We start from the raw sequence: 144,179 nt of genomic DNA, 5'->3' as shown, positions 1-144,179 counted from the left end.
AAAGACTAAGAAAAACAGAAAGAGAAGTGGTGTTGGTGGGTGTTGGCCATTCCTTGACACATTGTACCTTCTTTGAGTCAACCTTTATACCCTCTTCACTCACAATATGGCCCAAATAATCCAATTCTATTTGCATGAATGCACACTTGTTTTCCTTCTCAAACAATTTGTGCTTCCTCAATATATCAAACACCCTTCTAATGTATGATAAATGCTCATTCAATGAGTTGTTGTAAATGAGAATGTCATCAAGAATGCAAGCACAAACTTAAAGAGAAAAGGATATAAGATCTTAGTAGGTGAAAGAATGGTAAGGTGGTACCAAAACAGGTTGTCTTAGACAAGCAATGCTAGCTTCTTACTAGCTTGTTATTTAATGTCTATAGCATAACATACCCTATCATGATATATATCATTGGAAAGGCCTTGATGAGAAGAATCTAAAAAGCTATCCTCCAAAATATTTAGATAGTTTTTACAAAAAATTTACTGAATACCCAAATTTTAAACTGACCTAATTAAATAGCTTAGTAAGTGGTCCATCTTAGAATGCTCTTACCTTGTTCATTAAGCTTTGAAAGGTGGCTAGGACATGTGTTAACCCAAATGGCATGAAAAGAAAATGATAGAGGCCGTGATCAACTCTAAATACCATCTTCACTTCAACCTGTCTCACCCCAATTTAATGGTAGCTCGATCTCTAATTATATCTTCGTGAAGTATTTTTTCCTCTTTACCTCATCCAAAAAATCATCTAGACTTAGAATAGGATATCTATTTTTTATTATGATATTTCTTAGAATAGGATGGGATATCTATTTTTTATTATGATCTAGACTTAGAATAGGATATCTATTTTTTAATATGATATTATGAGGTCATAGTAAATCAATGTACATCCTAAAGGAGTCATCTTTCTTCTTAGCCAACAACATCAGAGAGGTGTATGGTAAAGAAATAGGCTTATTGAATCCCATATCCAGGATATCCTTCATTTTCTTAGCTACCTCTTCCCTTCACATTTCGAGACCCTATAGAATGGTTTATTAACAAGTTTTGAGTTGGGCTCCAAGTCTATGGGATTCTCCACTACTCTCTTAGGTGAGAAGGTTGTAGGCACTTGAAACAAATCTTTATACTCCTCCAATAGAGCTTTAAGTGCCAACTTCTTTGCTAAATTTGTAGACTAATATGTACTCTCTTTCTTGAGGTGTAAAACAAAAATTTGTGACCACTTTTTGAACTCCTTTTTGAGTTGCTTTACTATAATAAACTAAAAATCTACTTTGTTACAAACTCCCTCAATATAAATGAACATTCCTTCACTCATAAACTCCATATATAGCTGAAAGAAGTCCAGGGCAATCTTTCCTAACTGCCTTATTTAATCACAAATCAAAACAACATCAATGAGACCCATTTCCAAGCTATTAAGTCCATTAGCACAACATATTTTTCAATCAAGACTAGAGAGACCTTTGAGCACATTTGGGTGAGAATCTCCTCATCTCCATTAGCCACTTGTACCTTGAGATATTACTGAATGGTTTGAGCTTCCTTGAACTGGAAGCACAGAGCGGAAGCAAGAGCTATGGTGGAAGGGAGAGAGAGAGAGAGAGAGAGAGAGAGAGAGAGAGAGAGAGAGAGAGAGAGAGAGAGAGAGAGAGAGAGAGAGAGAGAGAGAGAGAATGTGGAAACTCCAACAGTCACAATGTGTGACTAACCTTCCTTTTATTGAAATGTCATTGAAAGAATAAAGAATGAAGTGATAGTCATGGGTGCCCATTACCTACAGTGTCAGGTGTGCAGGTATGTGGGTACTTCCAATGTAACTAATACATGGGTGGCTAGGCACATGTGCCTTTACCCCAACAACCTCCCACTTAAAGGTGAATAAGCCCCTAGCTAGGAGAGAACAAGAAAAAAGTGACAAAGTACAAATGTACATAGGTACAATAGGATAAGCAAAGACGTTATCTCATTCAACACCCATCAACTTCCTAACTAAGGCAAAGCACTCTGTTGAGAGACTTTTAGTGAGCAGATATGCAAGATTTTGGTCAGTTGAGATCTTGACAAGGTCAATGTACTTTTCCTCAATGACCTCTTGAATAAAGTGGTAATGCACCTCGATGTGCTTCATCTTCACATGGTAGATCAGATTCTTGGCCAATTGAATAACACTCAAAGAATTTGAATGCAATGTAGGGACCACATCAATAATGCCAAGATCTGCCATGAGATGGCCTAACTAGGGAGCCTTCTTGCAAGCCTCAGTGGCTGCAACATACTCTACCTCTGTATAGTAGATAGGGCCATGCATTTCTGCACCCTGGACATCCAAGAAATAACACCTTTAGCAAAAGTTAAAACATAGAGATGGACTTCCTACAGTTTGCATATCCTACATAATTGGAGTTTGTATACCCCACGACTCCTGTATCTTGGCCACCATAACATATGTACATAGATTATGTGCCCTTTAGGTACCTCATGCTACCCTTGACGGCATCACAATGCTATCTACTAGGTGTAGCCATATAGCATTCCACAACTCCCACTACAAATGCTATGTTAGGATGAGTGGCATAATCATGGCATATATTAAACTGCCCACTACTATGCATCAGGGAACTTGGCTACCTCATCCTTCTACTCATCAAGTTGAGGATAATTGAACTGACTAACCTGCATGTGATAAGATAAATGACAACCAATAAGCTTAACATCTTGTAGATGAAATTGCTCAAGGACATTCTAGATGTACTCCTTCTATGACAAGTAGAGGAACCCCTTAGAGCAATCGTGCATAATGTGCATCCCAAGAATATGTAAGGCATGTCCCACATCCTTCATCTCAAAGCTCTTCTTGAGTTGATCTTTCAAGGTATCCTACTCATCATGAGCACTCCCAACAAATCACTATATCATCCACATAGATGATCAAAATCATAAGGTTGCCATCACGAGCCTTCTTTATGTATAAGCATGGATCCATATCACTGTAAGAATATCCCTGTGAATACATAAAGGCATCAAACTTGTGATACCATTCCCTAGGTGCTTGCTTAAGGCCATAAAAACTCTTTCACAATCTACACACTAGGTGTTCCCTGCTAGGGTCTTGAAAGCCCTAAGGTTATTCCATGTAAATCTCATCATGAAAGTCCCCATGAAGAAAATTCGTCTTGACATTGAAAGGTAAGAAGGATCAAAGGTTGTACGGGAGAGCTATGGCGTGAGAGAGAGAGAGAGAGAGAGAGAGAGAGAGAGAGAGAGAGAGAGAGAGTCACAATCTGGGAACTCCAACAGTCACAATGTGTGACTGGCCTTCCCTTTATTCATCTGTCACTAAAAGAATAAACAATAAAGTGAGATGACGAGTGCTCGCCACCTACAGTGTGCAAGCGCGGATATTGTTAGTGTAGTAATACACGGGCGGCTAGGTGGAGGCACCTTTACCCCCAACAACCTCCCATTTAATGGAAATTTTACCCCTGTGAGGAGTGAAAAAGAAAAAAAAAGATAGTACAATGTGTACACATGTACAACAGGATGAGGAAAGATGTCCTCTCATCCCATACCCATCAATCTCCTAAGGAAGGTAAAACGCTCCGTAGAGAGGCTTTCGGTGAGCAGATTTGCAGGATTCTGGTGAGTCGAGATCTTGACAAAGTCAATAGACCCCATGTATAAAGTGATACCTCACCTCAATGTGTTTCTTCTTTGCATATGGAAGACCGGGATTCTTGGCTAACTGAATAGCACTCATAGAATCCAAATGCAGTGTAGGGATAACATCAATACCAAGGTCATGAACCAAACGGCCTAACCATATGGCCTCCTTGCAAGCCTCAGTGGCTACAACATACTCGGCTTTATTGGTGGAAAGAGCCATACACTTTTTTACCCTAGACATCCAAGAGACAGCACCTGCAGCATAGGTGAACACATAGCCAGAAGTGGACTTCCTACTATCTGCATGTCTTGCATAATCAAAGTCAATGTACGCCATGACTCTTGTATCTTGGCTGCCATAGCATATACACATATCTGCAATGCCCTTTAGGTACCTCATGATACCCTTCACAGCATCCCAATGCTTCTTGCCAAGTGTGGCCATATAGCATGCCACAACACTGATTGCAAAGGCAATATCTAGACGAGTGGCTATCATGGCATACATAAGACTACCCATTGCGGATGCATAGGGAATCTTGGCTATCTCAGCCCTCCACTCATTTGTCTGTGGACAATCAGCCTATGATACCTTCACATAAGAAGGAAATGGATAGCCAATAGGCTTCACGTCCTGCATGCGAAAGCACTCAAGGACTTTATGAATGTACTCCCTCTATGACAAGTAGAGAAGTCCTTGATGCCTATCGTGTCTAATGTACATACCAAGTATGTGAGAGGCTTGTCCTCGATCCTTCATCTCAAAGCTCTTCTTGAGCTGAGCCTTAAGAGCATCTAGCTCATCATGAGCTTTCCCTACTAATAGCATGTCATCCACATAGAGTACCGAAATAAGCAAAGATCCATCACCCATCACGGGCTTTCTTCTGTACAAGCACGGATCAATAGCACTACGACAATAGCATTGTGACTGCATAAAGGCATCAAACTTATGATACCATTCCGTAGGTGTCTGCTTCAAGTCATAAATACTGTTCTTCAACTTGCACACTAGGTGCTTCCTACCAGGCTCTACAAAGCCCTTAGGCTACTCCATGTAAATCTCATCATGCAAGTCCCCATGTAAGAAAGCCGTCTTGACATCCATCTAGTTCAAGTCCAAGTCAAGTTGTGCAACCAAAGCCAAGACTAAGTGCAGGGTGGTTATCTTAACCATAGGAGAGAAGACCTTATCAAAGTCAACACCGTGCTCTTGCTTAAAACCCTTTACTACCAATCTAGCCTTGTATGCCGACTTAGGTTGTCTAGGGGTACTTTTTAGCTTGTACACCCACTTGCATGGCAGAGCCTTCTGGCCAATAGGTAAGGAAACCAAATCCCAAGTCACATTCATATGCAAGGAGTTTATCTTACACTACATAGCCCTCTCATAGGAGCGACTATCACCCTTGTGCATAGCCTCATCATAGGTGAGAGGCTCTCCTACATTTGTACCCAAGACATAGTGCATGGAGGGCTCAAATCTGTCAAGTTGGCATCTATCTCTCTAGTAGAACGCCGCATTACAGGCTCTACTACCTACCCAACATTTTGTCCAACACCCTGGCCATGAGCATCTACTATTGTTGCAGGCTATCCAGCTAGCTATACGGGAGCATATGGCTCCTCCTGAAATATAGCCTTGTGTATCTCCATGACTCTCTCAGGCTTCCTATGCATCTTGTCTTTATGGGAAGACTACATCATGGCTGCGGATGACTTTTCACACTAGCAGATCCCATAGATGGTAACCCATCTCTCCTGCATCTCCATAACCAAGGAATATGCATTTAACACTCTTACAATCCAGCTTGTTATGCTTGTCCTTGGGCACATGGCAGAATGCCTCACATCCAAAGACACGTAAATGTGCATAAGAGGGAGGCTTTCATGTCCATACCTCCTCTACAATGCATGACATCATGATTGCAAATATCCATTGTGCAATGGTCTTGTCCTTATAGGCTCTCTTAGACCAAAAGCATAGTGTGACTAGCCCCACTTTCCGACTTTGTAACTTGCTGCTACAACTCTTTCTACCCTCCATACCAAAACATTTTCTCACACAATTAGGTGGCATCCTTCGTAAATCCCACTCCTCATGTGCCACTTCTACCTCTTCTACATAAGTTGATGTTCCTGCATTTGGCACATTTACTCCACTTTCCACCGACTTGATTGGTATCTCTTCATTCTCCTTAGCATCTTGAATATATATCTCTTCCAACTCACCATCATCAAACTATATACTTCGTGATTTGCCCCTATTTTTACATTGCCTTGACTCAATCACGTATCTCGGCTTATGGGAACTTGTAGCTGCTCCAGTTCCCTTCTTTTTTCTATGCATAGTCTCCCTATCACCTTGCATTGTGGGCTCCTCATACAAAGGATTGCCAACTACAACACCTTGCAATGCATGCGCAATAGAGGTAGGATTTGGGGATTTCCTTCTGCTAGCATGAGCCATCAAAGAGTCCATTGAAGGCCCAAATCCAATATACCTACCCGTGATATAGGCCAACCTCTTTGCACATTGGATATATTCATTCAAAACATCAGTAACACATGCATCATAGAGTGATATCTTTCATTTTCCACCTTCACCTGCTAACCAACTAGCATGGATGCTTTCCGACAAGTTTATGCTTGGAATCTGAGCACATTCCCATGGACTTTTGTTATCCTATAGAGTCAAATCCAAGAACAAAGTTAGTAGCTCTCTCCATTAATACATTGTGTAGCAATTATTTTAATGAGCTAAGAAAAATAGCAAACCTACATGAGATTCAATTCCTCCCCAATGGGAAATTCTTTGTTGCCACCATTTTAACCACCTATCCAAAGCCTTAATGTTATCCTTGTTTACATTTTGTGCTCACCAATCTCAGATAAAAAATGTGTGAAACGATGCATGTTGACTTGTCATTGCTAGCCTCCATGCTTCACACATTTCAATGTGATGCATTTGTTTATCTATAGTGACTAATTTCTTGGTATGCCTTTGTAAACTTTGCTCCCAATGAAAAAGACAAGAGCACTCTCTCCCTTCCATTATGTTATGTGATCCTCAATTGTATACAACCCTTACTGCCAACCAATTTGCACTTGCCTCATCGGACATGAATCCAGCAAAGTCCGGAGAATCATGACCACATCAAACCATGATGAAATTCAGATTTTCTGAAAACAAGACTTAAGACTCTTCATCCTCCTCTTCAAATTCACATATTGCAACCACGTGTAATGCTCTCATGCTAGTTGATGATTGATACATTAGCATAGTATTTGCTGGCAACAATTCAATTTTAATGTAAGCTATAATAATGTTATCACATACCCAAGATCATAAACAGAGCAAGACATTATTGCCCATCCATCAACCCTATGGGTGTGATCGAAGTGCACCCATGCACTTCGTAGATCTCCGGTTCCTGTTCGCCTTATACGATTCACTAAGTCCACCCTTGATGATGGTCCCTTAGTAGACATTTTAAACAAGAAGCACTTCTCCTTCGCATGACCTTGCCCACGAAATCTACTTCCATGGAAAATTGGAAAGACAATGTCTTTGCAAAAAAAGTATGTTTTCATACCCATCACCAATGACCTGAATGTGATTAGCTCTCTCTTGTGAAACAATACCTTTGAACCTGTGTGTTTGCTAGATGGTTATTTCAAATGCAAGGCATACAACATTAGTACAAAGTAATGATACACAAGCTTACCCTTTATTCTGCACCAGTGGCATCTTTTCATATAAAAAATGATTAAGATCCACCTCAATCGCCTCTGATTCATCTTCTTTTGTCAAAGATTCAAACAACATCTGTCGAGCAACTAGCATCTGTATTTTTTGTGGGCCTCCCTTTTCGATCTTTAGGACTATGCTAACAAGGCTTCGTACCTTTTCAATGGTCGCCCTCTTTGTGCCATGTTGAACATCGTGAGCATGCTCCCCAACATGGATCACCAATTGTGTCATTGTAGGGTCTAATGGCAACACATAATAGATTGAGCATCTACAAACGGCTATACAACTAACAACCTTTTGACAATAGTGACATGTTATCTTGGAGTTTCCCTCACTTGTAAGATAGCCCATGCCCACGTGTCTATCTAAATGACCATGGAAAAAAACATCATTATATCTTCTCTCAATTATACAGTAAGGACAAGTTACCCTGGGACATTGAAAACTTCTAAGACAATAGCTCAAATGCACTATGCACTCCATTGCCATATTTGTTTGTGAGGGCCACGAACAAAGGTGACCATTATATTTTTGTTCCATACCCATCATTTGTTTCTTACTTTGTGTAGCTGTAAGCTCAAAAGCAATCATACTATTACACTCGCTTGGGAGCTCATCCACCTTTTGCGGAGATCCACAAAGTGCTGGTAAATTTTTCAATCTACTTGGCCTAGCTTTCTCCTCAATGAAGGCCACAATGGACTTATCATAGGAAGACACATCCTTGCTTTTTCTACCCACATGCAACTTCTCGTCAATATTTGTGTTATGCATCCCTATGTGCACACCTCTGTCATTGTATTTAGCTTTTGACATTATCACTTGGTCAACATCCTTGCTATCATCTGAGGGTATATCAAGATACACTGGAGTTGACTTGCTACCAATACCACCTTTATTGACTCAATACTATCAGATACATACACACAATCATTTGAGTGCATGATGAAGTAGGTGGTTGATAGTGTGCTACTAATCATGTAGTGCACATGCCCTTCATGATCCCATCTTGGAGATACATTGACCTTGTTTGCTCCACCTTCATGCTCTACGATGGCTTGCAACCCTTGAAATTTTTGTGTTGGAGGCAATAGATTCTACAGGTAGTTCTCACTTGGAACAAGCTCTCCATTTCTTAATGAAACCCTGTGCTCTATGTAATCACCAGCTATTCTCCATGGACAAAATGGCAAAACTTTACATGTTGTTCTCTCTGTTGGATTGGAAATTGATGAAAAATAAGACAACTCTATATTGATCTTACAATGTGGATTTTTTAAAGAGAAGGCAACAACTCTCGAATTAAGGAAAGTGCAAAGGAAAAAGGGCATCATAGAGGAAGTCTCGAGAGGGTTTGAATAACGTAAAAGTTGTTGTGGGTGGCCATCATTGTAACTTGAGAAGACTAATTAATGATACAATAGAATCATCAAAATTTAATAGCCACAGAAGGACTATCCATTTATGACACATCATAGAGAACGTTTAGTAGTGGCGGCTCAATAACTCTAAAACATCATTAGAGTGAGTGAGAGACTTGCATGAGAGATGTAATAAAAATGACACAGAAGGACATTTGGGCTGTTTGCTAGGACATTTTATACACACATTAGTACGAACCTCCAGGCATAGTAATATAATCTCCAGAGTCACTGCCAGCTACCTTGGTAGCAAGAGCCAGAAAGTACAAAGTCTGTAGAGGCTTTAGTGAGAGCAACACCTACAAAGTGTGGGCACACCATAAACATGGAAAAACACCAGAGGTTGTCACAAAAAAGGCTAAGTGTGGACACCACAAACATGTTGGACATCCAGAGGCTATAACAGGGGCCTCACAAAGTGTGTAGAGGCTGTAGTACAAGGCTACATGAGGAGTTTACAAGCTTATGACAAGAGCATTTTGGGCTAGGCAATACAAGGCTAAAAAAATCCGATTAAAATTAGGCCAAGGACTTTGAGGTCCTTGTGGTTTTCAGCATTTACATAGATCTTCAATTCATTGCAGGTCTTCTTGTCAGTGTAGTCCATCTTGCTCTTTTTGATCTTATACTTGTTCTTTACTTTGCTTGTAGCTTCAATGTCTTCACGGTTAATCTTCCTCTTCTTCTTCTTTTTCTTCTTCTTCTTCTTCTTCTTCTTCTTCTTCTTCTTCTCCACCACTTTGCTTGCATTGTTCTTTTGGTCCTTTTCTTCATTGACTTTGCTTGCATTAGTTGCATTATTCTTCATGTCCATGTCCCCCTCAAGCAAAGGTATCATCTTTAAGGTTTACATGATGACCAAGGTAGCTACAATGTCTTCAAAATCTTTAGATGGAATCATTGATTGCACTTGAGTGTGTGATCAGCTCCATTTCCTCCTATAGATAGAGTAAAAACATCTTCTATGTAATTGAAATGAGCAACAAGAGTATTGTTACTCTTCATTGGAAGTAGCCATATAAAAGTCTTCTTATTTGACATTCCCATAATATGGTATCATGTCCAAATGGCTAGCAAGGAGTTGATCTTGAATGGCTTCAAAAATTCTTCAACTGACTGAAGATGACCAACAATCAAGTTGACTTGCACTATGTTTAAAAAACACAAGCAATGATAGCATAAATCTCACAATTCTTGATGCTTGTCCTTCAGATGTGCTTCAAATCTTCAAGGTCTTCCAAATCTTCCTGATTAAATGCTCAAATCTTTGTTGGCACTAAGTAGGACTCAGATCAAAGTGGTAGGCATATGATTTAAGTGCCAAGAGAGAGAAACTGAAGAATTTCAAGAGCTTGACGTTCAAGATGGCTATGGAGTTAGGGTTTCAGGAACATGCCAACTAGTTTTTCAGTTGTAGTAGTGCGCAAAGTACATCATTTGGCAAGATATTTCATGAGAAGGGAGCTTGGATATGGATCTTAAAAATCTCTATCATTGCAGGACAAATGGCGGCCTCTACCCGCAACACGAATTGTACGGCCAGTTAGACTCACAATACAACACGATGAATTTAAACAATGCTAAAGCCAGGCAATAGCAATGTTACTGATTGAAGTGCCAGAGAGGAGTGCAAGAATTCCAGGAAGATATGCCTAGAAGGAGCCTTGTGGAGATATGGCTTGTAGAGGGAGATCTGAGAGGTCTAATGGAGGTAGGTACAATCTACTGGCTATGGCTACCACAAGGTGACTGTGAGATTCAAGTGAGGAACGGGGGGCATACACTCAAACTAAGCTAGACTGAGATGAAGAGGAGCTGAGAGAAGTGAAAGGAGAGTTGGGCCATGCTCATCTGAGCTCTAATACAATGTGAAAAGATGGGATCTAGAGCATGGCTATGGCAGATGGAACACAAAGAGAATGTTCATGATGACATAGACTGAAGACCAACTGTTACTCAAGTGAATTAGGTTCCAAGATGAAATCTTGGACTCATATATGCAATCTTGGACTCATATACACAATCTTGAGTTTAGATTGACAATGAGCAAGATGCTACTAAGATGGAAAAGCATCATGATATTGTATTCATCATATATATGAAAAAGTGGTAGTCAGGTACAATGCTTTATAGTTGCTAGACGGGTGGTAGTTTTCCCTCTCTATGCATATGGGATTTCTACAGCCTGCATGTCTTCAACCCAAACTACCTCATACAAAGAGGCCACAGTGGGTATGATTGCAAATATCTCAACATCTCCCCCCCTCTCTCTCTCTCAAACCTTGATTGATTCAAGACAACACACACACACACTCTCTCTCTCTCTCTCTCTCTCTCTCTCTCTCTCTCTCTCTCTCTCTCTCTCTCTCTCTCTCTCTCTCTCTCTCTCTCTCTCTCTCTCTCTCTCTCTCTCTCTCTCTCTCTCTCTCTCTCTCTCTCTCTCTCTCTCTCTCTCTCTCTCTCTCTCTCTCTCTCTCTCTCTCATCCTTTGTGTATGTATTTCTCTCTCACTCAAGATCGTGAAGCATTGGGTCATTGAGCCGCAAGTCATCATCCTCAATATTGCAAAGCAGTCAGATCGACCACGCACACACAGATCACAAGGGAGGTGTACAGGTGAACTCACTAAGGATCTTGTCCTTTGAATATGCTTCATACCATCATTTGCATGCATGTAATGGATGGGGAGGCTGCCAACCTACCTTTTTTTGCACATTATGATCATATAACCATTTTAGGTGAGACATGCACATAGGCCAGGATACAAGAGAGAGTGTGTGTGTGTGTGCACGTGTAAGTAGACATATTTTGCTGCGGAGGATAGACTCCATTGTAAAGCAACAAGGATAGACTGTTGTTTCAAGGTAGCATTAGCTTTCTATTAAAAATAATTGTTGAAGGTAGTTATCAGTTTTATCTTTCTATTAAAAATGGTTATATGAAGGTTTAGATTATAATATCTTTTGTTTTGGAAGTCCTTTCATTTTGTTTCTATGCACAAAATTGAGCAGTCTCGGATAAATGTGTATTTCCTAATCCTTCGGTCCCTACTTGGTCATTTAATGGTTAAGGGTAAGAAAAACAAGAAAACAAGATAATAGTGAATAATATCCAATGTCAAGATTCAAAGCTCCAATCTCATCTCAAAAGCAATCTGGGAGCATAACCAAGCACGTAACATGAACCATAACCATTGGTACATCACCTTGAATAGTCACTAAAGCACCCAAGAGCAATAGGCATATGCTTTCACTAATAAAATAACATTCAGCTAGCTTATTATAACTATAAAAAACCTTTGTAAAACTAAGAAAAAGAGTGCTCAAATTAGTCCAATGGCATCTCACATTAATGCCATATCATCCCCCAAGTATCTAGCATCAATACATAAGCATATAGGCATCCAAAGAAGCATATGCAAGCTCCAATGGCTGAGAAAACTCTATTCAGACCTGTATAACAGCACATGTGCTATATATGAAAACAAGGAAGGGAGGTTGGAAGCTCCAAAGCTCAAGTGGCCAATGCATGGGAAGTGTCGAGGAGGATGATTTCCCAAGTACCCAATGACCGCACGAGAGCTAAAGGAGTGACCAAGTTGAACAGGGATTCAGGATAGCAAACTGGCACAAATAATGTTGATTTTATGCTAGTCCTACTAGTGCTCATGATTGCTACTGAGTACTTGTTGAAGCTTGGACAAGGGTTTCCAAGCTCTGGAACAAACCTCAAGTGTGGAGGGAGCAACCAGGGAAGAAGCAAGAGCAAGATTCATACCCCAAGAAAAAGAGGGTTGAACTATCATGGAACCTTCAAGCTAAATCTTTTCTTGGGCTGAAGTAAACTAAAGGGGAACAGCTCCACAATGCCAGTGCAATGGTTCTAATACCAGTTGAATGATTTGAGCCTTGAAGTGGAAGCATGGAGCAGAAGCAAGAGCTATAGTGGAAAGGGTCAGAGCAAGAGAGAGAGACACACACACACAATGTGGAAACTCCAATAGTCGCAATGTGTGACCGGCCTTCCCTTTATTCAAATGACATTGAAAGAATAAATAATGAAGTGATAGTGATGGGCGCCTGCCACTTGCAATGTATAGATGTGTGGTTATGTAGGTACTATCAGTGTAACTAATAGACAGATAGCTAGGCACATGTGCCTTTACCCCCAACAATTACTATAAAGTAGTGAAAAAATATCTCATACTATCCATTATTTGTTTGTTGATGAAGCTATGCATGCTACCATTGTCCATCAAAATATAAACAATCTTACCATGGATGCTCCCTTGAATCCTAAGCATCCTCAATCTTCCTAAACTTGTCCACGCATCCACCAATATTAAATAAGCTAAAGTGGTAACCTTCAATAACTTGTTATGATTGTCTCCATCTATATCAAAGGGTATTTGACCACCCAAGTCAAAAGGAGATCCTTTCAAAGGATCATAAAGCTCATCTTGGCAATTATAATCTACAAAGTATTCATTTTCAACATGATCCAATATGATTAGGGCTTCATTCTCATCTTTTGATCCCTCAATGACAAGCATACTACTAGCTTTTATATTCTTTTACACACATTTTGTTGCATGATCTGCCATATATTTCTCTCCACATTTAAAATTTAAACCCTTTTCCTTTTGCTCCTTGAAGAGATCTATCAACATGTCAAGCTTTTGGGGACTTTGAGATGAAGGATTTCTTGATTTATTTTTAGCTTCTTCCATTGTCGATAGATTTCCTATCCTTATCATATATAAGTTCTCTGATTTCTACTTTCATTATTTCAATGTATTGATGTTTACGTGGTTATGTTTTATTCCTCTACTTCAATTTTTCGCTTTGGCACTTATATCATGGTTAGATGTATGTTCATAAGAGGGTTATCCATGATGCATGCATTATTATTACCAGTTGTGCAAAAAGTTCTAAGTTGTTGCATGCATGCTTTAGATACTTGAACTATGAGTCCTTATTGTGAATTGCTAGCAAATATGTATGTATTGATAATTATTGGTCAAATGAAGTGCATTGTGTTAGCTCAATTGGGGCAACTCAAAAAGTGCAAATTGTACATAATGATGCACGTGGTCATATGAGGACACTTTCCATTAGTAGTAGATATTTGTACTTTTCACATTTATACCACGTTATAAAAATCTATCTAAGTTTACCCTTTGAATATGAAGTAGAAATTATTTGTCTACTTTAAGTAGTTTTTTTCTCTTGATGAGAATGAGATTAGTTGAACTCTTAGTGTATTAAAAACTAGCTATATATGGGTATAATTTTCTATAAAGTTTCATGCCTTTAAGGGTAGCAAAATCAATACACAATGCTTTACACTCTACAACAAAATGAAGTGCTTGAGAGAGAAAATAGGGCTATTATAAAGATGGCACAACAATGTCAAGATTGTGGGAGAGAAGGAAGGAGTCTCACTTGTAGCTTTCTTGCTTGCACAATGGGGGAATACACACAAAGGTGGAGGCTGAAAACAGTTTTCCTCTTCTTAGTTGTGTAAGCCAAAAAGAACTCTCTTACAAAGAAATAGAAAAACCCTATATATGGGTCTCAAACCAAACTCAACTAACTAAGGTGGCATACTAACTGAGCCACGAATTAGAGTAGATAAGGATAGCTATCATGTAGCTATTATTCATGGGCGGTGTACCAACCGCATCTACAACGGACAAGTCGGTGACATAAATGCACAACGGTCACCCTGGCATATCACGAGTGGAGCTCGATATCTCAACACTCCCCCTCGAGCTCAATCCCAATTCCTGCACACCAAGCAGGTCTCTGAACTTGTGCAGCTTCTCTGCGCCCAATGCTTTCGTAAATATGTCAGCTACCTGATCCTCTGTGCTGACATAAACTAGATCAATAAGACCTAGTAAAACCCTCTCCCGCACATAGCGATAATGCACCTCAATGTGCTTTGTTCTAGCATGATAGACTGGGTTATTTGCCAAGTGTATACTACTCATGTTGTCACAATAAATGACAACTGGCCCATCTGTAAATTGATGCATATCATAAAGTAGCTTATGCAACCAAGCTACCTCACATGCAGCCATTGCTGCATCCCTGTACTCAGCCTCTGTGCTCGAGAAGGCAACTGTAGGCTGTTTCTTGCTGCTCCAAGTGACTGCAGCACTCCCAAAAGAGAACACATATCCACTAGTAGATCGTCTATCAGAAATACTACCAGCCCAATCAGCATCAGTGATTCCATGCAACTGTATCTAAACCCCAGTCTCATAAAATAGTCCATACTGCAATGTGGACTTCGCATACCTGAGTATGCGTCTAGCCGCATCCAAATGTGGTTTCCTTGGAGCCTGCATAAACTGACTTACCAATCCAATAGCATAGCTCAAATCTGGCCTGGTAATAGTCATATAAATCAAACTTCCTACTATGCGTCTGTACATAGTAGGGTCTTCCAGAAGCTCACCTGCATCTGTGCTCAGCTTCACATTCTGCTCCAAAGGAACTAAAATAGGCTTACAGCCTGTCATCCCATATTTGGACAGCATGTCCAATCCATACTGCCTCTGCAAGAGCTGTATCCCACTTGGTGATCTAATCACCTCAATGCCCAAGAAATAACGTAGCTCTCCTAAATCCTTCATCTCAAACTTCTGCTTCAATAGCATTTTCACATGAAGGATGTCTTCATCACTGTCACCTATCATAATCAAGTCATCAACATAAATGACAAGTAGCATAATACCTTTCTCTGTTTTTCTCACATAAAGTGAGAAATCTGCCTTGGAAATCTGAAAGCCAATAGTGACAAGATATTGTCCTATCTTGTCAGACCATGCTCTAGGTGCTTGCTTCAAGCCATACAAGGCTTTCTTCAACCTGCAAACAAACTCAGGATGAACAACATGCACATAACTTGGTGGCTGCTCCATATAGACCTCTTCTTGCAAATCACCATGCAAGAAGTCATTCTTTACGTCCATCTGATGTAAAGACCATCCCTTTGATGCAGCCATAGCAATGATTGCTCTTACGGTTGCCATCCTTGCAACCGGACTGAATGTTTCTTCATAGTCAATGCCATATGTTTGTGCATACCCCTTGACTACTAATCTTCCCTTGTATCTGTTCACAGAACCATCTGCATTGTGCTTCACCTTATAAACCCACTTAAAGCCAATTGCAGTCTTACCTTTAGGCAAAGGTACTAACTCCCATGTAGCATTTGCTTCCAAGGCATCCATTTCTTCATCCATGGCTTTCTCCCATTTTTCTTTTCCCATGGCTTGCTCAAAAGAAGTGGGTTCTGGTTCATGTATCACTTTGACCATATATGCATAGTGAATGGCTGTAAATCCATCATATTTCAGCCTATCCACAAGATACCTAGCTCTGGTAGACCTGCGCAAAGTAGGTTCACTCCCAGGTACTCTCAAAACATCCCTGGTCTTCCTTACTCCACGTGTAACAATAGAAGGAATACCCAACTCATCATCAATGCTCTGTTCTGAGCCACTGGATTCACCATCCACATAAGAGTGACCTGCATTCACATCAAACATGGGCTGATCAACCTTCTCTTTTCCTTTTTGTGATACCTGCATACCACTATCTGCATTACTTTGAGAAGATTCTCCTGATCTCAATCTGCTTGTCCATGGCAAAGAATGTGAACCACTGCTAGATGACGCTTCAGGTCCACTAATATTTTGTGACTACTGCTGTGAATTCTGTGCAGCATTACCATTTTGTGCATCTACATCATCAATCACATTTACTGGTTTATACCAGCTACTCATCTCATCAAAAACAACATCTCTGCTCACTGTAAACTTACCAGTAGAAGGGTTATAGCATCTATACCCTTTTTGCTGCAAAGAGTAACCAATAAAGATGCACTTCTCAGCTTTTGGATCCAACTTGGATCTCAACTCATCTGGCACATGTACATAGGCAATGCAACCAAAAATTTTCAAATGAGAAATATCTGGTTTCCTACCAGTATACCTCTCCTCTGGAGTCATTCCATGTATTGCTGCAGTGGGAGTCATGTTCATTATGTAGACTGCTGTAGCAACTGCTTCAGCCCAATAAAAATATGGCAAGTCTTTTTCATTGAGCATGGCACGAGATACCTCTCCAATATGCCTGTTTTTCCTTTATGCAATTCCATTTTGTTGTGGGGTATGACTGCATGAATATTGCTGCTTTATGCCATGCTCCTGCAGGAACCTTGCAAACTCATTTGAGAGGTACTCTCCCCCTCTATCTGACCTTAGGCATTTTATCTGCATGCCTGTTTCTTTTTCAACCCATAGCTTTAAGAGTTTTGAAGTGCCCAAAAACTTCACTTTTTTTTTTCATAAAATATACCCAAACTTTTCTGCTATAGTCATCAATAAAAGTGACAAAATAATGATAGCCTCCAAGAGATGCAGCTTTAGTAGTCCACACATCAGAGTCAATTAATTCCAATGGCTTCTCACTCTCTTGAACATGTCTAGGAAATGGTTTCCTTGCCTGTTTTCCAAACTGACAGGCTTCACATACCTTATGCATTTCTGCAACCTTGAATTTGGGAAATCCTTCAACAATATTTTGGGCCTACATTGATTTAAGTCGTTGTACATTAATATGACCAATGCGTTTATGCCAGATATCAATATCTGCAACTACACTGGTCCCATGTGCAAACATTGCTGCACTCAATTCAGGCATGTCTGCATCCAACGTAAACATTCTGCCCTTCTTCTTTCCTTTTGCTATCAAGCGACCTTTATTTTTCATATCCTCAACAAAGCATCCATGAGGATTAAATCTGACCTGCAAGCCCTGCTCAACCATTTGACCAACAGAAACCAGATTCTTGGTGATATTCGGGACATGAAATACATCAGACAGGTATTTCTTTTTCCCATCTTGCATAGACAAAGGAATTTTTCCAATCTGCACAATAGGATGTGCAGTATCATCACCAGTCTCTACAAATCTTGGTTTTTCCATTTTCCTTGCATCCTCCATCCATTCTGCATGACCTGTCATGTGGTTTGATGCACCTGAGTCAACATACCATACATCATTGCTTTCTTCTGCACTTGTCACAGAATTGTTCATGTGCTGCACTATAAACAAGTGTTCATTTCTGTCATCACCCTATCTACTAGAAGATGCATAATTCCCTTGTTGCAATTTCCCATTCATGATGTCATTCTACTTTTTATAGCAGTCTTTAGCCATATGACCCATTTTACCACAGTAGTAGCATTCAACATTGCTGTTTGCATTTTAGCCTCTTTGTCATCCACCACGACCTCTTTGGCTCCCCCTGCCTCTAGAGTTACCACGTCCTCCTCCATAGGACTGGTTTTCTTGAGTTTGCTGCATATTTTGATTTCTACCACGGCCTCCAAATCGGCCTCCTCTACCTCTGCCTCTACCTCTTCCAGCATTTGAGTAGAAGACAGCTTCTTTTGAAGTTCCTCCTGAAGAAGATGCACCGCCATTTCTTTGCTCCTCAGAAATTAGAAGAGCAATCAGCTCCTCAAAATCAGGAAATCTTTCACGAACTGAAATGGATGTTCGAAACTGTGCATAATCCTTTCCTAGACCATTCAAGGTCATAGAAACTAAATCATCATCTTCCACTGGCGACCCAATGGAAGCAAGTGCATCTGCAATCTTCTTCACCTTCATGTGGTAGTCATTGATGCTCATATTTTCTCTTTGCACATTATGCAACTCTTGCTTGAGCTGCATTTTCCTGGCTTGCGTATTTGTGCTATACATTTTTGACAAAGTATCCCATGCCTCCTTTGGCATACTTGCATCCTGAATATGCACAATCATAGAGTCTGAAATGCTGATAGACAGCCAATACATAACTTTCCTCGCTCTCTCATGCCATGCTTTAAATGCCTGCATTTGTTGTCGATTGGGAACATCAGGAAGAACTGGTTCTTCTTCATTTCCTGCACATAAGGAAATTCGTCATCCTAAATTTCCATGCTTGGAAGTTGTTCTTGTCAAGCTTTTCAGTGACAATCTGTGAAAGAGAATCAGACGCCATTACAGAACACTGCAAAAAATTCTGTCACTGCAAAAAACTCAGCTTCACCCTCACAAGGGCAAATCTGTAAAACTGGTGAAAGTGGTATTTGACCACACAGTCACTTCCTAGTGACGATTTTGCATAAACAGGAACCAAGGATGATTCTGTAACTCCCAATGTCTCTGCACATAAGCATACGATGCAATTTCTGTGGTAACTTTTCACCGACCTGTAGAACAGTGGTCGCACAGCATAAAACTGGGCCTTTTCCTGAGTGCGTGCAGAAAACTTTCGCCTCCAAAATAGGCCCCGAAATGGCCTCAAATCAAAAAAACAGGGTTGCAAAAGGCTAAAGCCCTTTCCCGCAGCATATACTGCCCTCTTGCTTCACCGCGAAGGGTGTCTCAACTTGAGACAATGCACTCCTGCAATTTTTGGCTGTGCTACCTGCAGAGATCTACTCCCAAAACAGAAAATGAAAGCAACACTGCTTCTCTTACCAGAACACTGCGAGCTTGGCTTGCTTTCTTGAGCTCCTTACCACGAACAAGGCTCTAAAACCATGTCAAGATTGTGGGAGAGAAGGAAGGAGTCTCACTTGTAGCTTTCTTGCTTGCACAATGGGGGAATACACACAAAGGTGGAGGCTGAAAACAGTTTTCCTCTTCTTAGTTGTGTAAGCCAAAAAGAACTCTCTTACAAAGAAATAGAAGAACCCTATATATGGGTCTCAAACCAAACTCAACTAACTAAGGTGGCATACTAACTGAGCCACAAACTAGAGTAGATAAGGATAGCTATCATGTAGCTATTATTCATGGGCGGTGTACCAACCGCATCTACAACGGACAAGTCGGTGACATAAATGCACAACGGTCACCCTGGCATATCACGAGTGGAGCTCGATATCTCAACAAACAAAAGGGGAAAGCATTGACTTTGCCTCATTGTTTTTGGCATAGCTATTGGACATGATATTTGCTCCTTGAAGAGTATCTATGTAAGCTTTTGCAAACAATAACACCTTTGTAGCATATACAATGGTGTGATGTGTGGACACACTTAGGACCACTTATGTAACTATCTTTTGTATCTTCCTCTTTTTAGTTGTCTTAAAAACATAGTGTTGTGAGCTTCCTCTTGCATTCATTTCTCCTCCATTACAACGTTCATTCTTGTTTGTCATCTTTCCAGTATTTTCAACAATTGGTATGATATCCTCCATTCCACCCCCTTTGTAAGCCTCTCCTACATGGGTGCAAATGTCATCAAATCATTGCATCATTCAAGATGGATTTATGTTCTATTATGTTATGCATTATACTCCATAGACTAAATTTTTGTAGCCTATTTCAAAAAAAAGGGGTGTTTTTGGTGTACTCTATAAGTAGTTGGGCATCTTTTTCGACTCTAGCAATGACTAATATTTTTTTTCTACATCATCTTGCTACATCATGATGGAAAATCCTTGGACAATGTTTCACCTACAAATTCTAGCTTCAATAATCTTCTCTTATTGCTCTCAATATGATCTTTCCTTTACTCTACATCAACTTTTTCCATTTCCAACACATATCCTATATGATGCGGCATCCTTTGCTTTCCGAAGGGTTTTAGAATGTTTGCAAGTATGGATAAATGGATTAAGTCTCTCTACCTCTCATGTAGTAGCTACTTATTCTAAAGGCATAGTGAAAAATGGGATAGGTCCTACTATTGATGTGTTAGATGTACCATCTATCGTGAGAAAAAACATAGATGAGATCTAGAGGATATACAAGCTCATGCATTAGTAGCTCTATTTATGAAACAACAATCATGCCTAAAATTTTCTCACAAAAAATGATTAAATAGGCTTGCAATGCACTTGTCATGCTCTATTAGGTTCATAACGAGGTATGTATAGTCTACCTACATAAGCACTCGGGTAAGTTACTCATGAATATATGTGTGCATCACGTGCGTTCAAAATAAGGTATTTTTAAAATACCATTTTTATACATTTTTTACATAGAGAAGGGTGTAATATAAAGGGTTTACTTATAGATTGAATAGAACATGGTTATGTTTTATTCAAGAAAAATTCAAAGATAAGGATATTTATAAATAGGCCTTGAATGCACGTGATGTAGAGGATATACATATAGTAACTTCCCCGAGCATAAGCATTTGGATTCTGAGCATATGAATGAGGATGACTCCACGATACATTTCTCATAAAGTCAAGTGTCTCAAGCAACATCTTGCTTTAGTTGATGGAATAGCGCTAGATGGTATCTTAGTTACCAATGTTCTGCATGCCTTACTAGATCATTGTCAAGCTTTTGTATCTACACTTTGGCTCATGATGATTAAGGTCAACCCCAATGCCAAGTAGGGTTTTTATTGTGATTGTTGGTTCTAATCAGGAGGATGCTACACATTATCTTCATGACAATTATGCATTTGTCACACATTGTATTTATGATCCTTCTGTGCATGATAGAATTATGGAAATTTTGATTTTGATATTCGGTATCTTAGCAATGATATGAGCAAGCATATGTGCTTTTAGAGGATGACGCAAGTCCTAGTACTAATGTGCCAAATGTATCACCTAGTGAAAAAAAAAATATTTTGTAAAGGATACACAAGCTCATGCATTACAGTTACATACCCGATATTCAGTCATGTAAAATTTCCAATAGGCTTGGGGTATACTTGCCAAGCTCTATTAGGTGCATAATGAGTTGCATGTTGCTTAGCTACATAAGGATATATATTATGAGCATATGAATGAGGCTGACTCCATCAGTGCATTTCTCATGGAAGTTAAATATATTAAGAAGGATCTTGCTACAACTAATGAAATTGTGGGAAATGTCACCTCACTTAACAACAATTTCAATGCCTTACTAGACTCTTGTAAAGCTTTTGCATCTCTACTTTAGCTAATGATGAAGGGAAATCCCAATGCCTTCTTGTTTGACAAGTTGACTTCAATCCCTCTTCATTTGTAGTGTAGGAAGAACAAAACACACATGTAGAATTATTCTATGATACAAATAATGTAGCATTATTTGGCTCAAGTAGTGATTTGTATATGGATAATATGCCATTAATTCAAGGTTTTAATGAATAATGTTGTGTATTTGAATAAAAGGCATTTCGATTAAAAAGATTTGACCCAAAGATTTTCGATCAAATACATGCACGCACACACACACACACATACATGCACACACATATGCACATACACACACACACTCACGCACATGCATGCGTCCGTGCGTGCGCGCGCGCACACACACACACACCCCAAAACTATTTTGACCATTCTAAAGACTTTGACCATTTCTATCTAAAGACTCTCAATCTAATATATATTTATTTAACTAATTTTTTTAGTTTTTATTTTAATTAATTTGAATATCTAACTAATTTAATTATAGTAATTTAACTATTGTTTAAAATAATTTACTTATTTTAACTAATTCAAGTTATTTTATTATTTTAACTAATTTAACTATTTATTTTTTTTCTAAAGATTAAATCATCTCAAACACAAAAAACCTAGATATTTATTTTGAATCTTTCAATTTCAATAAACCTTGCAAGTTTCATGCTAGTTCAAGCTAGGTACTCGAATACAAGTGCTTTTTATTGAAAAGTTTTTGTTAAAAAATCTTCTGATCAAGTTCAATCGAAAACTATTTGCAACAAAATGTAAATTCACCCATTTGCTCAAATGTTGATGTATCACCAAATAATATGTTTAAATTTTTTGGGCTAACTTGAAATTTGCCATTATTTATGTAAAAATGTTTTTCAAATAATGTAAAATGCAACTAATAGCAACACGAGGGGAGTTTTGAGGTCTCGAAAATGCCTTGTAATCAATCCTAAAGAGAGAAAGTATTTTTAGAAATACAAATATTTTTTAAATTTTTAAAAGTTTTTATATTTTGGTAAATAAATATATAAAAAATCGTTAATAATTCATTGTCATGATATTTTCATGTTCACATCAAACCTAGAAATCTAGGCCACCCATAAAGGTGACGAAGGTTGTCATAATGAAGATATTACTCATCCTCAATTAAAGTGAAAACTAATATTCAATTTAAATTTTGTTCGAAGTTTGATTACTTTCCTCCATTCTCACTCTCTTCTTTCTTTTCCCTCATTTCTAGTTTCTTCTTCATTTTTCTTTTTGTTTCTAATTCACATAGTTTTTCAATCCAATCTTCTAATTGAATCCTTAGCTGTGGATCAGTCATCTGATAATCTCTATAGCTCTAGTAAAAGATCTCTCTATCATCTTTATATTGAGTTGGATAGTGTGTATGAACCAATAAGGAAGAGAACAAAATCCATTACTATTACAAAGTCTACAAAACATATACTCAGGTTGTTGAAGAAAAGAAGAATCTTGATCTTTGGTTAGATGGCAGGCTATATCCCAAAGATCCTAGCAAAAATAGCACTCTGCCTTTCTATAATAGCTCTTCATTGATGAGGTTCATTAGTGATGGTTATAATGGGTTTCTAGGTTATACACTTAACTTGGTTGTAGAAAAGGATGTCCTCAGATTGGAGAATTATCTTTTATCAAAACATAACAATTAGTTATTGTAGAAGCTAGAGGGCTATCACAGAGGACTCATTCGTTAGAAAAACACATCAAATATTGTCAATGAAAGTAAACTATTTTAGGCATTTGAAATCGACAAAGGGCTCTTAAAAATATTGAGTCTCAAACGAGGAGGAGGTGGTTGTAGTAAAAGAATTCAAGCATCAATGTATTTTCTTTTCACTTTGAAGATATTAAATATGGCTTCGTTTATAATTAATCGTATTGATTTGTGATGTTAATTTTGTTTAGGCCTCTTCAACAATCGAATACAAGTGAAAGAGATTCTTTAAAAGCATCTCAAATTATTATCTTCTTCTTCTTTCAGTAGTTTCAAAAGATATTTTGAAAAAGAAGAAATTTAAAAATACAAAGAAACAATGCTAAAGGATCATTTTTTGGATATTGAGTTAATATAGAAGATACTAGATAGTATTGGTATCAGTCAAGATGCTTATATGTAACTTTTTTGCTTTTACAATCAAATATCAAGCAATGACATGTATGCAATTGCATACTTCCAGGGCCACCTATGGTTAGAACTATCAAGCAAAGAGTGAATAACAAAGTGATGGAGATTCTGGGGGGTGAGCCTTTCCATATCAAGGCTAGCTTCAAGGGAAAGAAAAGGAAGTTGTATTTAATGAATTTAATAATATTTTCCTTGACTTTTCCACCCTACAATGTTTAATGATTAGATTCTATGACTTGCCCCACTAGAAGAGGCATGAGTGGCTAGATTTGTGGTTAAACTTAATGAAAGTGAGACTCTGAAATGCACAAAATTAGAGAGGGTCTCTATTGCCTTGATGAATAGAGCACTTTCATCAAGTCATTGCAATCACTCAATGTCATTTAGTGTTCAATTTGAACGTAAATACAATGGATTTTAATATATTACATTGGGTTTTTTTATCAAGCACCAATACCTAATGTTATTAAGAGATAACATGCAAAAAAAGAGATATTTGTTGAAGGATTTGGAAACTATAAGATTGAGTGTCACATAGCTGGTGACTTAAGACACTCAAATTTATGCACAATGTATCAAAGGGAGCCAACTCTAGATCTCCTTGCCTATATTTCATGTCCCCAAGCATAGAGTTGAATTTATGTACAATGTATCAAAGGAAGCCAACTCTAGATCTCCTTGCCTATATTGCATGTCCCCAGCCATAGAGTTGAACTCAAGTAATTGGAATAGAGCTCATTTTAAGCACAACAAGGATCCATAGTTTAAGCCACTCCTTGATATTCCTTTATGAATGCCTATATCTGTATACTTCATATGCTTTGCAAGATAATTGAAAAGCTTGTCCATCTTTATATAGGGTTTGCATGGAAGATGAAGCCATTATTAGCTAGAACAAATGCTATAACAAAGATTGAAAAAGTATTATCTACAATTGGTTTGCATGGTGGTAATGTTGTTATTAAATAGATCTTCAAAATTCTAAGGATGGCAATTGTGTCCCCAAAAAGCTATCTATTGGTGGAGTGAAGGCTAGAAGGTTCCAAGGCTTTCATGGGAGAGTTGGTAAGATAAACTCTAGGAATGGTGGCTCAACTATTAGATAGAATCAGTAATCTTGATGAATTTCTGGTTGCATGGAGGAACCCAAAGAGCTTCTCATCACGTGTATCCTTCAGATCCTCTTCCTCCATTCCCTTTAGAGAAATCTTTCTTTTAGTCATCCTGATTACTCACACAACCAATTTCTGAAACAACAAGACAAGTTAGCAATCCACATTTGCTTACATCCAAATAAGCAATTTAAATTTGTATAAGTCCTAATTGCCTTCAAAATGACTTATGAAATGCGAGTTAAGTATTCAAGTAGCAAACCATGGAATCATCTTTTGTGTTTCATCGAGCATTTGCCATTTATGACTTGATGACTTATAAAACATAGTTATGGAGGTCAAATGAGCTTTGTGGAGCCTTATCGTGTTTCATCCAACAAATTTTGCCATTCAAATATGGAAAAATTTAACACAAGTAAAAACGAACTCCTCAAAATAAATTATTCAATTATTTTTATTGGTCTTAGTGAAATTAAGAATAAATCACAATGCATGTGCATAAGAAAAATGACCAATAGAAGTTTGTTACCTTAGAAATGTATTGCTTTGTGAGCATGGACTAGTTTGGTTAAGAGCACATGTATTCTTAGCTTACAATGTGCAAGGTGTGTGGTTGTGTGAGAGAGAAAAAAATGCATAGAAGGTAAGTTTGTGTAAAAACTAGCCTGACTTGGCTTCACAACGTGTATTTATTTATGAACAGTCACCTTGGAACTTGCTCAAAAGGTACCATGCACTATTTAAAAAAGGCTATATTTAAACTAGAAAAAAAGGCTTAGAAATCTTCCCTTTCACCTAAAAAATAATGTCATAAAAGTGCCATAACGTTTGGAAAGGTCAGTGATACATGGCACAAGTTTCGAGGCAACAATAGTATACTTGCCATATGTGTGAAGTAAATTGCTCATTATACTTCAAGGAAATGTCCTTTTAAAATGAATTTTTGAACCACAAAGTGACTTTTTGAACCACTAAGCTCTTTTCTTGCTCTAATTCATCAGCATGAGGCACCTTTATTACAACTCAAAATTTTACAATACCTAGCACAGAAGATAAGATTGCATCACACACAAGATCCCATAGTGCACAATATTTGCTATAGTCTTGGGCTAAAAACAAGATATTTTCTGTAAGTAATGTAATTTTCTATATAGTGATGTAATTTTCTTTGATAGATCTTGGCTAGCTCTATACCATTTTTTATTTACAAATTTTCTCCAAAAAAAAATTCTCTGAATTCTATCCAAATTTATGTTTGGACGTATGAAATGCGAAAATGGCATCTCTCTCTTATGCACAAGTCTTCAGATCATGTTTCATACGTCAGATTATGCAAGTGATCTTTCATCCACTTTGAAGCAAACACTAGTGTCATTTAAGTATCTCATGATGTATAGGAACTATGGCATACATCAACTAACAGTTGTGGAGCATAAGATCCTTCGCTATGTCAAATTTTGTTTGTTTGACTTGGGACTATCCTAATTTTGAGTTTTTTTTTTCTCGAGATTTTAGATGGGTAGAACTAAGGCTATTGCATTAAAGTAGAAAGTTGATCTTAGAGGCCTTGCTTTAAAGATCCATCGGTCCTCTAAGCCTTCTACAACCAAGGAGAAATTTTTCACAGCATGTTAGATGCTTGAAGGAGATTAGAAGTGCAATGAAGGCTCTCGATAATGCAATTTTAAAACTACCCTTTTAAAGGCTTGTCAGAGAAATTTGTGACAAACATAGTCTTGATAGTTTTAGATGGACAATGACAACTCTCAATTACGTCCAAGAGGCTGTAGAAGATTTTTTGATTGAGTTTTTCTAAGATTCCTATATCTATATGTTGCTCATGCACATAGGCTTACACTTATGGACAAAGACATGATAATTCTTACAGGAGGTTGGGATACTGATTGTCAAAGGTCCTTAAGCCAGTTCCCCTTAATGATGAGAATACTTTCAATATTTTAAATGTATCTCCATATAGAACATGGAACAAGCTCAGGTGAGCAGACATAGTCACATTCTCCTTCATACACAGATCCATAAGCTGCTTCAACCAATACATCTAACTCGTTGGACTTTTCTTGTCATAGAGATTCTTGATTTTATCCCACAACTGCCATGCACTCTGTTCTTCCTCAAATACATTGTAATGAACCTGTTCTGTGAGAGATAATACAATAGTGGACTTACATAACTCATCAAGCTCAAGCCATTCCTCATCTGGCATAGTTGCAGGCGGATGCCCGCTCAACCTCAATGGTTTGATCTGCGATTTCTACACCAACACCTGCCAAATCTGGCTCTTCCAATAAGAGTAATTTGTATCATCAAGATTAGTGATGTTGAAAATAGCATGATTAGTGGACGAACTCGCCACAAGTAGGCTGGAAGACTGTAGATAGTTCAAAACTACTACTGCAGAAAATGACCAAAAAATCACCAAAATCGAGAGAAAATGATGAGAAAAATGTAACCAAAGCTACTACCCACCAAGTACTAGTGAAAGTACATCATTTCAAAATATTTCAACATGAAAAATCCATGTCAGTCCGGAGTTATATACTTGCTATAATAAATGACAGCAGGGTACTGTGAGAGGCAATTGCTGACCAAATCACTGCACCAAGTCAAGAAATGACAGCCAAGATATGACCAGCCATAAGTGGGCATAAATCAGCACCAAACAGTCATCAAGACCCTGAGCAAACATCCAAACATGTCACCAAAGCATCCGTTAGTGAGTAGACATACCCCCTGGACAATAGGGCAAAGTATACATAACACTGGCAAGACCTGACACCAATAGGTGTATGCTCACAAGAGTGCAAAGCCCAAGCTCAAGTCAAAAGCAACTCCAAGATATCAGTGCATGAACCATCCAACATTTAAGTGTAAGAGATCCCAAAGTCTCAAGTATCTGCAAAATGCTCAAAATAGCATAAACCTCCTGCTCAATGTCAGTCAAGCATACAAGATACTCCCACTGGCTCAAAAGGTGGATAAATGAGCTCAACAACTCAAGCAAGCCAAGTCAAAGTACCAAAGATAGGTAACCAAGACAATGCCTCAATAGCATCTAAGGTCATAATGGAAAGAGCCAAGTTGTAATGGAAAAATCCAAGTCAATGTCCAACTGCTCAAGGGAATACTCAAATGAATGTCGAGATGAGCTCAAACAACTACCATCCACAGCCAAAGCATAAAGCATTCACCAAGACATCATAACCCATAGTACTGGGTAGCCTAGGCGTAAACCATGTCATAGATGAAATGCCAGCTGCAAAGAAGTGACAGTCAAACCCAAATCGAGCTCTAATCTCAGCTCAAAAGCATTCCGGAGCATAAACAAGACATGTGGCATAGGCCAAATACATCATGACATCATACCGAGTAGCCGGGAGCACCCCGTGGCCAATAGGCATAACCCAACTGTAGCATAAATAGCTTCATCCCTAAAGTTTCCAGCAGCATATAACCTCTGTAAAACTAATCAAATCAGTGCTCAATCCAAGCTCAAATCCATAAACAAACAATAGCCATACATTCCCGTATGTATAAGCACCAACTGAGCATATCAAATCCGACATCACCATCGCATTTGGAGCGTTCCAAAACCCCAACTTAGACTCTTACCTTACGTGAATCGAGTTCCCAATGCCCGATATATGACAAAAAGAGTGATTTTTGGGCCAAATTTTGAAACAGCCGCAAAAAAAAACCGTGAGCTGGGGGGGTTTGCTATCCCATGTGTCAACAATAGGGCCCAAAGGGGGACACAAATGGGGGTCAAAGAAGGCCTACACCAAGCCTCAGCAAGCCTTGATAGGCTGGAAGCAAGATCCACGTGAAGGAAGCTCCAAGAGGAGTGAGCTATGGCTGCCCACAACCTGTGAAAACCCTGTTTACCTAGACATGTGGACTAAGATAAATCTCTGCAATAATGAAGCAATACCTCAAGTCAATGCCCTGATGGTGCCTCAATAGGTCGGAAAGAAGCTCTGGAAGCCAGGGAGTGATGAGAGCTCAAGAGAATGAGCTATGGTTGCCGGGAAGGAGACCCAATGCGAGTGGGGAGTCGATGGGAAACTAAGAATGCCATGAGCCAAGCTCAAGAGTCAGGAAGCCATTCTCTGATACCAGTTGAAAGGTGAGAAGGATCAAAGCTTGCACTCGAGAGCTATGGCGGGAGAGCAAGAGCAAGAAAGAGAGAGACAAGAAATGGAAACTCCAACCATCACAATGTGTGACTGGGCCTTCCTTTATTCAAACTGTCACTAAAAGAATAAAGAACAAAGTGACGGTGATGGGCGCCCGCCACCTACAGTGTGCAGTGTCGGTGACTGTCAGTGTAGTAGTACACGAGTGGCTAGGCGGAGATGCCTTTACCCCCAACATCATGCAAGTGATTTTTGCATTCAACCATCATCACTCTTTGAAAGGTAGCAAGGGTTTTACAAAGCCCAAATGGGATTACTTTGTAAGCATGGTGATCCAAGTCCCAAGGTTGAAGACGTCACCCATGAAAAAGACACATGACTACATGAGAAAGAGGAAAAGGCCACAAAAGAGCATGCAGATAAATGGAGGGAGTATAGAAGGAAGAAGGCAAAAGAAAAGGAAGTAGAGCAGCTACCATCTTTTGAAAAAGAGCTATCTACCCTTCTTGAAAGGGCTCATCCTAAGGGTGTCAATGCCTATTGTTTTTACTTGGTGATATTAATAGAAGATCTGACATTATATTTTTTTTACTTTGACTGTGTTCAAATCCTCAAGAATGAAATGAGAGAACTTAATGACTCTATTCTTCTTGTTGGGATGAGGTATAATATACCCAAATTTATTTTTTATTTACTATATTTTTCTAGCAATAGGCTTTCATGTTTATGCTCACTATCTCCATTCCTTTGCTAGGTGTGTAATGCAGAAGCTCTCCTTTGACATACAACAAAAAAGTGAGATTCTTGATCCATCTATCTCATACTATATGAGAAGTGAGCTTGATGCAAGTGTATTTGGTCTTTGGTTTAATCCAATTGAGTTTCTTGATCCATCTATCTCATACTATATGAAGAGTGAGCTAGATGCAAGTGCATTTGATCATTGGTTCAATCCAATTAACTTTGAAATTTTGGAGCTCCTTCTAATTCCATACAATGAAAAGTAAGTACTTTGATATTCTGTTAGATTTTATAATTTTTTTTTTTGCTAAATTATTGAAGTATGATTGTTTTCACTTCTCATTTGAGCTTAATTGAAATAGACTATGTAGAGAAGCAATGTTTCCTCTCATTAATTCTTTGAAAGGAAACCATGGAAATACTAAATTGTAAGTTATATAATCTAGGGTCTCCTTGATATTTTGGTCTTTTTTCTTCAAGTACTCTAAATATTTTGATCTTTTTTGCAATTACTCTAAATTTTATTATTTTTTGATACATAGCTATAAAAAGATTGATTGAAGTGCTAGAGAAAAAGCTTCCCATGTCTTTTAATTTACTTTGCAAAAATGCAATATAGACAAGTTGTGATAAGGTCTTGATTAATATGGTTGGAAAATAATAAGAAATTTTATTATATAAACTACCATAAACAAGTTTCATATTTTTACTTTATATTGTTGGTTGAAGTGTCCTCATCACGATGATAGTCACTCTTGTGGGGACCGGAGAGTAATTGCAAATGCCAAAAGATTGGTTGAGTTTATTTCTCTCAATGATGATAAACTTGTAAAGGTAATGACATGAAAGATACTAAACTTTAAAATAGAGGTACATTGCAAAATAGTCCCTTGATTATAATAATATGGTCCATTGTAAAAAACAACAATGAACTAAAAATCTTTTTTTACAAATATATGACAGTTTTCAAGGGATTACTATACGAGTGGGCATGTTTAGTATATAAGAGCCAAGGTCAGAAAGTACATAATGGTCAATTGTATGAAACCAAGAATGGACAATAGTGGGGGCTTAGACAATGAAGGAGAGGAGGTGTATGTACCTGCAACAACAAGTGAAACTATGCCTTTAACACCTAAGGCAACCAAAGCATCAAAGAAAGGAAAAAGAACTCTCAGAAAATATTTCTCTTATCCTAAGAAAAGTCCTCAAAAAAAGAAATAGCTTTGCCTCATTGCTTGTAAGTCCTTGTGTGTATAAGTCATGGAGATGACTCACAAAAATCTACCACAAAATTTCTACATGTATTTTATATTGATAGTAAAGAGATTTTTTCTTCAATATATTTGCATTATATATTATTCTCTCTCCTTGTTGATATCTACAAAAGAATATGTTACAAATATTTTTTCATCAAGAAGTAAAATCAAATATACACCTAAGTGATTTGGGATACATGAAATATCGATTATATGGAATGTGAGCTTGGATGCCTTGTTGAAGGTCAAATTTCTATATCCATGGCACAAAGAGAGAGAGAGAGAGAGAGAGAGAGAGAGAGAGAGGACTAGGCTATCACAGAGGAAAAAACACGAGATGGATAAAAGAAAGGAGGAAAAAAATGAGTGCCAAGTTTGAATTTAGATTAAACCGATCACTATCATTAATTCAAACATATCATTAAATAAAAGTGGCCGAGACTGTATGCCATTAATGCAAAGAATATCATAATCATGAATATAAGAGGCTAAAAATAAATCTTGATAATAAAAATTCGTAACATTATTATATATTTTTTTCGTAAAATGATTTTTTACCTCGTTTAACATAGAAGTTCCATTATGGAGGCTTTACTCCTATTGTTCTAGAGCACTCTCTCTCTATCTCCTAAAAGGCATTTTCAAGACCTCAAAACTCCCCTAATGGCATATTACCCCCACATTATTAAGGACTACCCTAAGTTGCAAGCCAAGGAGGAGAAGAAGAAAGAGCCAATTAGGCAAATGCCAAAGTACCCTTGTTCTCCTTCTAATTAGAAGTATGCTACACGTTATATTCAAGAGGATTATGTGTTCACCACACATTGCATTATGATCCTTCTCTACATGCAACATGTGTGGCAATTTTTTAGTATGATATTTGGTGTTTTGATAGTGGTGATATTAAGCATATTACTCTCCATAAGGAGTTCTCTTTCTCTTTAGAACTCTCAATTCTCTATATGATATGCTAATAGTATCTCCTGTATTAGCAAGGTTCAGCATGCAATATCTAATGGTAGTAGAGTTGCTCTACTAGTTGAAAGAGATTTCAGCACATTACTACATCCCTTGACATGGACTTAGGTCTCATAGTATTGATCTAGGTCTCAAGGTGTTGCACAATCTATTTCATAGATTGAGTTGTAGCATGTTTGCAAAGTTGCTTATTCACAAAAAGGTTGCATGCTTTGGGAAAGTTCCATGCTCTACAAGCAATTTATATGTTGTCTAAAACCCATTATGATTGAAATCAGCTATCTTTACCCCATTTTCTTACATTGTGATGGTTCATTCCTACCCAAAGTTCCATTTATAATTTCTAGATTCAAAAAAATCACTTATATTGGTCTCAATAAGGTCTTTTCTATACTTTATATTGATTTTTTTCATTTTCAAACATAGGCATATTAGCTATATAGTAGCCATTCCAATATTGAAAGCACACATGTTGATTTTATGGTTTGGGGATGCTTTAAATTAACGACTTTGAGAAATGAACTAGTGCATTAGAGATGTCAAAACTTCTAGAAGCACCCATAGATTATATTATTTTCTATCAATTAATGAAAAGCTTGATGGGACCAACTATGCACTATGATCATATATGATGAGACATGTCTTGGTTACCAAAGGGTTATGAATGTACAGATTTGTAAAAGTGACCTAACTATTTGCTATAGCTAATGCTTTTGAAGAATGAGGCATTTCCTAGTACTAATGTGATGGATGTGTCAACTATTGAACAACAATATAGATGGGATACAAGCATACACAAGCTCATCCATTAATGGTTCTACTAGCAAAATAGCAACTAGACCTTGTTTACGCTCATGTAAAATAAGCCAAAATGGTCGAGATATGCTTGTCAAGCAATGCCAAGTACATATTGAGAAACATGTTGCCTATATATGTAAGTAATTTGATTCTAATAATATGGATGAGAATGACTCCATGGATGCATTACTCATGGAAGCAAATATCTCAAGTAGCAACATCCTACAGTTGATGAAATTGTGCGAAATGACACCTTAGTTAGAACATTGTAAGTTGTGTCACTAGACTCTTATTTATGTCTTTTGTCTGTAATTTAGCTCACAATAAAGGCAAACCCCAATTCCTTCATGGTTAACAAGTTTACTTCAGTGCTACTCTAGGAAGGAAAGTCCAAAATGAATCGTTAGGTGATGTGTACATAACTGATCAAGCATTTGTTGCATTGCCATCATAAAGAAAAGGGAAATTAGTGACTCAAAGCATAAGCCTAATTATGCACAAGTTTTGGGTAAAAACAATGACTAAGGTGATAATAAGAAGAAGCTATTTACATCCAAGTCACATTATTAAAAGTTGTAGGCCTTGGAGAAGAGGAAGAAAGAGACATGTTTAGCAATTGTTGATATATCAAATTTTTGGTTTAGAGAAGAAGGAGGTGGCACAAAATGTTTAGGACTATCAAAAGTTGTAGGCCAAGGAGAAGGGGAAGAAAGAGAAATGTTTGGCAATGGTTGATGTATCAATTTTTCGTTTTGAGAAGAAGGATGTAGCACATGATGGTCAGGACTATCAAAATTTGTAGGCCAAGGAAAAGAGGAGGAAAGAGAAATGTTTAGCAATCGTTGATGTATCAAATTTTTGGTTTAGAGAAGAAGGATGTGCTATAGAATGTTCCAAAAGGATTCTCCATTCACCAGACATTGGATCTATTATTCTTATATTCATTATACATGTCTAGCATTTTGTTATTCTAATGTTTGATATTTTGATAGTGGTGCTATGAAGCATATCACTCCTCATAAGGAGTATTTTTTCTTTAGAATTTCCTTTGCAAAAAGGCTATCTTTAGTATACTAACAAGATCTCATGGTATTGATAAAATTCAGCTTAGAATAGTTCATGGTAATACACATGCACTCTCATTAGTGTTTCATGTAACTAGTATTAAAAGTGATGGTGATTATACTAGTGATATTATTATTGCACCAAGGACTTCATATCATAGAATTTACATAACATATATTTATGAGAGCTTGCACATTATGCATGTCTTGTTATTACTAGGTTGGTAGGTGGTAATAAGTTATGGCATGCCACTTGAATTATGGCTCCTTGTCTATTGTGAGGCAAACCATGGTGTCTAATTTCCCACATTTGGAAGCTCTAGTAAAACATGTATCTAAGGATTGTATTCTTGGCAAATGCTCTATGCTACATTTCCTAAGCATTGTTTTGTTGGGGTGACCAAGAAGTTAGAGATGATACATAGCGATGTTTGTGGTCCTATGTAGACACATTCTATTGGTATCCACTTCTATTTTGGTACATTCCTTGATCATTATACTTGATTTACATGGATTACCCCTTAAAGTTCTAAGTCAAAAGCATTATATGCTCTTAGTTCCTATGTACAACCAAAAATAAGAAATGTGATACTCTTGATACATCACATACAAACCTTTTTGGGGGAGAGTATGTGTCCAAAGAGTTACATGAAAATATGGCTAAAGAAGATATCATGAATCAAGGTGCAATCACTTACACTTTATAGTAATGCAGTAGCTAAGAGGAAAAAAAGACTCTTATGAAGATGGCACATGCATGGTAAAGGTGCAGATTTCATCTTGTAGTTTTCTGTAGAGTCTTTTCAAAAAGTTACACCTTATGGGCGCCTCAACATGGTAGAAAACCTTTTATTGCATCTTTATATGGATATGTGACTTATACTCTTATCCCAAAAATACAACGCACAAAGTTGGATTGCAAGCCCATGAAATGCATTTTTATGGGGATAGAGCAATAAAAATAAAGATTATAGACTTAATAGTCCTACTAAATAGAAAGCAATTATAAGCAAGGATGTGGTCTTTGTTGCTAAAAATTTAGTTTAGCTCTTTCTCTCATGTAAATGGCAACAAAATGTATCTATGAAATATATCATCGATGCTCTCCTTTCTTCTATGGTATCAGATAGCTTAATGGAAAGTATTGCTCTTTTCCATTTATAGATTCTCATATGTAGCCAAAGATATTGCAGACAAAATTAGCTTGATAATAGAATGGATTTGGAAAGTACAAAGCTTGAAGAGAGAGTAGCCATTGATGAGTTAAAATGGTTGCCCAAGTGGACTTTACATACCATCAAAGGTAGTAAATTGACTACTCCCTTGTCTAGTAGAACCGATCCTAGGACTTCTTTTCATGCTCCATTTGTTGATGATCATGTTCACATTCCTTCTATTCGTGATGGAGAGGAGCTATCTCATTTCAAGAAGGGGGGAAAATAGGTTGTTGATTGGATACATGCCATCTAAGATGAGTATGATTTGATCCTCAAAAATTACGCATAGAATAATCATGATCTAGAGAACAATGAATTAACTAGGTTGGTTAACTTGTGAAGGGCAAAAGGCCCATTGGTACCAAATGTGTGGATAAGTTGAAGAAGAAAGAAACCCATGGCATTGATTGCTGTGAGGCATAAGTTGTTGTAGAGTATTATGCTTAGAAAAAGGTAAGATTGAATATAATGAGAGTTTTGCATCTACATTGCATACAATTGTCATTCAATTGTATTGACTATCACTCAATCTCTTATTACATTGCTACACATAATTGATGGATGTATAAACATCAACTCAAGACCATGATTTTTTTTTAATGTTGACTTTCATGAGGTTTTGTAGTCTCTTGGTTTTGTTGTTAAATTATATGAGACAAAAGTATGCAGGTTGGGAAAGGTTGTTTTTGGTTTTGAATAACCATCCAGCGCTTGATATAAGAAGATAAATGCATGCTTGTGGGCATGTAGTTTTTGTATAGTTCAATTGAGAGTACATGTTAAGCTCCAATGTTAAGGAAATAAGATAGAAAAGACAAAGGAGATCAAGAGGATGGAGACGAGCTTCTCCCAATAAATCCCTCACTCTATCTCATGCACTCGCTCCCATTTAAAATGGTATCCTTCAAGCTATGGAAGAAATATGGGAAGAAGATATGGATGTAAGAGGGGAAGATTGAGCTTCACCCTACTAGTCCTTCACTCAACTCACACTCTCACTTTCTTTCCATTCCTCTCAAGAAATGGAAGCAACAAGCAAGTATGTAAGAACATGAAAAACTCAAAAGTTGCACAAACAAGAATGAGCTCTCTATTTACTTTTACACATTATATAAATTGGTATTGGGGTTTGACTTTGATATGGGAACCCTCTAGCTTCTCTCCAACAATATAAATTGCACTTTATTAGAGATGAGAAATATAATTGGCATTGCTCTTGTATGGGGATTGAAAGGTTGATTGGTTATTAAACATGTTGGCAATTATAGGTGTTGTAGTTGTTGGTATGCTTGACTGGTTATCCTTCCTTATTGGGTGAAACTTGGGTTAAGGAGGATTTACAAGGCGTAGAAGTTTGAAAGCTCAATGTAGAAGTAAAGGTGATGGCTGAAGGTCCTCCATGGACTTGAATATTTGTAATTAGGACTTCACATGCATTTTCTTCCTAAGGGGAGTGATAGTCTTCTTTTTTCATGCATAGAACATATTTTGTTAGATTGGGAGATGGATCAAACAACTCTAGAATGTTTTCCCATGCTTGAGGATTCCATTCATGTATAAGGTTTGGTGCATATATTATGTCAGTGCATGTGCTTACATAGAATAATTGTTAGAAGATGGCTTCTTTGGGTTTCTTCTTGTTGATAGTGATTAAGCTAGCAAGAGAACTCAATTTGTGTGACGAAATAAGATACTTTTTCCAATCCAAGTATCATTTGAAGGACATGGTCTCCATTGGATTGATCACAAGCTAAAGTGGAAGCTGATATGCTTCTCCAACTTTCTTTTGATGGCTTTGATCTCTTGGTCCTAGAGTGAATAATTAGAGAAAAGAAGTGAAAGTGACTCATAATGACATGTTTAACCATAGGAAGTTGAGAATCCTAGATATATCTTACCCTTGATGTTCCCTCAATGTATGTAAAGGAAGTTGGAAAGAGAGGCTAGGGTTGTGCACTACCCCACCTGGTACACTATACCCTACACACAGCCTCACACGTTCACTCGCACTACACATACATGCCATTGTGTATGCATTGTTAGTTAATTCCACTAGATCACATTATACACCCATTGTGCATTATTACCTCCTAGTGCACACATGTGCACATCATTGTGCCACACCCACATGCACTTGCAAGAGTCTCTTTCCTCTCATTTTCAACCGAACAACCACCCTATTCACAAGGGAGGGTCAAAGTTAAGGAGGAAGTTGGCACCTTGCAATGCACTAGTGTGCACTTATATACATACGTGTACTAGCATGCACTAATATACACTCATCTGGACTAGCACTAACACTCACACTAACAAGGATACATGCACTTGTGTGCACTTGAGCACACTAGCAGCAACACGTGTACTTGTGTGCCCTTGTGTATACTTGTGCCCACACACTTCACCCACTCTAGGTCCATTATTGCTCATAATGATTACCCTCCAATCTCACCTAGCGCACTTGTGTGTGCTTGTGTACACTTGGTTGCACTTAGGCACACTTGCACTAATATTGACACTAGCACATGCAAGTTCAAGCACATGTGCACTTGTATGCACTTATGCATATACCCTTAGTCACCCTAAACCCATTACACGTAAGCGTGCACTAAGCCTATCATTGTGCACTTGCATGCACTTGAGTGCACTTATGTTGTGCTTGTGAGAACTTGTGCATGCATGTGAGTGCTTCTATGCACTTGAATACACTTGCTTTGGCACTTGCACTTGCACTTGCACATAGTCCCACCACACCGCATTAGTGCATAGTGAATGTTCACCATGCACTCACCCAAGACACTAACCTCTGTCCCTAATCAAATCATAGTACACCCTCCCTCTCAACCTACATCCACCTACCTTAGTGCACATTAGGAAACCCATAGCCAGCCCTAGTGTAGTATCCTCACACACATGCATTGATGCACCCATAGTCCAACCTAATGCACACATAGACTAGAACCAACCTTGCTCCTTGCACTTTAATTAGTGCATACATACCTTAGGATACACCACCGCACACACCTAGTGCACATCATCACATATTAGCACAAATACATCCATTCACATGCTTTTTTACACTTAACCCACACTAGTGCACATCGCACTTGCTCCACATATCATCTCTTGCATAGTAGCGCACAACACAAGCACGTAGCCCTCCACCTTAGTACACCACAATATTGCACCACCCTAGTATACTACACTGTCAAAACCCTAGTGCACTTGTCTCACCCTTACATATCAACCCTAGTACATGGCACTTTGCATCTTGGCTAAGAACACTCCACTTTATCAATTCAACTTACATTGTTTCACACAATACCCTAGTGCACACATTGCACTGTGCATCTTAGTACACTTACCCATGCATATATACTTGCCCATTCTTGCATTTAGCTAGTAACACACTTGCACCAATCACACTCTTGCATACTAGCCTTAACCACTAGTTCACCCACATAGGACCGAGGGCACCCTATTGCATTCTAGAACATAGTAACTCAACCATGGTGTACTTGCACTAGCATGTTACTAAGCCACATGATCATAGTGCATTGGCATTTTGCACTAGTCTTACACACTAGTGCACATATGTATTAGTGCATGGCAACCCTTGTGTACATATCCCATTGTCCACCTCTGGTACACTTACTCTTGACACGTAACTTAGCTCACATTAGCAATTGCACACATGCATTCTAGGATGCTTGCCCTAGTGCATCCCTAAATGTTCATCATTGCATATCATACCTCCACATATATGCATAGGGCCTATAGATTGACTCACACTAGTGCAAGAGAAGCTTGGAGAAGAAAACATAAACCAAGAAGCAAAAACATAACCAACAAAGGAAAACGAAGGGAACTCATTGTTGAATATCATTAAACCCATCGAAACAATATTATTAACTTGATTCCAAATTTTCTAAGATGTTATAAGTTGGTCTATGCAAAATGCACAAGCATGAACTAAGATTAAGGAAACCTTGCTAACTAAGTAATCAAACAACCATAAGGGGAAAAGAATAAGGATAAGGATCAAAATAAGGGGAACACTCAATGATAATGAAAATGATGAACCAATTAACAAAGGATAACCTAGGACTTAAATTCGCGATGTAAGCGCATGTGCTTGGGGAGTGGACATGACCTTTTGACTCCACCTCAAATAAAGACACCACTCCTAGTAGATCTGTAAATATTGAAAACACCCCTATTCACAACCTTATCAACTAGGTTATTCAATTACTCCACCTAGAGGCAAGAAATGCCAAACCCAATATATTGGATAGAGCTTAAGATTCAAGAAAAGTCTCGGATGACTTCTAGGCCACAATTGATACCTTCCAACATGCCAATAGCTTCAACATCTCTATGATCCCAAAGGCCATGGAACATATGCTCTTAGAGTTGTAGGACCAAAGCGCTAGCACCCTAAATTGGTTATTGAACATCAACAACTACACAAGACAACAACTTGCAACCATGCAAGCAGAAATGGATGGCATTTGAAGAATCTTGTCGAATACCAAAGCTACAGGGTCCTCACAAGATTCATTATTGGATCCGGTGTAGTAACGCCTATTTGTTGACCATATTGATATGCTACAAGTACACATGCACATTTCTTAGTCTTTATTAACAAAAATAGAGAATGTCTCTAAGGACTAAGCTAAGATCCCATTAGTGGAAAAACAACTCGATAAGTATTGAAGGGGGGGGGGGGGGGGGGGGGGGGGAGGACCCTTATAGCTTTGTCAAGCAAGTATATGAAACAAATAACCTTACGGGTGATGCTAAGATTAAACAAGTTTTTGAACTATGTATTGGAGAAAAGAGATAAACTTAGTTCACCTGGATAGATGCCACTAGGAGATCTTCATTTGTGCTACCTAAAGATCTCATTATTAGGCACTTTGCAAAGGCCAACTATGGTTGACAATCTCATTTTCTACTTAATGAACATTGAGCAGTAAGAAGAGAAAAGCATAAAGACTATGTCACTAAGGTAAGAAGCCTCTTTCAACACATACCAATTTGCTAAAGGCCCACTCCCAAGGCTATAACCAAAGGTTTCTTCAAGTGAATCTGCAATGAAAGGATTTATGACATGATGGAAGGAAACTCGGGCATAAATCACTCTAGCAACCATGATGTGCTTCACAAGGCAATCTGTGTTAATGACCTATACAGAGAGAGAAGTAGAGATAAGAAAGCCATCACTAGCCCCATCAAGAATCTCAATTAAGTCGTAGCAAGGTTGAAGTAAATGACACACAAGTCCTCATGGTGAACTTAAAAAGTAGTGTTGGGGTAAAAGTCCCTTGGGCCTGCCCGTGTACAGTGACCGCCCATATTCTTTATTCATATATATATGAAAGTGCAATAATGCTATCATAACATTGTTGACAGCACCTACATTGTGTGTGCTCTTCTCTCCCGCATCTCCTACATCCCTTTCAACTGGTATCAGAGCAGGTCCTTTGCGAGCGCTTCTCAACCTTCCCTGGCATCTACATGAGGTATGAGAGCTTGCTTCTCACTTAGTTCTTAGCCATTCTTTGACATGAATAGCAGGGTTTCATGAAGAGGCAGCCATAGCTTCCATCATTGAAGCTTGTTCTCTTCACCTCTTGCTTGGACTTGTCCTAGGCTTGTGTAGGCCTTCATTGGGCTCTTGCTTATCCCCTACCCACCCTGATTTGGCCCCTCAAGTACAGCAGCATGCTCACGTTTTATTTGCGCCTATTTGCAAAAATGGCTCAAAAATCACTCTTTTTGTCATATCTTGGGATTCGGAACCTGATTCAAGCAAGGTAAGAGTCTAAGTTGGGGTTTTTGCACGCTCCAAACGTGATGGTGGTGTTAGATTTGCCAAATTATGATGACAAAATATTTTACAATAGATTTCAGGTCTGAGATAGCATGTATTTGTATGCCTAAGGCTTATGTGATGCTTCTACTGATGTCTATTGATACCGGATCACTTGTGGATGTTATGCCTCTTATGTGAGATACATTTGGAGCTGATTTAGCTCAGCCATTGACTATTTTGAATAGCCCCAAATCTTTCCAAAATAGGGTAGCCACCTGTTACTTCAATTTTATGCTTACAGGTTTTGGCATTTGGCCCAGTTGGTCCCGAATGCTCCCCGAATGATGTGGGAATGTATGCCTATCATGTGAGATGGTTTTGGAGCTGATCTTGCTCAACCATTGACTATTTTACATAGTCCACATGCAGCCCAAAACAAAAAAGCCCCTTGTCATTACATTTTATGCTCATGCTACATGGTCATTTGATGCCCGATTATGCCCGGTTGGTGCCTACATGTCAAAGAATGTATGCCTATGAGTTGGCACTTGATCTGAGCTTGGTCTGAGCATTATTTTTCTTAGTTTTGGACTATTATTTACTGCTTGAAACTTCAGGGCTGAAACTATTTATGCTACGTGGGTTATGCCTATTGGTCATGGGGTGCTCCCGGCTACTCGGTATGATGTCATGATGTATTTGGACTATGCCGCATGTCTTGTTTATGCTCCGGAATGCTTTTGAGATGAGATTAGAGCTCGATTTGGGTTTGACTGTCACTTCTTTGCAGGTAGCATTTCATATATGACATGGTTTATGCCTAGGCTACCCAGTACGAGTTATGGTATCTTGGTGAATGCTTTATGCTTTGGCTATGGATGGCAATTGTTTGAGCTCATCTCGACATTCATTTGAGTATTCCCTTGAGCAGTTGGACATTGGCTTGGCTTTTTCCGTTACGACCTTGGAAGCTATATGGGATTTGATGCTCTGAGATTATGGATCTTGCTATTACTTGGATGCACTTACTAATATTGAGCAGTGAACTGCTCCCTTGTTTTGGTAGTTGCCTATTGAGTTGTGATTGCTCATTTGCATTTGATATGCAGGATACTTACTGATCAGTGGACTTGGATAGTGCTTGGGATTTACAATTTTGGCCGTCCTGCTTCTCTATTGTATGGCATCTATGCTAATTGGGATGCTATTGCTCGTGTATGGGAGCAGTTGATCTTTATGCCCACTCATGTATGCACATGGTCTACTACTATGTATTTTACAGAGCCTCTTACATGGATGCTTTTACACAGATATTTGGGCTTTTATTGGAGTTTGATTCTTGCAGGTTTATTTTCCACTTGTCGTTCTTGGCTGGACATGTATGTTAGTACATGGTATGAGACACTATAAAGTTATGTATACTCCTATGTTTCGAGGATGCTTATGCATTTATGGCTCTGAGGCATGCTTATTTTTATGGCTGTGAGCTACAGTGGTTGGATATATCGTGCTTTTGTCTACTAGGCTTGTCCGTATGGGAGCTTTTGCATCCGTGGTTGATGCCTTTGTGTTCTCCCCTTCTGGTTTGGATGAGTCCCCTTTGCAGTGTGCTATGACGCCTTCCATCTCTTCTAGTCATGCAAACAGTCCTCTTGATGAGCATGTTCTCTCTTATGAGAGTTCTCCTGATTCTTTGAGCTCCTTGGATGTATTGGATAGCCCTACTCATGCTATTACAGAGCAGTTGTCCTCTTCTATAGGTTTTACAGGTTCTGTTTGCTTTCATTGTGGCAAGACAGGGCATGTGAAGTGTAAATGCTTCAAGTGGATTAGAGAGCAGAAAAGATTGTGCTGCACTAGACATGAGAGCAGAATCAGTGATACAGTAGGTAAGACCACTATTGATAGTGGTATAGTGCATGTAGTTACCCATGATGATGCAGCTGAGCCTAGACTCATGGCATCATGTTACCCTGTAGATTACTTACTCAGTGATACGGCCTATACCTTTGATTGGCTTTTAGACAGTATGGCATCTTGTCATGTTACTCCACATAGAGCTTGGTTCTCTTCTTACAGGGAGGTTGACGGATGTATTTCTTTGGGTCTTGAGCAAGATTGTCATGTTATTGGTACAGGGGACATACACTTGGCTTTGCCAAATGGGTCTTCTCTTATGCTCCATGATGTCTTTCATATACCTACACTCAGTAAGAGCCTAATCTCTGTCAGTCAGTTGCATGGTGCAAGATATTATGTCTCTCTTGGGGATAATTCATGGAAAATCCATCGTAGTTACTTGGTATTGGCCAGAGGTGTTAGATATGGCAGTGATTATGTAGTTCATGTCTCTCATGTGGGAGATTCTATGGTTGGAGTTACGCAGAAACCACATGCATTGTTATGGCATTATCGCCTAGGCCATGTACGACACGCTGAGATGGATGCTTTATGTGATATGGGCTTATTGCCTGCTCTTCCCCATGCTACTTGCCCTCATTGTACTCATGGTCCATGTAGAGTCTCTTTGGCTTATGGCGATCATGTGAGGCATGCTCCTCTAAATCTAGTCCATGTTGCAGTATATGGACCTATGCCTTCCCAGTCACTTGGTGGAGCGTCGTATTTTGTGACCTTCATGGATCATGCTACCCACCATGTTTGGGCTTACCCTTTGGCACGGATTGAGGATGTTGTTCCCATGCTTGGCAGGTTTATGGCGTTGGTAGCAAGTCTAGATGCTTGTAGATGGATTATGAGAGTCATGCTATCTCTCCCAGCTTACCAATCTCTTGTCAACAAATATGGCATTGATTTCTTATGCCCACGGTATTATGGGATTGCTCATGGCATATGCTTGACTTTACAGGCAAAGGTTGCTTCTATGCTTACCACAGCTAGGTTGTCTTATGGATTTTGGGCTGAGTCCCTTATGATGGCAGTCTACTTGGTTAATCAGACGTCGTGTTTCTCTTTGGATGTTATTACTCCACATGAGGCATGGAGTGGCATGAGACCCTCCTATGATCACTTGAGGATGTTTGGCTGCCAGACATCTATCAAAATGCCACATGAGCATATGTCATGCAGATGCATACTCCTTGGTTATGGAGATGGTGACTTTACAGCTTACAGGTTTTGGGATTTAGATGCCTAGCAAGTTCTACGCAATTGTCATGTTGTCTTTTATGAGACGCAGACACCTCTCAGGCCTCTTGATGTGCATTCAATGCGCTTTATGGCTAATTCTACAGCCGTATGTCAGTCTTCCGCTTTGCTAAGGCTGCATACTATCTTGAGACCCCGTTTGACTTGTGTCCGAGATGCTAGCCCTCTTTCGATGATTGACCTTGGAGAGTCTATATGCTCTCCGCTGTCTTTTATGCACTATGATGATGCTATGCATCACTCTGATGCTTTACAGCCATGCACTTATGAGTTGTGTTGTTTGCTTCATGGGAAGCAGTCATGGATTGCTCTATTGTCTAGAGCTATGGGATCGCTTATCTCCTGGATGTCATGGACTCAGGGATGCTTGACTCTTCTTGTGAGGAGGTTCCCGCCACTTATTGTACAGCTCGCTTTCCAATTGGGTGTTGGGTGAGATGTCATGATTCCTCACCTTGTCTTTTTCTTTTCTTTTGTTTTTTTTCACTCCCTAGCCCATCGGCCTTTTAGTGGGAGATTGTTCGGGTAAAAGACCCTTGGCCCTGCCCATGTACAAGTGACCGCCCATATTCTTTATTCGTATATATATGAAAGTGCAATAAGACTGTCATAACATTGTTGACAACACCTATATTGTGTGTGCTCTTCTCTCCGGCGTCTCCTACATCCCTTTCGGTCTACCCATGTACAGTGACCGCCCATATTCTTTATTTATATATATATGAAAGTGCAATAAGGCTGTCATACCATTGTTGACAGCACCTACATTGTGTGTGCTCTTCTCTCCTGTGTCTCCTGCATCCCTTTCAAGTAGTAGCAAGAGCTTCAAAAAATGGTAGAAACCTTAAAGTTGTCCTGACCTTACCAACAAAATACACAATACATCCATTGTGGCAAAGACCATCTCCCTTCAGAGTGCTCATGGCCAGCATATGCAGATGCACTAATTGTGCATGCTTTAGGCATGAGGCAACCTATTATAGAGCTCCACAATGACTTCCTAACCCCAACCCCAACTTTTGCTATCCACAATAAAACCGTGGATTCAATTACCCAAGATAGCCTCTAGCCTTAGAGTTGAGGTCAACCCTTTTGGGATTCCTAGACTACCATACCTAATAATTACTCATCTCCTAATAAGTGGTACGCCCATCCATTATATCCAAGAGCTTATACAGAACAAGGATACACCAACCACTTTTTTTGCTATCATGAAGGGGGTCACCCTATCGTGATGGATTATAGGCTTATGCCAATTATGATGTTAGAACGAGGAAGAGGGCAAGGAATAATCTAGCCTTGAGAGACACTTGATTGCTAGAATTACAAACAATAGGGATACATATCCTTGCATTGTCCCCAATGACAGCAACAATCTTAGGAAAATGAAGTAGATCAACAATGCTCAGAGTGTGGAATTGCTCATATGTACTAGCATTTTCCAAGATGGAAAGCTAGCAATAGTAAGACAATCACCTCCTTGGTGACCTTGAGTCTCTTTATGGTGGAAATGATCAAGGATGAAGATGTTATTTAAATTACAATCAATGTCATCACTAGGGCACAAACCAATAAAGCTGAAATTTCCATTGAAGAACCAACTATGATAAATGGTTGACAATAAGAAAGAAATATGCCAAGAAAAGAAGAAAGCATGTTGATCTCAAACTGAAAAGTGAAGGCTTGACCACCCTTTAAGTCACTAGTCCTTTATCTAGTGTAGAGTGTCACAGCAGCACCACAAATAGAGAAAGCTAACATAGAAAAGATAGGGAATATCCAAATCCAAAGCAACAATTGACTACTATAGATAAGGTCAACAAGAAATGGATCAAATCAATGTAAGAAGAATTGCTAGCAACAACTAAGGTAGCCATGGAGACCATCAATCTTCCCAACCTCCCCCATGCTTTGTATGCATCTTTTCCTGCTCCACCCCTAGACCTTGCGAAATCCACTACTCAACTATTATATTTTGGCCAACACACATACGAACAAGAGCCTGTAAATCCAAAAAATGTAGGGTATTCTAAATTTCAATACCAAGAGAACCTAGTGTCATCTCAACCCTCACATTTACAAACGTCTCAATTTCACTTGGAGTACTTATGAAAGGAAGCATTGCCATATGGCAGGCATTCAAAAATTCGATAGATAGAGCTAAACATGTTCAATAGCCACAAAACCCACAACTGAGCCTCTCAATTCCACCAACCTTGGGATCTTTGGGGATCAACACCTTTTGGGAAGGGGTAGAGCATCACACCATCCTTCCAATGGAAGCCCTCAATGACTCTATCAGATGGAGAATCATTGACATGGGAGTTGGTGTTAGCACAGTTAACCAGGATGGTGCTTCCTGCATGGGGAAACCCACAAACTTAGCATGTGCATTTCAATTTGACAACCACCAATGGATTCAAGGTCCTAACCACAAGTTGTGCTAAAAGACTTGCTAGTCGACATTGTCAAAGTACAATTCTTGAACAACTTCATTGTCATGAAAGGGGTTGACTACAACTTGCTACTTGCACATCCTTATATACGTAATGCATAACACATTGAGTACTAGGGCAAATGGTCTAGTCTTCCTCAGGAATAGGAATGACACATTACAAATAAAAATGGAGACATACAAAACATTCCCATTTAACCTAGATGAAATCTCTAGCATGCTCCAAGGAGATGCCATATGTCCTGCCCATGAGCCTCTCACAAACTACATTTTGTACCCCAAAGGAAATCAAGGCTGGATGTATATACTTGCCACTATGGAATTGTTGTTTACGAAAGAACTTGAATATAAAGAATCTCAAAAATATATGGATCAGCGAGGAGCACGAGACCCTACTGTCCAAATAATCAACCCTTAGTTAGAATGTATCTCGACGCCTCTCTCTATGATGACCCCTAACTCAGTACCACAAGCTTTCTCTGTAAGCTATCACATTCTAATGAATGGGCTTTAATTGCATAAGTTGTTAAGCCAATGGAAGCCCTACTTCCATAAGAAATTGAAGCAAACCTTCTAATCTTCAAAGACTTTCTCACTTGCCCCATGTGGCAATAGACAAACCTTCATTAGGTCCTATTTGACTATCACAATGATCTCTTTGTCACCCTAATGTGAGAGTAAGGGGTTGACACCAAAGACGAAAGTGATGAATCCACCAATGATGAAGAAGATAATGACATGGGCAGTGACTTAGTTAGCTACGGCACCAATGGCCAAATGATAGAGTAGATCTCAACTAATCCTATGCCCTCTCCTACAAAAGGTTCGGTCATTGATACGAGCATAGTCAAACTAAAATCCAAACTTGAATGGTTGGAGCACCTACAAGTATTAGACTACGAGCAGGTGTTAAAGACAAGTAGTGTTTATTAATCGATCTACTCAAAGAGTATCGCAATGTGTTTGCTTGGAATTACTCTGACCTTAAGGACATTCCACTCCAAGTCCCAACACATACCATTCCATTAAAATCTAATGCCAAAAAGACTAAACAACAACTCCACCCTTGCACGGCTAATTGATTCTATAAAGTATATTCTCCACTTCTCAAAGTATTATCAGTCAAGGACAAGTGAGAGTTCCATTTTGTCCTTCCTGATAGAGGGTTTAGTATATTGGCATTTATTACATTATTTATAGAAACAGACTACGTCTCTGAAGAGAGTTGGCCACCACAATTGGGAGTCTAGAATCTCTTCGTTGGCATTTGCATCGAAATGTCCTCCTACAATCCCTCAATGTACTTCTTGTAGCACACCCTCAATCTCATGCTTGCATATGCATCTTTCAAGAAGTCCCTCTCACCTTAGTCAATATAGTTGACTAGCAATCATGTAATAGGCTTGACTCTTGATTAGGAGATGGGCAAGTCATGCTTTTTCAATAGGCCACTCCGGTGGGCCATTTTCTAGAATGTGGAAGATGTCATCCCCACAATGGGGTATACAAACATGCGAAACAAACATGTACCAAGGAGATTGTCATCAACCCTAATTGCTTGCTCTGGCTTGGTGATACGAGACATATGGTCGGCAATAAAATGTTACTTTCCTTTGTGTACAACCGCATAAAAATCAAATTTTAGCAACAATAGAATTTATCCAACAATGTTGCCTGTAATGCAAGGCATGTTAACCAAGTAAGGCAATGTCTAATGGTCTATGAAGAATGTGAATGGGATAACAACCAAGTAGTGTCAAAATCTCTTGATGGCATAGACCATCGCTAATCCTTCCCATTTTGTGGAGTAATTCATTTTGGCTTTGATGAACTATCTCCTAGCAAAGCTCATTGGGAAATCCATATTATGCTTGCCAGGTTGGCACAATGTAGCCATAATTGCGATTTTGGATGCATTGATATGCACATGGAAGGTGATTACCCAATCCAAGGCTCATAAAATGGGTATGGTCATAAGAGCCTTCCTTAGGGCTTCATACGAAGCTTCACATTCCTTTTTTCATTCCTAAACAATTAGTAGCTTGTGTAACCATGCTATGGAAACTTAGTTTGGCACAAAGTAATGATAATAGCCGGTATGTCCAAGAAAACATTGGATGCCTTTGTGGTTGGTGGATGTTGTCAGATCCATTATCATCTTAATCTTGGCTATCATTCCTAGATACCACATGGCCCAAAATGATACCATTTTTAATGTAAAATTAACACTTCAAAGGATGATTTAGAGGTAGGTGACACTATCGATATTGCTTGAAAACTAGTTGAAGCTTTTCAAGGTGTTCCCCCCAATGGAATGGACATAGAGGTGGTCCAAAAGACTTCACGGCAATGTCTTACCATGTCTTTAAAGATAGTACACATGAGTCTTTGGAAGGTGGTCGGTGCATTAGCAAAGAAAAATGTAGATAGTACACATGAGTCTTTGGAAGGTGGCTAATGCATTAGTCAAAGAAAAATGTATGGCAATGTAGGGGAAAACCCCCCATTCAGTGGAAAATGCAATCTTAGGCCAATCGTCTAGGTGCACTTGTATCTTGTTGTAGCCCAAAAAGCTATCCAATAAACTATAAGCTTTTCTTGCCATGCATTTGCTCATGTGAACTGTGTAAGGAAGTGGTGATGATTGTATCTTTTGTTTGTAGCATTTAGTTTCTTACAGCTACTCGGATCTTGCTATTTTTCTAGGTGATACCTACTTTGTGTGCTCAATCTCAAGTAAATTCTCAAGCTCTTCTTGTACATGGTGGCATGGTACATGATTCTAGCCATAGACTACATGACTAAGTGGACAAAGGCTACAACCACTTAGTCTAGGAACATCTCATGTCCACATTCCTCATCTTGCATTAGAAGTCTAGCCCTTACTACCCTCAAGCAAATGGCCAAGCAGAGGCAATTAACAAAATCCTCATTATTAGCATCTTAACCAAGATAGTCTCAATCTCACGATGAGCCTGAATCATAAGCTCATGGTAGCACTATGGGCTTATCATACACCATACAAGACAACCACAAAGCAAACTCCCTTCAAGTTAACCTATGGGACTATCACGATTATGCTAGTCGAGTTCTTTATTCCGAGTATTTACATCGCAATTCAAGAGCACTGGGAAGGTACTAAAACTTCAACCGAACAACTCATTAAACTTAAACACCTTTCGCAAACATGCCTCCTTACAACTTATGCCCTCCTTGTTGCTGAAAAAGCCAAACAAAAGGCACAATTTGATAAGCACATCAAGCAACGATCCTTTGAGAAAGGCAATCTCATATTGCTATATTTGATCAAAGGCCATATGCAAAAACTTAAACTTTGAGACCTCAACCCCTACCACGTTCACCTCATCAACAAAACCAGTAACATGGATTTAGAAACCTTGGAAGGGCACAACATTAACCATTTAAATGGTTGTCATATTAAGTGATATTAGCCTCCCTGCCATTATTTGCACGAGCCACCCATGACAGAGACTGCCATTCCCATATGAGCCATCATGGTGACCTAGCAAACATGGTATGAACAAATGGAGCCACATACACAACTCACCCACTAGCCCACCACTAGTCTTTTGCTTAGAACCTTCAATATTAAAGCCGCCATTATCGGTAAGGCATGGGGAAAAGAATCATGGGAACAAAAGTAATAATTGGTCATAATTGACTCACTAGTTTGCATAATTCAAAAAGAAGCAAAATCATTTATTAATACATAGAACTTTAAGCTTCACCTTAGCATGGCCAAAGTTGCTAGGCTTTGTGGAGGTGGAAAGTGGCAAAAGCAAGCCCCACCAACATTGGGTGCGACACCCTACTAGCTCTAGGTGTGACCGAGCTCTTTATACACACACGCGCGCGTTGAGAGAGAGAGAGAGAGAGAGAGAGAGAGAGAGAGAGAGAGAGACTAAAAGAAGTCCTTGAGGATCCTTAAGAGGATTGGCCGGTGAGTCATGGGCAGGCGATTCACTCACAAGAGAAAGGACAAACTAGAAAGAGAAAGATGTGTCTCTCTCTCTCTCTCTCTCTCTCTCTCTCTCTTTTTCGTAAACTCTCTCTCTCTCTCTCTCTCCATACATATATCACTCCATCAGGTCTACCGTCTACAGCACCCATAATCCTCTCTTTCTAGAGCACCCACGACCCTCTCTTTTGTTTGTCTACACTCAATCCTAATCTCTTTTGCTCCAAAACAGACGCACACACACTCATTGTCACACACAGAGCTTGCCTCCTAGCCAGCACCTTCCACCACAATATCTCGGCAAACTCCTCTTCCTTCTCCTCCCCCTCACCATCATCATCACTACCTCTTATCAGAGCCATTCCAATACAATTATCACACCTTGTAGCAGCTCCAATTTATAGCCCCCTGATCATCATCATCTTTTCCCATAATTACATGTACCTCTTAGTATTGAATTGAGCGGTCCTATAGTAATCAACCATAGCTCATCAGCTAATTTGTTTCCTTATGAGTACCTCCCTTGGTGGCTACAACCAGAGCAGCAGCAGCAACAGTATCAATCATTGTATTGATCATGGCCGTCAGCACCATGGCCATGTTTTGCAAGCTCCACCTTCAAAGAGTAGCAGCATAATGGCTGCAGCTGCAGCTGCAATGATGCCAGTGCAGCCGGCCGCAGCCGCACGACAGGCCATCACGGGTGCTGCCAATGGCAGCGCTGCTGTCGGCATCCATAGGCCCTTCTTTAATTTCCCTGCCCCGAATAATCATTCCCCAAGTGCCCCTCCAGTACCTCATCCTCACGATCACAGTCCCATGAGCTTAGAATCAGTCCTTCCAGCTCATCATGCCACCCCCAGCAGCTTCTCAGTGCCTTCCCCAAAGCGGTTGAGATCAGGTATATGAGTAACTACTAATCTATCCTTCTACATCACACTGAAAAGTTAGCCTCCGTATCCCCAAATTTATATATATTAGTTAACGTCTAATCATACATAATTTGCTTACTACTGTCTTCTATATAGTACAGCCCCAGTAATCGTATGCAACAATGCCCCAAAATTAGTGCCCCCATAATTGAAGGTGTTCAATCTCTGATAATCATCCTCTGAAATTTGATCTCAGCTTCTTATTAACTTATTAGCTCATCCTTGTAGACGTTTGGACTCCTCTTCTATAAGTTGCATTTACTTCCATGACATTATAATCAACACTAGTAAAGAGAGAGCATCCAGATTTAGCTGGCTGATCATGGTCTGTTAGTCCATTTGCTGGATCTTGAATGACTTTCAGCCGCTGTCATATCGTTGGAATATTGCATACTCTCATAGATTGGTAAGTTTCAGCTTCAATGTGATCAAAATGGCCAATATTCTGTTAATTTGTGATTAGTTCATAACTTTTGCACATGGGCTAGCTTTAGGTTTCCAAGTTGATGAACTAGTACTATGGCAGATGAATTACTGATGGTACTGCGAGGTCTTAATCACTACAAGAATTGGTTTGAGAAATTGGTATTACGGCAGGGAATACTCTGAAGTATAGCTTACTGAATCTGTGGTGGATGGGTCCACATGCAGGAGGCAATCACTTCCATCAAGACCCCAGTATGGAGTACAGTACTGAAGCAACAGGAGCAGATCAGAAGCCTTTGTTATACGGTCCATACGATGGCTCGGACGAGTGCATGGAGGATGAGATGAATGGCCTGGATGATGGAATGGCCCAGGCATGCCATGGATTAGGGAGTGGGGACAAGAAAGGGAGGAGGCTGGGATATGAGCAAGTGAAGGCCTTGGAAAAGGCCTTTGAGGTGGAGAACCGATTGGAGCCTGAGAGGAAGGTCTGGCTAGCAGGCCAGCTTGGGCTGCAGCCCAGGCAGGTAGCTGTGTGGTTCCAAAACCGCCGTGCACGCTGGAAGACTAAGCAGATGGAGCGAGACTACGGCGTCCTCAAGAGCAAGTTTGAGGCTCTGAAAGCAGATAGGGATAAGCTTCTGCTGGAGAAGGAGAGTCTCAAAGCAGAGGTAATCTTGGATTCCTTCATTGAGGCCATCTAATCTGATATGGAATTATCATCATGATCTTTAAGTTGGTTACAGAGAATGATGCAGTACAATATTGTCAAATAAGCATTTAAAAACTTCCTATAACAGACCTTATACATTATTAAAATATCATTTCCTTAGGTGGGGTAGAATTATAAAAGTTTGACCTGAAGACAATTGGCTGATCAGAATTCTAGAGCACCATTAGAATGTAAATCTCTCCTTAGATTCTCAGGAGTGAAAGCTAATCCATTACTCCTTTAATTTCATTGGTACTGCATTATTGCAGTATCAAAGTGCCAAAGCTCACTAAAGGTGGCTGTTGGTATCAATGGTTCCGCCCCTGAAAAGTAATCATATTATACCACAGGTTGGTATATCTGTATGCTTTGGTTTATGAAGTGCACAGTAACTGAGAGATTACTAAAGACTGGCCCACAACTATTTCCCACCAGAAGAAGGCTGCTGTCTGATTTTTTCTGGGCCCGTACATAAGTCATGCTTAATACCATCTCGCTTGAGTCAGACTTGTTAAGTAAAATTATGCATGAACAAGTCTGCTGAATTGTGCATTCTTTTGAGAGATTAAGCAGCATGAAGTTTGTTATTGTTGCAGCTTGCTAGGCTGAAAGACTTTGAGAAGGGAGAGCAACCCTCCACACAAAGTGCATCAGATGATCAGATCAGCTCTCCACCGACCCTTGCTTCTTGCTCCATGGTTGATGAGGGCACATTGAAGACTGCAACCTTTGGGGCTGAAGACAGAACCGCTGCTGCGGTAGCTCCTATGACGGTGGCAGCAAACGCACTGCCCACAACGGTGACAGATCATGGATTGCCATCAAAGACTATAACACAGAGGCGGCACGAGCAGCGGTCCGAGAATGAGAGCCTGTCAAGCACAGATGAGTACAGTGATGATGGGGGTGCCATTGTGGACTCTTCAGCCAAGAATGCTCACATCATGAGTGCAATGCAAGGGCAAGCTGCTTCGACGAAGGGCTTGATGAATGAGGAGGACCATCTTGATCTGTTCAGCAACCATTGGAGGCCAGTGGCCGCCTCTCAGCTTGTGTACAGGCCCATTGTGAAGAATGAAGAAATGTGGGAAGATGAAGTGGTGGGAGGTCACCATGCTGATACTGCTGCACCAGTTGGAGCAGGCTTCAATGTGCCTTTGGATTGGTACTGGTCCCAATGATCATCATCAAGCACAGTGCCTGGAGTGACTCAGAAATATGGTTAATAAAAGAAGGAAAAACAAATCAATATGTCCACTTAGTCTGTATACATTTTTAAGAGAGTTTGCCCTTTAACTATGTAAACCAATCATGCTTCAGAGTCTGCAAATCACAAAGTACACAACCTTAGAGAAATTCCTTATACACATATCAGTTACTGGATAGATATGCACATCCTGTACAAGCTCTCTGAAGGAGCCAACATGTATATTACTTTTTTTGCAATGAAAAGGGGCCTTATAAGAAAAAGTCAGTCCAGATCCAGAAGGTGAATAAAGAAGAGCAAAGGACCTGCCTCTCTTTTCTATTTTACATTTGTTTTTTTTTTAATTAAAGGAAACAAATCGATTTCTTTTTCAATTAAGAAATCTTCTGCTGTAAATAGTCGTCCTGCATAAGTAATATTCAGCCTTATCATCTCCGGGATTAAGAATCACGCCTCAAAATTTATTTATTTGTTTGTTTACTCATCCATTTGTTTATTTATTTACGGAATTCTGGCTGATTTAAAAAGAGGACCCACATCAAGATTTTTCTTCTGAGACAGGAGAAAAAAGGGGCCTCGCGCGTACGACAATTGTTTTGGCAGCGTTTGGTGTTTATAGGGCGGAAAGCATATCTGGATTTTGCAATCATTACCATTACTTTTGCAATTTTCTTTCTTTTTCAAAAAATTAAGGAAAAGAGGATCCAAAAGTGATAACAGCCATTTGACATCTTATTGTCCGAATTGACCCTCGAATCCAAAATTCCAATAAAAAGTAATTATCTTGTTTTAGACCCATTCAATAAAGTGTTCCAACTTACCAGGTCAATCAATCAGGAGCTTGTGCTATCAAATGTCTTTATTGGGGACACCTCAATGTCTTTATTGGGGACACTTGTGTGCACGCGCGCACATGTGTGTGTGTGTGTGTGTGTGTGTGTAACCCCGCTTTTCAAACTTGCTCATCGAACTTAAATTCACAACTGCATAGATCTACCAAGGTAACAATAAGTTTGATCACTTTTTATATGCATGTTTGTTGTTAAAACAAATATTTTGGCCCATTATTTATTATCACCAAATGGTTGGCTTTGAAATAACTAGTTACAAGTGATCACACAACATGCAATGGTCGATGTGCAAGACCGAATTCTACAAGGGAAAATTATTCCAATGTGTTAGATGATTTTTCTAATACATTCAACAAGTGAACTCCAAATGAATTTTATTCAAGTAAAGAATTTCTCTACAATACAAATAGAACCTACCTCATGGAAAAGTGCTCTAATGGGTCATATGTGAGTATACACAAAAGACACAAATACTTAAAAAGCACTAAATGGAAAAGAAAATGAATAAGAGGGCAAAATAATTTGTCTACATATAATCATTCAATGATAAATCTAACAAATAAGATTAATGATCTCAACCATTCTATTGAAAGTTTAAACAAGCAATTGAAACTTCCAAGCAAAAACTCGCAAGAGAATTATCCAAGCATTTAAATAAATGCTAATAGTAATCTCATTGCTCATGTAATGAACTAATGACTAATCTCTATCAGTAACAATAAGGGCTTCGCCTTGATAGGAAGCAAAGTTGTGTCTATTTCCTACCAAACCAATGAAGCTTATATATAGAAAGGCCTCTAGCTGTTTAAGTGGAGCTTGTGACAATCACATCTAACGTATATTTAGAAAAATACATCATCAAAATGGGTAACTCAATCCCTTATGAGCAATGTAAATTTTCAAACCAAAAATCTTATTTAGAATGTTGGAGAAGGGAAAAAGTCTCTCTTGGGATTTTGTCCATGTTTCTATAAAATCATCAAACTAGCAAGGATTTACGTGAATGACAAAAAATAATCCCCAAACCTTGGCCTCTCAAGCTTAATGTAGTCATTCTTGACTCAACCCACTTAAAGAGTGAACTAAGAAATGTGCCTCTAACAAATATCAAGTCTAGGTGACATCAATTGAGACCCAACGTACTTGGCATAGGTGTTTGGAAGGAAACATGTAAGCTATTACGATGTGAGTCATAATTTCATCACAATGATCCATTGTTGCCCTTGGTGAGAATTGAAGAAGGGGTACATAGATAATGTTATACTAATCCAAAGGTGCAAATTTAAATACTTAAAATTTTACTCTAGTGTTTTAAAGGATAAATAAGTGGTATTTCCATGAGCAACTAAAAAAGATGATCATTAAAAGGATAAATAAGTGATATCACCATGAGCAACTAAAATAAAAGGAAAAAGACTGTAGTGCTACTACAAGATTTCACCATTGGTTGCACACTACCTTTAAAAAACTCGAGGAATACCAAAAAGAAATGTTATATCAAGTGTGCTCAAACTCTAAATAAAATTTCCTTGAAACCATTCTAGAGCATAACTTTAAGGCCCACTAACATAGCAAATGTTTTTCTATTATGTTTTGTTGTATGTATAACTTTGTCTGCTATGATCCATTAACCCATATAAGGTTGCAACTCTATGCATTACAACTCATTAAAAATATATCATTGGTTAGCTCATAAGATAGCATACACTACATAAAGTAATTGCAATTAGGGTTAAAAGGCACATGTAAGAAAAATATGCATTATTTACACATCCATAATCTTATAAAAATCGAAGATATTTAATTCTTGAGTTTATTAAAGTTTATAATCTATGAGTTGTAATTCAAATTGAGAGGTTAGATGATAATAATAAAAGGATAGTAAATAAGTAAAGAAAGTTATTATTGACTGATAATTGGACTACATAGATAAATGAAATGATACTTTTATGTGGGTAATTTAAAAGTAAAGAGAACATAATTGTCTATCCTAAAACCTTAATTACATCTTTTATTTTTGCAAGCATCAACCAGTCATCATGCCAACCCAAATGCTTGAGAATCAATGGATTATTATGTATTAACACATTAATAACACTATGATATGAAAATTCCATGATGGCAAGATAATCCTCCCAATTAAATTGCCATTGACTAATGTAGGATCTCAACATGCCATCTCCTAGAATTAGGTCAACTCTATGTGAACATTGTATTTGCATGATCAACCACAATAATCTTTTTACATTATTCCATGTGAGAAAATTGACTCTTTTCAAGGGCAGAAGACTCCTAGTTCCCAACCAAACCTAACTACATCTATGGTCCCACCTTCATAGAAACTCATGATGTCGTGGTAATTCGCACTGAGTAAACTATTGTGAAAATTCAAATGAGTTCTGTTGTGGTAAATCATCACAGAGGATGATATCCAATTTGCAAACATACTACCCCGACAATAGTAAACCCACTCACCTATGTAATCAATGCTTCCTAACCCGAAAACCTAGATCAAATTATCATGTGGGCAACGACACTTGATACAAGTATTTAGGCTTGTCAACATTTTCTTAGTTAAGACATGTTGAGTTATTACTAAATATAAGGCCACTATTTTGCACATTAGTGAATTCTTCTATCAAGATCCTTAAAGAGAGTATGTTTCAATGTGCACGCATACACAACTCTAGAAGAAATCTCATGTGTTCATTCATATTGTATCGTTTTTTAATACAATAGGGTGGCTCAATGACTCTCACTTTTTCTAGGTGTGTCTTGGACATTTGGGAGCTCATCCCTTCCATGTGGGCAAGCCTCATAGATTGGGCAACCAATGGACTAAGCAGACCTCATGGATTAGGTGAGAAATTGTGCTTCTCAATTTATTACCTACTTGAGACACCCCTTTACCCTAGAGTAAATTATGCTTCTCAATTTATTATTGCACCGATAAGTTATAGCAACAAATTTAAGGTGAGTTCTTTCAAATGGCATTTAAAATGTGCTAGCACACGTGACTCTAGAAATGACTTTCACCTTTTCTTGGTGTGCATCTTGGACCATTGGCGGCTCATCCCTTCATGTGGGCAAACCTAATAGATTGGGTGGCCAAGCTCCCTCATAGACTGGGTGAGAAATTTTTGGGTAGAGTTAATTAATACACTACTTTGTTACACCCCTCTATCCTAACATAAATTGAGCTCAATTATTATTCCACCAATCAATCTAACAAGTTTAAGGTGAGTTCTTTCAAATGCATCTCCATGGAAAACAAGGATAATAATCCTATAAAGAAGACCAAAATACATATTGATAGGTCCTAAGACATCATGAATGGAGATGATATTTCATCTCAAACCACTCCTTGACCTACTTATAACATTCCTACACACACACACACACACACACACACACACACACACACACACAAAATGTATGTGCATCTCAAACCACTCCTTGACCTACTTATAACATTCCTACACGCACGCGCGCATGCACACACACACAAAAAAAAAATGTATGTGCATGTATACACACACACAATGTCTATATATCATAAGCACATGTGCATGTTACACAAATATAAGCAAGACATGCAGCTATGCGTGTGGGCATATATAAGCACACTTCTTTGTAGTGCTTGCAATGACTGGGAAGCATTCCAATTGAATATAATCAAGTCGGGTGGGCAGGTCAAAATATCTGTAGTTGAGAGAAATTCAACAGACCTGGGTACATAATCATCACTCAATGTATATTTTCAAGCCTCCAATAAATAACAATATCCGGTGGCCTGCAAGCCTAGTGAAGATGTCCAGATCTCGTTTTGGGCCTGCAATAAGGCACGTCCAAGAATTTTACACTTAATATAATTGACATCATGCTGCAATACCTAAACTCTCAAAGGATTTACATCCAATACATCTTCCAATCCACTTGCAAAACTATACCTTTGGAATCATAATAGCCCAACATTGTTCATGCACCAAGAGAGTGTGTTGCCAGTGTTTCTTGTAAACATGTCACACATGGCCAATCGCTTGCACTTTACAAATCTTGAAGATGAATCAAAATGTATACATTCTATGGAAAAGTTGAATACATGTATAATTAGCCACTACATCTGGTTTGTTCCAATAAGCCTGCGTTGCATTTGGTACTGTCGACCATCTCAACATAAGCTTGGTAGCAGCAAAAAGTTGAGAGACTTGTAGAACCCGACTAACGATTTTGTAAATGCCACTTGGGGGCACAGAGAAACAGATTCAATTGTATGTTGCCAAGCAAAACTGAGGTGACTAATGTCCTTGTTACAGTGCTTGATGACAAAAGATGTCACTATAATGCCAACAAAACGTCAAAATATACTCCACTCTGAGTTCTCACAGTGGACATAAAGTCCTGAATTGACCGATTTTCTCCTCTTTAACAAAAAGTTGTCAAAGCTCACTGCTAGGTCAAACAGCTCCAGCTCTTTTTCCATAGTAGTATTCTTTACAGTTGACAGGATTGACCTTATTCAATCTTTTTTTACATATTTTCATGTACATAATAACAATGATTAAATTACAGCCAATGTGTTGTAAATATGACATAGCAGACTGCTGATCTGGTGACCACTTCGTTGACAGCTAGAAACGGCTAATATCAACTCCTCCACGAGCCAGCAGTGCTTGTGTACAGAGAATTGGATGTAAAGGTTATCTGCATCTCTATCTCCCCATAGGTAAAAGTCAGCACCAGAAATAAAAGAGTGTGATGACTAACCTTCTTTGCCTCCACCTGTTTGATGGAATGTAAAACTATGCTAGTTTACAGCAAGAAATGCTACAATCAATCACTCTCAATGAATGAGAGGACAGCATCCGTGTGAACTGAGAAAAGTTGGGTGTCCACAAAAAGCTGTTTAAAACCAAGGCCATCTTAGAACAGTGTCAATCACCACCATCATACTTCTGACAATAGACTAAAACCATTGAATAGTACTTCTAAAAAATAGCCCCTTCCTACCCTTAATCTAAAATATTGTTGCACTTAATATTGGCCCTGAAAACACTCAGATATGCCCAGCATAACAAAAAACATGAACCAGGCATCTGTCATTCTGCCAATCCCAGCTAGAAATGCAACAGAATGCTCAACCTTAAACCAATATATGGATGTGGGTTACAAGCTTACCTTCATAAAAGAGTGATCCCTGCTGTCAAAATCCTCCACAAAACTTTCTTTCAGGAGCAAAGACACCTGGAAATCAATCTCATTGTCAAACAAAATTACTCAATTTTTAACAAGAACGATTATCCACCTGACACCAAACACAGAAATAAGCAATCTCTCTCTCTATAAACCCAAAGAAGTGTGTCAATTCCTGGCACGGCATCAAGTACTCATCATAAAGCTTTTCCTCCCAGCCAATTCTCACTAGCTTCAAGAAATTTGTCCTGAAAGTAATGATATAGTACAGACTTATGCAACTAAAGCCTCTAAGATAGTACTTTCTAATTCACACCATAAAAGTTTCATAAATTCCCAAAAGAGGAGGGAGGAAATAAGAGTTCATCTGAACATATCCATAGCTTGACGTTCCTAATCATAGACAATGGCATAACCTCCATAACAGGCAGCCAAGTTCTGAACATGCAAGTATAGAAATTTTATATCCTCACCTTGTCATTATTTGACTGAACATTTGTAATAGTATGAGAGCGTAAATTCCCACAAAGCGACTCTAAATAGCTTCTCAAGACAGCTAAAAAACTTCCAGCTGCATGAAACTGGTAAGAAGGTACAATCAATAATTGGTCAACCATCAGTCTGTTTAAAAGTTCACTGATCCAATATATACAGATTTCTCCTGATAAGAAGAGAAGCCAATACTTAGCCAAACTATCAATTTCAAAAATAGATCATGCAGATTTTACAAACATGTCCTACAAAATTGAATCCATAACCTCTCTGATGCATCACTAAAGAAAATGATTGGCATTTTGAACCAAACATTCAACAGTTTTACCTTCCTTTCTTCTGTCAAACAGTCAAAAACTGGCATACATACTATTGAATACCATTGTTGATAGTTTGCGGCTGCTTGAAGGAAGAGACTGGTAAAGCTGTTGAATGTTGCTTCATCCAACATGTTATGGATTTCAATTTTGTAGAATGATGTCACGGGCCTCTAGTTCACCACTAGGAAAGCTCAACATAGCATTCATGCAGTACACATGCAGAAGACCTCACCTTCACAGAGCTGTTACTGTTCTCAAACAAAGATAAGGTTCTCTGTTTAGATAAATTTGGGCTTGCTTACCTGAGCATCATTATACACGTGTACTGGGTGCTTCCTTGCAAATTCCAATTCAGCAGCAAGCCTGGAATGATATGGCTGTAAAGCGGACATCAGTTCTCGTAGATGAGGAAGTTGAGGGGTAGATGGCATTGACACCTATTGCAGATTAAGTGAAAAGAACAGATGAAGTTAGGAAAAGCACCACATCCTTGAATATGATCACACAAAATTTTAATTAACAAGGGCAGAGCAGTAGCTTAGATATGGCAAGATGGCAAAGTGCAACATAATTATGCCACAATAGAGAAAAACTCCATGAAAACCTCTATTTTCCATCTATATCCTGTATATATTTACCTGTAAATATTCAAGTGTGCAATTGATGTTCTGCTTCCTAAGGGTACTTTCCCTGTATTCCTCAAAAAAAGCAATGTGTCTACAACCTGATTTGATTATTTTGAAAAATGTGGGACAGTATATAGGTCTTGATAGGGACCTACATCAGCATCAAGCTATAAACACTCGTTAGCTCTCCCACCACACAAACCCTAGACAGGACATTGCTGCTATTGTTGGAGTGAAGCAGGTGACCCACTCTCTTTAGATCATGTATTCAAGGTGGAGTACATTGATCACAGTTGACAGGGGTGGCACACTCCTACAAGGTATCCCAATCTTCTTTCTTCTCCTTCATCCACCGGACTTGGATAACAGTTCTGTTGTACGGGGGAGGAAGTGGAGATTAGGACCTCTTACATCTACCTAGGGGTTACTTTTGTTAGGCAACAGTTTTTCATGAGGGAAGCTGAGGACACGTCAACACAAGGGTATGCAACCTTGAGTACCTTGCAGTCTAGATGTACTCATATACAGTTTCAGGAGGCAAAGGTATGCAACCTTGAGTACCTTGGAGTCTAGATGTACTCATATACAGTTTCAGGAGGCAAGGACAAAGTTGTGGCTATTTGACACTTTGATGATCACCATGCTTATTTATGGTGCTCCCAGACAGGGACCTAAAGGCTAGCTCCATCCACAGATGGAGGAGGCGGACAGATGGTGCACAAGACCAGGATGATACATCAAAGTGTACACGAGAAGGGAAAGGATGGTGCAACGGAGGTTAATATGTTGCAGCTAAACCTCGACTAGAATACCATTTCATTTCAAACTCACTTCGTCGTTCTGCTTTCTTGGCCAATGTTGCAACTTCCTCCCTACTTGCTTGACAATGCCTAGGGTAGAAAACAGGAATCAAGCGATGCCTCTCCTGCTCTACCTTGTTCATTTTCTTCATGACTTCTACTATAATTACTGGATAACACCAACAAATTTCTGATTGCTTTGACCAAGTTAGAGGCCTTTCTAAGAGCACCTTATCGTCAAAAGTATGAATTCCAATGTCGGCATGAACATGTGCATGTGTCAAGTCAATAGTATTTCATCTAGTTTGCATAACTCATAACCTTGGATCGATCCCTTGTTGCCCCATATTTTCTAAAGCCTGCATGAGTAGAGCCCTACGATAGATGGCAACGATGGATACTACCTTTGGTGACCATGATCTCCCATATGAACAAGAGCAAGGCCTTGGTCCCACACAACATTGAACATTGTAAAACTAGGAGCCGCACCTTTTTCAGAGGCCTTGTTCAAGACTCCACTTTCTCCATAACTATGAGACAGCCCTAGGGATGGTACTTGTGAAGATATGCTAGGGTTTGCATCGAGAAAACACAAAATGTACGAACACAACTAAAACACAGTAACTTAGACCATACTTGCCAAGGGTTTCAAAAATGGGAGGTATGAAACGGGTTTCCAAAGTTTCATACGAGTTTCCTAAAACGTAAAAAATGGGTTTCCTTCGCAATGAAAATTATTGATATTTTATATACGTTACAAAATACTTAGCCCCATGGACCACAACAAAATATATTTTGAACCTGATTCGACATTGTATACTAAATCTAAATGAGCAATCAATAGACCAACAATTTACATAATACATATATGGTACATTATATTATATGATACTTTTTCCAAAGTTAACATTTCAAGAATATAAAAAAAGCATGATGCCGTGGATTTGCTCAAACATACAAACTAAATTCAATGTCAAAATAGCAATAACAATCCATATCTCTAAATGGCATCATGATTCATAATTAGTCCATGGACCATATCACATGTCACATAAATCACAAAAGCTGCGAGTAAACATGTTCAAATTTCAAATGACAACAAAATCAAAAATCCCAAACTCAAAATACCCCAAAGTCCAAATCTTAAGTCCTAAATTAAAAATCTTGAGTCAAGCGTCACAGTAGCCATATCCTCATCCACACCCATCTCCTCATTTCGTGACTCAATGTCATCATCCTCATCCCCACTACTACTATCACTTCCAAACGACTCCTCAAATGCATCCTCATCAATTGGAGGTGCCTCCGAAGTATTGGCACCACCTAAAGCTCCTCTTCAAGATTACATGACAAGATGCGGTAATCTCCTCATATAACTTAGTATAGATCTCTCTCTCCTCACATGAAATATCCCGCACCTCTTTGCATTTCTTAATAGCTATCTTGTTGTGGTTCACTTAGCAAAGCTCGATCGGATAGTTAGTTTGCTCAAGCAATCATAGATTGCAATGGCAAAAGACTAATCTCCCTAATTTTTGTGTAGAGAGTTTATTTTTCTTCTTGGTATAGAGCAAGGCCCATATACTGTAGTTCCTCTCACAAGGCCCAAAGCTACAATATTGTGAGAGAACTCTCATTGCAATGTATCTCTAAAAGAAGATGGGTTAGAATTCAATGCTTGTATAAAAATCAAAAAGCAATATGTCTTATGGAAGTTGAGTGATGAATCAAATATTTACTTTTACCAAGATAGATGCCTTGATGCCATATTTTTTCCACCAAGAGACTGGATATAGCTGAGTCTCTTCTCGCTCTGCAATACGTGATTTTAATACACCACTCTAATTGCGAAAAACAAAACGTTCATCTCCTAGTTTCAAAAGCATATCATCGTCGTCTCCCACAGTCTTGCTTATGTGCTCATTCCATACATCCTCCACTTTTCTGTTAACATACTGTTACTCATCTCTCGATAGAGGACAAAGGATATGGGCAACAACATTGATAGGTCTATGAAACCAATCCCGGCGTCGATTCCATATGTCTTTCAAAACCCTAATCAGGGCATGTAGAAACATAGCTCCTTTGCAAGAAGAAACCAATATGTTGTAGACGTTTCTCTTTCGCATATCACACCACTCATCACAAAGCAACGTGCATCCATACTTCTCCCATGTTGCCTTCAAAAGCTCTAGCTCTCTAGTCAAGGCTTCTTTCTCATGGTAGGGAAGCTCCTTGAAGTGCGATATCTTACACTTCCAACCCTCCCATTCGCACCCAATGCGAGAGATGTCACGAATCACAAACTTCCATCAAGGAATCTGAAGAATGTGAAAGAATAAACCACATTGTATGAATAGCTTTGTGATCTCTCTAGTAGCTTCCTTAACGCTAACCTCTTGCAATGATGCTTTCATGTCTCCTTGCTCGTGTATGGATAGTGTGGTTCTCTTACTTGAGAGCATGGTCTGCATGGAGAAAGAACCTATAGCTTGTGACTGCTCTATAGAGTCAACCTCATTGTCCACATCAAGAGAGGTCCTCTCAAATGCTGGGATTGCCAAGAGGTTTGGCTCTGGCTCATCCCTTGCATTCACTCTATCAATGGGAATTCCCAACATTTGGGCTTTCCATAACTTGAGACTGTCGTACATATTTTTAGGCACTCTCGAACAAGGCCGAATCCCAAAGCCCTTTACTCGTGAGAAATAAGATTTCAATCTTTGCGTCACACTATGGTGACAATTTGCACAAAACTTGCATACCCATTTCGTTGTCCCACTTCCATCACATCTTAAAGTATTGACAGTAACATTACTCACAACATAAGTAGAAGCATGTACAACCGCATAAGCATTTCGAATAGCCAAGTCTTCCAACAACTTTTACATACCTCCAAAAGTAATTAATAAACCATCATCCATGGATATTGAAACTTGATATCAAGGAACATGGTTATGTGCAATGTGGTGTGTCACAGGTGGCATGTCCAATCTCCAAACCAATAGAAAAGGAAAGGAAGAGAGAATAGGAAAAGAAGAATGAGAATAGAAAAATAAAGAATAGATAATTCCTAAATCCTTACTATATCTATAAGGTTCTCACTAAGTCACTATTAGGCTTCATGACTTGCGAGTTGTGTCACACACATTCAATATGATTCCTTAAATAGATTGGATACAGCTATGAGCAAGCAACAATCACAAATCTGAAATCATATTGCTTTTTTTGGCTATAGCTTGTTATGGTTAATGGACAGCAAATACATCATTGCTGTTTGCAAAGAATATGGAAAGAAGAAAGAGTAATCAATCATGAGTTGAGACTTACCACAAGCAAGAGCATGCCAAACAACCAACATGTCAAGAAATGGCTGAGCAACCAACAAGATAGTAGGGTTTGCAAGAACACAGAGTCTGTACATCAAACCCTAAGAAGAAAAGATAAACTCAGATAATGAATGAAATAATGAGGTGAATCTGATACTAGGGTGCCATAGCACGAAGGATGCCCTTGAGCAAAGAGATTGGCAAAGAATCCTCTAAGTCTTGCAAGCGCAGGGAAGATGTGGTGTCACCTCAAGCAAAGAGATTGCCGTCAAAGAGGAGCCTCTAAATCCACAACGTAGGGATGATAACTAGTGATGCCTAGAGCAAGGACTGCCGTTGAAGGGTGAGGAGCCTCTGAGTTTGCAAACACAAGCCTAATGACTACTGTAAGCTGTGGGAAGTGACACCAGATATGAAGAAAGAGCCAGAAACTAAAAAGGCAAATATAGCAGCCTTTGATGATGGAAACGCCAGCGGAAAGTATGATGCTTGACGAGGGGGAGGGTCCAGGAACCAAAATGCAAATGTTTGAGCCTAAAAGCTGACGCCAGATGATGATGCAAACACCAAGTGAGAGGAGGACCTCCAGGGCAGCCAAATGCAAGGATGGATTGTCGCCTGAGAGAGAACATCTGACGCCACACAAGTGGATGCTATCGTCAGTAGAGTTGAGCACCAAACGCAAAGGGGAAAGGGCTCTGGAAGCTGTCACCTGTGTATGGATGATGACGCCAACAAAGAAGGGAAGCCTACCACCATAAACGCAGCCCTATGGAGGAAGGAGACTAGAACCTGGCAACAAGGATGGTGGAAGGAGAGAGAGAGAGAGAGAGAGAGATAATGGTCTCACAAAAGAAGTGAGCGAGAGTGTGGTGTGAAGTGGTCAAGAATGAATGGGAGGTACCGAATATATATAGATATAAACAGTCTCAAATATCACCCATTGCAGTCTCTCGAACGGCACTTCAACACTCTCAGAAGGCCATGGAAAGACTTTTTGGGGCTGGAAACCAAAACCAAAAATGCGAATGAAGAAGGAAACTATATGGAATGATGTGGTTTCTCAACATCCCATCTCAGGCCCAAAAAGGACCACAAAAGAGGAGTAACGTGAAGAGAAGAAGACTCACCCTGTAATCCAAGAATGTCACCTAAAAGGAGACCTGTGAAGATAGTCAGGAGACTGGATGAGTAGTAGAACCTGAAACACAACCTTGGGTGAGAAGCCACTAGCTCCATGACGCCATGCTGAAATGAATATGCAGACCTAGTCACAAAATCGCTATTGAAAATCCAAGAATCCTAATAGAAGATAGATCCTCTAGATGTTGGGTTTCTGTGGAGATAAAACTACTCAGAAGAGAGTCAAACCTCGGAAGTAAAAGATGGGGGATGAAGAACTTCGAGAGTAGTAGGGTCCCCCTCAGAAACTAGAGAAGTAGGAGTATCCCTCTGAAGTTGAAGAAGGAGATGCCCCTCTAAGGGCAAACGAAAAGAATCCCCATCTGTATCCCCCTCTAAGAGAGAGAGGGACTCCAACTCAAGGATCATGGACTCCAAGGTGTCGGATGACAAAGGTGTAGTGACGAGTCGGCATGAAGATCGAGACAGTAAGTGTTCGTTACGCGCGAAGAGACAGAGAGAGTGAGAGAGAGCATAGCAGAGAGTGTGCACAATTTCAGACACAATGAGGAGTGTACCACTTAAGGTTTTTTAGATAGGGATATACAAGTACAAGTGCTGTGTGTTCACACCCGAGCATATTTAAAGGCACGAGGGCCTTTATTCCCAACAATCTCCCACCTAAAGGCAGTGTGTCTTAAGAGGAGAAAATAATCACCTAAGTCTAGGTATGTACAAAGCTGAAATACATATATCTATCCAACTCCCATCATCTGTCGGCAATGAGCAAACCGCTCTGCTAGAAGACCCTTCGTAAGAGGGTCTACAGGATTATCATCTGTATACACTTTCACAAGCTCAATGCTCTTGCTGTCAAGTACATCTCTAATGAAGTGATACTTCACCTGTATGTGTTTCGTCTTTGCATCAAAGACGGGATTCCGTGCTAGCATGATAGCACTCTATCACAATGGAGAACATGTAACTCTGTGATGCCAAGCTCTCCTACCAGACGTGAAAGCCATAAAGCCTCCTTGCATGCCCCAGTGGCAGCCACATACTCTGCCTCTGTAGTAGACAATGCAACACACTTTTGTAGCTTGGAGATCCAAGAGACTACTCCTGTGAAGGTAAACATATAACCCAGAAGTGGACTTTCTGCAATCCGCATGACCAGTATAGTATGCATCCGTAAAGCCAACAACAAATGCCTTCTGCTTTTTAAAGTAGATGCACAACTCCTTTGTGCCTTTGAGGTATCTCATAATACCTTTCACTGCATCCCAATGCTTTTTGCCAAGGTTTGCCATGTATTTGCTAACCACTCCCACTGCAAAGGCAATGTCAAGACGTGTAGCAACCGTAGCATACATCAAACTGCCAACAGCTGAAGCATATCGTATCTTGGCCATTTCAGCCTTCTTATCATCAAATGTAGGGATGTCCTCTGCACTGAGTTTCACATATGGAGGTAATGGAACCCCAATTGTTTCCCCCCCCTCCATATTGAAACGCTGCAAAACCTTGGAGATATACTCCTGCTAAGATAGATAGAGCAATCCTTTTGACCTATCTCTGATTATTCGCATACCAAGAATGTGATTTGCATCACCAAGATCCTTCATGTCAAAGCTGCCATGAAGACTTTGCTTTAGTGAATCCAAGGCATGAGTATCCCTGCCAGCAATCAGCATGTCATCAACATACAGAACCAAGATAATTAGACTGCCATCTGCTGCCTTCTTAGTGTACAAGCAGTGATCTACTTGACTTCTGTGGAAACCTTAAGATTGCATAAATGTATCAAATTTATGATACCATTCTCTTGGTACTTGTTTCAGCCCATACAAACTCCTTTTAAGTTTACATACCATCTTTTCTTTCCCTTTTTCAACAAACCCTTCAGGCTACTGCATATATATGTCTTCATGCAAATCACATCCATCTGTATGAGCTCCATATCTTCAGCTACAATCAAGCCTAAAATGGTTCTCAGTGTAGTCATCTTGACTACAAGAGAGAAAATCTCATCAAAGTCAATTCCATGCTTCTGCTTATACCCCTTTGCAACCAATCTGTTAGAGATCATAGCCTGTTTAGAGGGCAGGCCTGCACAGTCGGACCAGCAGGCTGCTGCACAGTCGGACTGTGCAGTCGGACTGCCACGTGGCAGTCCGACTGCCTGCAGCTGATTTATTCCAGGCTGCGCCCTATTTCTGGCGCCCCAGTTCGTGGCTGTTTTCGACTATTTATAGTCGACGTCTCCAGCAGTCTGGCCATTCTTCTCTGTCGCAGATTACAGACCGGTGCCATGCAGATTTCTGTCTCTGTTCACAGATTTCAGACAGCCGACAGTGCAGACTGCAGCAGACTTCGAGGTGGACAGCAGGTCGCATCGTCGAGGTGGAGACACGCAGTCCAGCACACTGCGCCCGTGTATATCTTTGTATTCAGCATTCTTTATACAGCAGATCTTCATTGTACACTGTCTCTTTCTCTCCCTTTTCTCTCTGCGTTCTCTCTCTCTCAGTCCTACGCTTCCGCACCGCTGCACTCTGACATGGTATCAGAGCAGTCTTTGAGGGCTGACTGAGCGCAGAATCAACCTGAAGTGGAGTTTCCATCGCGACACAAATTTGCGTTTTTTGCGTTTAAGGGCAGACAGGAGGGCTGCGCCTTAGAACAAGGCTGAAACGAGTGTGGGCGCACAGGAAAGGAGTACAGGTGGTGGATTTGCTGCTGTTTACTGCTGTTTGACGCGGAGGAAGTTTTGAGTTTTCAACCTAAAAGTGCAGGTTTTGCTTTTTCATTGCCTCCGACGGGTGAAGAAGCTTCAGGACGCGGAAGAGCCTGAGCAGGCTGAGTTTACCCAGTCAGAGGGGGCTGCTTTTGCGTTTGAGAAGGCATTGCAGGTGAAGATGTCTACAGAGATGGACTTGGAGTTCCAAGCGATAATGGACCGGAAGGTGCCTGTCCTACCGGCTCTTCCTACAGATCAGAAGCTCGACGGCGACAACTACCGCATTTGGCGCGTTATGATGTTGGCCATCCTTGAGTCCTATGATTTGGCGGAGTTGGTCCAGGAAGATATTGACCGGCCTTCGGTAAGAGATGAGTCCAAACTCTCTTCCGATGCTTGTGCGGAGTTGGCCAGGGCCCAGTCTCATTGGGACAAACTGAATGCCAGGATTCGATCCTTTCTCTTTCTATCATGCACTACAGCCGTAATCGCTCACATCGAGCACTTGACGGTGGCTCGTGAGATATGGCTGGAGCTTGATCAAATGTACAATCGGATGACCCTGATGAAGAGGGTTTCTTTGGAGGTCCAGATGCGGACTTTGTCCGTCAATAAGTCTTCTTCGCTAAGGGAACACATTAACAAGCTAAGGCAGCTACAGATGCAGGTTCAGAATGCGGGGAAGCCGATTTCCTCCGAAGACATGGCGATCACACTCTTGTCCCAGTTGCCGCCACGATTCGGTACATTTTACTCTGCCCTTATTGCTTCGGGGCGAGAGTCTACTCTTCGGTGGGAAGAGTTGGTTCCTATGGTCTTGGACCAAGAGGAACAGTTAAAGGGACAGAATGCTTCCAAGACGGAGGCGTTGACAGGTCAAGCCTCTCAGAAGAAGGGGAAGGACCAAAAGAAGAAGAAGGGGGATAACAAGTCCAAGAAGGACAAGGAGAAGGACAAGGACAAAGACTCCACATGCCATATTTGTGGAAAGACTGGCCATTGGAAGAAGGATTGCCCTGACAAAGACTCGAAGGACACCAAGAAGAAGGAAACCAAGGATTCTGGAGCGGTGGCTGCACCCTCATCAGCTGCATTTCTACATTTAGTTGTCATTGAGGACGCTTCACCGAATGCTTCTGATGCTGCGATGACGGCTCCCCAAGCTCGAGAGTGGATTGTTGATAGTGGTGCCTCACGGCACATGACTCCTTCATCAGATGGTGTTGCCCAGCTGCGACCATCGCGTGGGCAGGTTCTCATTGGAGACAGCTCTTCAGTTTCTATTGCAGGTCGGGGTAAGATGCAGCTTATTCCGGATGGCCAAGGTGGCACCCATACCTCAGAGGTTTTGCATGTACCAGGATTAGGGTACCATCTCCTTTCAGTTCATAAGATTTGCTCCCTTGGTCTTTTGGTGGAGTTTGACAGTTCTACTGTGCGAGTCCTTGATCGTGAATCGAGGAAGGTTCTATCATCTGGATATGAGGAGAACGGCATTTACAAACTAAAGTCTTCCATTGCCCTCTCTACTCTTCTTCTTACCTCACAGTCACAGTCTGAGTTATGGCATGCTCGGTTTGGTCACCTGAACTATGACTATCTTCGGAGGGTGTCACGTGGACAGCTTATTCGAGGGTTGCCGGATATAGTGGTGAGCCAGCAGCCATGTGTCTCCTGCATACGGGGGAAGCAGCATCGGGATGCCATTCCCCACACAGCTTCGCGGCGGTCAACTTCACCGATGGAGCTAGTATCTACGGATCTATGTGGCCCTATGAGGAATGAGTCCCTGCGTGGGAGCTCGTACTTCATGCTGATTGTGGATGACTACAGCAGGATGTCATGGGCCTACTTTTTGGCACTAAAGTCAGAAGCTTTCTCGCACTTCAAGGATTGGCTTCTCTTTGAGGAGAACCGATCAGGCCGGAAGTTGAAGACCTTGCGATCCGACAAGGGAGGTGAATTTGTGTCTAATGAATTTGCTCGATTTTGTGCAGATAGAGGAATTCACCAGGAGTTTGCCAATACCAATACTCCTCAAGAAAATGGTATTCTAGAACGGAAGAACCGCTGTGTGATCGAGATGGCGCGCACCATGATGGAGCACCGACAGACCCCTCAGGTTCTGTGGGCCGAGGCTGTGGCTACTGCAGTCCACATCCTTAATCGATCCCCTACTTCGGCCGTGGAAGGGATGACTCCATTTGAGGCTTATTTTGGGACGAAGCTAGATGTTTCTTACTTTCGGGTCTTTGGGTGTGATGCCTATGTTCACATTCCCAAGGCTCACCGTGATAAATTTGAAGCGGCTTCCCGAAAACAGGTATTTGTTGGCTACAGCTCCCAGTCCCAAGGCTACCGACTGTATGATCCCGTCAAGCGGGATGTATATACTAGCCGTGATGTGCGGTTTGTGGAGGTTTCGGCTTCTTCAATGGGTGAGGAGCACCCCGTTCTTGGAGATCCAGGGGAGAGTTGGGCTCCTTCTACAGTTCCACTGGAGCCCGTGCCTTTTGATTATGATTCTGTTTCTGACACAGAGTCTACTGTTCCACCGGACCCTTCTGAGGAGTTACCACCGGTGGACATTCCAGAGTCTTCTACTGATGGAGAACGACGAGGGGAGGTTCGGCCTCCTCCTCGCTGGGCCCGTGACACACTCCGTGATTCAGGGATCGAGGGGGTTCCTGAGGAGTGGGGACCGCAGGATGGTCCGCGGCGGTCACGGAGGCACCAGGCGCATTCTTTGGAGCTTGTTTGCTCCAATTATTGTTTGATGTCCCGTGTTATGCAGGATCGAGAGCCCACCTCCGTGAAGGAGGCTTTACAGTCCGCCCCATGGAAGAAAGCTCTGGAAGCTGAGTTGGAGGCTATTGAGAGGAATGGCACTTGGTCACTTGTGCCACGCCCCCCGAAGAAGAAGGTGATTGGAGTCAAGTGGGTCTTCAAGACCAAATATCTCAGTGATGGTACTTTGGATAAGCACAAGGCTCGCCTTGTTGCTAAGGGTTTTGCCCAGCGCCCAGGAATTGACTGTCATGACACCTTTGCCCCCACAGCTCGTATGGCAACCATTAGAGCTGTTCTTGCTTTGGCTGGCCATAGGAGATGGCTTGTTTATCAGTTGGATGTGAAGTCGGCCTTCCTGAATGGTGATTTGAAGGAGGAGATCTACGTTGAGCAGCCTCCTGGCTTTGGTTCTTCAGATGGGAAAGTCTACAGGTTGAAGAAGGCCCTGTATGGTCTCAAGCAGGCCCCGCGAGCTTGGAACGAGAAGATTGATTCGTTCCTCCAGTCTTAGTTGGGATATCGGCGGTCCAAGGCCGATCCGCAGCTGTATGTTCACACTTCCGAGGATGGTTGTGTGCTGTTTGTATTATATGTTGATGATTTGATTGTCACAGGTGATGATGCACAGCAGGTCCAGGAGACAAAGTCAGCTTTACATCGGACGTTCGAGATGACGGATTTGGGGCTACTCCATTTCTTTATAGGCCATGAGATTTATCAGTCTCAGAGGGGGATCTTTCTCTCCCAACAGAGATATGTACAGGAGCTCTTGGTGTCTTTTGAGATGGAAGATTGTCGGGCCCTCTCTACTCCTATGGATCCGAACTGGAAGGCCACTTCCCATTCAGCTTCTCCTTTGGCGGATGTGTCCCGCTATCGACAGTTGATAGGGTCCTTGATTTGGCTTCTCAACACGAGGGTTGATCTATGTTTTGCTATTGGGCTCTTGGCAGGGTTCATGAGTGAACCTAAGACGGTGCATTGGTAGGCTGCTTAGAGGATACTTCGGTATCTAAGGGGGACGTCTGATTTGGGGATTCATTACCCCGCAGGGACAGATGGGTCAGATCTTGTACTTGCAGGTTGGAGCGACTCGGATTGGGCCGGTGACGTGGACCACACGCGGTCTACAACAGGTTACTGCTTTACTTTGGGTGCAAGTGTTATTTCATGGAGTAGCAAGAAGCAGCCCACGGTAGCCCTTTCGTCTACTGAGGCGGAGTATCGGGCCGCGTCTTCCACCACATGAGAGGTTGTGTGGCTTCGGAGATTGTTGGAGGAGCTTGGGTGCCCCCAGACTCGTCCTACATTGCTGCGATGTGACAATGAAAGTTGCATTGCCTTGGCGAGGAACCCTGTTTTTCATGCCCGGACGAAGCACATTGAGATTCAGTACCACTTCATCCGAGAAAAGCTTCTGGATGAGACCATCACTGTGGAGTATTGCAAGACGGAGGACAATCTTGCGGATTTGTTTACGAAGGCGCTTCCTCAGGCTCTCCTTCGGCAACATTCCAGATCCCTCAGGCTTCTGCCCTGTCCAGGCTCTGAGAGGGGGTGTTAGAGATCATAGCCTGTTTAGAGGGCACGCCTGCACAGTCGGACCAGCAGGCTGCCTGCACAGTCGGACCAGCAGGCTGCTGCACAGTCGGACTGTGCAGTCGGACTGCCACGTGGCAGTCCGACTGCCTGCAGCTGATTTATTCCAGGCTGCGCCCTATTTCTGGCGCCCCAGTTCGTGGCTGTTTTCGACTATTTATAGTCGACGTCTCCAGCAGTCTGGCCATTCTTCTCTGTCGCAGATTACAGACCGGTGCCGTGCAGATTTCTGTCTCTGTTCACAGATTTCAGACAGCCGACAGTGCAGACTACAGCAGACTTCGAGGTGGACAGCAGGTCGCATCGTCGAGGTGGAGACACGCAGTCCAGCGCACTGCGCCCGTGTATATCTTTGTATTCAGCATTCTTTATACAGCAGATCTTCATTGTACACTGTCTCTTTCTCTCCCTTTTCTCTCTGCGTTCTCTCTCTCTCAGTCCTACGCTTCCGCACCGCTGCACTCTGACACAATCTTACTTTGTACTTTGGTGAGGAACCAAAAGTGACCTTCATCTTGTAAACCCATTTGCATGGAAGTGTTTTCTGCCCTTTAGACAGCTGTACCAAGTCCTAAGTGCCATTTTTCTCAAGAGATTCCATCTCTGACAACATCACTTTATACCATTTCTTGCTGTCCTGTCTGTCCATTGCTTCCTTGAAGCAAGACGGTTCACCACAATCAGTCAACATGACATAATTAGCCACATTATTTGCACCAGGAATGAATCTATCAAGTTGTCTGGTAGCCCTAGACAATCTCCTAACCCAATGATAATTGTTTGCTCGTTGTTGAGCATTTTCAACTTGCTGTCCTGGCATTTCAACTTACAAATCAGTATTAACAACTTGGTGTCCTGGCTGTTCCTGCACATGTAGTGGCTCATTATCATGGGCAATAGCTGGCTGATCATTTCCAGCATTATTTTCTGCATTTACAGATTCATTTATAGTAGGTATTTGTTGCTGTACAGCGGGCACATCCAAAAGGTATTTCTTCCCGGAATACAATCCTACAGACCTCCTCAGCCTTTTCGGGTTGTTTATGCATGTGATGTTCCCAGAATATAACATCATTGCTGCGTACTACTTTCCTTTTCTCGGGATCCCACAATCTATACCCCATTTCACCCTAATTACCATATCCTAGGAAAATGCATTTATAAGACTTTGGCTCGAGTTTGCTACGTTTTTCTTTACGAATGTGCACAAAAGCCTCGCAGCCAAACTTTTTCACGTGAGCATATGAAGGTGGCTTGCCCAACCACGCTTCTTGGGAAACTCTTCCCCCCCCCCCCCCCCCCCAAACGCTTCTTGGAGTTCATTGCCCCTCATAATCCATTTTGGGGTGGATTATGAGGGGCAATGAGCTCCCTCTTTGTCCCTTTGCTGTCACAAAATGCCTTAAAGGCCTTGGATACATTCCCCACCATTACCAGAGCGAAGACACTTGAGTGTCTTATCCGTTTGATTTTCAACCAATGCCAAGAATTTTCTAAACTTGTTAAGCACTTCATCCTTGCTATGAATAGGATAAACCCATACCTTCTGTGTAGCATCATCGACAAAGGCGACAAAATATTTATTTTCCCCTAAAGATAATCTTGGCATCTGACATACATCTGAGTGTACTAACTCTAGAGGAGAAGATTTCAATGAAAGAGACTTTTTGTGAGACGTCTGTGCATGTTTACCATAAATACAATTATCACAATGCTCAAAATCAACATAACGAAGACAAGGCAGTAATCCAAGCAAGATAGCACTTTCATTCCTGTTTGACTCATGTGCCCAACCGGCCATGCTTGGCTGCTCGATCACGGCAACAATATGATCACTCACACTAGATACATGGAGAGGATACAAAGTATCACTTTTACAACCTCTGGCAATCACTCTAGACCCCTTACAGATCTTTCATTTTCCATCACCAAAGGTGGTATGAAAACCATCATCATCTAGCTGCCCTGTGCTAATCAAGCTCTTCTTGAGCTGAGATACATGCCGTACATGCTGAAGTGTGAAGACAGAGCCATGCTAAAACTACAACTGCACACTGCCAACACCTGCAATGTCACATGCATAGTTGTTCCCAATATGGACAACACCATGTTGACCCCCTGTATAGGCAGAGAATCACTCTCAATGAGAGGTGACATGAAAGGAAGCACCTGAATCGAGAATCCAAGTATGCATGTCCTTATCTGTTTCTACAAGTAAAGCATCTGTACCAAAGTGTGAAGAGACCAAAAGTACGTCATTCCCATTGTCCTCACTGTCATGAGTGACTACATTCACCTCTTCAATTTTGACACTCTTGTTCTTGGATTGACCCTCTTTCTTCTCTTCTTTGCTATCATCTGTCTTCTTGCCTTTTCCTTTTTCTTTCTTCCATTTGTAGCAATCACGTTTAAAGTGACCCTTCTTGCCACAATGATAATATTCAACATCTTTGCCACGTGATTTACTGTGTCCCCTGCTATCATATTTGCCTTTCTGCTATGACCTGCCCCTAGTATGCAAAGCACTGGAAAACTTACTAGATGCATTGTTCTACCAATTCATTTCTTCCATGAGTAGAGCACTCTCTACATCAGCATGCAAAAGGATCACACTAGAGTTGCTCATAGCAGTTCTGAATGTATCCCAACTCTCTAGTAGAGTGCAAAGCAAGAAAGTAGTCTTAAATTCCTCATCAATCATGAACTTCAAGGCAACTAGCTGGCTGAAAATGGAGTTAAACTCACTCAATTGAGTAGACATTATTGTACCCTCTTTCATACGCAAATCCATAAGCTTTTTCAGCCAATACACTTTGCTTGCAGCACTCTTCTGTGCATACAGTTCTTCAAGTCAAGTCCAAATAGCATATGCAGAATCCAAACCTTCAATGTTGAACAACAAGGCATCAGAAATCGATAGCTCGATGGTTGAGCGCGCAAGCTCATTTAACTCATCCCAATCTTCCTGTTCCATGTCCAAGGACTTTGCCCCTTTGGTTTTAATCGACTTTGCCTGCTTCTTTTGCAACAGGATATTGTAGCACTGTTTTTCCCAAACTGCAAAGTTATGTGCTCCTTCAAGCTTCTTTATGTGCATGAGATTACTGCTGTCACTGCTGCCAAACATGATTTTCAGCCTAAATGTGACCAAAAAATCAGCAAATGCAGGCCTAAACTGTCACCCAAGTGACAAGGCACAAACAAGTATCAACCAGCAATAAATGACCACTATAAGCAGAGACTTCAGATCTGTAAATAAATTTTCAGAAGCACCAAACCATGTGCTACAGCATTCCACAACTGATTACAACTGTTCCAAGGGCATATGCATCACATTACACGAGAAATCCCAAATTTTAGCTGCAATTTCTGTTGTACATGTACCCACGGGCATAAAATTTGACAGGCACGGTCAAAAGTCCCAAAATTTTGTGCTCAAAGCATCAACCACACATCTGCATTTTCTCTGTCGTGCATAGAACAGACCAATTTTGCTAAAATAGAGCAATTTCAGCAAAACCCCCAAATTTTCCAAGTGTTGGATGTCCAAATTACATGGAATTGAACCTGTATGTACATAAAATGACCAAATGATGCACAAATTTTGCCCAAACTGCAAATGCCCCAATTTGCACGGGGTCCAATGTGCATTAATGTCGAGAAATTGGGTAAATTTCATCCCAATTTGTGCATGTACATGAAAAGCCCCAAATGTCGGAGACAAAATGTCACAAATTCCTGCAATTTTCGAGCAATTGTCTTGTCATGCATCACAATCCCCAAATCTGGGAAAAGCCCCAAATTTTTGGGCCAAGATTGCACAGATTTCAATGTAATTGACTCATTCAAGAAAAAACCTCACTTGCATTTGAGAATCCCCAAAAAATTTTATGAGGCCTACACATTCGATGTCTGCAATTTCTGGTCCAAAGAACACTGCAATGTGTGTCGGGCACAAATTTGGAAGAAACCCCAAATTTCAAGACACAGATTTTTATCTGTGCTTGTAGGTGTGAACGCCCGGCAAAAAAGAGGTAAAAGAAAAGAAGTAAACAAAAAAATGGGTTGTTTACCTTAGCCAAACGCCCGTTACGTGGAAGATTCACCGTCACATCACGTGTACAGGACACCCGTCAGTCCCGTCACGTGTGCAACTCGTCAGCAGTTCAGTCGTGCAGCTCGCTCATCGCCTGCAGTCGTCATGTACAGCTAGTCACGTCTCTAAACCGTGCAACGTCTGTCGTCAGCGTTGCCACACTACAGCTCCCCCGTCCGACTAGCAACACATCAGCTACCTGACAACTGACTGCCTCACGCTTGCTTGTCAAGTCTGAAAACAACCTCACCACCTGCTCACCTATGACAACTCCTGCTCGAGCTCCGAGAAGTACGAACACCTCAACCACAGCTCTGATACCAGTTTGTAGTAACGGATCGACACGAAGATCGAGATAGTAGGTGTTCGCTACACGCGAAGAGACAGAGAGTGAGAGAGAGCAGAGCAGAGAGTGTGCACAATTTCAGGTACAGAGTGACAAGTGTACCATTTTAGATTTTTTAGATAGATATATATATGTAAGTACAAGTGCTAAGGGTATGTTCACACCGGAGTACATTTAAAGGCACGAGAGCCTTTATTCCCAACAGAAGGAAGTACCGACAGTAGGGTTAGCAAGGAGCATAGTACGGGGGAGTTTCGAAAACGGGGGAAACGGAAACGGGAAAAACCGGAGTTTCAGAGTTTCGGCCAAATTTTGGAAACTGGGAAACAGCGTTTCGGATTGTATACTAAAATAAATATAGTATTATGTGGATATGTAAATATATCAATGCCTACAATAACATGTACCCAAATTTCATATAAAACTTTTGAGTCCGTGTTATATAATTAAAATCATGATTCATTACACATGTCACGACGCACGAGCGAAGATTGAAGGGTTAAGACTCAATGGTTGAAACTTAAGACAGCTTAACACAATTAAGACTCAATTTTCAAAACTGAAAGCAACAAATGATTATAATTTATGACTCCTAAATCATCTATGATCTAAAGAGTAGTGAAAACTGACATCAAGAACAGTGGAGACTGACATCAAAAACAATGGAACAAAAATCAAGATGCATAATAAGTGAAATCAAGATACAATGATACATGTAACTATGTCATGTGAATAATTAGTTAAAACTCCAATGTCCAGTGAGCACTGAGCACCGTGTACTAGTCTCTAGACTCTAGTAACTACTGAGTAATAAGTATCAACATCAATGAAGGACTGGCAACTGTAGTCTGGATAACAAGGCCCAATGTCTTTGTTGGGAACGCATGCCAAGTGGTCCTTCATGCGTGTTATGCTCCCTGAATTCTCCAATCCACATTAATTGCACCGCTGGAGCCCTTGTATCCAAGAAGAAGAGGAAGAAGAAGGAGGAGGAGGAGCAGGAGCAGGAGCAGGAGCAGGAGTAAGAGCAGGAGCAGGAGCAAGCAATAAAGGCTAATGGGGGGAAGAAAAAGAAAAAGAAGAAGAAGAGAAAGAGAGAGGAAGAGAAAGAGGAAGAAGAAGAGGAAGAAGAGGAAGAAAAAGAAGAGGAGGAGGAGGAGAAGGATGAGGAAGATGAAGAAGAGGAGGCGGCGGCAGCTAGAGCCGAAGTGCCCTGAAGGATGCCTAAACGTCGGTTTGCCGTTTCCATTTCGGTCCGAAACGGCCGGTCCGTTTCGGCAACTCCTCCCTATCTTAAACATTGTTCAACACTCCAGTAGGTGAAGTATTCTCCTTTTCCTCTCATCTATTCTCTCATTCTACTCCAACTTAACATCCGTTAAATAACTTTTCCTTTCTCCTTATCTCTATATCATCTGTTCTCACTCTCTCATTACTCTCACCGCTCAACAATATCAACCACTTCTCACCATGGCCTCTCATGGCACATCCCCCGTTTAAGGCTTCTATTGCAAGTGAACCCCAGCATATGGAGAATGTTTGTTTGACTTCTCCCAATCATGAGTACATGCATGGGCATCATTGTGATGCATCTTCTCCCTTCATGCCAAATGCAAACTCATCCCTTGTAGCAACTCTACAAGCACAACTCAAGAAAATGCAACAACAACTCACCAGTCTTCGAACTGCCCACTTTCCACTTGTGTCCACACACATGCAAACATTCCCTCTTCAATTCAAAGTAATCCCTTTAAAGGGGAGAAGGAATATGATGAGATGAACATTGACTCATGGCCAGCCAAGTGGATGGCCTACTTTGATCTATATCGGTTGCACGATACACAACACACATCAAATAGGTATAAATCATGCTTTGAGGGAAAGTGTACGCTTGCCCCAAGCTCCAAACTTGAGCAAAGTTCCAATCCGTTTTTAGGAAGCAGTTTGTAACGAGCGACTGGATTGAGAACTTTCACAAGTCATTTGAGCTTGACATGGGGAAGAAAACCTTAGTACATGTAATCATGAGAGTTCAAGGACCTTCTACAGAAGACGAAGGCCAAGGACAACCCGCAAGCACTCCTCTACATGTATTACCGTTCTAGGTTGCTATCAAAGTACCAAAACAAGGTACTCCACAAAATCCTCTTCACTCATTGGTAAACATGGACCGCCGCCTACTCAACAAGACAGAAATGCGGAACACTATCTTCATCATCAAGGCCGGATCATGTGTTGTGATTGACCTTGAGACCCTCCCCAACCATTTAGTACCAGAGCCTTCTACATCGAGATCAAAGGTTTGAGAGTTTATTAGGGACCTTCCACAACAGCATATCTGGAAGGCATGCTGTGAGCTAGTCATCAATGGAGTGATCCCAACATGTTACCAATGGTACCCTAGCAAATCTTTGATTTTTCATCTACTCACTGTGAGGGTACTAGAAGAAACTCCATGGGACTAACTGCAAGGAAGGCTGCCATCCCAGAAATTGTTATATCCCTCTTGTTATCTTATCTCTCCCACCCTCCTAAACAACCTTTTGAGAGGTATAGATATCCTTGATGTATCTCTTTAGCTCCAGCTTTGCTGTTAAGCCATTGTATTCCATTGACTGTGAATAATATAATGACACCTTTTTATGCAAAAGAAATAGGCTAGGCCAGGCTAGGCTCAAGATCTATACAGCTTACCATCCCTTACACTTCTAGAGGCTCAGGCTGTCATCAGGCACTCTACAATGCAGAAACTTAACACATTGACCGTACAGTTCATATGCCTGCAAAAGGCCAGTAAAATCTTTACATGCAGCCTAATGTTCCTAAGATACAAACTTATTAATTGCTTCTATCCATGCAGTCCTCTAAAGACTTTCAAAATTAACTGCATGGCTAGCAAGCAATAAGAAAATGTCTTAATGTAGGAAAGGCATTCTAACGTCCAAGTCTCAAAACAAATTATCAGTGCTCATTCTTGTGAAGCAATCACATACTATGTGACACTTCTCAAGCATTTTCGCTCTATGAAATGTGCCTTAGTATATTCCAGTTGTATTTAGTACTTCAATAAAGTATTTCATTAGAACAAACAAAATATAGAAACAAGATATCCGGTGCTCTTTCTTTAACTTGATAGTATAATATATACATGCATACAAATAGAAATTGAGAGCAAGATGGTCTTCAATCAGGAAAAACGCACACACGTGCGAGCACACACATACACATGCACATGCCCACACGCACACATGCACGTGCACGCACACGCACGCACCCCCCAAAAAAAACCAAACAAAACAAAAGGAACAAAAAGAAAACAAACAAAAGACAAAAACCCAACAGAAAAGTCTCTGCCAAATGTGCATTGAAACTAAGCTTACAGAGGACATGAAGTTAAAGTACTTAAATCTGTTCCAACCTTGTCCCGTTGTACATTGATAACAATCACACTTGATTTTCCTCGCAAAGCAGAGTTCTTGTGCTGGACACCAACCTGCAGGTACCGGCATGTTCTTCCATGTATCAGAATACATACATGCAATTGAAATAGCACCAGTACAGAACTCCTTACTCCATATTGCATTCAGTTACAACACAAACTTATCCACACTTCATTCAATTTAATTGATATTTGAAATTGATCTCAGTATAAAGGAAAACCTTCTTTTCTCTGAGAAACATAGGCAAATACCACATAAGCATACAGATGTCCCTATAAGTTTGTAAGCTCTGCCCTTATGGCATGTATGTGCACTTACATCACACATGCTACATGGATCTAGCAAACTTGAAGAAGCCAGGAAAAGAGCAGTGAAAGATGCGTACGATATATGGAACAGGTGCATCCAAGAAGTCCAACATTTGATAAGGAAGTATCTGAGAATCAAGGAGCAACAAACGAAGATAACAAATGTGACTACAGAAGTCACAAAAAAGAGAGACTTGTAAATGTAACAAGATGGTAAATAATAGCTTGCTCACCGGTAACATAAGACTCTGCCACTGGAAAGGTCGGATCAAAGGTATTGCTGACAAGACCACAGCTGAAAGCACACCCTACTCAAGACACACAAAAGAAAAATGAGATAAGAACCCAAATTAGAGCAATAAAAATCATTGTTAAAAGTTTTACTTCTGGAAGTCCTTTACCACTCTGAAAAGTGCAGCGAAAAAAACCTTTCCATGAATCATTTGTTTTTGGCTCTTGCTTTCAAGCCATAGTCAAATGGAAAGGGAAGGTATAAATGGAACAAGACCCCTTTTCGGAATAGGACCAAAGGCACTAATTGTATACGGGAGCATCATGTCACTATGACTATTGAGAAGCTTCACAGCATAAGATGATACGAGGCCCAAAATATATATCTACCTCAACATAGCAGTGCACAACACAATCACATGCTTAAGAAATGATTTAAGTTTAGGTTTTCACCATGTACACCCTAAGATAGCTTCATCACACTATGCATGTTTGTGGAATGGGAATACGAACAGCATGATTTATGGAACATATTCCCAAGTTCCTAAAGCCATGGAGAGCACTTCCAAGTGCCTATGTTGCAAATATAATTGTGGAAATCCTCACTTGATTGAAAATTGCTCTATTCTGCTGCTTGATCTACCAGCTTAGCTGCTTCAATTTGTAAGCCTAATGTGGAATCCAATGCAATACTGTGTGTATTACAAGTATGTGCATATGCAAGAAAAGACATAATCAAAGTGCTAGAAACAATCAGCTTGTGCACATGATGTGACATGAACATCTGAAAAAGTGACAAAGCAGAAGCAATCATTTTACTTTACATTAGCGATCACACATATGGATTACTAATGTAGAGTATCAAACTTTTTAAGTCCATCTTCATAGCAGTACGAGTGTCCAAAAGCGTCTTTACACTATATCTTGTAACAATAGACTTTTGGAGAGTGACTAGGTCACTAGGGCTGTGGTTAAGACAGTAGACTTAACTAGAGTTGCCTTTCTGAAGTTGCATTATGTGGAGTTGCCTTTCAGAAACATAAATTAAGGTTCTTCACATGCACATTTGTCTAATGTGGAATGTAATACAAGAACTTGTGTCTGTTACAAGATGTGCATAATCATGAAAAGACGTAATCAAAGGGCTAAAAAACAATGAGTTTGTGCACATAAATATCTGTAGAAGCGGCAAAGTAGAAACAACTGTTTTACTTTAAAGTTTACATCCATGATCATGGATATGCGTGGATTAAAAGAATAGAGGAGTATCAAATTTAAGTCCATCTTAGTGGGTATGAGTTTCCAAAGAGCTTTAAACTCTTTCTGTAATGATACTTTTTGGAGTGACTAGGTCTGCGGCTAAGACAGTAGATTTAACTAGAGTTGCCTTTCTGAAGTGCAATTAAGAGGAGGCATCTATCAGAAAAGTAAGTTCACTTCTTGCAAAATGGAGTTATTATTTAAGGGACTGAGTTAGCATTCACAGTAAGTCAACTATAAGTAAAGCATTTCCTCAATGAGTGATATGCATAAACAAGAACCATTCATCAGGAGGGAGGAAGCGTCAGGAAAGGAAGGGAAGAGGAGAGGAGAGGGGGAGAACATCTGATGGAGAAGAGCATTGTCCCAGCATGCTGCCAGCGGTCATACTTCTATGGCAACAGTTTCACAAACAAGTCCTTGTGAGAAATAATACATAGTTTAGATGCCCAAATGACCACATTGTTGAGCACGATGATTGCTTCCGCTCAGAAATGTGTTAAGAAAATAAGTTTGAAATATCATTCATCCTACATTTTTACAGGTAACAGGTTGTATTTTATTACTTCACAAAAATAGTTAGATGTCCTTTAACTCTGCTTGAAATTTGAGTTACATGCAAGAAACTATTACTTTTATCACCTAGGACTATACAGCTGCAGACAATGACACTATGATCAGTTTGCAAAACCGAACAACTACCCTTTGAAACCAGCCTTCTCACTACAGAATGATGGATACTGCAATGCTTTTGGAACATGATTCTTGCTCTTGACTAAAACAAATAGCAGATTTATTTCAAGAATCTTACCAGATTTGGACAAACAACAACAATCTGTTTCTCCAATAGCACACCTGCAAATAAAGCCAGCACCTGATGGAGACACAGGTGAGACCCATGATGTAAATGAGAAGTAGCAAGTCTGAAGTAACCACTTTTTCAAGCGTACACAACAAGCATGACACACGTTCGTTGCAAAACTAAGTCCAAATTCATTCATTGTCAGAGTCTTGTACACTAAAAGATTCTGCTGCAGACGTCAATCAAAGACCTCCATCCATAGCTTGCTGGATGAAAGCTATATCATACGCACTTATAATTTGCACAGTACAAGACATGTTTTTCAAAACACTGCCATACAATAGATCACGTAAAAGGTGTCAGTCATGCAAACATCAAGATCTCTATCCCCTTCCCCGCTTAGCAGGCAGGACAGCCTTTTGAAAGATCAAATTGCCTTTCAACCACAGGATTATGCCAAAGTTTCTAAAAAGACAAACATTTATACTTATATGGGATATCTGTAGATCCTAACGGATATATAATATCAATCTATGCCAGAATACTTGCTTTAATTAATTGATCTCTACAAGCCTGCAGACTTGCAAGTTCTACAAGGATTCAAGACAAGGATGCTGTGCCATAGTTTGGAATGAAGGAACAAGAAAACATGCTTGAATAATGCTACTAAATGCTTACATTCTCTAGGGACAAAACCCTGCACACTGTAGCAACTGTCCAGGTTGATAAAGCCAAAGCTTCCTCCGCAGCAGTTAATGCAGCTTGCATCTGTGTTCCAAAGCGAGTAAGAAAATAACAACTGATACAACTAGTACATGCTTTCAAACAACACATTCACCTACCTCAACAACTTCCAGGCTTGTTCTACACATCCTTAAATCCAGTGTTCTTCCTCCAAGAAGTGTTGGAGTTTCATCAGCAAGCCTCATAAATTTCAACGGCCGCAAGTGTTCCAAAGGTTGAAAAAGGAGTGATGACCCTCTTGCAGGTATGGGAAGTTTGTGATATTTTTGCAATATCCGTAGAAGACAATTGTCCACCTACATAAAGATGGTGTAAGTACTACATGGATCTAAACATGTCCTTTGAAGAGGAAAATTTCTGAAAATTCTATTTCAAATAGAATGTATCAGCATCACCTTCTTATATGAGAACTCATACCTTTTTATCATAATTTTCCATTTTCAATTTCTCTCTTCCAGAGTGAACTATTTACCTCGGCCCAGGTGTCCATTCTTGATTCAAGGTAATAATCCTGCCCTGAAGATGATGCCTCTTCTGTCCCTTCATCATCCTCAGAATTGATGCTTTGCCTGTGGCTCTCGACCATACTGCTCCAAGCAATACGAACTATGTTTCAGACCAAAAAATCTTGACAAACTGAAAAGTAAAAGGGCAAAAATGTGTGCTGCGTGTTTTTTGAATGCCCTGTTTACTTTTCAAGCACAACTGACACTCCATAGAGTTGTGCATATGAGGGAAAGCCAGACTGGGGAAAGAAAGAATAAGCCTCGAATGTCAGGCATGTAGCTATTCACAAGCAGCTAAGAAAGGAAAGGAATCCACAAGATACCTCTCACAGATTTGTGAAAACCTACTGTTGCAATTTGAATGTGCTTCCTCACACACTCCATCAACACACAGGTTTCAGCATTCATATGCTGTACCGTGAGCACTCTCTTCCTCCTACATAGTACTCCCATCTGCTTGTAATCCTCAACCAACCTCTTCCATCTATCCATCTCCATCTTTCTATCAAATTGTTTCTTTCTCTCTTCAATCAACATGTCCTTTGGTTTTTGGTCTCTTTCCCACCTCTACTTCGAACACATGTCCCCTCTTATAAAGCACTGCTCCCATTGCCTTCCGAATACATCTCACAATTTTGTGACACCTTGCAGTTTTAGCTTAGAGGCAACCACTTTAAACACTATGATGTATTCTTCAGACAAATTTTGTCTAGATCAATTAGTCATGCAAAAAGCATTTTAGAACTAGTTTACATTCTTTCTAATCACAACATTGATACCTCAAAACATCCTGATGAGCTACAAACTTGCATACCTGTTGACAGAATCAACACTTTCAGCACGATGGATCCTTGAAGTCACTGTCTGTGTATTGCTTTCACCTTGAAGGTTCATATATGATGCAGTTCCTTGGTTGTTGCTTGTGCCATCTTCATCTTCAATTATGTTCAAAACAGGCGGGGCTTCTCCAGTGCTCTGTTCTTGTACTAACAAACTCTTGTTTTCTGTGTCATCAACTGAAAAATCCCTATCACCTTTTTGGAACCTTTCTTGTATAGCATGGTTACTAGGATCAACATCCTTGATGAACTCCTGTCTACTCTTGATTACAGGGTCATCAATCTGTACGGAGTCATGCCCTTCCATCCCTTCAGGATGCACCATCTTCACAAAATCACCATTTGATTTGGCACCATGTACAGAGGCATTAGCAGCATCATTACTTCTTGAAATACTTACGCCATCCTTTGAAGAGTGAGAAGGTGAGGTGAAACCTTCATAAGTAACTTCTTCACCTCCATTCTCCACAGAACCAACAGTCATTTCATGAACGCACTCTGTTATGCGTTCGAGACGCTCTTGTGTAACAATGCTGTAAAAAGCCAAAGTAAGAAAACATTTCATCAATATAGCTATGAAAAAAGGACATGCTGAAGAAAGTCATCACAATAAAGCTACCTACTTCCTCCCTCCCTATTACATCAAAAGACATCTACATGGGCACCAGCAGCACTGGTCACAACCTTGGATCCTAGTGTGACTTTCCACCATAAGCTCCATCCATCTTGCCTTTCAGCCATGGAGATCAGGCTGATCAGAGAACAATGTGAGCGAACGGTGGTCTATCCAAAAAATGAATCACACATTGCACAAATGACAATGCAAAACTTTAAGCGGTGTAGCATATTTGGGCATCGTTAAGGTTATGACTCTTGAATGTAATAGGTTGCCATCCTGATATAGAGTAGTACCTAGAGCATAATCACCAGCATCCTTATGAACCTCATAAGGTTTATTCAAATCTATGATCTGCAGCATCAATGCAATGATAACCAGTCATTTCAATGTTTGGATACATTAATCGAGCTCAACCTAGAGACATCACTGCAGAAATATACATGTGCTTTGTGAAGAGGATACAAGTGCTAAAAATGAATGTGAAGAAGCTGAAAATGTCATTGCTGACAATGTAAATGCTGATAAGTTGGTGACTTGTAATACTATAGGAAAGGATGTGTGGCCTATGCGTTATAAAGATGATGAGGCCTCAAGTTTGATACCTCAAAGTTACTATTCCCATGATCATTGGGCCCGCGCCACTAAAGAGACAATAGTGAAAACTTGGAGAGCTCGAGATTCCATGTGTTGCTCTCATAGACCATGGGTTAGAGATTAATGTCATGGTCAGAAGTTTGTATGAAGATGGGAAGTGACCAATGGATGTTGACCATGGATGGAGAATGCGGGCAGCCAACAACTCACTCCACCTCTAATGTGACTCAAATGGCTCTATTTTGCTGAGAGAAATTTAGAAATGGCTGTGGTATGAGAGACTACAAAGAGAAATTTCAGAGTTTCATCACAAGAAAGGCTGAAAAACTGCTGCTGCCTTGCTCAAACAGCCATGAAGTTGCCACCTATAGCTTAGCACACCGGAAAGGCTGCTGTCCCCCTCCTGTATATTGTCGCCTCTGTTGACCTAAGAAATGCATTACATGCTGATTAACCTCTTAAACAACCCCAAAACTTGCTGCTGACTAATGAAAAATCCAAAAATGGTGTGCAATTGAAGAGGGTTTCAGTAAAACCCTAATTTGGGAGGATCCATCCAATCTATAAATAGATTTGCTGCCCCCATTCAATCTTCATCCCTTTGTGTCGATTTCTCACCCTTGTGTGCAGATTTCAGCCGCCAATCTCTCTCCATGTAGCTATCCACCCTTCGCAACTGCTACCACTCCACTTGCTGCCCCAGCTGCTAGTGACTACCCCTAGAGCTACCGCCCAGTGCTTGGAGGTCTTCCCCTTGTTGTGTTTGGTGCTGATCAGCCATTGCTTGCATCCTCACCACCTCCAATTACTTGCGTTTGACATCATGCTACCCAGATGTCATGTGACTAATCACTCTTCTCCCTCTGTGTCACTATGTCTACCTACATTTAGCATCCTACTGCCCAAGTAACAATGTTCAATACCCTTCATCAAGCAACCCTCTGTTTGCTATGTTTGTGGCCTTCAAGTGCCACCTGGGTCCTTTTGCATCATCACTGATTGCATTTGGTTCTCCAACAACATGTGGCATCATTGTTTTGCAATTTCCTCTCCTCCAACAATCTAACTGGTGGTCACAACCCTCGGATCCGTCTTCAGTGGACATCACTCTTTGGCACTACTGCTCTACCCTTGGGCACTCTATACACTCTTACATTCATTTACAATTTTCATTCACTTCAAAGTTGTTCTTTTTCTCTCTCCTTTTTGTGTTTGTTTCTATATTTGAGTTTTGAGTTTTTCTTTTAGGGTTTGAGTTTTGCACGTTTGTGTCTATATCATTGTGTTTTTGTGGTGGTCGCACACTCTTATCTTTTCTCAATGCAAACCTTAGCCACTACTCCACAGTTTTCTTCACAAGGTATCAAACAAATGCTCTTGTAAAAGAGTATTTTGTGGATATTGTGGAGGCTTGGTTTTGTGTGAGGCAAACGAATGACTCATAGCCAAATCACGACGTCTTAGACACCTTCTCAAGACCCCATGATATTTTATCAAGCTTCTCTATCACTGGAGGCCTTGAGGAGGCATTATGGACTCAGTGAGGAAGACAACACCCCACCTTCACCTTCACCTTCTTTGCTTTCTCCTATTCCACATTTCAATCTCATCACAGAGGAGGAGTTGGAAGAGTACTTGCGCATCACATATAGTCGAATTTACACCCTCCTACCAGCTTTGCTACTCCATCCCGACTAGTTGATGAGACTGGACACCTCTCCAATCATGAAGGACATAAAACATTGGGACGACGGGTGACCCATCTCCTTTATCTTAGCCAAGCCCAATGTCAGGTTCGTACAACCCCTTTGAGTCATATGAATCGAAATCATCTCCTATTTCTCCTTTTGGTGTTTAAGATCCGGATGATTTTCTGTATTTAAACTTCAATAGAGGGGGCTCTCGAAGCAGATATCCTTCATCAAGTATATCTATATCTTCTGTTTCATTTGAGCGTCTAAGCCACTCTTCTCAAATCCCTCCCATCACAACCTCTTCTAGCCCACACCTCAATTTCCTCTCTTCTTCATTCCAAAACCTTGGATTACACTCCACATCTGCATCCAGCACACTCGGAGTTGAAACCTTTGTCTCCACTCCTAGCACATTCTCATTCTCTTTTCCATACTCACACTTTCCTACCACTTCACATTGCGATATACAATGCCACCCTTTAACGTTGTACCATCAATTATCCTCAAGCGACCTTGCACCATGGGGCTTTGTTATAGCACATGCCACCCTTTACCACAGGCTGATATGCCACTTCCTCCTCTAGTGGATCCCCCTCTCATCTTGGTGAGAATCTGGTCCACGATGTTTTAAGGGACTTCCTTGCATGGAGCAACTTTCCCCTCTATCTTAGAAAAAGATGTTGGAAAAGTCAGGTCACACCACTTGTGTAACCCTTCTCGCAATACTTACGTGTCCAATTGACTTCTTTGTGTCCCTCCCCATATGGATGGCATGCAAATTGAAGGCCTCGTACTTCTCAACAATCATGATGCCAATGGAGAGAGAGTGACAAGTGAGAGAGAGGCTTGAGAGAGAGAAGCCCAAGGGATAGTGAGAGGCTTGAGCATTGAGCCTTGAGAAGGAGAGGGAGAGTGAGAGGCTTGAAAGTTAGAGAGAGAGGGGGTTGGATAGACTTGAAAATCCAAGAGAGAGGGGGTGGGAATTGGGATTGGCTTGAATCTTGATAGATAGATAGCTTGCTTGAAGAAAGAGAGGCTTGAGCAATGAGAATGCTTGTTGATTTGGTGTGGAAGGATGGAGGGGAGGAGCAACTTTTATAGGCTAGAAAAGAGGGTCCAAAGTGGAAAAAGAGAGAAGACTCAAGAGTGTGGAAAAGAGCACCCAAGGCTAGGGGCCTAGGGTGGCAATGGGCATCCAATGGCCCAACTTTCCAAGTGGCAAGTGGCAATGGAGTCCAAAGTGTGGCATGCGGACAGAAACAAGAAAAAACATGCAGTATTTGACTTTGACCAAGTGCAAAACGTGCCAAACAAGTGGCCCAGAATGTGCAGAATTTTCATACAGATACGTATTGTATGGTACCATACAAATCATACAATACGAACCCTACCATACGGTATACACAGACAACTATGGTCTTTCACCTAGAAAACCACAACAGACTATTGTGGCTACATTCACTCTTGCTAGACAGACCGATGGGGCAACGCCTCCCATTGCTTCCCCATTTGCTCCTTTGGCCTTTTGGATATGTAGCACGCAGACAGCCTCGGTAGACAATCTCTTCCACTACTGCTAAGGAACTAGCTGATTGGTTTGCGAGTTCCAATCCCATTGCACTTTACGCATCCACTTCACATTCACCTCCATCTAGGACTACCTCCCCATCTTGTCACGCATTTCATTGGCAAAGACATGCTAGCGGGTGTACATGCTAGTGGCCATATCCTTAGATTCTCTCCATCTTCACACTCATAAGTCTTTTGGACTACTGAGTTGGGCCCATAAGAATTTGTCCTTATATTTTCATTCTTCAATCTTGAAGATTATGCATGTGCTATAATTACATTTTCTAAACTTGAAAATGTAATTGCTAATGGTGGAAAGCCAATTGACATGGCTAAAAAAGGAGTGCTTGTAGGAATACACAAATGGAAGTGAAACAAATGCAATACAATGATAAGATAACTAGGAGTCATTACACATGTGATCGTTGGGATCCTACGACTATAGAGATAATTGTTAAGGCTAGTGATCTTAAGTCTCATTGTATTGTGCTCATTGATCATCATTGGTTTAGAAATTAATGTCAAGTCATGGTTTAGAGCAACACTCTATGGTGCTCCCATATGAGCACCCAACTTGGACCACAAAAAGCCATGAAGAGAACAAAATAACAAGCCACATGGAGAGGGGTGATAGCTCAAAACCAATGGAGAGACCTCTAATGGTGACGTTTTCACACATGCTTTCGAGCAAGCTTTAGTCACACGACAACGCGAGTAGAGATCAAAGTTGTGAAGGTAAGGACAACCCCTCTTCTAGACGATGACTTGCACACGCAATGAGAGCTCCCATGGTGGAGATACCCCCAAGTCGCACTACAATCCGTAGAGACAACTTGCCTTGGATGGAGAGAGACGTTGTTGGTGTGCCCACATACTCTCTCTCTCTCTCTCTCTCTCTCTCTCTCTCTCTCTCTCTCTCTCTCTCTATGGCGTTGTGCATACTATGCCTTGCATCAGTCATACCATATAACCTCATTGTTTCAATAGTATTAAAGATTCCAAAAGTTGGGCTTACAGATAGTTAATTGCAATAACTTAAAGATCATTGAAATATCACTCATTCCATAAAATCTCGTTGTTTCAATAGTATTAAGGATTCCAAAAGTTCAGCTTAAAGATAGTTAATTGCACAACTTAGTTAATGATCATTGAAGGTGACTAAGGACTTGCCCGATGCTGTGAATTAGGAACTGTGACAAATGTTAACATGACTTAGAGAGGTCAATCAGGTGATTGAAGGGTTACTCTTAGTTGTAACTAAGTGTGTCGAAGAGACTGACCTTGGCACAATGGTCCAATATGCCACATGCAAAAAAGGAGTCACCCTAAATAAGCAATCACATTTTGCCTTTGCAACCTTCAGCTTGGAGAGTGGTTATGGTGAAAAAACTAGGTCAAGGGTCTAACACTAATATGGTCTTATCAAATTGCGGTCAATAATGCCATTTCATGGTGTCAAAGCTAGATAAAACCCAGAAATAAGATCAGCTACACTACATGGCTGTTATTGGTAGTTAAAAAGAGAGAGAGTACATTGTTACACCAAAACAGCATGTAGTGTTTCATGCATATCCACTTAATTTGTTTAACCTTTTTTAACACTTTTGTATCATAAATCCATAATCACCCCCTTTCCTACATACTAGATGAACTACACACTCCGCTCCGCTCCTTGTAAGTACCCCACACTATTATCTGCACAACCATCCATGCGCGAACCACCCCTACACCTCATAAACACCATCTCCACCCCTACGATTGCCTCTACACGAACCCTACACCATAACTCTCACCACCCCAACCACACCTCCATAATCACACTGCACAAACCCTCCCAAACCCCCTGAATCCCACCTCCTTCTCATCATGATTGCCCACCTTGCATGTACCCCTCTTCCTCACAACCGTTACCACATTACAACCCCCCTACCACCTCCTTACGACTGCTCATCGCCGCACTCAGTCCATCCTCATGATCATGTGCCTGTCCTCACAACAACCTCCGTATCATATGCTCAATCGCACCCACCATTCTAGTATGAAACCTCAATCAAGTTGCAAATACACCATACAGTTAAGATGTCCAAGGACATTATATGAAAGTCCAAGAAGCTGTTACACTAGGCTTTAGCATCATTACTTTATTTATTGGTGATAGTTTAGATCAACTTCGACACAGGAACCTTTTAAATCTCTTATCCACCCTGCAATGAGATGCATCCTCTCCATTCATTCTACAAAGTACATGTAGAGTACCTTTTTTAATTGAAGTTCTTCTCTTATCAATATGCTACACGCTTATTCTGAGTTGACTGATATCTGATATAGGATAAGCTCAAGCCACACTATTGCTGTCGGAGACCCAAGTGAATAACGGTGTAGGGAGATGTTTGCACCAATATTCGCCACATATAGAGAAGCTAATTGTGGAAGCAACTCATCTTTTAACTCATTCTTAACTCATCCTTTTCTGACAAGGAAAAAGTATATCCAGCTCATGCAGACTACTAACTTTTGTAACCTTAGACCTGCCAATTGAGGATTATGCTGGGTAAGATTTGTAGATAACGGCTTCTGCCAAGATTCACATCTTGATTTCTCCGTCCTGAACCTGTTAGATGTCCTGTTGTATACATCTACATAGTTTTGTACCAACACGAGTCAAGTCCTAGAACTGGCTCTTCCAATTTCTCACATTATTAACCAAGAGTAAGTCAATTAAACCTTGAACTGCCTCTATAAGACCTCGAGATAAATACACTTAAAGCCTCTACTATGCTTTTCATCCAAAGCAACCATTCTACGAATCTCTCTCTCCAAAGTCTTCATTTTATCAACATGAAGAAAGAATGCTTGAAACATATATGAGAAGTGACTGAACCTGTTTAGAACATCAAAGTGAAGATCAAAAAACGGAAGCTTTGTAAGAAAGCAGTAGCATCGATATGCAGCCACAGAAAACCGGCTCAATGGTAGATGTCTTGGTTGTGAACCTGTAACAACAGCCATGATCCCTGGTGGTTGCTTCACCAGCTGAGGTACATACATGCATACTCCATACATCGTTGCATTGTCTGCCACCTGCAGTACTTATTCTGTTAGGCGAGAAAAACACCCAGGATCACAATTCTTGCTGAAAAGCAACCAAGCAAACTCATCATTAAGTCTGAGCAAAGCAAACTGCATGTGAGTGCACGTAAGGGGGCCAATGTGCACCAAATAAGCCTCAATTTGTGCAGACATGAGTACAAGAGCAGACATGCACATGCATGCAAGCATATGGCACCTACATCATGTGTCCCCCTCACACGATATCACAACACTGCAAGGCAGCCATATGCACACCATTCTACATGTGCCCTCAATTGTCAACCATCCAGGGCAGAATCAAGGTGTCCACTTAAAGCATCACAGAAGCATCAATTTGTGCACACATGTATGTGTGTGGAGGCATGTGCATATGCATGCATGCATATGGAACCTACATCATGTGTCCCCTTAACACCATATCACAACACCACAAGCAATGCATATTCAAACCATTCTACATGTGCGGCAAATTGCTAACCAGCCAGGAAAGAATCGGGGTGTCCATTTAAAGATCACCATGTGTAAGTCATGCATATCTAAAACTTTTCACCTTAATAACCAAAATATATTCTTAGAGATAAAACACCTTTTCAAACCATTTAGGCAGATGAAAAGCCTGAATATTTAACAGCTTGCACAAGATGGTAAGTCCAGTTGGCAATGAGAGCACCGAGGATAAAGAAGTGGATGGTGGCTAGAATGAAAATGGCACAACCTGTGAATGAGAAGTCAATAATTACAGAACGACAATAAACCTGATTGGTAGGCTCATTGTAGTTATGAAAGATGGATCATGGCTCTCAAACTATTACCTTGCTTGTTTGTTAAATTTGTGTCAATGGTCCATGCAAGCAACTTGACTTTGTTGTAAAGTTTTATGGGCTCAATAAGAGTCTGCCAATATCTAGATGAACAATCAAAAGTTTTCTCCAACCATCTCACCTCATATGACCTTCGACCCTTGAACTTGGCAAGGGATTGATTTGAAGGTTTTGCTTCACTTGACTAGTGATGCCTCATTGAAAATCTCAGGCCTAGGCTTATTAGACATCTTATAAATGTGGCCCATTTTACAGTTTCAAGCATGCAAAGAAAAAAAATCCAAGTATCCTCCACTTAAGCAAAAGACCATTGTTTGAAAAAGTCCTTGATATTATTCATCATTAAAGGATCTACAATCTGATTCAACTTCCTTTGTTTAGCATCTCGATGGTGTGACTTGTATGTTTTTGGCCAACCTTGTAGTTTTTCTTTATTTGGCATCTCTACGGTACAACTTGTACACTTTTTGGCAAATTACAAAGTTGGTGGCCATGGCTGGAAAAAAGAACACAAACAGACATTTCGAAAAGCTAATATGTGTGGTATCAAGATCAGAAGTTGCCATGCATTGTTAACAAAAATAAAGGACCATGAGACATAGAAAAGCTAATATGCATGGTATCAAGAACAGAAGGCGTGCAAAATACAAAACCATGATATTTGGGCAAGATAGTATGCATGGTGTCAATATCAAAGTTTGCTTGGTTATGAACTCTACAAGAGACTCATTTTGTTGGCTCCAACCAACTAAGATACCATCAACATCAGTTAAGAACAGCACCTATCACGAGGACGTGAAAATATATTGCTTTACTTAGCATGTGATTAAAAGCTAATCAATGTGCTAATGTGACTTGCACATGTGAGATGCAAGTTAATTATTTCAGTGTGGGACCTAGAACCCCAAGATATCAGCTGGTACCAAAGGCAAAAGTTGCCTGACAGGTACTAGGTGGTACCCAGTGCCAGATTTGGGCCTAGAATAATTTATTGGCCACTAATGTTAGTGGTTATGTTAGAGACTAGGCATTAATTAATGCCAATCTAAGGGCCAATAACTACTCAAAGACGCTTGGAAGGCAATTTGGCCGAACCAATTTAATTTTTGACTGGTGGAATTTTTTTTTGGGACACTATAATAATTATTAAATTACTTTTCAATAAGCTGACTAATGCTGAAAAATGGGATTAGAAGGCTGCCACTTGGCAAAACTTGCCCACACAAGTGGGAAAAACGTGTTTCAAGGCTAGTGGAAGTCTAGTTCAGCCATTGTGAGAGAGGAGGAGGCTGTTAGAGAGAGAGGAAATACAATGCCTAATCTTAGACAAGGTACACAACATGGGCAGCAAGCTGATAATGTTGATTTAGACCAAAATGTGGATCCTTCTAGGTCTCTTGAAGCTGATGACCAACAAACAAGAGAAAAATGAATTTTATGACTAGTTTAAAGATCAGCTGAGGACAGCAGTTGAAATGTTTGTGCAATTGGCAAATGATCCTCAGTTCGTGCACTTTTTGAACCCCTTCAGAGAGGGCAGCAAAGGCAAGAAGAGAAAATCGTATTCGAGAGCTTCGAGACAGCAAGATGCAATGAAGGAAGAGCCAATATAGCAGCATGTTGTTCCAAATGTGGACAGTGAGCATAAGCAAATGATGCTAGTGCGGCAATTGATGCAAAATACAAGGCCAACTCAAAAGTGCCTGTCACAAGACTATGACAACTATTACCTTTTTGTTGATTTCTTTATTACATATTTTATTTGGTTTTTCTTTTTGGAAGGATCCCTCTTGAAATCTAAATGCCTAAGTTGCATGGCCAGTTTGTGAAACGGACAAGAATGTCTAGTGAGTCAAGACTAGACAGTTAAGGTCCAACATAAGTCTGGAAGAGACTGATGGCACTATAGATTGACAAGCCTGGAAGAGACTTGTGAAAGTGTATATGGACAAGTGTGTTGAAGAACTAGCCTAGAAGAGACTAGTTCAAAGTGAAGATGGACAAATCTTCAAGAGATTAGTCCATGTGGGGTCATCAGTGGAAATTCACTTTCAGTTGAGCTACATTACAGATTTGGATGTAGCCATAGTCTGCAAAGATGGTCAGAAGACTAGTGGGGATGCAATGGAAGCAACTCCTAAAATTTAGGGAGTTACTATTTTTGGACCCCAGAATCTGTTCGCATCATTATCTTCGTTTTTGCACGAGGATTAATCCTCTGGTCTGTGCCGAGGTCAAATTTCGCACTGAGCATGGAGAATTCTAGACCAGAAGGCTAGAACGGGAAACACCTTCCAGTGCTGCCATTTGGCACAAATTTGTGCACTTACCTCTTTAAAGAGGGGCTGGCGTGCAGTTTTTTTGGGCCTTTTAGGGCTCATTTGAAGAAGGAGGAACAGTTGCTGATGGAGAAGATTTGAGAGCTTGCCTACCTTGTCTATGATGCACACAGGGTTGAGCTTGCTCCCTACTCTCTCTCTCTTTCTCTCCCTGACAGTATGGTTATGCTGCAGAATCAAGGGCCTTTCTTCTGATTCAGGTACAGCTGTGTGGAATATGCTGTTTTTGCATGAGGCAAGAGCCTCCTTTCTCCAGGAACAGGAGCAGTTGTTTGCAGTTCCCAGCAGGGACAGGTGAGGGTGGTAACCTCACCAAGCAGGTGTCTGAAACAGCACTAAATCAGTACAGATTTTGGACTGTTCAGAGGTTATTTCAGAGCCCAATTGATGTCAGAGTCAAGGGGCACTTGGCACAGATGATGCAAAATAGTACAGGGAACAATATGAGTTGAAAACAGGTTTCAAAACAGGTCTGAACCAGTAATAATTACAGTGGGCTGAACAGTACAGGGAACAGTATGAGTTGAAAACAGGTTTCAAAACAGGTCTGAACCAGTAATTTCAGTGGGCTGAAATGGTCAATTCTGCACTCCAACCAGAAGTTTCAGACTTGGGCAGCGTTTCCCCTCTTGGTCAACTTGTTTTGGGTCAGTAATTGTACTGTTATACTGCCAAATTTCACCCAGAATAGGTGAAAGGCAGCCCATTGTATTTTTCTGGTGTCTATGTCACAAAAGGAGCATTCTAGCTTCCTGTATTTCTTCTTGATTCTGTGTCTTTAAGTTTAGGTAAAGAGGGGGACTGTGAATTGGGTGAAAGCATTTATATATATTTTGGTTGTACACTACCGCCCTTCCCAGTGAACAGGCCGGTTTCATGGTTCCATTGCCGGGATCGAATCACTTTTTCCTTAAAGAGTGAGCGAGGGTTTGTTTGGGTGTAAGACACAGAATTGTGCATTATGGCTGATAGAAAGGAAGACACCAGAGAGGAAGCGTCTTCATCACAGGAGATCCCTGTTGTTCATGAGGTGGGAGAGTCTTCTAGACCTCCACAGTTTGTTACTCCTCCTGTTATGGTTGAGCCACAAGTTCTTACGGCTTCTTCTATGGATGAAGACAATTTCAAGACTCAGTTAGTTGCTGCTGTGAGTATGTTTACTCAAGTAATGCAGAATCCAAGGTTTTTGGCATTCTTGCAACCTTCCCTTCCTTTACAGCAAATGGGGCAATCTGCAAAGATTTCGGATCCAGTAGAGGTCCAGGATAAGGGTAAGCATGCTACAGATTCAATGGAAACACCAAGGCTGCTTGCGCAGTCAATGGAGACTCCAAGATTGGTTCCGACTGTCCAAGAACAGGTGGCGGAAACGCTAGTTACATAGGCATTGCCAATTCAGCTCGCCACTTTACAACAGCCAAATGGCTTAAATGGACAGGCAAACAGTTTTCAGGCTTTACCACAGGTTTTCCCACCGACCTCTGTACATCCTGGGTACTTTGGAGGTGGATCTGTATTTCAGAGTATGGCTGGTTATGCGCCTAGAAACCAGATTTATGTACCAGGAACAGTGTTTGGGGGTACACAAGGTTTTATGCCAAACCCCATGTATGGTAATATAGGCATGCAGCCTGGATTTCAGGGAGTTCAGGGCAGTTTTGGCATGCCACAGGGCACTTTTGGTATGGCTGGTTATCAAAATCAGCAAGCAAGTATTGTGTCTACAAGCCCTGTAGTCAGTGGTCCGGCAACTTCCATGCCACCTGTTAGTGTTCCTATGTTACAGGCATATCCTACAGACCCTTTGATGGCTCATGAGAAGCCAAAGCCATACAAGGAAGGTGGTGCAGCCGTGCAATTTGACATCTTTCGAGGATTTGAAGATAGGACTAAGGCTCTTTCTTTCTTACAGCAATTTGATGCCGCATTTACAGGAGGGAACTTTACAGAGCCTTCTAAGGTTCGGAAAGCTGCCACTTTTCTTAAAGACAATGCTAGTCAGTGGTGGAGTACACTGTTGATGCAAGGACAAGCTCCTGCCACTTGGACTTACTTTAAGCAAGTATTTGCTTCTGCTTGGTTGACCAATGAATTTGAGATTGATGTTATGTCAGCTTGGCACAATTTGGATGCACCTAAATGCAAGGATCTGGAAGACTATAACAAGAAGTTTTGGGAGGCTTTGCTTCCAGTCACTTCTTACAGGGTTGTGCCATTGACCGAGCTGATAGAGAAATATTGATGTGGGCTGCCCAAGGAACTTCGGAATTATTGTACAAAGGCAAAGGTCACCGCTTTGACTCAGTTTATTGCGAACGCTACCACAGGAAATGCATTATTGTTGGGACAGTCAAGTGGTTTTGGGGGCAGCATTAAACAGGACAAATCTGAAAATTTTTCAGCAAAGAAGCCATTTGGTAAACAGGTTTCTCAGATTTCTCAAAGCACATGTAAATTTTGGCAGTTCAAGAAGAAGCCAACCAAGTTCTTTGGACAGCAGCCAAAGAACCAGAAGAAACCTTTTGTGCGCAAGTCTCTTGAAGAGAGAAAGGCTTTAATGGCTGAGAGGAAATGCTTTATCTGTGAGCAGACTGGTCATATTGCGTCTAACTGTCCGGACAAGGATAAGAGACTAGCTGATGATGATAAAGAGGATAGGAAAGGAAAGAAGCCCAAACCTTCAGCAGGTTTAGTGCCAGATATGCTGGGAGACAAGCCACACTCGGATGCTAATGAGCTCTGCAGAGCTTGGGGTAAAGTTAGGGATCAACATGTACTTATTTTCTTTGATCCTGGAGCTAAGGCAAACTTTATCTCACCAGAGTTGGCTTCTACTTTGGGCATCAGATCAAATGAAATGGGCTACACAGCAGAGGCAAGGTTGGCATGTCCTGGCCACACAGAGTCTGTGACACCCATTCTTGGAAAGCTGCGTCTTCATGTACAGTCTTATGTTGATGCAGAAGAATTTTATATCATGCCACTTGAAGGCTGTGATGTCTTGTTGGGAATGCCATGGATGTTCAGAAAGCATGGTGTGTTGGATGCCTTTAACAAGACACTGACTTTGGAACATAGGGGAAAAACTCATGTGCTTGATGTGAAGCTTAAAGGAGAGTCTGTACCTGTTGTATCGGCTTCTGCCATTACATCTATAATAAAGAATCATCTTTCTACGTACTTGATTTTTGCACGTGATGTCAAGGATAATGATGAGTCAATTTTATCTATGTTAGATAGAGACAGGTCTGCTTTCTTGTCTCAGTTCAGTGATTGTTTTTCTGACTCATTACCATCACAATTGCCACCAGAGAGGTCTGAGGATTATGCAATAGATTTGGTGCCATGCAGTAGCCCACCAAATAGACCTCCGTATAGGGTCAGTGTAGCCCAACAGAAAGAGATATTGAGCCAGGTGAATGAGCTGTTGGAAAAAGGGCTGATTCAGTCAAGTTCATCTCCCTTTTGCTCACCAGTGCTCTTAGTGCAAAAGAAGGATGGCTCTTGGCGCATGTGCATAGATTATCGTGCGTCGAACAAGAGTACCATCAAGAACAGGTTCCCCATTCCAAGAATTGACGACATCCTTGACCGTTTGGAAGGAGCGTCAATTTTCAGCATGATAGATTTGAAGAGTGGATACCACCATATCAGGATTAAGCAAGAGGATGTGCATAAGACTGCATTTAGGACCACGTTTGGTCTCTATGAGTTCTTCGTAATGCCATTTTGACTCACTAATGCTCCTGCTACGTTTAATCGAATGATGGATAGGATTTTTCATCCATACACGTAGTTTGTTGGTACATTCTTTGATGACATGATTGTCTTTTCAAAGAATGAACAAGAGCATAGAGAACACTTGAAAGCAGTCTTTAATGAGCTTTGCAGTAATAGGTTGCTTATCAATGGCAAGAAGAGTGAGTTCTTCTTGGAAGAAATCCAGTTTCTGGGGCACATAGTGTCAAAGGATGGTGTCCGAATGGATCCTGCTAAGGTTGAAGCAATTAGAACATGGCCAGATTTGAAGACTGTCCATGATGTTAGAAGCTTCTTGGGTTTGTGTTCTTACTACAGGAGGTTCATTCGCAATTTTGCAGAGATTGCTTCACCTTTACATGCTTTACAGAAGAAGGGAGTTTCTTTCCAGTGGACACAGAAAGAGATTTCAGCTTTTAACCTTCTTAAAGAAAAGATGACTTCTAGTCCAGTGATCATTCTGCTAGATCTTAGGAAGTCATTTGTTGTCCAGTGTGATGCCTGTGGCAATAGCATTGGTGCAATGCTAATGCAAGATGGCCGGGTAGTGGCTTATAAAAGCAGAATCTTGCGAGGGCCAGAGAAGACTATCCAGGTCTATGAGAAAGAATTGTTGGCTGTGATTCATGAGCTTTCTTGTTGGAAACACTACCTACTTGGGGCAGATTTTGTTGTCCAGACAGATTATCAGACATTGCGTTATTTCTTAACTCCGACTAAGCTGTCAGAAAAGCATATGCGTTGGGCAAACTTTTTGTCAATGTTCCATTTTCAGATTGTGCATGCGGAAGACAAAAAGAATGTTGTGGCTGATGCTTTGTCAAGGAAGCCATAAATTTCAGCTGTGTCAATTCCTTATCATCATGAGCTTGATGATATGAAGGAACAGTATGCTGATGATGAAGATTTTGCAAGGATCTTTGATTAGCTTGTCAATGGACAACATCATGAGCATTATCTTCTCAAGGATGGCTTCATGTTGATGCATGGTAGACTATGTGTGACTATGCCATTGAGACGGAAAGTTATGACAGAGAGTCATTCTCCACCGTATGCAGGGTATCGTGGTATTGATGCAACAGTCAAAGCAGTAGAGACATTCTTTTATTGGCCTACTTTGAGAAGAGACGTGGATGCTTTTGTGTGGCAGTGTTTGATTTGCCAGAAGGTCAAGTTTGACAGGCAAAAAGCACCAGGGCTTTTACAGGCATTGCCTATTCCAGATAAACCATGGGAAAGCATAGCTATGGATTTTATCTTTGATCTTCCAAGGACACAGACAGGAAATGATGGGATATGGACTATTATTTGCAGGTTTAGCAAACAGGCTCATTTCATTCCTGTCAAGAAGAAGATAAAACCAGACCAGATGGCACGTTTGTTTATGTGCAATGTCTTCAAGTATCATGGTATGCCAGAGCCTATTGTCAGTGACCGTGATCCACGGATGACAAGTCTATTCTGGAGAGGCATATTTGAGAACATGGGCACAACGCTTAAGTTCTCATCGTCATTTCATCCACAGACTGATGGACAGTCAGAAGAGGTAAATTCTACTGTCTTGGATCTACTTAAGTGCTATGTGTCAGAGCACAAGTCAAAGTGGGAGCAGTATTTGCCTTTGGTCGAGTATGCATACAATAATACTGTGCATTCGTCAACAGGCAAAGCCCCTTTTGAAATTGTTGAAGGTGGTAAAAAGATTCCTCCCATTTTGCATACAAAGAATAAGATCTTTCAGGCAGATCAATATGTGCAGAGTATGGATGAAATGTATCAGAAAGTTAAGCATGCCCTTGAAAGGACTCAGGCAAAGCAAAAGAAAGTTGCTGATCATCACCATCATGAATTGATATTTTCACTTGGTGATTGGGTACTGTTGCGATTTAAAAAGGCACGCTTAAAGAAGCGGAAAGGCAAGGAAAGTCTTTTCACGAAGCTTAGTATGCGATACTATGGGCCTTTTCAAGTAACAGAGAAGATTAGTGATGTCAGCTATAGGCTGAAATTGCCTGACAATTGGAAGATTCATAATGCTTTCCATGTAAGTCTTCTTAGACCTTATGTGGGTGATGTGCCAGAAGATATGCCAACTGAGGAACAGCCCGAAGTTGAGAAACTTGATGAAATTCTTGTTCCAGAAAGGGTATTGGCACACAAAGAAAGGAAAGTGAAAGGCAAGGTTGCTAGAAGGTATTTGGTTAAGTTCAAGAACTATCCAGCTATAGATGCTAAGTGGATGGATGAAGGTGAACTTGCAGAGTCACCTAATGTATTGAAACTTTACCTTGAAGCATTTCGCTTGCAACCTACCTTGACCCCTTGTATCTCTAAGCTGAAATAGATTGTCAAAGTGACAATTGCTCAAGAAATAAATTATGTACAGAAATAGATTTTGTACAGGTTAACACTTATTGTGTCCATATGGTTTTCTCAGTGCTAAAGAAGTAAGTATTGCTTGCAAAAATACAGTTTTTACCTCTATATTGAATTGAATACATGTTGTAACAATGGTTACTCGATCGGGCATGTATTCTGTGAATTGACTCAATGGGGATATCATTTTGATGTACCGGCCACTAGATCTCTAGTCAGGGTGATGTGGAGTCATCAAATGAGAAGCTGCCACTATGGGGATATCATTGTGGTGTACCGGCCACTATATCTGGAAACAGTGATGTGGAGTCACATGATGATAGTGCCATGTTTCACAGTTAGAACATACATGTGTTAACAGTGTGTTCAATTCACAATATTGACTAATAGCATGTATGTGTTGTACATGTGCTGCCAAGTGTAAGTTCACTGGGTTAGCTGGAAGCATGTATGACATTCATGCAAACGAGGAAATTTGCGATTTCGAGAGGGAGGTATGTCACAAGACTGTGACAACTATTACCTTTTTGTTGATTTCTTTATTACATATTTTATTTGGTTTTTCTTTTTGAAAGGATCCCTCTTGAAATCTAAACGCCTGAGTTGCATGGCCAGTTTGTAAAACGGACAGGAATGTCTAGTGAGTCAAGACTGGACAGTTAAGGTCCAGTATAAGTCTGGAAGAGACTGATGGCACTGTAGATTGACAAGCCTGGAAAAGACTTGTGAAAGTGTATATGGACAAGTGTGTTGAAGAACTAGCCTAGAATAGACTAGTTCAAAGTGAAGATGGACAAATCTTCAAGAGATTAGTCCATGTGGGGTCATCAGTGGAAATTCACTTTCAGTTGAGCTACATTACAGATTTGGATGTAGCCATAGTCTGCAAAGATGGTCAGAAGACTAGTGAGGATGCAATGGAAGCAACTCCTAAAATTTAGGGAGTTAATATTTTTGGACCCCAGAATCTGTTCGCGTCATTATCTTCGTTTTTGCACGAGGATTAATCCGCTGGTCTGTGCCGAGGTCAAATTTCGCATCGAGCATGGAGAATTTTAGACCGGAAGGCCAGAACGGGAAACACCTTCCAGTGTTGCCATTTGGCACAAATTTGTGCACTTACCTCTTTAAAGAGGGGTTGGCGTGCAGTTTTTTTGGGCCCTTTGGGACTCATTTGAAGAAGGAGGAACAGTTGCTGATGGAGAAGATTTGAGAGCTTGCCTACCTTGTCTATGATGCACACAGGGTTGAGCTTGCTCCCTACTCTCTCTCTCTTTCTCTCCCTGACAGTATGGTTATGCTGCAGAATCAAGGGCCTTTCTTCTGATTCAGGTACAGCTGTGTGGAATATGCTGTTTTTGCATGAGGCAAGAGCCTCCTTTCTCCAGGAACAGGAGCAATTGTTTGCAGTTCCCAGCACGGACAGGTGAGGGTGGTAACCTCACCAAGCAGGTGTCTGAAACAGCACTAAATCAGTACAGATTTTGGACTATTCAGAGGTTATTTCAGAGCCCAATTGATGTCAGAGTCAAGGGGCACTTGGCACAGATGATGCAGAATAGTACAGGGAACAATATGAGTTGAAAACAGGTTTCAAAACAGGTCTGAACCAGTAATTATAGTGGGCTGAACAGTACAGGGAACAGTATGAGTTGAAAACAGGTTTCAAAACAGGTCTGAACCAGTAATTTCAGTGGGCTGAAATGGTCAATTCTGCACTCCAACCAGAAGTTTCAGACTTGGGCAGAGTTTCCCCTCTTGGTCAACTTGTTTTGGGTCAATAATTGTACTGTTATGCTGCCAAATTTCACCCAGAATAGGTGAAAGGCAGCCCATTGTATTTTTCTCTCTTTTTAAAATACCGCAAGGGGCGCCTAACTTAGGGGCCAACAAGGTGTCTATGTCACAACAGGAGCATTCTAGCTTCCTGTATTTCTTCTTGATTCTATGTCTTTAAGTTCACGTAAAGTGGGCGACTGTGAATTGGGTGAAAGCATTTATATATATTTTGGTTGTACACTACCGCCCTTCCCAGTGAACAGGCTGGTTACAGTGCCAGTCCAATGCTTTTTGGACAACAGGGCATGCATGCAATGATAGGGCAACTAGGGTACTTTGGTGGTGGCACTAGTTCCCATGCTATGGTGAATCAGGGACCACATAATACGGGGATGTATGGTACAACTCCTTATGGTATGTAGCAACCAATGCATGGAATGCAAGGCCCAATGTATCTAAGTATGGCTGGTAATATACATAACCCCATGTATAACGATGTTGGCATGATGCTAAGACACAAAGTAGCATGTTTGGAAACACATATATACATCCCACTGTGTTTGGGACTCATGGTATTAATGTTGATCGTGCAAATGCTCCATTCTATATAGTGCTTTTCATGAGGAAAAATACAACTAATAATGCATACAATGTATATGAAAAAGTATCTTGGTATGGCTGGTAGTATGCAAATTCCCATGCACCGTCACATTGCAATGGTCCAAAATATACAAAGAAGAATATTTTCTAATGCATTTGGTGTGAAAATTGAGGACCTAGGACTTGAATTAATTAAGGAATTTCAAAGAGATTCAAGAGGCCAACCAACCAATACCAGATTTGGGGCTGAATTTGTCTTTCAAGGAGCAAGGTGAACGCCAATCCCCAAGAAAACCAAGGGGCAAATTGATTTGGAGGCTTACCGGTCAATTTTGGCAAAAAGTGGCACTTGGATTAGTGGAGGAGATCAAAGGATCTCAATTGTACTCCATCCATTTGCAATAAAAGTTAAAGAAATACCACAAGGGGCACCAATTTTGGGGCCAACAAGGTATCCAATGTCCAGGATTGCATGGTAAAGTTTTGCATTATAAGTTTATGTGAATTTTATGCTTGTTGTAATTACTGTTAAATCAGGTTAGTACCACCCTATCCGAGGAGAAAGGCTGGTTTCACTATTAGTTTGACAAAGTCCATGAGGGCAAATGCAACCACAACTTGGATCTTAAAGACTCACATTATGATTGCTAAGATCAAGAGGATTGTTATACAAACTGTCACGACTAAGAAGACCAAGGGGATCATTATGAAGACCAAAATGATTGAAGATCGGAGCCTACTTTGGACCGTGAGTGGGCTTCATCTCCACACCATTCACTTTGTGTTTCTACACTCAGTGGCACTGAGGGACTATGCCTAGCTATCATGGCACTATTTCTTTCGGTACATGTGCTTCTGTTTCTTCCCAAGAAAGATTGGATGGCTCCAACTATTCCTTATGGTCTTACTGTTGAGCTAAAAATACATTACAAACTAATTAATTATGTAAAACTGCCCCAAAACATGTAAATTTTCCAAAAGTTTCATGAATCAGTGCACAATTCCAAAGAGTTTTTGCACTTTTCTTCATCAATATTTACTCCAACTAGCATTTACTACACTTGGGATCTGTCTCCAATTGACCGCACACATCGACACCTCTTAACACAAGGATGTGAAATTTCAATGATGAGATGCAAGTTAATTGTTTCCTCATGTGAGACCTAGGACCCCGAGATATCAATTTGTATGAAAGGCAAAAGTTGTGACAATTATGTGTAACGAGTACTAGGTAGCACCTAGTGTAAAATTTGGACCTAAAGCAGTAGTCTAAGGGTCAATAACTACTCAGGGACACTTATAAGATAGATTGCCTTGGCAAATTTAATTATTGACTGGTGAAATCAATTTTTTAAGTACTAAAATAACTATTGGATCAATTTTCAACATTAATATTCTTAGAATTAATTTATTAAGTTAAATAATACTCGAAAGTGGGATTAGAAGGTCGCCACTTGGCAAAACTTGCCCATGCAAGTGAAAAAAACGTTTTTTAGGCTTGGGGGAAGAGAGAGGGGGGGTCATTCCAACCTTGTGCAAGCTGAGAGTGAGGGAGAGAAAGCTAGCACTGCTGCTACAACAATTGACAAGCCATTTCCAACCAGCAAGAGGCCCTCTAGGGGCTAATGACATGCCCGGACGAGACTACAACAATAGGTGACAGCAATTTGAGGGCTATTTCTGCCAAGCATCATCATATTTAAGGTGTTTCATCAATGGAGACAACTTTCATGGCTGCCTAGACAAGGCAATGGTTGATTTCTTTCATTTTCTCATGTTGGAAGTCTAAATCTTCTCTCTTCAGCATTCTCTCTCATCATCTAGCTTTCTCTTAAGTTATCTCAACAAAATCCAACCATTCAAGTCATCAAAGGTGGAGATGTTGTAAACCCTACTTTATAGCAAAAAAGAAATTAGGGTTTCACAACTACCTCAAGATGTATGCTCAAAATTGAGGGCCTAGAACTGGAATTCTAGCACCTGAAATTGAAGAATTTCAGGGAGATTCAAGAGGCTAGCCAGTCAATCTCAAGCTTGAGGCTTAATTTGTCTCGTAAGGAGCAGGGCGAAGCCTAATCCTCGAACAAACTTGTTGGTCATTTATGGCAACAAAAAGCACTTGGATTAGCAAAGGAGATACTCCAAGGCACTAGTTTTGGGGCGTCCGTTGTCCAATATTAAAGTAGTAAAGTGTGCATTTTAAATTCATGTGAATTTATTTACGTGATGTAATTATTGTTAAATCAAATTATTATCATCCTCTTTGAGGAGCAAGGCTAGTTTCACCTCCCTCAACCTCCTACGCCCATGAGAGCCACTCCTTATTGGTGGACAGCTCTACCCTTGAGCATTCTATACATTCTCTCATTCATTCACAACATTGATTCATTCACTTCAGAGTTCTCTTCTCTCTCAATTTGTGTTGCTGTTCCTGCATTTTGAGTTTTGTGTTTTGCATTTAGGGTTTGCATTTATTGCATTACTATCTAAGTTATTGTGACTCAGCCGTGTTCATACATTCTATGTTTTCTCTATGCAAACCCTATATATCTTAGCATAGTATTAGAACCAGTTCTCTTTTAAAGAGTATCACGAGGCTCTCGTATAGAGCTTCATTTTGTGTGAGATTCATTTTGTGTGAGATACACGACGACACATAACTAATTCACAATGGCTCAAATAGCTCCATCTTTGGATCCTCTGATGCTTTCTATAGCTACTCCTCCATAGAGGCCCTGAGGAGCTATTATGGTCTTGATTTGGAAAAGAACGCTCCTACTACTAACCTTTCTCGTAGGGATCACTCACTGAGGCCCAACTTTTCTTGTCTCATACTCCTTCACAAGGTATATCTCAGTTGGGGCACTCCATTGACAAGACTAACCACCTCTCACTTGAGAAAAGAATATCCACATAGAACACACACCAAAGTTCAAGCTCTTCACAATCAAGCCTAGTGGCAAGTTTGTACAATCCATTTTTGTGGGAGTCTAACTTTGTCTATATTACTCCTATTATGCAAGAACCAATTGTAAGTCACCATGGAGACCCAAATTGGTACCAATATGGTTTTGAAGAAAAACTCTATGTTCAGAGATATTCCACAAGGTAATCCTTTATGTTTCATGCAAGTCTGATTTTGGTGCTTTCCATTCACCTTCACATTACCCACTTTTCCCTCCCACATTCACTTCACAATCCTCTTCTTTCAATCTAGACCCTTCCTCTAGACCTATAATAGGTTAATTCAGTCTAAGCGCACATTGTCTTTGATGCACATCAAGGTTTTAGGCCATTACTAGACACTCAAAAGTATACCACTCTACACTCTGGTCATCGTTAGCGGAAATCCCACCCATTAACACTGTGCCTTATACACACCCATAAGTGCATTACTCTCTATCCTCTAGTCTTCTTGTGTGGGGAATCCCCCTCGTGCACACTATACCGCCCTTCTCGGTTGCTCACATCTCCATCTTGTGCTTATGAGTCACCTCCATATTTGAAGGAAACAAGGAGTGGAAAGGAATTACCTCCACATTTAGATCCAATTCCGCATTTCCCGATTGAACCGAAATATAGACCATGTTCCAATGTCAATGGTCAATCTCCTTTTAAGGAAAAAGGGAGCGGTACACTCACACCCTCACAAAGACCCTCTTGGCACTTCTTGGCTTAAAAAACGGGTTTTATACATTTTGCCATAAAACATGGCCATGTAGATGACAATTGTTGCTCAAGGGCTTGCCTATGCCACTTGATCAACATTGGAGCCTCTCCCAAGATCAAGTACGGGCATGTTCTACATATCCATATGGTTGATTCTCCTTTGGCTATTCTGACTAAGGGATGTGAAGTCTATCTTAGTCATTAGATTCATCATGGTTCTTTGCACCATGTGAAGACTAACATCAAGTTCCTCTTCCTCCTTCCACATCAAGGTAACTGCAAAACGTTTCACCTTGAACATTTCACCCTTGAAACATTGTGTTTCACCCCAAAACGTTTCACCTTTGGGCAAGTCCCAAGCGAAACACCAAGTAAAATGATTAAACAATATATGTGATATAGTTTTCTTTATAAATAATGCAACTTACACCTTTATACCATGCAAAACCTTTCATGTCAATAAATGATGTCTATCATATATGTAAAATGTCTAAGAACTCTCAAAAAAACACCAAAAAAACAATTGTTTTTCATTTTAAAAATCTTGTTTCAATCAACCATTTTACTCTGGGTGTTTCGCATTTCAATGAAACGTTTAAGTCGTTTCGTGTTTCAGTGCCAGCAAAACGCGTTTCACAGTTAGCATGTTTCGCATCCACATCCATGGTTGAGTGGGAATTCCTACCCTTCATTGGTATTCTATAGATTTCAGCATTTGTCTTTGACATCAGTCTCCCTTTCTTGTTGTATCTTCCCTTTGCATTGCATGATCATCATCATCTTTGTAAAAGGGCACTTGGGCAAGTAAACAATTTTCCTACAAGGGACATTGTCCAACTCACACCTGCTACTTGCGCATTCTCATCATGTAGCATTACTCTAGGCATCTCATTGTGCAAAGCACCCTTGAGTGGATCCTGAGCTATTTCCACTCGCGGTTCTTTCACCACCTTACCACCACACCTACATACTTCATCTCCCTTTTCCTCATCATCAACACCCACAAATGGTTGGGATAGCTTGTCTGTTTCATGATGTAGTGGATCTAACCATCCCTTTTCATCCCCCCTGCTGCAGGGAACGATTAGGTAATGGGCCACAAACCATAGCTTGTCTGTTTCATGATGTGGTGGATCTAACCATCCCTTTTCATGATCTCCCTCTTCGCCCCCCCCCCCCCCCCCCACGGGGCACAATTACTTAATGGGCCACAAACCATATCTTCTCCAAAAAAGGAAGAAAAAGGTCAAGGTTAATGTGGTTCCATCCGCCTTTGCAGGTCCTAGCATGCCACATTAGTTTTGCAACCTGCAATTTCCACTTGTGTTTGCCAGTTGTTGAGTTGTATATAGTCATGACTCCACTCCTGGCAGTTTCAGCACCACGAATAGTTGAATCTGTGTCGTAAACAACTCTTTGTTAAATTTTATGAGGTTTGACAGTATGCATGTTTGCGGTTTATGTGCAGTTCTGCAGCCTACACCTCCAAGATAACCACCTGCATTTTGTGGTTTGGGAGCAGCCTTTAACAACAGTAGGTCTAGATGTACAGCCCCTGCCTGTGAACACATCTTCTTGAGTGTAGCCTGTATTTTCATCATTTTCAAACAAGGCTATTTGCATATTTCATAACCAACTCTATGTGATTTGTTATTGCTGTTTGGCAATGCACATGCTTGTGGTTTCATGTGCCATTCTGCAGCCTGTGGCTTGAAAACAACAGCCTATGTTTTGTAGAATCAGAGCAATCTGTAAATTCCACCTTGCATGATGCATTACAACAGCAGCAGCAGTTCTTGTATAGCCCCTGCCTGTGATTGCAAATTTCGTGAGGATTGGAATAGTCAAGATTCTCCGAATCAGTCAAAGCCTGCACTTTGCATCCTCTATATAACTTGTCTCTGCAGTCTCAGTTCTGTGTTGCAGCTACACACAGCCCTCAGCACTGAGGAAGTTCAGCCCTGATCCATTCAGGGCTATACTGCCAAGTGTGGCATTCATTACTAAACTTGCATCCTCAGCATTAACTCCACCAGGGGAAAAAAACAAAGGCTCTATCAAAGGCATCCCTTCACTATCGGGTTCCTGTTGCAGCTAGTTATAGCCCACAGCACTAATCTAAATCCTCCAACTAGATTACTCAAATAGCAAGGAATCAAAAATCTCTCTCATTTCTTTCTTCTCAAACACAGCGTATTGTGTCATTTTTAAGGTAGTTTGGACAAGGAAAAGCAAAAAGCTTTCTTTTCGAGTATTTGGCCACTTCTCTAAATTCTAAGATCCGAGCACTTCTAGCAGTTAACACTACTTTTAAAGCCTAGAACATTCAAACCTAGTCTTGCACACAAGGTATGTACCTCCTTTTGAATATTTGCAACACAGATCTAATAAATTGTTTTGACCAGTCTTTGGGAAACAAAGATCATCTGAAAAAAGACAAGATTGACAAATTGTCTAAACCTAGAAGATGGACATTGCATATAGGGAGAAAGTTCAACCTTCAAAAGGAAGGTGTAGGAAAGATCATCACGCATAAGATTGTCCTGCCAACACAATGAATCCATGAGAGAATAAATAATCAAATGGTTATATGTAACTAGCTCCAGTTAGTTTGTAAAAAGATACAAAGCCTAGATTACAATTGGTCAAGGGGCTTATAACACAACGCTCATGCTTTTACCTGTCCATACTCTATCTCATTCAATTCGCTTAATGAAGGTGTTCGTTCCACTAGTTGTGCCTGCAAATTTCAAGTCCCCTCTCAATGCTTCTTACATTTTTATTATTAGAATCTTGTTTCTTTAATACCAATAATAGTCTAGAGAATGGCCACTCACCATCAAATTAGTTGCATCATCAAGAAAAGGCTTTATTGCAATTCCATTACACAATCAAATAACTATTTTTCCAAGAAAAAATGCTTCCAAATTACACAGGCTAATGGTTGCTATATTAAAACAGGCAAACACACTTTTTAAATCATTTTTGAATTGGCAGTAAAATATCATAAATGGCATATGCATCATGGTTCTGCCTTTGGTTACGTGGAGCTAACAGCTTCTGAAAAATTCTGTAACTATGCAATCTCTTCCCAGCGTAAAAACTCCCGTCCTATGCTCAATATCACTCTATTTTTCCCTCCCACTCCCTCCCTGTCTCCTTCCCAACAAACTCCCAACATGTGAAAAAGATGTGAATAATGAAGACGACAATGAACTGGCATGCATATGTTAGTTGTAAATTATTCACTCTCTAAAAGGGTACATTGTACCATAGATATTTCTGTCTGCTTGTGAACTTGATAGGCTTGCCTCAAATAAGCCCCACCTCAAGTGAAATGCTGGAATCCCCAAAAAAGCAAGATCATATTTAATGGGTTGTAAGTCGCTTGTCTGACATTGAAACATCTTGGTAGACTCAAGTAGGTTTTCTGGCTAACCCTCAAAGTTAACTCACAACATCTGCTTTAGTGCTGAAGATTTGGAAATACAAGAAACTGCATTAAATGGGGTTTCATACATACATAATGGTTTCCTAGAGATTCAGAAACAGCAAGAAACAAGTTTCGCACAAATTAGAGTGCTCAGTGAATATTTGAACATTTCATGTGCTCAACTCTTTTGCCTTTGGAAGGCTAGGTTTTCTTTCCTTAGAAATTCAAGTATTTTCTGAAATGTGTTGCATAAGTATGAAACACTTCCATGCCAAACATTTCATATATTTTGAATTGTAGGAAACAGGTTTCTATGCAACACTGCTCTAAAACCAATTTCTAGTCCTCCTATTCACCCTTTGACAAAGCCTGAGCAGTAAACTACAAACTCCCTTTGAAGCACTAGTGTTTCATGGTGGAAAGACATCATGTGAGATAAAATCTCAGATGCTACCCAATGAGAGTCATGAGTCTCCTAACATTGTTCCAGAAATAAATGTTGCTAGAAACATCCCAAAGTTACTAATCAAAATGGTCAAGGGTAGCAACAAGTTCCAATAACCTATTGCTACTATAATTTTTCAAGCAAATGATCTCTCTGCTATCCCCGTTCTTGGTCCCTAATCCTCCCTCCCTCATGACCTCATTCTATCCTCTTCCCATCTCCATCCCTCTTACTTCCTATCCATCTATCCCTTCCTCTTTTCCACCCCTCTCAATGTATACACCTCTATAACCCTAGTCTCCCTTACTCCAACCCTGCTTGCCACTTCCCCATCCCTGACCCTTCTATCTCTCGACCAATGGATTTGCCCTTTTCCTTCCATCCCCCTTTCAAACCTCCCCTGCAAGGAAATTAAAAATACATCTGATGATGTTCCAATTACAAAACCCTCCCAATAAGAAAAGGTAGGCATCTTTGTAACCCTTCTGTGTAAGATGCAATGCAGGTTGGATCTAATAAGCTACTCCTAGTCAACTTGGTTCAAGTGGCTTTCCCTTAGCCACTCTAGAGCACTTGCAAAGGGCGATACAGCAACCAAAGACAATTTCATTCAAGTCACAATATGAAATATAATCATGATAGCAAGTCTTTCCGAGCCTGAGGAATGAGCTCCTCGCATGATGGTTGATGCCCCTCAGCCAATGCTGCCCACCTGCATTGATCATACACTGCATCATTGTCCACCAACCCTCCTCTGTTGTTGTTGCCTAGGTGTTCACTGTTGGCCACGTTGCCAGGTCACTACTAGGCAATTTCTATCACCACTATTCCACCCTGCCTTCACTTCCCCTGATCCTGCACGCCACCCTGCTTGCACTACCTACAGTCACCACCCCTAGTCCTGCATGGTGCCCTAGTTCTAATGCCACTGGTCCTACCCATTGCTACCTTGTATCACCTACCAACCTAATGCCAGCCGCCTTCCCCATACTCTTACCCTGCTGCCCTGTCCCATCTCCCCCGTCACGATCATCATTGTTGACCCACCCCTCCACCAACCATGTTCCCTGTTGTCCCTTCTCTTCATGGCAACACTCCCCCCAATTTCTGGTCAGCACGCAGTTCGAGCAGGAGGTCCAAAGAGACATGCACGCAATGGCAACCTCTGATCTGACACCAGCACAACCTATGAGTGCACCCCGGTCATACTCCTTGCACGTACTTCTCTCCAAGGAACAGCTAGGGCCCGTGCGACAAAGAAGGCAATAGAGAAGACTGCAGCCTTTGGACAGGTCATGGGGCGCTCCCTGTCCCGGGCATAGCTCCATGATTCGCTTCATTCTACCTTATGCATCACCACCTTGCACATAGCAGATGCGACACATGGGACAGGATATCTTCATGGTTTGCTTACCTCAATGTTGGCAGCACGATAGCTTCTCGGCAGCTTCCTGGTGGTGTCTGCAAAGGGGGGTTATCTACATACATGGTTCCTCCATATGTCTCCACCTTTGGGTCTCACCACAGGTTCCCAGAATACCCTGTCACTCTCCTCTTCCAGAGTATTGCGGCAGAATACACCAGCAGCTGATGGACGACTTTGGTCAACTTTTTGGCACCATGGTTCCTGCTTTGTTTGTAGATACAGTGACGGGTGCAAGGGCATCAAAGGTACGTCTGGCATCAAAATTAATGGATGAAGCATTGTATGACGAGATACATAGAACAGTGCAGATGGAAATGTGCATCGAGGACATTGTAATCTCAGCATTGAATGAACAGAGAGATGAAATCTATGCAGTGTTGAAAAGTGAAATGTATGCTGGAATGCTACGTGAAATAGGGATAGTAAGAGCCATGTGGTATGCTAAAGAGAAAGAAGAAAAGCAAAAGGAGGTGAAAATGCACCTTGTCGAGAAGGACAAACTGATTGGGAACTTAAGGTGGAACTCATGGCATACAAGAGAAAGATTAAAAGACTAGAGCAACAAGACGGGCGAAAACATGGCCATCGCATCTAATCGAGGAGATCAAAGAGCTAGACATGTGTTCTCTCTTAATGTTCGTGGTTCACTGCAGCATTTAAAAATTAGTACTTCTAATGGCTTCTATCTTGCTCACTGCAAACTAACCCTGTAAGAATTGGTAGATTTCAGGCATGTTGTGATGCATTGTGCTCTTGTGGACTCTACATAGTACAAAATATAGAGTTCACACGAACACAACAAGAAAACTGCACTAACCTCAACTCCACCTGGAAAACAGAAGGCAAGAAGATCTTTTTGACGCATTGGCAATCTCTTCCCTGGTGGATACGCAAAAAGTATCTGCATAAGAACAGATTGTCATTAGATTTGTAGAAATACGATGAACAAAAAACAAACTCAGTAGACAATCATTTCAGTTACATGCTGGACATCTACTTGGTACAACCCTAAATACCAAACAAGAATCGATATCAACTGATCCATTGTTGTTAGGAGCTTATTCAAACTGTACACATATGTGCACACTGCACCTTCATAGCCATGGTGTCAGTTCTACGTGCAAAGAGGCTCTACACCGGTATATAAACTAGAATGCGTATAACACATAGATGAGAGAATCAAACCTCTGGCTCTGGCAAGGAAGGAGAAGACCCTCTAAGTTGCTGCCACATAACATCTCTAAGCCGTTCAGGCCCATCTAGCTCTCTTTCCCATGCCCTTCGCCTAAGCAGTGTTGCTTCTATAGTATCTGTATCTGTATCTGGATGAAGACCAACCACTACCATGTGTTCAAATATACAATCTGGTTCAGTCCATCTCTTCCTCTCCTGCATAGATGCAGATAAACATATCAACGGGAATTGGCGACTATAACACATTAAGCAGGGTGCAACCAGAAAGTACTTGTGGTGGAACTTTTTTGCCAGTTGAGTAAACTTCATAACTCTTTCCTAATGTCATCTCAAGAATTTCATTGTCACCTTGATCAAATTTATGAACCAAAAAGTCATGGCCCCTACTAATACAACAACAAAGGATCCTGTGCAAGCATAAACATTGATTTCAAGTCCAAGAGGTAGCATTAGAGACTTTGCACCATTTCATCAACCTAGAATCAATCAAAAACCAAGGCAAACACTTGAACAATGAAAACAAATGCAAGCGTAAATTATTCACTGACTATAATTTCTTCCATTAGTTAATACATGACCTTGATTTCTTGGGCATCTTCCCAAAACCTTGTAGAACTGGTTCTTACTTCTTGGCCACCCTGTAGAACTGGTTCTTACTCACTTACAAGGTGGTGGCTGTGTTTCCTCTGCTGCTGGCTACTGCATTTTCTGGTGGACGGCCGCGCTCTCTATGCAGCCCAATACCTTGCGTGTCGATGGTGAACATCCCCCCCCCAATGGCCTGAAGTTGCTGAGTCTGCTGGCCCGATGTTAGAGCTAAGAGACTATATTGTCTAAATCCAAACCAAAGTCAAAGATATATCAATGATCTACATTTCAGGGACATTTGTATCCACTTTCATAAATACCTTCATACAGGCTATTGCAAATTCAAGAGTGATGTGACTCCTTTAATGCCTTCATAGAAGATATCATAAATTTAGGAATGATGTAGCTCCTTTAAACTTTTTAACTTTATATAAGAAATATTAATATAAAAGGTAGGTATATATAGAGCTATTGGTTTTTCCCTCGAGCCCCCACGCATTTTTTCATCCACAGTTGGGCACCCTTATTTGAGCAAGGGTGTTGCGCTATATATAGTGTGCATATATACAGTACCATAGTCCCCTCTATATAACCCAACTTCGCATGCTCAATTGACACACCTCTAGGGTTCTACATCTTGTCTCTCTTGCTCTCTCCCCCTCCAATCTCTCGTCTTCCTCGCATAGTTCAAAAGGTTTCAAGGTTGATTTCGCTCAAAAGGGTGGGCTCTACAAGCTCATTGCCCTTGCCATCCATTCTTCTTTCAAGCTTGGGCTTATATGGCATGCATGCTATGGACATCTCAACTTTGATTCTATTCACTAAACTAGTAAGAAAGATATGGCACATGGGTTGCTCGATTTCCCTTCTAAAATCCCATCTATTTCCCCTAGTTGTTTGAAGGGATAACAACCTCAAGCACCTATGCCCAAGGCATCTACTTGTAGGGCTTCTACATTGTCATAGCTGTTAGCAAATTAGTTAGTCCATGTGTCATGAGGACGTGAAATTTTATTGCTTTGCTTAGCATTTGATTAAAAGTTAATCAAATGTACTAATGTGACTTGCATATGTGAGATGCAAGTCAATTATTTGATAGTGTGGGACCTAGGACCCTGAGATATCAATTGGTGCCAAGGGCAAAAGTTGTAATAAGTTATGTCTTAGATTTTGGCCTAGACCAATTTATTGGCCACTAATATCAGTTGTGACATTAGAGACTAGGCATTAATTATTTAATAAATGCAGGAATAAGGGCTAATAACTGCTCAAGGATACTTGGAAGACAAATTGGCCTAGCCAATTTAACTTTTGGCTAGTGAAATTAATTTTTTTAGCGCTAGAATAATTAAATTAATTTTTAAAATTAATATACTGAAAATTAATTTAATAAGTTGAATAATGTTGAAAAATGGAATTAGAAGGCTACCATTCGGCAAAACTTGCCCATGCAAGACAACGTTTTAAGAGCCTGATAGAAGTCTCTTCTAACAATTGCAAGAGAGAAGAAGGTTGTTAGAGAGCAAGGAGAGACTGCTAATGTGATTTACAGCCACCAAGGACCAATCCTACAGCATGTGACAGCAATTTGGAGTCCTCCAAGAGCAAGTGACAATAGCCCAAGACCCTTCTAGTGCACATGACAAGATACAGGAAAAGGTAGCAGTCTTTCTGGTGGTCCTAAGCTGGAGGTGACAACTTCCATGGCTGTTTGAATAGGGCAGCAATAGCTTTTCAATGTTTCTTGCGATGAAACTCTGAAATTTCTCTCTACAACATTCTCTCTCATTCCCCAGTCATAAGTTATCTTAGCATCAATTCCCTTGACTTGGTGGGCCCGAGGCACCTGATTGAAGGACAAAAGCTTTTGCTTTGGTGTTATAATTGTATTCAACTGAGCATTACATCAAGAATGTCTTCAAATACTGAGATGGGATCAAGCAAGGATGATGCCTCTCAATCTGAAAATTCACAAAGTGTTCGAAAAAATACAATGCTTGATCTTGGACAAGGCATGAAGCATGGGCAGCAAGCTGAGAATGAGGGAATTGAACAAGCAATGGGTCCTTCTAGGTCTCTTAAAGTTGATGACCAACAAAAGGAAGAGGAATTTGATGACCAGTGTAAAGATCAGCTGAGGACAACTGCTGAAATGTTAATGCAATTGGCAAATGATCCTTAATCTATACTCTTTTCAAACCCCTTAAAGGAGAGCAATAAAAGCAAGAAGAGGAAATCATCTTCAAGAGCTTTGGGATAGCAAGATGCACCGAAGGAAGAACCAATACAGTAGCATGATGTTCTAAATATAGATAGTAAGCATAAGCAAATGATGCTAGTGAGGCAATTAATGCATATACAAGGCCAACTTGGAAGTGTCAATCCAATGTTTTTTGGAAAGCATGGCATGCATGCAATTATGGAACAGCCAGGTTACTTTGGTGGTGGCACTACTTTCCATGCTATGGCGGATCAAGAACTACATACAAGGATGTATGACACAACTCCTCATATGCAGCAACCAATGTGTGGCATGCAAGGCCCAATGTATCCATCTGAGTATGGCCGGTAATATGCGTGGCATGATGTTGGGGCACAAAGTGGCAAGTATGGTAATGCATATATAAACCCCATTGTGTTTGGGACTCATGTTATTAATGTTGGCCATGCAAATGCTCCGTATAGTGTTGGTCATGAGAAAAAATGCAACTCATAATGTATGCAATGTATGGAAAAATGTATCTTGGTATGGCTAGTCATATGCAAATTCCCATGCACAATCACATTGCAATGGTCCATAGTATGCAAACAAGAATGTTTCCTAATGCATCTGGTGCTCCTAGCATGTAAGGTACACATGAGAGGCTAGTCCATTGGATGCCATGTTGCATATTAGTTAAGTTGGAATTGCGGCAATGTGAAAGTATAAAGCATCGCAATGCTTAAGGGGAAGAAAGGCCTATAACCTTGTGGGGGTTTTGAGGCAAATAAAGTTAGAGGTAAAGTTTCCATATGCTTCGAGGTAAAGCTTCAATATTGTTTCACCGATAGATGCAAAGTGGATGGAAGAGAATGACTTGGCAAAGTCTAGACCATCCTTAGTTGTTGCAACTTTACCAAGGTGAATTTCACTTAGTATCATTCAAGCTCAGTCATGTTCAGCATAGCGAGGGTTCGAATATTGCCTTATGCTTAAGACGAAGGTAGCACTTCCACTCCACAAGTTTTAAATAGCTCTCATAAGTAGTGGATCTTGGATGTATTCGGCATATATCCAAGGTATTGTGCTAACAGTATGTCTGCCATGAGGTCACAACTCAATGTACTAGTCACTATGAGATGTATGCAGATGCATATTAGTTTCACCCAGGCATTGAAACTATACCTTTGCATCAGTTTATGATCAGTTTGGCATGAGTTTTTGCCTCAATTTTGAGACAAAATTTCTAATGAGTTTCGGCTTAGTCTTTGATCAATTTGAGAACCGTTTATGGTCACTCCTATTAGGGGACATTTTTTACTTCTTCTTTTTTGGAAGTGGGTGTCTTTTAAGGGGTGGTTTTTTAGTATGTTCTTTGGTAGTATACATTCACCCACACAGTAACATAGGACCGGTTCTGGAGATAGGGATGGAAATAGGGACGGGCCCATGAGGACAAGAATAATAAATTGCCATCCCCTATTACCATGAGAGGGGGCTCTAACATGGGGATAAGACTGGGACGGCGGGAAGCTACAAAATGGGCATCCCCTACTACTATGCCCACACATCCATCCACCACATCACATGCATACATTTTCAAATGCTATTTATGTATGCCATTCCCTCCCCCGTCCCACCTGACGTCCCCGTTCCTTACTTTTAGCTGTCCCCTGTCCCCATCTCTATTCCCGTTCCCCGTTCCATGTTACTATGCCTGTGCACATCACCACGAAAAGTGCTCAATAAACTAACATGAAAGACATTGTGTATCCACCAATGTGAAAATCATTTCAACCAATATGCCACATCACTCCAGCACTTGGAAAGGCCCATAGTATCTCATACTCAACTTTGGATACAACCTCTCTCTTCCTTTCGTCTTTTTCAGCCTTGCCTTTTCAAAACGCTACATAATCACTCTCTAGAAGCTGCAAAGCACGTCTATGGTAATCAACTACCTTCTTTTGTTTTTCCTATGATCTCTAAAGTACATACTTTATCTTTGCATAGGTTGCATCCAAGTTTTCCACATAACAATCAGTCTCAAAGATCTTATCCTTAGTCTGCAAGATAGGTAGTGGAGCTTTGCTAGTGGAACTATATACTGTATTGTCATATGCAAACTCAACTAATGGCAGATATAGCTCCCACTATGTCTTGCGGTCTGAAACATAGCACCTCAAAAGATCCAACACTGTGAAACTTGCTTCCTCAAACTACTGACCATCTACTTGCGGATGGAAAGATTATGAGAATTTCAGAGTGGTACCCATATTCTCAAACAACCCCTTCCAAAATAAACTGGTCATTCGAGGGGTCTCAATCACTTACGATCAACTTTAGCATACCATGATACTTAAAGATATGCTACAAGAACAATCATGCCATACAATCAGCCTTTATTTTCTTCCTCACCGGAATGAAATAGGCATGTTTGCTAAACTTGGAAATGATAGTTCATATCCCATCATTTGCTGTTGTGAAGAAAATACCCTAACATAGAAACACAAATAACACCGTACAACAAAGCACAGATTGATAGAAGAACACAATTAGAGTTAGGATAACTCAGAGACAATGAACACAATGAATAAATGAAATTATATGGCTATTAAATATACGATGCTCAAACAACAAACACACTATGTAGTGAATGAATATTATACCTCGAACTCTTGTATCTCAAGGATCAGGGCAGGGGTAATGAGCTAGAGAGTGTGTCGTACTCCAAACAGATCCTGAATCGCAGCAAGGCAGCCTCCAAATGTCGAACAGCAGCAAACATAGCCAAGGAAGACTGGATCTGATACAAACAACAGTGCGAGAGAGAATGACTAAAAACGCAGGCTGCTGGAGCGAGAAAACAGCAGCGACAAGCTGAGGAGATTATGGCAACAACTGAAGAAGAGAGAAAATCAGTAGGGCGGCAATAGCAAATTGATAATGGAGGGTAGGAAACAGGCGCCAGATGAGTGAATACTGCAATGGATAGCTTGGATTGCGATGTTCTCCGAGAACAGGGTGTGGGCAGCAAGCTGAAAACACCTAAACCTGCAAAAACGAGATTAGGACTGAATGTAGGACAACATACCTATTTATAGAAAGTTTGAGCCCTCCCAAGTGGGTTTGTGCTTATGGGATACAGACACTCTAGGAATGCATTTCTTTTTAAATAAACAAGGTTTATTTCTTAATTAAGTATATTTTGGGACTGTTTAAGTGAAGCTAATGCATTTTTAGCTCAACACCCTCTCCCCTCTCAGGCCCAGCAATGGTGCCACGAGAAGTAGACCAATCAAGCCCTTTTTTTCTTTATCTTTTACCCCAAGGCATTCCACCCCAAAGCACATTGGCTGTCCAATGGCCTACTAAGACTACGAAGGCGATGGTTATCTTACTAAGGGAGCCCAAGTGATCACTCCAAAGAGACCAGGGCATCGGACAAAAGATGCACGGCGGCTGCCCAATGGCCTAACAAGCCCTGCAAAGGCGGATGGAATCACCTATGGACTTTCTTTTTTTTTAGGGCGTTGTAGTTTTGATAGATTTAACATTAAGTGAGGGTTTTCAATCAAGGTTCGTCTTATTGAGTATCCGTACTCCACATGAGAGTGATAAGGGATAGTCATAGCCAAGACCTTCACAAAACAAGCATACTATCTCTACCATTACTAGAAGTCGGTGAAAAAAGAAAATGGCTAAGGTATAGGTGACACAAATATAGCAAAGATGTGAAGCAAGCTAGGAAAGACTGCCTTGGAGACAGTCATGTGCAATGCTATGAATATGGTGGATCCAAAGTCAACCACTCCAAAAGACCAAAAAGGGATAAATGCGCACAAATGCATGTTTACATGGATAGAATACCAATGCATGGAATAATGCAAAGGGAGATGCAAGATGTCATGCTCACATAAAATGCAATGCAACGGTGCCACTTGGACAGTGCTCGCGCAGGGAAATTGTTCACTTGCCCAAGTGCCCTTTTACAATCACGTCATCCTAACAATGCAGATGAAGTTACAATTATTCATGAGTATAATACAAAAGAATAAATTAATGAATAAATATCTAAAAATTGTAAGCATCATCACTGTCACTATCAAGAGAAGTAGTCGCCCCCTCCTCAAACTGGAAGAAAAAGCAAGAGGGAAGCACCCTCTCCCGTCAATCTAAAGAGGTAGGAGAGAGTGTACCCAAGCCGATCTTGGGTAGAAGATACTAAAGAACCAGCCGGTTGACCGCTCTGGTCAAAATATATGCAAAATTGTATGATGAAGGCACAAACTCTAGGCGAATAGTGCCTAGCTCAACTTGCTCTCTGGAAATGTGGAAGTAGACTTCCACATGCCGCATCCGTGGTGTGATGATCAGATTGCCCGCAAGGGCAATGACACTCTAGTTGTTGCAGTAGACAATAGTGGGAGAGTCAAAAGGGAAGTGAAGCGCCACCAATAAGCTTCTCAGGTAGATGGCCTCGATGGTGCCATCGAAGAGAGCCCTATACTCAGCCTCGACCGTGGAAGCTGCCACGGTCTCTTGCTTATGGCTATGGAAACCGTGCCAAGGTGAAGAGGTAGTTGCCATGGGGACGCCGAGTGTCACGATCTCTTGCCCAATCAGAATCAGGGTACCCCTGCAAACATAAACTAAAATCATAAGTGAGGCCATAAAAATAAGTACACCATAAATAACGCAACACACGAAGACATGCAATCCAATGCGACATCCTAGGTACTATGGAATACTGACTGAGAATGCTGACTGAGTAAGCTAAGTCTGATCTAGTATGAATTAACCAAAGAAGTTTCCCTACTATAGACCTATAGGTATGCGCATCGAAGGGCTGACCTAGGGTATCCTTCAACAAGTGGACAATAGGCTCGAGAGACATGGCCACTGGCCATGTTTGATCCGTAGTGAACTATTCCACAAGCTGAAGTGTATACTTCTGCTGTGACACAAAAATACAATCTCCAGATTGAACTACCTCCATCCCCAAGAAATAAGACAACAAACTGAGGTCTGTCATCTCAAATGTAGCACTAAGCTTTACCTTGATTTCCGCTACGACAACAAAATCTGAGCCTGTGATGAGTAATTCATCAATGTACAGCAAGATATAGTTGACCCCCTCTGCAATAGATCGAACATATAAATTCAGGACATAAGAGGTAGAATGATATCCGTGAGTCTATAGGAACTCGTCCATTCTATGGAACCAAGACCATGGTGCTTGCTCCAGTCCATAAAGAGCTTTCTGCAAGCGGAATACCTTACCCTCAAATTTGCAGAAGAAAATCCCGGTGGCTACTCCACATAGACTTCCTTCTCCAGATAGCCATTCAAGAAGGCACTTTTGACATTCATTTAATGTATTGGCCAACCGTGGCAAGTGGCTAGCGCAAGTAATAACCGAAAGGATGTCAACTGCACAGAAGGTGCAAATGTCTCTTCATAATCAATACCATGCTTCTATCGAAACCCTTGTTCGTCCCGATGACTTTCTTGTGGCTTGAACAATCCACCAATGTCCAAGTCTCATTTCAGTTAATACTCTATAGCTCCTTCTCCATGGCCTCTCGTCATTGAGGGTACTAAAGAGCCTCCTGCCATGTATCCGGCTCAAAATGCGCTATGTAATCAGATGTAAACAACGACGCAAATGATGCCTGAGGCGCAAGTTGAGTAAATCTTCTAGGTTTCTCAGGAGTGAAATCCCGTGGTAAGATCATCGAATCCTACATGGTCTATTGGTACCATCAAGGTAATGGGTCTCGCAAAGAAGGGCTAGAAGCTGAAGAATCTTTTAGGTTTCTCCAGATGAAATCCGGTGGTAAGATCCTCAAATCCTGCATGGTCCATTGGTACCATCAAGGTAATGGGTCTTGCGGAGAAGGGCTAGGAGCTGAAGAATCTGCAGGTAGGGCAGGAGCAGGTAGTAGACTAGACTCACTAGACACAATCTCCAATGATATGGAAGGAGGAATCGGATCGGAATTCGGTGCACAGGATTGCACGATATCCCTCTCGTCAAAGATGACATCCCTCCTAACGATCACCTTAATCGTCCGAGGATTGAACAAACAGTAGGCTTTTGCTTCGAAGGAATATCCAACAAAGATAAGGAGATCATCTCGGGGAGTGAGCTTTCCTGTTTTATCATCAAGCGTGTGTGTATGCATGCCACCCGAAGAATTTGAAGTGGGATATGACAGGCCCAAAGCCAAAGAATGCCTCGTACGAGTCTTTTGAGGAAGAGCCAAAGTCGGCGGGCATTGGTTGAGGATGTACACTATAGTGTTAGCAACCTCAACCCAAAGACACTCAGGAAGCTCTACTGCGAACAGCATAGAGCGTGCCATTTCATGACTCTCCAGTTCCTACACTCTACGACTCCATTCTAAGGGGGAGTTGATAGAGGTGAGCTGACGAGAGATGCTATACTCCTATAGAAACTCGAGAAACTTGTGGGAGATGAACTCACCACCGCTATCACTTCTCATGCAACCAACACAATGACCCGTCTATGAACTAGCAGCACCCAAGCAAAGAAATATGTAAAAGCATCAAACTTATGCTTGAGGAAGTACACCCACATGTATCTCAAATGATCATTCACTATCAAAAAGAAGTATCGCATACCGTTCAAGGCGGCAATGGATGTTGACCCACAAAGATCAACATGAATCAATCTAAGAGGCACCTCAACTCTATGTGTAGACTACTGAGGAAATAGGGTACGATGCTACTTCCCGAGCTGATATGCTTTACAGACATCTCGAGCTAGCTTCAAGCAAGGAAGGCCCTCAACCATTACACGGTGAGGCAACTCATAAAGAGAGTCATAGCCAAGATGCCCTAGGTGCAAATGCCAAAAGATGCTCATTGTTCGTAGACTCCCGAGATGTAGCTAATGCCTAGAAGCTATGGAATACGAATCCCTCAGCTATCAGCTCGACAAGAAAATGGATCATGTGGTATAGGCCATTAGGCTATGCCTCACCACAAGCAATCACTAAACCAGTCTGAGAGTCAAGGACCTCGACTACAGTCATTGTAAAGAAAACTACTCGCCCCAACCAGCATACCCATCTCATATGCTTCTTTGACAACTTTGTCTATGTCAAAAAGAACCTCAAAGTCTGATTATCTATTTGCATTGTAAAATCGGTCCCCCAACAAATAATGTTTCCATGTAGACAGAGCATGAATTACAACCAAAAGCTCTTTCTCATGGATCTACAAATTCTTCTTTACAACACGGAGAATTCGGCTCTCGTAAGCCACCACTCGGCCATCTTGCATAAAAAGAGTCCCAATGCTGTTACCACATGCACCACACTAAACAATGAATGAATTCCTTAGATCAAGCAACACAAGCACAGGATCTGAAGCCATATTTTCCTTTAACTTTTCAAATGCTGAAATTCCCATTGTTGTCTATCTAAATGGTACATCCTTCTTTTGCAAAGCATGCAATGGAGATGCAATTTCAACAAACCCATATACATACTTCCCGTAGTAAAAACATAAACCCAAGAAGCTGCCGATCTCATGTACATTTCTCAAAGGAGGCCATGATCGTATTGTCTCAACCTTTGTAAGGTCCATGCAAATTCCATCAATAGATACACTATGTCCCAAAAAGTGGATTTTATGCAAAAAGAATTCACTTTTCTTATCATTGATAGCCAAACTATGCTTACACAACTCATTGAACACAATATCCAAGTACTTTCTATGCTCTGTCTTATTCTTTGAATAGACAATCGTGTCATCAAAGAAAGTACCCACAAGTACTCTATGTGGCTTGAAAATATAATCCATCATACGATTGAAAATAACAAGAGCATTTGTAAGATTGAAAGTGACAGGAGCATTTGAAAATATAATCCATCATACGATTGAAAGTGACAGGAGCATTTGTAAGTCCAAATGTGATCACAAGAAACTCATATAGTCCAAAAGATGTCTTAAAAGCTGTCTTAGACACATCCTTTGGTGTAATATGAAGTTTTTAAAACGTGGGCATTACAAAAACTTTTCTCTGAATATAAGGATAAGCTAAAGACCCAATGAAGTGTGCTAAATAAGCCTAGTTGCAATCACAATGTTGCCGTCTAGGTCTTATGAATAGTAAGTACTACATTTATGGAGTTTTAATCAAAACAATACCAATTATTATCAAAAATAGATGTCCAAAAATATTCTAAGTACAAAGGTCTAATATTGGAAACACTTTTTCCCTTAAGATAAGACACACTTCAACACCTACAAGGAAGATGCCTCCCCTCCAAATATAGACCAAAAGAGCAAACAAGAGGCACGCTGGCATTTTTCTTCTAGGCAAATTAGATAGCTCGCAATCCAAACAACAATGGACCTTGATCGCACTAGGGCCCTCTGCCTTAATGACTTGATTGAGAAGCACCAACCAAGTGTTCAAGGAAGTAATATAGGTCAAACTTACACGAACACACCATGTGAGCATACAATGTCCAATTGAGAGATGCACCAAGCAAGACTTGAACCCATAAAACCTCATAATCATAATTCAAGCATTAGCCACCACGCCATCACTTTTGAAACTTAATCAATGGATTTCAATCCACGATAATTGGTCTACATAGACGCATCTCAAGTTTTAAACCCCAACTAGAAAAAGCTTACTTTCAATTCTTAGGCAAAAAGTTAGCAAGCTATAAGTGTTCTCAATGACTTGAAAATTCGATGATTTCATTTCTATTCTCATTCTAGCCTCCATTCATTTCTCTATTTCCTCATTTACATCATTCTATCCATGGTTAGCAAAAACTCCTTCAAAATCCAAATTTTGTCATTTTGAATTTTGTTTCTTTTTTCTATTTTTTTCATTTGTTTCCTATGACCGTGACTCATAAAGGGATCGCCCATGCCAAAGGAATCTCAATCACATTCATCTCAACCCAATCTACCCTAGAAGATTTAACTTTGCATTGATGAAGTTAAAAGTACCACATTACTTGAATAATTGAAGACTATGAAATTGTCTACCAACTCTAAGCATACTCTGTAGCTAGAAAAACACAAACTTGGGCCAAATGTCTTGGAATTTTGAGACTTTAACAAGTAAATGACTAGGTTGTTGTATACATGCCGCCTTTGACCTACTAAACTTTACATCACAAATGTGCTACAAGAAGTATATATTATTATATTCCACTTTAGTTACAAATTCAACTCAACACCTCTTTTCAGACTGCCCTAGAGTCAAAATACTTTGGAATAGAACACAAAAGTGGATTATATATAAGCCTAACCCATACACTTCATGTGTAAGATCTCATTATTCAAAGGTACAATCCCACAAGTCAATATGGCAACCCTTGATAGTCTGAGGCAGATCTTACTCTAGTGCACTTAGTGCTCGATTTAGAGTTCTATTTCCACATCCTGTTTAGGGAAACCATATCAAGTATGGAGTTGCCAATGCCGTTGAGGATTACAAGCCTAGTTGTGGTGTTTGTTGAAAATTCAATTTTTTTTATCCAATTGCATTCTACAACACTTCATTAACACGTATTTTACTTCCACTACTGCTCGCTTAACCAAATCTCCAATGTAAATACACCTGTGCTGAAGCTTGCTAGAAATGCCAATCTACAAGTCCTTAAGCTTTCATCATGTCCATTATGTAGTCTAAGGTTCAATTTAAATCATCATGTCCATTCTGTATGACTAAGGTTCACGTGTGCTGCTTTGTGACAGAAATCAAATAGCCTCACCAACATTTGCATTTGGAGTTGGTTCCACTGCCGCTTCTGGCTGGTTAAGTGTTCAGGATTGAAAAAAGCCCTCCGATTGTTGTCCCGTGCCATTCCCTGTCTCCAAACTCTTGTTAAAGATCGTTGCAGTTTTTCAAGAGTTCTACCACTGCTTGAGTTGTTTGCAGAGAAGACAATGGAAGGTCGAGGGCGAACTGCTGCAGCTGCAGCAACTACTGCTCTGGCCATTTCCTCTGTGGTTTGTGTAAAAGATGTACGCCATCCCTGTAGATCCAATTCATCTTGTCTCTCTGACATTTTAACCTAGTCCTTTGGTTCAAAGGTGTGGTAATTTAGCCAGTGGAAGCACGACACAACCAAGAAGACAAATTATCCTCAAAACAAACCCTAGTTGCGGAGAGTGCTCTCGTCAGATGAATAGGAGGCAAAGCTGAATTTATTTAAGCGCATGAGGACCTCTGAAGGGATTCTTTATGTGTGTTCTACCCCTCTCCGTCAGAGGAGCAGCAGCAGCAGCAGCAGGCACTTCCACCATAGCTGCAGGCGGAAGGACGGAGCTCCGATATTCGCAAGAGAGGACCTCGAGGTGCCCAATCCATCCAATGATTCTCGCTCAGTTTTGGAAAGAAACTCTCTTCAAGCAAGCTCGAAAAATTCTCTTTGAACGAGCTGGGAAGATATTACATATACTGTTCGGTGGAGCGGACTGATGAAAGGTGCTGCGATGATGAAACGAATTTGCGATGCTTCCAAGAAGAGGAGCTGTTTCGTGAAGCGTCTGGCGATGGCGCTTACGGAGGCATGCAGTGCCGGCGCCGGGGGAGGGAGGGGGGGTTGGTGGAGCCTTTAGCGATGGCGCTTAGGGAGACATGGAGGGCGAAGCAGGAAGGGAGAAATGAAAGAAGCCGAAGAGGAAGGGGGAGAGAGAAAAAAGAAGAGAGAGAAGGGGGAGGAAGGAGAAAGAACGGAGAAAAGAGCTAAAGTTGTGGGGGCTGTCTGTTTAGGGAGCTGCGCCCAAGCTTTGCTGCTGTCCTTTTTCCTAGTCCATATAAACTGAGATTAAGGGCCTTAATCAAACCATACTTAACACTAACTAATCCCTGCCCCCCCACTCCCTCTCATTCTTGTCTTCACCTCCCTCGCGTCACGAGGAGCCCCCCTTTCAACTTTGCATGCATACATGACCCATACCTGCCTCTATCTCCCACACAAATCCACATCAATTCTCATATCAAAATGTGATCCTCCCCCCTTGTTGTCACAACATCCAAACCTTTTACAACCCATCCACCTCTATGGAGCTCTTCCACTATAAGACGCTCTCCAACCTTCAACTTGTTGCAATCCTACTAAGTCCCAGACCATAATAAATGTACAACCTCCCACCATCGACCCCCAATCTGATCAAATCTCACCTTCCTCTACATTCTTCTTTAAGTTATGTGTGACTCATGTTGTCTACACATTTGAATATGTAATCATAGCACTCAGTCTAATCAAATCCCACCTTTCTTTGCAAATATTTCAGTCTAATGAGATTCATTTGCCTACACATTTGAATATGTATATGTTCATAGCCCTCACTCATATTTTATTTGCACTAGTCTTTCACTTGAATGCGACCCATTTTCCTAACACAATCAACTAGGTTCATAACTAGTGTCAAAACTCAACCATCATCGGGCCTATTTTGAAATGGTGCCCTCATCTTATGGGTCATTCATGCCCTAGATTTCCAATTAAGAGCCTAAAGGCTCGAATAAAATGTGTGAGGTTGTGCCTTTATTAAGCATGTCATGATTACCACCATGAACAAAACTCTCCCAAGGGTCATAAAACCCTAAATCAACCTCTCCTACATATCATCAATCCATGCACATCATAAGTTTTGCTAAGGATCTACCTAAGCATGGCATGTGCATCCTTGTGACTTGCCAATTCATTGTGAGATATATATGAAATTCCATTTGATATAAAGTTGATAGTGAGCTCTCTCTCTCTCTCTCTCTCTCTCTCTCTCTCTCTCTCTCTCTCTCTCTCTCTCTCTCTCTCTCTCTCTCTCTCTCTCTCTCTCTCTCTCTCTCTCTCTCTCTCTCTCTCTCTCTCTCTCTCTCTCTCGGTATGGATGGTAATATGTTTTTCTCTTCTCTCCCTCTTCTCTCAATTTTGAAAAGATGTTTCTCGTTTATGGAGTGGACAACATCATTGCACATCCACAAAGGCCTATTCTAGCTTTGATAAAGCTATAAATTGTCATATTGATATGAATTAGGTGCGATTAGTAGATGAGATGTATGTTGTATTGTGGAAAAGAATAGCTGATTTTATTTACCTCATTGTTATCTTCTGTATGAAACCTTTGTGCAAATATATTTAAGTATTACTTTAACAAAATGTTCCCAATCATATTGTGTTCTAGAGGGGGAAAACACAACTTATAGTCAAGAATCCTCCTTCTATACTATCTTCCCAAGCATTCATTAATAAATCTTACCAAACATGTTTAAGTATAATTGTCAAGTAATGCACCTACCTCTTTGAGGTGCATATGGTATTTTGTTTGGTTGCTTTAACAAAATTTGCCCATCCATATTGTATTCTAGATTTTTAAAATGCAACTTATAGTCAATAATCCTACTTCTATACTATCTTCCCAAGTATTCCTTAATAAATCTCCCCACGTCTTCCTTCATGCCCATAGAATTGACTTTCGGGAGCTTTCTTTTAGTGAGCATTGGTATGTCCTCCCCAAGGAGGAAAACCATCTCCCAATGCCTTAAAATTTACAACTTTCCTCTTTTTTCCCTTTAGTGATAGTTATGAAAAGCATGCTTGGTTTTGGATATATTTTCTCTAAATTATACATGCTTAAAGGACATATACACGTATTTGTTTGATGGATTTACAAGTAACTAGTTGTTGATATACTAGTCATTTGTAAGTGTGCATAATGATGGGAAAAATTTGTAGCCATGTTCTTGATGCCTCATTAAAAGGATCTATGCTTTGCAAGGAGCCACAAAAGAGCTTTACAGTCATATCTTTGGTAAAGAGGGGATTTGGGACCTCCACCTTTAAAATTCGTGAAGCTCTTTATGGAGATTTGGGCAAAGAAAGTGATAAGGTAAAAGGAGAATTCTTGATCATGAGTATCCCCACAAGTTTCATTCTTACGTTAGAGACCAAAAGTTTGTGCTTTTCCCAAAGGGTTCTTTATCCTCTTTACAAAAACATATGAGTTGATGGAGATTAAATCAAACTTTCCATGAGCTAGAAAAAAACACCTATGCATGGAGAGATAATTCCACAAAAATAAAAGAGTGCTCACTTCATAGTTCACATTACTTTTTAAAATATTGCCACCTTAAATCTCACATGCACGTGATTTTACATGAGTAAGATTGACAAGCTAGCTTTGTCCAACAAGATAACATGTAGCCCAGCACCAATATAGTGAATGCTCTATTGAAATAAGGTGTGTGCACCTATGCAACAATCACATTTTCAATTTTACTTTAAAAATGATGTGGGTGCATACTTGACACCATAAAGATAATGTTGGGGACGTTAGCAATTACATGCCACCATAAGAAGTCTTCTATGACAAAGCAATATCCTTTGCTAATTATGTACATTCTAAAAGCATCATGTTTTCTCATAATTCAAAATGATATCCTCAATTCATCATCACTACATGCAAAATAGTATTTGATGCCACAAGGTACAACTTTGTCTTATTACAATGTTTCAACTAGCTAGACTTCTAAACAATCAATAATATATTTACATATATTTAAAGCAAAAGTGTGTGTATCAATTCTTAACAAGAAACATGTTGATCCAAATCTTCAATTTTAATTAGAACTTTGAATATTAGAACAAGGTCTAAGGTTTTTACTTTTTCTAACCAGGAAATGGTAAATAATGAGATGATGTCATCAAGTCTGGTAAACCATGTGCTTACTCGGCATTCATATGCTTCAATTTGCATTTGGATCCTTAGATGAAATATGCAATTCATAGTGGTTGCAAATTTCTTGATATCATAAGCTCACTTTATGATCATGAATTGTATTATATATATGCATGACATGTGCATCTTTATTTATACTATGTATTAAAAGGAAGGTTTTTAGACTTGAACACCAAAGCATCTTTAACTTTATTCTTTACTATATGAGGTTTTCTAGAGCCAAGCACTGAAGCATGAAATTTGAAGCTAAACTTCTGGATCTTCTGATCTCATTTCTGTTGGTTAAATAATTGCTTCCCTCTTAATTATACATGTATCAACTCAAGTGTCAAGTAAGGTAATTTTGAAAAGCCATTGATAGAGAAATATAGAGGTCCTCACTCTATCACTCTGTAAGCCACCAGTAGAAAAATACAAAGGTCCCTTGCTCTCTTGCTCTATGCATGTGGTAGCAACCAACCTAGAGAACACTACATGCATATGCCTCAAACATCCACCTATCATTGCCCTCTACTTAATGTGTTTTTGAATTGTTACCATTAAGGTTTCCTACAACTACATTGAGGTAGGGGGAAAGAAGGGCTATGGTGGGTGAAATGATGAGGAAAAAGGCATGGGGAATCTCTAACATGGAGTCCAGCCATGTGTGCAAACGGCGAGAAGAAGCATGCCTTGAATATATTTTGCCTCCTTTAATAGATAACAAGAAAGGAAGTTGCATAAATGAAAGTTTCACAATGCCCTTTCATCCTCTTGGAACCACCATATTGCTTTTCTTCAATAGCCTTTCAAATATGAGTGATCTCAAACTATTTCCTAAGCTCAAGTTCTTAGTTGTTCAATCACATGTTTGCATCCTACTTCCCTATATTACTACTAAAATTATAACATCTCTATGAGGTTTTGGACATTGACAACATGCATCATACAGATTGGGAAAAAACCCTTATAGGTATCACCATTTTTGCATCAACTTGCAAAAATAATAATACAAAGACAATTATGGTGGTATGATGGAGCTTTGGGAGACATTTTGGAGCGTTGCTTGCCAACCTATAATGTCATGATGCTAGCAAGTGATGCCCATACATTAGTCTAGCTCCAAGCATAATTACAATTGGTGGGCTACTTCATAGTTGTGATAGATGGTCTCTCTAATCGTGTTACACTAGGAACGACTTCTTTGCTCAAAAATCTCATAAGTCATCATCAACAACCAACGTGAAGACCAACATAAATTGTGAGGCAAAGTTTAGGAAATATGGTCAAGTTGCAAGCTAAACTATTTCGCTATTTGTCCCAAAAACTCATTAGAAACATTTGGTTCAAGCAACAAAGAACTCCACTATCAATCCCTAAAACTCGCTAGAAACTTCTGGCTTACTATGTTTCGCAAAGTAGGCCAAGCAAGGTAGCAAGGGTGTCATTAGCATTGTCTCTTACCTTCCACTCAATTTATTAGTACTACATAGCCTTGTGGCCAAGAGCGTCTGGATGCTACACACACTGATCTAACTTAAACATGTATTTGTACCATCCATAGTCCAACGAATCCCTTCCCAACTCCTCACATGGAGTACCCAAACAGATCAGCGTCTAGCACCTCGTAGCAACACAAGAGTACCCCTCGGTTGACTGTTGTGGTCCCACTGTGACTCTCCTACACCTTGGGGATTCGCCCCAAGATGCGTCATTCAAACAAATAACACATATGATACATAGTCCTCTCTTATCATCGACCATTCTAGGAGATAGTTTGTATCTTCACTTTATTAATCCCCAAAGAAACAAACGTACTAACCCTACAGCTTGGGACTTCTCACACTTTCAACATGGTCAACATTTAGGAAACCAAGTGCTATGCAATCTAGGAGCTGATACTCGTTTGATACCATGTATATATAATGCAATGCGAAAGTGAATGCCCACAAGTGCACAAATAATTTATTAAATCAAATCAACAACGTGGATGTGCACAACCAATTCTTTTCATGATTTTATACTACTACCGTACTTGCAACATTCATAGGGACAACACCAAGCATACTCGTGCTATTGAACCCTTTAACTTTTAAAATAAATGAGTCCTATGTGTAAAGTGAATCATAAAAATTAGATTTCTTCCTATATTTAGTACTCATGACCCCTCCCCTCCCTATCATTTAATGTTATGCTTGCAGTGATAGGTGTAGAGAATATTTTCATGTCATTTTCATGACCGAAAAGCAATTAATCGCGTACTATAACATGGAAATGGGCTAAGCTGAGGCTAAACCTCATGCCTTAGACTCACCATACATCCACAAACACATTTGTAAATTTTTGGTGCATAAAAACTTTTTTTTTTCATATTTCTCTATTTATTTATTAATATTTACTATTATTTTTTAATTTTTTATTCAACCTAATTAGGATTACTAAAATTCACCACTATCCTTTATTTCATCCCATAAGAACATGATTTTCCTACTTGAAATAAAAAAACCCCTTATTTTTTCACTTAAATACCACATTTTCTGCTTTAATTACTAATAACGACCACACTTAAGCATGGGTACTACATATTATTACTTGCGGCCCTCAAAGACACATAAAACAAAGTTCATTCAAATTTTCATACCATATGCACTTCATTTGGACCATAAAATATAAAAAACAAGCAAATATTCATCATAAAATGGACATACTGCTAAATTGCATGTCTCAGGTCACAAAAATTGAATTTGTGGATAGCCATCGAACCCATCATCGATCTCCACACAACATTGGACATCACTTCTTAGCATCCTGTCAATCTTGCATCAATTTGATGCATGCCAAACAACAGCCACTATGGATGCATAGGGATTCTTGGCCATCTTGACCTTCTATTCATTTGTTTGTGGACAATCGACCTGTGATACCTTCACATAAGAAGGCAATGGATAGCCAATAGGCTTCACATCTTGCATATAGAAGCACTCAAGGACTTTATGGATATACTCCTTTTGTGACAAATAGAGTAGTCCCTAAGACCTGTCATGCATAATGCACATACCAAGTATATGAGAGGCCTGTCCTAGATCTTTCATCTCAAAGCTCTTTTTGAGCCGAGCCTTAAGAGAATCTAGCTCATCATGAGCTTTCCCTACCAAAAGCATGTCATCCACATAGAGTACCAAAATCAATAATGAACCATCTCACGAGCTTTCTTTGTGTACAAGCACAAATCTATAGCACTATGACTGCATAAAAGCATTGAACTTGTGGTACCATTCCCTAGATGCTTACTTTAGACCATAAATACTTCCTCAGTCTACACACTAGGTGTTCCTTACCAGGCTATGTAAAAACCCTTAGGCTACTCTATGTATATCTCATCATGCAAGTCCCCATGTAAGAAAGTTGTATTAACATTCAATTGATAAAGATCCAAGTCAAGCTAGGCAACCAAAGCTAAGACTAAGTACATGGTAGTCATCTTGACCATAGGAGAAAAGATTTCATCCATCAAAGTCAACACCATGTTCCTGCTTAAAACCCTTAGCAACCAATCTTGCCTTGTATGCTGGCTTGGGGGGCCAGGGTACTTTTCAACTTATACACCCACTTGCAAGGCAAAGCTTCTTGCCACTAGGCAAGGAAGCCAAGTCCCATGTATGATTCTTATGTAATGAGTCAATATTAGACTGTATAGCCCTCTCCCAGGAGGAGTGACAATCACCCCTATGTATAGCCTCATTATAGGTGAGAGGCTCTCTTGCATATGTAACCAAAACATAATCCATGGAGGTGTATAATGGTCAGGAGGTTGTCTATCTCTAGTAGAACGCCTTAAATTAGGTTGTGCTGCTTGTCCAACATCCTAGCTATGAGCATTGTCTGTTAGTGTAGGCTGTCTAGCTGGCTGTGTGGGAATAGGGGCCTCTTGAAAATTAACTTTGCATATCTCAATCACTTTCTCAGAATGCCTATGCATCTTGTCTATGGAAGACTACATCATGGCTACGGATGACTTTCCATGCTTGTGGATCCCAAAGATGGTAACCCATCTCACCTGCATCTCCATAGCCAAGGAAAATGCATTTCACGCTTTTTGGATCTAGCTTATTGTGTTGGTCCTTGGGCACATGGTAGAAGGCCTCACATCCAAAGACATGAAAATGAGTATATGAGAGAGGCTTTCCTATCCATACTTGGAAGTCAATACCAATGCAAGGTGACCTATTAATGAGATGCACGGTAGTAGAGATTGCCTCAGTCCAAAAATGCTGTGGTAAGTCTACTTGGCTAAGCATAATGCGGACCCTTTCCTTGATAGTTCTATTCATACGCTCAGCCATACCATTCTGGGGAGGGGTATAAGGGGCGATCAACTGACGCTTAATACCCCGCTCATTACAAAACTACTCAAAGGCACGTGAGCGTACTCACCCCCATTATCTATCATTAGGCATTTCAACCTTCTATACCTAGACTGATTCTTTGTGAGAGCAAGCCAATGTTGAAAGACAGGCAAGACATCAGATTTTTGCTTTATGGGATAAGCCCAAACCTTATATGAATAATCATTAATAAATGTGACAAAGTACTTCGCACCTCCTAATGGCTAACAGGGCATGTATCCACAAACATCTGAATGCACAAGAGACAAAGGCTCACCCACGTGTGGAATACTAGACTTTTTATGTGAATTCCCAGTTTGCCTGCCATATATAAATGGGAGCAATCAAAAGGAAGAAGATATTGCAAAGCACTAAGCATATTCATTCCCTTAAGCGACATATGCCCAAGACGAGCATGCCAGAGAGATACATGTGGGATAGAATCCACTAACAAAACATGGTCAATAGTACCAGATACAACCAAGGGGTAGAGGCTACCCAATGCCAACAATAGCAAGAGACCGATCATCACCTAAGCGCATAGAACCAGATACATTGCGATAGGTATGAAACCACTCACAGTAGGAGGTCACATGAAAATACACATCTGAATCTAAGAGCCAACATTGTGCATGCATAGACTGAGCCTCAATCAGCTGAGAGGCATCACATGAAGAGACTGCTAATATGTAGTCACCATCATACTCCTCAAGCTGCATGACATTTATCTCCTCAATCTTTACACTGGACTTTGCAACTATAATATTGTGATCATTGGATTTCTCCTACACTTTCTCTTTTCCCTTTTCTTTACGCTTGTCCTCGTGTACCTTATGGCACTGCAGCCATTGTGTCTTGCTTTCCCACAATAATGGCATGTAAGATCAGACTTACGTCTACAAGACTTGCTGCATCCATGTGACTTAGACCAGGACTTTTGAGAGTCCTTCCCATGACGATCATTATCTTTCTTGCCACTTTTGCCACCTCTAATGGATAAAGCATGTGAACTACGGGAACCATCATTGTTTTTACTATTAATTTCTTAAGTCAAAAAAGCACTCTCTACATCTTTCAATTTCAACCGATCAAGTTTGTTGGTACAAAGATCGCAGTGCAAAATACATCCCAAGACTCAGGTAAAGTGCCAAGCAGAAACAAAGGATGCAAATTATCGTGAAACTCAATATCCTATTAAAGTAGATTCTTCATGATAGAATGAAATTGGCTAAAGTGGGCAGACAATGGGGTCCCCTCCCTCATATGGAGATCCATCAACTATTTAAGCCAATACATCTGCGAAGCAAGGCTCTGCTTTGCATAAAATTCCTGAATCTTTTTCCATAGATTCCGTGCACTCTGTTCTTCATCTTTGACAACATAATTGTGGACCTCTTTAAAGATTTAAAATGATAGTGGACTTGCATAGTGCATCTAAGTGAGCCCAGTCACATCATCAGCCACGTTCTTAGGTTTAATACCCTTATTTCTTAGTGGCTTAATTTACCGTTTCTACACCAAAACTTGCCATATTTGAGACTTCCAATAGCCATAGTTGGTGCCAACCAACTTGGCAATGTTAAACAAAGCCGTATATTTGAGATGACTAGCCATAATGAGTCAAACAAAGGCAGATGATGTAGAAAACATGCTACTATAATTAGTAGGAAATATGCCAAAACCACTACCAAAACAAGTTGAAAATTGGAGAAACTGTGAAAATGACCAATCGTCCACCAAATACGACCAAAAGGGTGTCAAATAGTAATGATTGCCCTTAGTAAATGCTCATAGTCTACAATTTACAGCTTATTGTAATAAATCACAACAGTAGGTAAAAGAAGCCAAAAGTGGAGCTATCACTGATACATGACTAGCTGCAACTGCTAGGAAGCAAATACATCTAACAGTGAGTGAAAAAGAGCAATGGGCACCAAGAATTGTCAACCAAGCAGGGTGTCAAACAAGATACATCTCATAGACATAAAAGTCATGCATGTAACAAGACTCAGGGTAACAAAAGAGACCAAGCACATGCACAACTAATAGAGCAGTGGAAGAAAAGCTCAATACAGAGCCATTGAAGATGCATACATAATTGACAACACCATGATAGAAATAGGTGCCTACCCAAGAGTAGTGTAAGATCAACCCACTAAGTATGAATTGAATAGATGAAGCACAGAGAGAGTAGATACATGTCAATGTCCCACAATCTCAAGCTCAATTGCAAAGTCAAAGCTTTATGTACATAAAAATAGACCAGAATCTTCCACTAGAAGGAAAGTCAGATGCAGACGGAGTAAGCACTGCACAAATACACCAAGTACATATCATCAAACATTCGACATCCAAGTAGGATACATTTGGAGCATAAATCCCAAAGTAGCTCAAGCCCAAAAAAGGTAAAGCACTGAAGCTTCCAAAGTTATGGCAACCAAATAGAGTGTCCAAGATCTCCAAAATGCTCAAATGCAATCATAGATGAAGCCCCAAATGTTGGTTAGACATAGACATTCCAAGTAGCATCCATTTCTAACATAAGCATCAAAGCATGAAGCCTAGATGTCAAGCATAGACAATAGGTATAAACGATCACAAAGAATACCAACTGTAGTCCAATGCCAGTTATAGTATAGACGAAAAAATAGAGCTTAATCATCGCTCAAAAGTATTTTGAACAAAAACAAAGCATTTTTCAACCTCCATATATGGTCAAATGAATCACCCGTGAAGCATAGATAAGCAATAGGTAGAGCATACACTAACCAAATAGGCTTCAGCCTTGGTTATTATAACAGTAAATTCATTATCAAAACTAAGTAAACTATCCCCAAATCAAACTCAAAGCCACCTCAAATCATGGGCATATGATATAGTAGTGTACTGGCATCAATGGTACACATCAATAGTGCATATAGAACACCCTTATCATAGTCAGGAGGAGCAATAGGCATATAAAATCCCTGTTAAAAGAGGTTTAGCCCTGCTATATATAGCAATGAATACACTATCAAATCGAGCTATTTTAGTACAAAAATAAGCTCCAAACCCAACCCATAAGACGGGCATAGCATTCTCATACATGCAGACATCACCCCAGTATAATTGGGCATGATAAGACCAACAAAGCTAACCATAGAAGCATCAAACAAGGTGTTGTCCTGTTTTATGACAGTTTGTGGATTGTTATACTAGTCCAAAACTAAAGCTTAATACTCAAATCGAATGCCAAGAGTAGAAGGATCAATGCCAAGAATCAAAACCAAGTGCTTGTATAGCTGCCCAATGAAGAAGATATGCTGTAGGAGATGAAAAACGTGAGTTGCTACTAAAAAAGGGCCTATTCCACACAGTGTGATGTTGCACTAGTAGGGTGAGGTCTATAGGGGACTACTCCAACTTGCTTGAGAAGTCTCAAAGAGTGCCCAATAAGAATGCAACCGATAGGAACCTCAAACAGAGTGGCTATGGCTACCAAGAAATAGATGACTGCTGTAGGTATTCGAATGGAAGCTGAGAATGTGTTGAACCAAGATTGAGCTCATAAAGAAGGCTCTGATACTAGTTGAAGGGAGGTGATCCTTGAAGCAGAAGCACAAGTGGAAGCAAGAGCTATGGTGGAAGGAGAGAGAGAGAGAGAGAGAGAGACTCCAAATGTGGGAACTCCAACAGTCATAATATGTGACTGGCCTTTTCTTTATTCAAATGGCACTGAAAGAATAAAGAATGAAGTGAGTGATGGGCGCCTGCCACTTATAGTGTGCAGGTGTGGGTGCTGTCAGTGTAGTAATATATGGGCGGCTAGGCAGAGGCACCTTTACCCCTAATAGTTTCTATTTTCAAAATAGTCACAGTAAGAAACCTCAATAGTCCTTAGCATGAAAGGAGGGGGCTTGCTTGTGCATATTTTACAAAGAAAAAGGGCAAACTTCAAATGCCCTCCATTTTTGAAAAACAACCATAAATCGTCTCTATCTCAAAGCCATATTTTCCAAGAGAAAGAAAAACTAAGGCAATTCCCCTAGAAAATAAGGCATGCAAATTGTATGTTTTCAAGGTATCCAAACAATGCATGGTGTAGGTGTTTTAAGATACAATCCACTCATTCAATCTAGATTGACATTTGATAGTCTAATCTAACACATAGCAAACACTACGCACAGACATCATTGCTCAAAATTGAATACACCATATAGTCAAGGACTACCATTTTGTAAATTTGAATAATAAATAACATAGAATAGAAGAACAATGGCAAAAACGTGATAAATACGACAAGGATGATCTCTGATTCTCTATAGAATTCTACACACTCAACCCCCACACAACATCACATTTTTCTCTGAAAATAAACATCTTGCAACTTACATATCACATGAATATAAAGACAACCTTACACATACAATGTGTAGACTAAGGTTAATGGTGTAGTCCATTTAGGCCTCAACACTTGGCATAGCTTGGTGAATTGGCTTCATGAAGGCCAAAACTGATGCCAGGAGGCATATTTCACGGTGGATTCCGTGAGGTTTTACGGTGGATTCCGTAAACTTTGATGACCGGGGCTCATACACAAAGTGGATTCTTTGTGCGAGAAGTTGATGGGGATGCCTGTCCTTTTCGGGCGTTTCATTAATTTAGTGTGTACATGGGTGATTCCATAGCGGGTGATTCTGCAAAATGCATATTAAATTAATAAACGTTTATGAGTTTAGAGTGCGCACTCGTAATAAATTAAGGTTAGGATTTATTTCTAACCAGTTGATTTATTTATGTAGCTGAAGACTGCTAGGTATTCACTTTTGTCGGTTTAATTGTATTATTTTACTAACGATTGTGAATGCTTCAGTTGATGTGTAGAGATAGCAGCAATGGCAGAGGAAAGCATTGGAGGATAGCAAGTATTCGATTTATGGATTATATTTTGATAGGCGCCACGCTTATATTTTGTCATGCCTATTTATTGAGGCATCGATTATTTATTATTATTTTGTATACGCATGGGCGCACGGTTATGTTATTTCTATTTGGACATTGTATTGGGTGTGCCAGATTCTTTGGGCACCGTCCATTAGCTTTATTCCTATTTTTGTGTTAAAGCAAACTCAAAAGCTAAAAGCTTGCTATTTTGTAATTTGGGCTATTATTTGAGCATGAAGATGAATAATACATAAAATACATGCTTTGTGGAGCGCTCACACAAGGCATGGGGGGAGATTGCATCCAATTGGTCTCTTGTTCTGGTCGTTCATGCTTTTTACCTTGTAATTTGTGCAAAAAGTAGAGTTCTATTATTCTTGGGGACCTTCCGGCATTCACTACGCGAGCATACAGCGTTGGGGACCTTCCGGCATTCACTACATGAGCATACAGCGTCCGATCTGCACACCAGTGGTATCAAAGCGAAGCTAAGATCAAGAGCTTCCAATCGCTACCCATCTCGTGCGAAGGCGGAGCTCTTGGAACGATCGGGCTCTACGGTCAATCTCGTCGTGAACCGTCGATACAGGCAGACTTCTGGCGATCAAGAACCCCTGTTTCCATCATTGGATCGCGAAGGACCAGGCTACAGAGGCGGAGGACCACTCCTACATCCTCACATACAAGTCGTCAAAAACCAGTGAGATAAACTCCATAGCTAACAAGCTTAAAAGCTTTTCCTTTTAATAAGCTTAGTATTAAAGCTTATAAGCTTTAAGAAGCTTAAAAGCTTCAAAATCATCACGCGAGATATCAGAGGACGTCGCGGATTTTTCGACGGCGTCAGAAAACGCCCCCTCCCCCCCCCCCCCCCCCCCCCACGATTTCACGATTTTATTAACTAAGCTTAAAAGCTTAGTTACCTAAGTCACAAGTCATATAAGCCTCTCAGATTCAGCAAGTACTGCAAGTCTGCAAAGTTCAGATTCAGCAAGTCTCTCAAGTCTAAATTCTGCAAGTCAGATAAATCGACTAAGTTTTGCAAGTCTGCAACTCTGCAAGTCACATAAGTCTGCAACTCTGCAAGTTAGACAAGTCAAATGGAGTCAGAACTGACTTGTGCTTAAAACTCCTAGAAGGGCTGTTCCTGCGCAGAAACTCCGAACTGCAAAGTTGTTCATTGGAAGGTACTCTACCCATACGCAGGTTTGCTGAAGCATTTTCAGCATACGAAGAAGGATAAAATGTAGATTTTCCAAAGATTGTGAAAGCCATACCCAAAATACATAAGCCTTGTATTCCCGAACTTGAGCTACGCTCATCCCGCTAACTTGATTTTGAGTGAGAAAGGTCTTTTGAGTTTTGCAGGATGACGGAACCACATATGGATGATCTTATGGTTGAAGGTGACCTACCTGAGCCTACGATGGAGCAAAAGCTGGACTTAATCATGATGCAATTGGAAGAAGAACGAAGGGCTAGGCAAGCATTGCAAGTTCAACTGGCAAATTTACAAAGAGCGTCTACCGAGAAAGAAGAACCTCAAGCTGAAGATCTTATTTGACGTACCATCGACGTAACTCTCGAAGCTCAAACCATCCGCAAGGAATCAAAGATAAGTAAAAGAAGTTTCAAATTTCGTACTTTCAATGGCATACGAGAAGGAAAAACTGTTCTAGCATTCATTAGTCAGTTTGACGACTATTTCCATGAGGAAACCTATGCGGAAAAAGATAAAATCAAGTGTGTCACTAATCATTTAGTGGACAGAGCATCTCTTTGGTGGATTGTAGTACGCAAGAGTATAGATTGTCCTGCTACCTGGGAGAATTTCAAGAAGAAGTTCATGCAGAATTTCCTTCCTCCACAATTTCATGAGAAAGCTATTAAGCAATGGGATCTTCTTCAGCAACGGGATCGTGAGCCTATTCCTCAGTATACAGAGCGTTTTTGGAATGCATTACTCTAGCTACGCATGCTTGAAGACGTACCTGAATCGACACACAAGTGCAAGTATATGTCTGGACTCCTTGGGCATTACTACGCTGAAGTTAACATGTTCAAGCCTGCTACTCTTGAAGACGCCATTTCACTAGCTCACAACACTGAAGATAAGCTACGAGGTAGAGACAGATGTCCACAGCAATTCCAAGCCAATGGTAACTATGGATCTAAGCAATTCAATTCCAACTTTAGAAGATTTAATCCAGGTCGTTTCTCTTCATCATCTTTCCGTAAGAATTGGGTAAAACCACCTGCATTACCATCATCCAATGTCAATCAAAACCCTAAGCCTATTCGACAACCAAACCCTAATGTCCCTAAACTTCCCACCATTGCAAACAATGTAACCAAAGCCAAGCCAATAGTATGCTATAAATGCCACCAGCCTGGACATCTAGCAGCAAATTGCCATTCGAAGAAGCCACCTGCCCATATCAACTACCTTGGAGCAATGGATGAAGACAAACACGAAGATATGCCTAATTTCACAGAAGATGAGGACGACACTACTACTA

At 40.4% G+C, this 144,179-nt stretch overlaps 3 protein-coding genes across 6 annotated transcripts; 2 read left to right on the top strand and 1 right to left on the bottom strand.

Annotated features, from left to right (window-relative positions):
• Positions 1–50,855: 50,855 nt before the first annotated feature.
• LOC148029061 (uncharacterized) lies at positions 50,856–54,264 on the top strand. Its single transcript, XM_087687815.1, has 3 exons — positions 50,856–51,625; positions 52,308–52,753; positions 53,391–54,264. Exons 1-3 carry the CDS (start codon positions 51,235–51,237, stop codon positions 53,973–53,975), a joined length of 1,422 nt encoding a protein of 473 aa, XP_087543941.1. The 5' UTR covers positions 50,856–51,234; the 3' UTR covers positions 53,976–54,264.
• Positions 54,265–58,908: 4,644 nt separating this feature from the next.
• Positions 58,909–129,413, bottom strand: LOC148029059 (uncharacterized). 4 transcript variants are annotated; one of them, XR_015692363.1, is made up of 18 exons: positions 128,401–129,411; positions 115,834–116,037; positions 115,466–115,549; positions 112,025–112,084; positions 111,843–111,887; positions 93,793–93,992; positions 86,411–86,968; positions 85,563–85,677; positions 85,189–85,386; positions 85,025–85,114; positions 84,356–84,418; positions 82,287–82,361; positions 82,131–82,181; positions 81,724–81,798; positions 61,160–61,294; positions 60,519–60,626; positions 60,031–60,293; positions 58,909–59,754 (listed from the first exon to the last, which is right to left on the bottom strand). XR_015692363.1 is itself a non-coding variant. In XM_087687813.1 (18 exons), the coding sequence occupies exons 1-18, from the start codon at positions 128,695–128,697 to the stop codon at positions 59,686–59,688; spliced, it is 2,493 nt and encodes an 830-aa protein (XP_087543939.1). In that variant the 5' UTR covers positions 128,698–129,409; the 3' UTR covers positions 58,909–59,685. The 4 variants fall into 4 exon arrangements, 2 of the variants coding, with proteins under 2 accessions (XP_087543939.1, XP_087543940.1); XM_087687813.1 differs by having other exon boundaries at positions 60,031–60,096; positions 128,401–129,409; XM_087687814.1 differs by having other exon boundaries at positions 60,031–60,096; positions 128,405–128,541.
• On the top strand, positions 102,683–103,264 carry LOC148029060 (uncharacterized). The gene has a single exon (XM_087688750.1). The coding sequence runs from the start codon at positions 102,683–102,685 to the stop codon at positions 103,262–103,264; it is 582 nt and encodes a 193-aa protein (XP_087544876.1).
• Positions 129,414–144,179: the final 14,766 nt, after the last annotated feature.

Source organism: Lygodium microphyllum, chromosome 11 (genome assembly GCF_053477565.2).
Source record: "Lygodium microphyllum isolate KBCC chromosome 11, Lygodium_microphyllum_v1.1.10, whole genome shotgun sequence".
Classification (NCBI taxonomy): Eukaryota; Viridiplantae; Streptophyta; class Polypodiopsida; order Schizaeales; family Lygodiaceae; genus Lygodium; species Lygodium microphyllum.
The sequence above is the reverse complement of the archived record's forward strand: the minus strand, read 5'-3'. Positions and strand labels throughout refer to the sequence as shown.

Bases quoted from the DNA above. Each gene is read 5' to 3' on its own strand.
- LOC148029061 (XM_087687815.1), top strand. From the start codon at position 51,235: ATGAGTACCTCCCTTGGTGGCTACAACCAGAGCAGCAGCAGCAACAGT. The intron at 51,626-52,307 runs GTATATGAGTAA...GTCCACATGCAG, and splicing joins CCCAAAGCGGTTGAGATCAG to GAGGCAATCACTTCCATCAA. The intron at 52,754-53,390 runs GTAATCTTGGAT...TTATTGTTGCAG, and splicing joins AGGAGAGTCTCAAAGCAGAG to CTTGCTAGGCTGAAAGACTT.
- LOC148029060 (XM_087688750.1), top strand. From the start codon at position 102,683: ATGGATGAAATGTATCAGAAAGTTAAGCATGCCCTTGAAAGGACTCAG.
- LOC148029059 (XM_087687813.1), bottom strand. From the start codon at position 128,697: ATGTCAGAGAGACAAGATGAATTGGATCTACAGGGATGGCGTACATCT. The intron at 86,969-93,792 runs GTTCAGTCACTT...GGCTTTTTACAG, and splicing joins CACTTTGATGTTCTAAACAG to CATTGTTACACAAGAGCGTC. The intron at 82,362-84,355 runs GTAAGATTCTTG...TGTCTTGAGTAG, and splicing joins TTGTTGTTTGTCCAAATCTG to GGTGTGCTTTCAGCTGTGGT.